Source organism: Lithobates pipiens, unplaced genomic scaffold, assembly GCF_037356315.1.
Source record: "Lithobates pipiens isolate NorthernLeopardFrog02 unplaced genomic scaffold, aLitPip1_a1.2 Scaffold_62, whole genome shotgun sequence".
NCBI lineage: Eukaryota > Metazoa > Chordata > Amphibia > Anura > Ranidae > Lithobates > Lithobates pipiens.
In genome coordinates this window covers 1573926-1718104 of record NW_027507884.1, presented here as the reverse complement: position 1 = coordinate 1718104, position 144179 = coordinate 1573926, and the positions used below count along the sequence as shown (strand labels likewise).

At 45.7% G+C, this 144179-nt stretch overlaps 2 protein-coding genes across 3 annotated transcripts; both read right to left on the bottom strand.

The window, feature by feature from the left end:
• Positions 1-619: 619 nt before the first annotated feature.
• On the bottom strand, positions 620-44034 carry LOC143958865 (Fc receptor-like protein 5). The gene is made up of 11 exons (XM_077467845.1): positions 43975-44034; positions 42767-42787; positions 37221-37478; positions 31586-31837; positions 23675-23950; positions 19459-19740; positions 15055-15330; positions 10170-10301; positions 8270-8350; positions 6798-6832; positions 620-2837 (listed from the first exon to the last, which is right to left on the bottom strand). The coding sequence occupies exons 1-11, from the start codon at positions 44003-44005 to the stop codon at positions 2757-2759; spliced, it is 1725 nt and encodes a 574-aa protein (XP_077323971.1). The 5' UTR covers positions 44006-44034; the 3' UTR covers positions 620-2756.
• Positions 44035-71392: 27358 nt separating this feature from the next.
• On the bottom strand, positions 71393-133954 carry LOC143958862 (high affinity immunoglobulin gamma Fc receptor I-like). Of its 2 annotated transcripts, XM_077467841.1 has the most exons (8): positions 133817-133954; positions 125201-125221; positions 114600-114857; positions 109647-109895; positions 95858-96133; positions 93004-93285; positions 90866-91141; positions 71393-71913 (listed from the first exon to the last, which is right to left on the bottom strand). In XM_077467841.1, exons 1-8 carry the CDS (start codon positions 133845-133847, stop codon positions 71771-71773), a joined length of 1536 nt encoding a protein of 511 aa, XP_077323967.1. In that variant the 5' UTR covers positions 133848-133954; the 3' UTR covers positions 71393-71770. The 2 variants fall into 2 exon arrangements, with proteins under 2 accessions (XP_077323967.1, XP_077323968.1); XM_077467842.1 differs by lacking the exon at positions 90866-91141.
• Positions 133955-144179: the final 10225 nt, after the last annotated feature.

Below are 144179 nucleotides of genomic sequence, written 5' to 3'. Positions count from 1 at the left end.
TGTGTGTGTGTCCATCCATCCATCCATCCCTGTGTGTGTGTGTCTCCATCCATCCATCCATCCATCCCTGTGTGTGTGTGTCTCCATCCATCCATCCCTGTGTGTGTCTCCATCCATCCACCCATCCCTGTGTGTGTGTGTATCCATCCGTGTGTGTGTGTGTGTGTGTGTGTGTGTGTGTGTGTGTGTGTGTGTGTGTCCAGCCTACCTGTGTCCCGAGCCTTTGTCCCGAGCCTCCGTCCCGTGCCTTGCCTCCTTGCCTCCGTCCCGTGCCGTGCCTTGCCTCCGTCCCGTGTCGTGCCTTGCCTTGCCTCCGTCCCGTCCCGTCCCGTCCCGTGCCGTGCCGTGCCTTGCCTTGCCTCCGTCCCGTGCCCTCTTCGTCGGCGCCTCGGCGGCCATTGTAAAATTCAAAAGCCGCGCCTCCTCCTTCGCCTGTGATAGGCGGAACACTGAATTTCCCAGCAGCCTGTGTTCCGCCTATCACGGACATCGTATCATCCTCGTCCGTAGTACGAGGATGATACGATGTCCGTGATAGGCGGAACACAGGCTGCTGGGAAATTCAGTGTTCCGCCTATCACAGGCGAAGGCGGAGCCGGAGGCGCGGCTTTTGAATTATAGAATGGCCGCTGTCTGTCTGCTCGACACGCTGATCGAGCGGGCAGACAGCGATGACTCGAGTATAAGCCGAGGGGGGCACTTTCAGCCTCAAAAAAGAGGCTGAAAATCTCGGCTTATACTCGAGTATATACGGTATTGTGTGGTTGCATTGAACAAGCTTGGACCAATGTAAGTATGCATATTCCATACCTGTAGGAGCGCTGTGGAAGTGGAGAATCAGTGTAGTAGTCACCAAACTCTTCTGACCATAATGCTGAGTGGCTGGCCTGCTGCATGGTAAAGACAGAGATTCGCTCCCGCAGAATGGGCACCATTCACAGAACGGCTTGCATTTATCTTAATGAATGCAAAGTGATCTCTAATTAGATGAGGTAGAGAGACAGGGCTGTGATGTCATGATTTTCTCCTGCAGTAGCGGCTGGTGCTCAGTCGGGGGGGCTGGAAACAAACCTGAGACGTCTATCTCCCCGGTCGCTTCAGCCTGTCACCAAACACCAACCCCCCGTCACCGCCTCGCTCGCTGATCAATCGGCACTTACCCCATCCAGATCGCGACTGCGGCTTCCCCGCTCTGTCTCCTCTGTGTCCCGGGCAATCGCTGCATCTCCTCCCGGCAAATCGGGTCTTTGGACTTCCGACCAATGGAGTCTTAGGACTCCCGACCAATCGGGTCTCAGGACCAGCTTTCTGATTGGCCCGGGAGGAGAAACAGGAAGGCACTAGCAAATATTAATTCGCTATTGTCACACAACTGGGTGGGCTCAGGGAGCAGTGCTCTGCGCCCCGAGCCCACCTTTTTTTTAAGCCAATTAGAACCTCAGGCTCTAATCATGTGCTTCAAAAATAAAAATAAAACATTGCAATCCATGCGCCCGATGCCCTGCATGTAGATTAGGGGCCAGACGCATGGATTGGGGGTGTCGGGCCCCTGCATCCCGTATGGACGGGCTGCCACTGTCCACATGGACCCTGAGAGAATGCTTTGCATTCATTGCGAAAATACAAGGTGTTCTGTGAATAGCTTTGGTTACTGTGAACCAGATAGATTGCAGAAATCACCGTATTAGAGGTAGCTGCTACAGCGATTATTTCCACAGTGATCTCAAAGGTATAGAATATGCATACCTACAAATAATAATATAACTATGCAACACAAACCATACCTGGAGTTCAGCTGTAATCAGGGCTGGTGCAAGGATTTTTGACACCCTAGGTAAGACCTCATTTTGCCACCCCCTTGAATCCACCCCTAACTCCACCTCCTTTGCCCTGCCCATGTATATTTCACCTTTTTCATGAAGTGTCCCCTAAAATGTAGACCACCTGCACCCATCAAATGCAGCCTCAGCAGCGCCCATCAAGGCAGCCTCACCAGCGCCCATCAAGGCAGCCTCACCAGCATCCATCAATGCAGTCACACCAGTGCCCATCAATGCAGTGTCCATCAATGCAGCCTCACCAGTGCCCATCAATGCAGTGTCCATCAATGCAGCCTCACCAGTGCCCATCAATGCAGCCTCCCCAGTGCCCATCAATGCAGCCTTACCAGCACCAATCAATGCAGGCTCACCAGTGTCCATCAATGCAGTGCTCATGAATACAGCCTCACCAGCGCCCATCAATGCAGCCTCACCAGCGCCCATCAAATTCAGCCTCACCAGCGCCCATCAATGCAGCCTCACTAGCGCCCATCAAATGCAGCCTCACTAGCGCCCATCAAATGCAGCCTCACTAGCGCCCATCAAATGCAGCCTCACTAGCGCCCATCAAATGCAGCCTCACCAGTGCCCATCAATGCAGCCTCACCAGCGCCCATCAAATGCAGCCTCACTAGCACCCATCAATGCAGCTTACCAGTGCACATCAATGAATGTTTACTGGCTTCCATTCATTCAGGAGTCAGGACACAGACAGAGGCTTCCACTGCTGTTGCTCCTCTGACACTATGTGTGAACGGAGTGGTGGCTGCCTGCTGATGCTGAGACTTAGTTGCTTGCTGCGGAGAGAAGAGAGTAGGAGCACCAGTGGCCAGGCGCCCTAGGCAGCAGTGCGCCCTAGGAGGCTGCCTAGTTTGCCTAGTGGTAGCACCGGCCCTGGCTTTAATATATGGGACCCCAGTGGAGAGTTCTTCAGGATTAGATGTTCTGATAAATGCAATCAGGGTCAAGATCAGGTTGCCTTCTTGATTTGGGATTCATCGCTGCGTAGACGACATTCTGACAAAATAAAAAACACAAACAATTAATACAAAAATCTGGCAAGGATTACACATCAGCTTTAAGGCCTGTACACACTACAGGCACTAAACACTTTCAGAAAATCATATGAAAAATACTGCTTTCAAAGCGATCATAGGATAATCTGATCATTCGTGCACAGCTTTCCAGAGCCAATCTCATATTAAATTATTTGATGGGACAAACACAAAAAATTTTCTCGTGGGATACCAGATCGTACAATTTTCATTTAATCAGTATGGTTTTCACCCGAAAATACAATACAAATACAGTACAGTACATCACTTCTGAATTTTTATTCTTAATTTTCGTAGCTTTAGTAACCTCTTTATTTACAATATGGAGACTAGCATGCAAAAAAAAAAGATGGACGATCAATCGTCCGATAATCTCATCATGTGTACCAGGTTTAAGACACTTCAATCAAATATTTCAGGGAGTTGCTATGCATGTGTCACACTAATATTTCATTCTGTTTTTGCACACCATTCTCTGGTTTTCTCACACAACATGAGATTCCAGTATTGGGACTTTGATGTCCAGGTTTTCCATCAGAGGAAGGAGAGTTTCCCTTATATAGGATCCTGGCACAGAGGATGAAATCAAATCATTAGGTTTTCTTAAAGTCAACCCATGATTTGCCCATGCAAAGCAAAGCAGCTGGTTCACTTTTAAAACAGAAGTATGGCCAAAGTTTTTTGGGCAAACTTCTATTCTGGGTCACAGGAGTGCCCTTACTTTTGCTGTGCAGTGCTGTTACCCAGGATCAGCTGAAAGCGGGCTGAAGCCCACTGTCACCCGATGCCACAGAGCCGATTCAGGCTCTGGAAGGATCCCAACCAAGGATCCAGTGGCGGCCTGTCCATAAAGGGGCGCAGAGGCACCGCCCCCTCAATCCATGTGCCCGGCCCCTAATCTCCATGCAGGGCACCAGACGCATGGCTTTCAATGTTTTTTTTTTAAAGCACATGATTAGAGCCTGAGGCTCTAATTGTCTTCAAAAAAGGGTGGGCTTGGAGCGCAGAGCACCCCGTTGTGTGACAATAGCGAATTAATATTCGCTATTGTCTTCCTGATTCTCCTCCCAGCCAATCAGGAAGCAGGTCCTGAGACCCGATTGGCCAGGAAGTCTTAGGACTCTTAACCCTTGTACACACGGTCCGACATTCCAGCGGAAAATGTCCGATCGGACCGTGTTGTCGGATAATCCGACTGTATGTGGGCTCCATCGGACTGTTTCCGTCTGAATATCCGATGGACAAAGTTTTAGAGCTGGGCTATAAAAATTTCCGACAACATGATCCGATCGGACTTTGCGCGAATGTGTGTAGAGAATTCCAATCAGACAAAGTACCACGCATGCTCAGATCAAATTCCTAGACCAAAGCTATTGGCTACTAGTCTGCTAGTCTGAACGTAGTCCCATCGTAACGAAATAACGTCATCACGTTACGTACGATCGGATTTTCCGACAACTTTGTCCTACCGTGTTTATGCAACACAAGTTTCGGAAACAATCCGTCGGACAAAATCCGACGGATTTTGTTGTCGGAATGTCCGACCGTGTGTACAAGGGCTAAGGACTCCCTGGCCAATCAGGTCCCAGGACACAGTTCCTATTCAGCCGGGAGGAGAAGCAACAGACCGGCTCTTCCTTCCCCTGCCTTCTAAGGTAAGGTCCATCTCCCTCAGGGGGCTGCCACTTTCTCCTTGGTCTAATGCCAGGGGGGGTTGCTTGCGTCAATTGCCGCCTTCCCATCCACCGTCCATCTCCCGCTGTGCTTGTGCCGATTGCTGCCTTACCGTCTGTCTCTTCTGCACGGTGGGGGGGGGGGGGGGGTGGGGGGAGTGTTACTTAGCACCAGCCACCACTGTCTGGATCCATCCAGCTGCCTGACCAACAACTGGCTCTGCCGTGGACGAGAGCTGAGCCAACTGTGCCCACCCCTTCTCCTGCTAAATACTCCAGTGAGCACTGGAGGGGCAGAGCAGAGACCAGTGATTGACAGCCACTGCTCTCCCCTCCAAGCTGACCGAAAACGGAGAGATCCGTGGTCAGGTGATCGCTTAGTTCTTGGACTTAGAGCCAGCAGGGGATACAGTAGCTACAGCATCACACTGATGCTGCAGCAAAGAGGTGAGTATGCATGTTTTTTTTTTTTTATAGAACCCCTTTAATAGCCATTTTTCAAAATAATCCCCCATGCATTCCAACATCCCCAGCACAGTACACACCACGTCTCCGCTTTTCAAGTAGTTGTTCCTGCCCCCCCTCCATGCCCCCCTCCATACATATACTATCAATTGTACACTTTCTATCCAAATTAACTGATCCCCATCTGTCCTACTTTAAAAACAGTATGGATGGGATCCTACAAGTGCACTCCATATGGCCACTCAGACTCATTCCAACACAATGCATGCACAGCGGCTGGGATCTGCAGCTACAGAAGGAGCAAACTGAACAAGTCAGCGGAGCCACTGGAGATGCACTACTAACATCCAGCCTACCTACTAAGGGGATTCAGCTACTAAGTTGTTTTTTTCTGACAGTCTGCACATGGCCTACCTGTTTGGTGGGGGAAAGGAGAAACTATTGGAACTGCAGATAAGTGATGTGTAATGTGGCGGGGGTGCTAAAATGCATGGGAATTTTTTTTTAGAAAATGGGTCATTAAAGGTGAAGTAACCCTTTAAATATTTTAATGATGGCCCCACTAATTGCACATACTTCCCTTACCTTCACTTTTCTGCCACTCTGTTTAGCTGCTCAGAAAAACAAAAACACTAAATATTTTAAGATATAAGGTAGCATGTAATTCACACCCTTCCTCCCATGTGACATGGCTGCTTCTTGGTGGTTGGCCAAGCTCTTGCAGTCTGTCCCATCAGGGTAAGAAGCAGGTCCTCCTCCCTGTGTAAGCTTCAAGTCATGACTTTGTTCTTACAGAGGGCTTCTTCTCACTTTTGATGACCTAACAGAAAGCAGGGGGTAACCAAAAACTTAAGTAGGTACAGCTGGTGGGGCCATCACTTAAAGGGACCTGTTAGTTTGCCTTTTATCAGCAAAGCACAGCTATATAGGAAGTGTAAGCCCTTGTACACACGGTTGGACATTTCGACAACCAAATCCGTCGGATTTTGTCCGACGGATTTTGTCCGCAACTGTTGCATACACACAGTCGGACAAAGTTGTCAGAAAATCCGATCGTACTTAACGTGATGACGTTATTTCGTTAGGACGGGACTACGTTAAGGCTAGTAGCCAATAGCTTTAGTCTTGTAATTTGATCTGAGCATGCGTGGCACTTTGCCCGATCGGAATTCTCTACACATGATCGGACAAAGTCCGATCGGATCATGTTGTCGGAAAATTTTATAGCCCAGCTGGAAAACTTGGTCCGATGGAGCCCACACACTGTCGGATTATCCGACAACATGGTCCTATCGGATATTGTCCATCGGAATGTCCGACCGTGTGTACAAGGGCTTAGTGTGAGGGTTACAGTGTGCAGGAACTTAGAGTAGATTAGAACATCTCTCTTTCTCTAACATATCATCTCACAGGGCCAAAAACATAAGTAGGCCAAATCTTTCGTTCAGGAAACCCACAGATTAGAGATATCAGTTTCTACCAGGCCCTCAGTTGCCCTACACCATATAGTTGGATCGAAAACTGAGACCCCCTGGTGACACATGTCTAAATTCTGTCTAACCAGTTTTTCTGTCTATCTACCTGCCTCAGCCAACACCAATGCTTGTAAGAACACTACTTGGTGACTTAAGTTGGTTACATCAGTTAGTGTATTGTGCTAGTCAACCCTGGTTTCTATTTCCCTTCCTCCCAACCTGCAATCAAGGTCCAGCAGTTCTTTATTTAAAAAGTCAAGTCTGCTGGGTCCACCATCCAAGACAGCTACCACCTTTTCTAAAACTCACATTTTCATGGTTTTCATTTGTTGTCCCAGGAACATCTGAAAGATTGAAATTGAAATTGTTATCCAATGTGCAAAGAATGTAATATATACAGAAGGCTTACACTGATATGTTAACCAGTATATAGTGATAGATACAGGTGAGGACTTGTGCCTAGATTGGGAACTTTGTAATTTTGGTGTTGGTTTCAAAGGTTGGTTTGTGTAAGGTCATTAGTGGGCTTTTTTTTTTTTTAGAATGTGTTGATTCCATACAATCTGCCGGTACCAACATTTGAATGCTCAGAATCTCAGGACTGATAATGGACAGAACTTTACTTACGGCAATGGAAATTAAGCACCAGTGCCTAAGCTCATATGGAAACCTTATAATTTTTAAAGTTTTTTCCCCCTTAGTTTGCCTCGTCTATCAGCTGGTGAACAATTAAAGTGGTTGTAAACCCTTACAACCAACTTTGACCTACAGGTAAGCCTAGATTAAGGCTTACCTGTAGGTCCAAGAAATATCTCCTAAACCTATACAGTTTAGGAGATATTTACCCGAAGACAGCCACCGCTGTCTACGGCGCACTGGGGCAGACCGCAGATTGCGGCGATATGCCGCAAGTGTCGGCTCCCGTGCGCATGCGCGGGAGTGACGTCATCCGGCTCCGGCGAATCACAGCGAATCACTCCGGGATCCATGGCAGTGGCGAAGAGGAAGACAGAGGACCGCTTCGGGGGCTTCGTTCTCAGGTAAGTTATTCATAATGAGCTAGTATGCTATGCATACTAGCTCATTATGTCTTTGTCTTGCAGGATTTTTTTTTTTTCAGGATTTTTTTAAAAGGGTTTACAACCACTTTAATGGCTAACAATGCAATATCCACTATGTATCAAATGAACTGGAGGGTTGTTGAGAAGAGTCAGACCCCCTAGACTCCCTAGGGCCTATACACATTGGGACATGGGGCTTTGAGGTTTAGCTGCAGGTGGAGGACACGGGTGTCTCATGAAGCCCCATTGCTGGCGAACCTTTTGAGAGTTTGACAGCTGCTGTGGGTGGATGGGGCTGAACATTACACCTAGTAGTTCTTCCGTTTAGAGCATTGTGTGCCCAGGGACGAATACCCAGAATGCAGACTTCTTGCATTCCAAACATTCATCCCTGGGAGCATATTGCACTAAACATACATACCACTAGGTACCGCAACTAGCTGGAGCAGCTGTCAAGACTCTCAGTGTTTGGCTAAACACTGGAGCCCCATATACCGGGGCTAAACGTCCAGTGTGTATGGGGCCATTCAGTTCAAGAAACATGAATGATGGATGGTGGATCGAGGGTAGAGAAGAGTTGATATTTTGGTCATGTTTTAGCAACAGGTCCATTCCCTGTAACTTCTTTTTTTTAATGACAAATAAAAATTGTGACATAAAATTGACAGTTTTGATGGAATGATAGTAATATGAAAACGCATAAATATACACAGTACTTACCATGTGGCATAGGGAACATGGCAAGAATGGAGTATGTGATCTCAGGTTGTACATCAAAATCACTGGATGTGTTAAATCCTTCTGGGATACATAAGGAGAAGGCGTCACTTAAAATAAACATAAACCTAAAAATCCAAACTATTTTGCCCACCCGGTGCTGGTCACTGTCACTAACAGGCCAGGTTTGCAAGATATGAAAAGAGGGTTTTCCACCTCAGGGCACACCTAAGCCCTTGTACACACGGTCGGAGAATCCGTCGGAATGTGTCCTATCGGACCGTGTTGTCGGATAATCCGACTGTGTGTGGTATGCATCGGACTGTTTCCGTCTGAATATCCGTCGGACCAAATTTTCCAACTTGCTGGAAATATTTTCCGACAAACTGGTCCGATAGGACATACTCCGATCATGTGTAGAGAATTCCGATTGGACAAAGTGCCACGCATGCTCAGATCAAATTCCTACACCAAAGCTATTGGCTACTAGCCTGAACGTGGTCCCATTGTAACGAAATTACGTCATCACGTTCTGAAAGATCGGGTTTTTCGACAACTTTGTCCGACCGTGTGTATGCAACAGTTTCGGACAAGATCTGACGGACAAAATCCAACGGATTTGGTTGTCGGAATCTCTGACCGTGTGTACAAGGGCTTAGAGAAGGAGCATCCCAAGGTGGAAAAGGTGGCTACTTTAGTATTAATGGGCAAATAAGGAGTTGGAGATTATATAAATCCAAAAAGTTTATTAGATTACTAAAATTTATACATATAAAATTAGCTTGGCCCAACGGCTTGGCTTACAAAAAGTACTCTTAAGCCCCGTACACACGAGCGGACTTTTCAACATCCAAAGTCCGACGGAATGATTCCGTCAGACTATTCGATCGTGTGTGGGCTGCAACGGACTTTTGATTCGCAAAAGTTTGACGGACTTTAGAAAATGGAACATGCTTCAAATTTTTCCGACGGAACTCCGCCGGACCCAGTTCCAACCGAAAAATTTGCTCGTGTGTAAGCTATTCCGACGGACTAAAACCGACGCTAGGGCAGCTATTGGCTACTGGCTATGAACTTCCTTATTCGAGTCCAGTCGTACGTCATCACGTTCGAATCCGTCGGAGTTTGGTGTGATTGTGTGTGGCCAAGTCCGCTCAGTCGAAAAGTCCGTCAGAACTCTGTCGGAACTCCGGCAGAACTCCGGCAGAACTCCTTCGGAAGTCTGTCGGACATAAGTCCTCTCGTGTGTACGGGGCTTTATAATGCTCTACCTATACGTTTCATTGGTTCCCCACACTACCATTCCTGCTAAGCTACCTCCTATGTACACCAACACCAGACAATAGACATACAGTACAAGATAACTGAAATACATCACAGGGGATATAATTTGCTGCTCAGTGGTTGCAGTATTCTAGTCTGCATCTCCCCAAAGTAATACTTAAAATCTGGCCTGTTAGTGGGTCCTGAGGATAGGAGTTGAGAACCATTACTTTAAGAATCTTCTAACAAGAACCAATAGAAAATGTTGACCACTGCTTAAATAATAACTAGTTTTACCCTCAATAAACTTTAATGGGATTCCTGCTAAATTTGCTGAACCCCCTGTTAACCAAACCCCTCCCAGTCTTCTTATCCCTACTTATCGCTCATCCTGTGAACCTTGGTGTGAAGCTGGATTTGCAATAAACTATGAGAATCAGTTTGCACACCACTGGCTCTGTCTTTACCTTGTATTCACTGGTGGTCTACTTGTTGGAGATCAGTGATTCTAAAAGTCTTGAACATAAAGACAAAAACGAGCAACTGGCTTTTTTAGAAGAAGGTCAACAATGGCGTCCTCTGTATTTGCTCAGCACAGGTTTCATTTCATAATTGCACAATAATTAGGAAGTAAATGTACCTGTTGTTGGTTCTTGGGGTTTTACAGATGAACGCCGTTTCCTGCAAATGAAGAGGGTCACCAGGATAGCAACAAGGAGGAGTAAAATTCCTAGAGCCAGCGGAATAAGAATTATGAAGAGCGCTGTGTTACCTGTAGGGAAACAATACCCATCACTGTCTTCATCGGGTAAATCTAAGGTAGCTGAAGCTATGCATCCAACAGTGCTTGTAAAGGTGGCAACAACTTGAAAATTCTTAGGTTCCTTAATAAGACATGTGGACACAATCTAAGGTTGGAAGAAAGGAAGTTTAATATGAAATTGTGTGTGTGTGTGTGTGTGTGAGGGGGGTTACAATAAGAGCAGCAAAAACGTGGAACCCCCTTTAACAGGTAGTGGAATCAGCTGGGCTGACAAATGAAAACAAATTCTAGATCTCTTTATAAAATGAGCTCCATATACAGAGATATGCATACTCTAAGCCCTTGTACACACGGTCGGACATTCCGACAACCAAATCCGTCGGATTTTGTCCAACTGATTTTTTTCAGACGGATTTTGTCCGAAACTGTTGCATACACACAGTCGGACAAAGTTGTCAGAAAATCCGATCGTACTTAACGTGATGACGTTATTTCGTTAGGACAGAACTACGTTCAGGCTAGTAGCCAATAGCTTTGGTCTAGGAATTTGATCTAAGCATGTGTGGCACTTTGTCCGATCGGAATTCTCTACACACAATCGGACAAAGTCTGATCGGATCATGTTGTCAGAAAATCTTATAGCCCAGCTGGAAAACTTGGTCCGTCGGATACTCCGACGGAAACAGTCCGATAGAGCCCACACACTGTCGGATTATCCGACAACACGGTCCTATCGGACATTGTCCATTCGGAATGTCTGACCGTGTGTGTCCGGTTGGACCGTATTGTCGGATAATCCGACTGTGTGTGGTCTCCATCGGACTGTTTTTCTATCAGAGTATCCGACGGACCAAGTTTTCCAACTTGTCTATAACATTTTCCAACAACATGCTCCGATCGGACATACTCCGATCATGTGTAGCCTACTCCGACGGACAAAGTGCCACGCATGCTCAGATCAAATTCCTAGACCAAAGCTATTGGCTACTAGCCTGAACGTAGTCCCGTCGTAACGAAATAACGTCATCACATTATGTACAATCGGATTTTCCGCCAACTTTGTCCGACCGTGTGTATGCAACAGTTTCGGACAAAATCCTTCGGACAAAATCCTTCGGACAAAATCCAACGGATTTGGTTGTCAGAATGTCCGACCGTGTGTACAAGGGCTTAGAATCAAAGACTCGAAAGGACACTGTTAGCAATGTACCTGTTGTGCAGTGGGGTCCAAACTCCAGACCAGATGAGGCCCTTTGCTTGCCTTTATTCATCCCTTTGGGGCACTATTCCTCCCAATAATATGGGCACTATTCCTCCCTTGGACATCAACAATAAGGCTTCCACTGACATATCACCAACAGTGTTGCAGTATTTTTTCCACTGATATCAAGAATGTGGCATAATTCCTTCCACGATTAATAAAAGATTGAGCACTAGTCTTCCCACCGATGCCAATAATGGAGAAATATTCCTCCCACTAATGTCAATGATGGGGCACTATTTCTCCCACTAATACCAATGATGGGGCAATATTTCTCCCACTAATACCAATGATGGGGCAATATTTCTCCCACTAATATCAATGATGGGGCAATATTCCTCCCACTGATACCATTGATACTATTCCTCCTCCTACTGACCAGCGGTGCTATGTCATTTTTTTTACTCCCACTGACCACCAAGCCTAATATACATTGTCTACTCCCACTGATGCTTGGGCATTTTCTACTCCCAGTGGCCACAATCTGCCCACCTGAAGACTGAAGGGCAGTAAACTGAGACCCCTGCTGTAGTGAGTGAAGTCCAGTGGTCAGGAACTTCAAGCTAGACACAGTTCTTAGCAAGTAACAATTGAGGTATCATAGGACAGCAGGCATGATTATGTGTGGAGCACAATCATCTGGCAAGGAAATAGGGAGAACTTAAAGAGGGAGTCCACCCAAATTTTTTTTTATTAAAAGCCAGCAGCTACAAATTCTGCAGCTACTGACTTTTAATAAATGGCAACTTACCTGTCCCAGGGTCCAGCCATGTCGGCAGCCAATGCCGATCAATTGCCACCGCCATTCTCATTGAGGTCTTGAGGAGTAAGGTTCACTAGACTGGAGCTAGTGTTGCACTGACAGTGAAATGTTTTCTCCTCTGTGTCATTAATGGTATCATGTGCATTTGTAGTAACCTTTCATGCTGTCATCTTAAAGGGGTTGTAAACCCCCAGGGTTTTTCACCTTAATGGATTCTTTGCATTAAGGTGAAAAAGCTCCCTTGATGCAGCTGCCCCCCAGAGCCCCCCTTTTACTTACCTGAACCCAGTCTTTCTAGCAACGGGGGGAGCACACCAGCTCCAGCTGGTGTCTTGGGTCCTGATTGGATAGATTGATAGCAGCGCTACTGTCAATCAAATCCAATGACATGGGAGCCGGGGGTGGGGCTGAGTCCTGTGATCTATGTCAATGGACGCAGCAGCAGGAAACGGTACCCACACGAGTGCCCCGAGGGAGAGTGGCTCTCCAATGGGGCACTTGAGAAGAGGAGGAACCAGGAACACCACTGAGGGACCCCAAAAGAATCAGGGCCACTCACAAACCTTTAGTTATCCTTCAAGTTTTCTTGAACCAAATAGCCATACCTTCAACATCTGCCCCACCCTAATATAAATACCACCTAGAGAAAACAGCAGCAACAGGGCACACAAGCCTGACTTCAATCCCCATAGCAGCTACATGTGCTGCCATGGCTATGCTAATGTCTTGACATTACAAATATATTTACGTGCTTCACAAAGGTACTAATCATAAAAATATTTTACTTTTTGCATCCTGTATTCCTAATTTATATAGGATTTTTTGTTAACCAAGACTAAAAAAGAAACATACATTCAATATTAGAAAGGCAAGTAGAGGGAGCAACATAAGGGAGGGAGAAGGGACACCAACCAAGTGGGAGGGAAACCACAATATAACCATACAAATATCTTAAAAGGTAAGTCCACTTAAACCAATGACACACTCACATAAGACTTCTCAAGAGCATAGTTAACCTAGAGCAGTGTTTCTCAATTCCAGTCCTCATGGCCCACTAACAGGTCATGTTTTCAGGCTTTCCATTATTTTGCACAGGTGATTTGATCAGTTTCACTGCCTTAGTAATTACCCCAGCTGTTTCATCTGTGGGAAATCCTAAAAACATGACCTGTTAGTGGGCCATGAGGACTGGAATTGAGAAACACTGACCTAGAGCAAGATCTGCTCCTTCCAACAAAACTCTGTCTCCATCACCATCTTAACACATTGAGGGTATTTAGAGCAGGGGTCTCAAACTGGAAGCCCCCCAGCTGTTGCAAAACTAAAAGTTCCATCATGTCTCTGCCTGTGGGAGTCATGCTTATAACTGTCAGCCTTGTAATGCCTCATGGGAATTGTAGTTTTGCAACAGCTGGACGGCCGCCAGTTTGAGACCCCTGATTTAGACCCATGCTTATTTCCAAGGAGGAGAGTTGGGTTTGAAGGACAGCATTACTTCCCTTTGAAAAAGTCACGAGGTCGTGACGCAACACGTCAGGGAGGGAGCTTTTGGTGTTGCACTCATCACTTCCGTTCGCGGCCGAGACCGGAAGTTCCGTTCGTATTTGCAGAGTTTTGTTGTCATTTGCTCCGTTCGTATTTGCGATGTTTGCTGTCATTTGCTTTAATGTAAGTGATTTATTTTATCTATTAAAACGCTGCTGTTGATTACTACCCATGAGAGCCTCCCCTTATCTTTCCTATGTACCACGAACGATCATTTCATCTGTTTGAAGATACTGGGGAAACACTATTCCTATATATACAGTGGTATCCTGCTGAAGCTGGACTGCTAAGGACGAGTGAATATCGGTTTTGTTGCAGTGCTTTTATATTTGATTTCTGAGGTGAGAGGCTGGGGGAAATAGTTGGTGCACGGAGTTGTGGCACTGAAATTGGGCACTGAAGTTGATCGGTGGACAGTCACGGATTTGGAGAACACTATATTCATTTTGCATGAACTGTGATACATGCTCACTGTTTAATTGCATGGACTTCATTAGAGAAGCACCTTTTACTTATTATTTGTCATTCCTTGTACTGTTTTTATAAGAGTATTTATTCAGCAATTTTCACATTTAATATTTTGTTATTATTTCAAGCATGATGTTTTGAAGATTTATACACTTTATTTTATTGGATACTAGAGTATTCACGGTTGAATATTGCACATTTATCACTTTTAGTGAGGTGGATTCACTGTTGCACTATATGTGTTTTAGTATTGCATTCTATTAGTCTTTTAGGTAGCGCCGCATTTTTTGTATTTTTATATTTCTTTTGGTGTTGAGATCACTACTTTTTGCTGGCAGCTTCCTACATATGTACACGTATTTGGTTAATTTTTCAGGTTCACATTTTATATATATTTTTAGATATTTCTTTCACACATTTAATATTAGCCAGGTGGAGCGCATTAGTTTCGTGCATTCATTACTTCCCAGTATATTTCTATTTTTACTTGAAAGTATGTAATATTATTTATAGATATCCCATATGCACCAACGTACCCCATTGGATGATCAGCGGGTTGCTTCAAAGAATGGCTCATACCTCTTTCTCCCCCTCAACAGATTTGGCCAATCAGATTATATATGTGTTAGCACCTCTATGCATATTTTGCTTTCTGGATGGTAAGCACAGCATGTACATCATCAACTGTTATTGAGGCCCCCATTTAAAATATAAGTTATGATCACCTTTTATGTCTACTTTTAATTCCTCACTCTTCTTTTTCACATTGCTTGTTAAATGTATTACTTCACAGTAATAATTCCCAGAATCCTCCAGATGAGCCGATGGGACTACATACTGATGAGATGAATTGAATTCTTGAATTTTCTGTATATTCTTGTAGAATGCAAATTGAAGTTCAGTGTTGTTTCTTATTACAATTGTATTGCATTTTAGGATCATTTGATTGCCTTCACTGACCAAAACTGGGATCATCTCAATTACGGGCTTAGAGAAGAGCTCTGCATAGGAAAGTAATGCAACAGTAAGCATATCAGACAAGATCAGTATACCGAATTATATCTGGTATATTTCACAAATGGACAGTATAGTAAACAGTGCCTGTGCTAGACTATTTTGCACCCTAGGCAAGACCAGCTACATGCGCCCCCCCCCCCCCCCCCCCCAAAAAAAAAAACTAACTTTTTTTTAAACACAGGCCACTGCACACTATGGATGAGTGGGGTAGAAATGCACCTGCATCCTTGGTGCCACTAAAATAAAATTGTCCCTGCATTGGTGGTTATACTGGGAGGACAAATGTCCTTGTTTCCGTGTTGTCACTGGAAGAAAAAAATTGTCCCTGTGTCCATTATATGTGACGTGCACCAGTAAGGGGATGGGGTGGTAGGAAGCTGGCAATGGGTTAGATGGGGATGAATATGACAGGGGGTGGGGTGATAGGAAGCTGGAAGTGGGGTACAGGGGGGTGAAGATGACAGGGGGTGGGGTGATAATAAGTTGGCAGTGGGGCACATGGGGATGAAGATGACAGGGGGTGGAGTGGTAGAAAGCTGGCAGTTGGGTACAGGGGGGATGAAAATGACAGGTGCTGGGTGGTAGGAAGCTGGCAGTGGGGTACATGGGGATGAAGATGACAGGGGGTGGGGTGGGGTGGTAGGAAGCTGGCAGTGGGGTACATGGGGGTGAAGATGACAGGGGGTGGGCTGGTAGGAAGCTGACAGTGGGGTACAGGTGAATGAGGATGACAGGGGGCAGGGTGGTAGCAAGCTGGAAGTGGGGTATGGGGGGAGAATGAAGATGACAGGGGGTGGGGTGGTAGGAAGCTGACAGTGGGGTATAGGGGGATGAAGATGACAGGGGGTGGAGTAATAAGCTGCCAGTGGGGTATGGGGCGATGAAGATGACAGGGGTGGGGTGGTAGGAAGCTGGCAGTGGAGTACAGGGAATGAAGATGACAGTGGGACGGGTGGTAGAAAGCTGGCAGTGGGGTACAGGAGGATGAAAATGACAGGGTGTGGGGTGGTAGGAAGCTGGCAGTGGGGTACAGGGCAATGAAGATGACAGGGGTGGGGTGGTAGTAAGCTGGCAGTGGGGTACAGCGGGATGAAGATGACAGATTGTGGGTGGTAAGAAGCTGACAGTGGGGTACAGGAGGATCAAAATGACAGGGTGTGGGGTGGTAGGAAGCTGGCAGTGGGGTACAGGGGGGTGAAGATGACAGGGGGTGGGGTGATAAGAAGCTGGCAATGGGGTATAGGGGGGTGAAGATGATCGCAGGTGGGATGATAAGAAGTTGGCAGTGGGGAACATGAGGATGAAGATGACAGGGGGTGGGGTTCTAGGAAGCTGGCATTTGGGTGCGGGGGGATGAAGATGACAGGGGGTGGGGTGATAGGAAGCTGGCAGTTGGGTACAGGGGGGGATGAAGATGACAGGGGGTGGGGTGGTAGGAAGCTGACAGTGGGGTATAGGGGGATGAAGATGACAGGGGGTGGAGTAATAAGCTGCCAGTGGGGTATGGGGCGATGAAGATGACAGGGGTGGGGTGGTAGGAAGCTGGCAGTGGAGTACAGGGAATGAAGATGACAGTGGGACGGGTGGTAGAAAGCTGGCAGTGGGGTACAGGAGGATGAAAATGACAGGGTGTGGGGTGGTAGGAAGCTGGCAGTGGGGTACAGGGCGATGAAGATGACAGGGGTGGGGTGGTAGTAAGCTGGCAGTGGGGTACAGCGGGATGAAGATGACAGATTGTGGGTGGTAAGAAGCTGACAGTGGGGTACAGGAGGATCAAAATGACAGGGTGTGGGGTGGTAGGAAGCTGGCAGTGGGGTACAGGGGGGTGAAGATGACAGGGGGTGGGGTGATAAGAAGCTGGCAATGGGGTATAGGGGGGTGAAGATGATCGCAGGTGGGATGATAAGAAGTTGGCAGTGGGGAACATGAGGATGAAGATGACAGGGGGTGGGGTTCTAGGAAGCTGGCATTTGGGTGCGGGGGGATGAAGATGACAGGGGGTGGGGTGATAGGAAGCTGGCAGTTGGGTACAGGGGGGGATGAAGATGACGGGGTGGGGTGATAAGAAGCTGGCAGTGGGGTACAGGAGGATGAAGATGAGAGGGGGTGGGGTGATAAGAAGCTGGCAGTGAGTTACAGGTGGGTTGAAGATGACAGGGGTGGGGTGATAAGAAGCTGGCAGTGGGGTACAGGAGGATGAAGATGACGGGGTGGGGTGATAAGAAGCTGGCAGTGGGGTACAGGGGGATGAAGATGACAGGGGTGGGGTGATAAGAAGCTGGCAGCAGGGTACAGGGGGATAAAGATGAGGGGGGCGGGGTGGTAGGAAGCTGTCAGTGGGGTACAGGGGGATGAAGATGACAGGGGGTGGGGTGATAAGAAGCTGGCAGTGGGGTATAGGGGGGTAAAGATAATCGGGTGGGATGATAAGAAGTTGGCAGTGGGGAACATGGGGATGAAGATGACAGGGGGTGGGGTGGTAGGAAGCTGGCATTTGGGTGTGGGGGATGAAGATGACAGGGGGTGGGGTGATAAGAAGCTGGCAGTGGGGTACAGGGGGATGAAGATGACAGGGGGTGGGGTGATAAGAAGCTGGCAGTGGGGTAAAGATAATCGGGTGGGATGATAAGAAGTTGGCAGTGGGGAACATGGGGATGAAGATGACAGGGGGTGGGGTGGTATGAAGCTGGCATTTGGGTGTGGGGGATGAAGATGACAGGGGGTGGGGTGATAAGAAGCTGGCAGTGGGGTACAGGGGGATGAAGATGACAGGGGGTGGGGTGATAAGAAGCTGGCAGTGGGGTACAGGGGGATGAAGATGACAGGGGGTGGGGTGATAAGAAGCTGGCAGTGGGGTATAGGGGGGTAAAGATAATCGGGGTGGGATGATAAGAAGTTGTCAGTGGGGAACATGGGGATGAAGATGACAGGGGGTGGGGTGGTAGGAAGCTGGCATTTGGGTGTGGGGGATGAAGATGACAGGGGGTGGGGTGATAAGAAGCTGGCAGTGGGGTACAGGGGGATGAAGATGACAGGGGTGGGGTAATAAGAAACTGACAGTTGGGTACAGGAGGATGAAGATGACAGGGGTGGGGTGATAAGAAGTTGGCAGTGGGGAACATGGGGATGAAGATGACAGGGGGTGGGGTGATAGGAAGCTGGCAGTTGGGTACAGGAGGATGAAGATGACAGGGGTGGGGTGATAATAAGTTGGCAGCGGGGTACAGGGGGATAAAGATGACGGGGCGGGTGGTAGGAAGCTGACAGTGGGGTACAGGGGGATGAAGATGACAGGGGTGGGTGGTAGGAAGCTGACAGTGGGGTACAGGGGGATGATAAGAAGTATGTGACAGGAGGTAGGTTAGCAGGGAAACAGGCAGATGATGAGGAGGATAAATATGATGACAGGGGGACAGTAGGTGGCAGCATCATATATATTGTTAGGGCTGTGTGTGGGGCGGCTGCTAGTAGCAATTTGTAGGGCTCCCTCGGTCAGGGAGTGATGTCACGGATAATGTCAGTATCGGGCAGGACTGTCATGACTCATGTAGTACCTTGGGACTCCAGAAGAATGATGATCGCCAGGCTCCTGCTGTTCCAGGTCCTCCACCATAGTCCACAGCCATAGATGTCCATCCTGGAGAGGAGATCCGGGAGAGCTGCTCAGCCGTGGCGACCATTGTCTGGGCTCTGCATACATAGTAGGAGATGTGCAGAGCGCGGGGGCAGGGGAGGAGCGCACATGGAACCATCCACTGACCCAGCAGCTGTTGCACTTCCTGCTCTGTGTCCAGTTCACCAGCTACTCAAATGAAAGGAATGACAGCAACACCACTCCCCTGACAGGGGATAGAGAATGATTTTCTGACAAGTTCCATCACAGCGCTTCCTTCTCCACAGGACTACACCGTGCATTACTCCCTGAAAGCCTTAGCAGCAGCATCACTGCTGTCACACAGTGAGATAGAGAGCCAGAGGCCCTGGCGGCGCCCTAGGCACCAGTGCGCCCAAGGCGACTGCCTAGTTCGCCTAGTGATAGCACCGGCCCTGATAGTAAATAGTAAACCTATTTTCCTCTTATATGATAAGACCATGGCACCCGTTCTGCTCACCTTGTATCTGGATGTATAACTCTTTACTGCTTCTTGTTAATTTGTTTGTTGAAGACCTCACTTTACAGGAATAACTCCCAGAATGCTTTGTCTCAGTGCACTGGACTTCGTATTGATTAGATAAACTAAATTCCTGAACATTTTGTCCATCTCTGTAAAAAGCAAATTCCAGACCTGTATCGGGAATGAGTTTGCTACGTTCTGTGTGACAGGTCAGGGTCATATTGTCTCCTTCTGTCGTTTGATTTTGGGTCATTATGATTTCTGATTGCGTGAATGGCTCTGAAGGAGAGAATAAAAGAAACAAAAATAAAATAGTTGTAAAATATAGCCTGCGTGAATGTGAAAAGCTCACTTTCATGTTTTAGGGTTTCAAAAACAAAATTTTAACTGTAAATGTCTTGTGTATGGGGGTAACCAGATTTGGTTGTTACTTGGGTATGCTGTGCTTCTTGTCTAGGAAAATGTCACGATGGTGCTTGACTCCACCTATTTTAAACATTTGAGGAAAGTGGAAAAATAGCGCTAGATCCAAATGGTTATCTCACTGGTATTGTTATCTTAAAATATTTATGTTGATCTGGACCTGGCATCAGAGTCCCCGGGGCTGCTGCGGATACTCCTTTCAGCATACTCCAGGACTGTGTCTGAGGATGAATACCTGGCGCTCAGGCTACAGATTCGAGTAGGACTCTGGATTGAAGCCCCCCAGGTCACTGGTATGTAACAGGGCAAGTACTTTCCAACCCCAGAGCACTGCCGTCTAACGCATGTCCAGACCAGGTGGAGGTCTCGGACCTTGTTAGTAGACTTTTGATGGGGGAGAAATGTGATAGACTCACCCGGGACAGAGGCTTTTGGAGTGGACTGAATGCTAGCCTCTGGCTTACCGACTATGGGCCCTGGCACTTGAGGGTGCTACAAGCATTTAGGAAGATATTTTGTTATGTAATGCAAAAGGACATTATTAAGGAGGCCATGATGGTCTCTGCCAGTGTGGGACTCATAAAAGATGTATGTGAAAGGAATGCTGATTAATGAGATCTGGAAAACCATGGGTCTCCTGTTGTCTACTAGTCTAAAGGGTCTTTCACCCATTGTTTTTTGTGTTGATTAACACTGCTATTGTGTGAAGGAGTTCTGTGTTGATATTTATGATAATTTGTAGTTAGGGAGCTAGGAGACAACAAGGTTAAGACCTGAAAGGTCATATCTCTGAGTCACCTAGACTGGAAATGATTAGTTAATTAGCTCATGTTAAGTTATGTTTCTGGTTACAGGTGTATTGTTAGAGTAATATGAGCAGGAGGGGGGGGCTCCTCTTCAAATGTATAAAAGACTGTATTCTATGTTCTAATAAACAGTTCATGTTGAGCAACCAAATGAGTACTGCCTAGTTTGTGGTTGTCAGCGGTTTGGAATATCTGATATCTATATTCAGACTGGGAGGAAGCGTTATATCACAAAAGCACTCAAGCGGAGTGTGGGACGTTTTGTTACAGATACTTTTTGTATTGTCCCTCTGAATTTGGAATAAGTTGGAATTAAAGCGGAGGTCCACCCTAAAATGGACCTTCCGCTCATCGGAATCCTCCCCCCCTCCGGCGCCACAATTGACACCTTTCAGGGGGGAGGGGGGTGCAGTTACCTGGATAATCCAGGTAACTGCACCCACTTCCGGGCTAGCTCTCTGCGGAAAGGGGCGTAGATTACGCCCCTTTCCGCAAGTGCCCGCCCCCTTCCACAAGTGCCCCGCTGCCTGCTGGGAAACACACAGAAACAATGTGTTCAGGATGAGGCTTATTTGGTATGGGATTATATTGTATAAGGTTTCCACTTGGGTATAGGTGTGATTTGTAGTTAGAAAATGTTGGAGCTGGTACTTTCCTGTGTCTTGTATCAGGGGTAGATGTTTTGGGACTGCGTGTGGGGTCGATAGGTGATGATGGTAAGTGGGTAGTAAATCGGATCAACTGGGCAGGGTAGGGTGTGGGAGACAGGGAATGGGGAGGGGGTAGTAATGCCGGGAGTGGAGGAGGGGGGAGGGGACTGGAGGGGGTTGTCTCTGACTCCCCAGGGTCCTTGCTGATGTATGGATGAAAGAATTACATTCATGAGATTGATATTGGGTGTGTGTTAGAGATTGGTAGTCTTGGGAGGGGATGAGATGAGGTGTCAGAAAGATGGTTGAGAAGTAAAGGATGCGACAGACAGTTGCTTGTTTTGGCAAGGCTCATGACTATTCAGGTTGTTTTTTTTATTTTTTATTTTTTATTGTTTTTAATTGTTCAGGTGGAGGAGTCTATTGTGTTTTTGTACTCAGGTGTTGTCTGGAAGTGTATCCAGCAGGCCCATTTTTTATTCAATTTTGTTGGAGCGTTGTGTGCCGCGTGAATGAGTTTTTCCATATCAGCGGCTTTACGTATTCCTGTGAACCATTCTTTAAGTGTGGGTAGTTGCGTTGAGTTCCAGTATAGCGGGATGGATTGTTTAGCTTAATCATGTGCATCGCTAGGGATTTGTGGTAGGACTTGTGTGGTAGGGGTGAGTGGTGAAGGAGGAATTGAGCTGGGAAAAAGTCCAAGTTGTAGGAAGTGACCTGGGAAGTGATACGGCAGACATCTTTCCAAAAGGTTTGTAGAGAAGTGCAGGGCCACCAGATGTGGTGTAGGGTGCCCTTCTCTTGGTAGCATCTCTAGCAGGTGTCGGTTGTAGCTGGGTTAAATTTGTTCAGGAGGGACGGGGTACAATACCACCTACATTGGATTTTGTATCCATTTTCTTGAGTAGTGACGTTTGTTGACCCTTTGTGAATATTCAGAAAGATTTGTTCCCAGTTCTCCCAATTTCTGGGAGATCTTTCTCCCAATTTAGGTTTTCGTTGGCTTTTATGTGAGCAAAGAGAAGATTGTGTGTCAAGGATATTAGGTGGGGTTGGGAAGTCTGCTGTGTGCAGAGTCTTTCAAAAGGCGTGAGCTGAAACAATACTTGGTTGTATTTTGTTATGACTGACATAAAATAAAGTCTGTTTTTCCATGGGGGAAAAAAATATACAGCACTTTGATAGGTAGCCTTGTGGGGTACACATTAGACTTCAGGTGGTGCTTTGACATCCCAGTGAAAATCCAATGAAGTTCTTCAGAAACAGATGTGCTCAACTTGGCCAAGCATACATGTTTACACTAGTGGAGAGGGATGGAGAGGAGTGCCCAGAGGGTCAATGGTGATTGGGCAAAGTTTTTTTTTGAATTTCCTATTCTTCCTGAGAGTAGTCGGAAATTGGTAGCTTCTGCAATCATAGACATTAGAAAATATTCAGATCTACAGACATGCCTATGTCAATTTTAAGCTTAAGAAAACCAAATGTGATAGAGCCACTGTGGCTACCATTGTAATCTTTCTTGGGAAATCCTTGCTGTCTGGTTTTATTTTGACCTTCTTCATTTAATCAGTTGAATGTCATTGACCTGGAACAATTGTATACAATTGGAGTTTTGGTTTCACTTGGTGCATACGTGGTGTGATAGCCAGGTGACTAGCATTGTCAGAAGGCCATCAGCAATTGAATCCCACATATGTTCATTTTGGTAGGTGTCTTTTTAATAGATGATATTCCTTACAAAAACATTTGCTTTCATTTACATAACATGTGCTGCTGCCCAGTGGTCAGTTTCCTACACATTTACCATTTACTTCCAAGATCTCGATATGCTGCTCTTAGCCCCTGTACACACGGTCGGAGATTTCGACAACCAAATCCCTCGGATTTTGTCCGTCGGATCTTGTCCGAAACTGTTGCATACACACGGTCGGACTAAGTTGTCGAAAAATCCGATCATTCAGAACGTGGTGACGTAATTTCGTTACAATGAGACTACGTTCAGGCTAGTAGCCAATAGCTTTGATGTAGGAATTTGATCTGAGCATGCGTGGCACTTGGTCCGATCAAAATTCTCTACACATGATCGGGGTATGTCCGATCAAACCAGTTGGTCGGAAAATATTTCCAACAAGTTGGAAAATTGGGTCAGACGGATATTCCGACGGAATCAGTCCGATGCATACCACACACAGTCGGATTATCCAACAACACGGTCCGATAGGACACATTCCGACGGATTCTCCGACCGTGTGTACAAGGGCTAAGAAAGTATTTCTCTCTGGTCACCCTTACCAAATATTTCACCATATCTATCAATTCTTGATTTATACTTACCATTTATTTCAATGTTAAGCTCTTTACTCCTCTTCACTATCATTCTGCCAGAAACTTCACAGTAATATTCTCCAGAATTCTCCAGTTTAGCAGACTGGAATCCATATTGGTCAGAGGATCCAAATCTCTGAACATTCTGTTGAGCTTTGTAGAAAGAAAACTGCAGTTCTGTCTCTGGTCTGTACAGAGACACATTCGTATGACATGTCACAGTTACATTATCTCCTTCCATTACTGGAAATGGGGTCACCTTTATTTCTGGAGTCGTGAAGAGTTCTGTAAATTATAAATATCAAACAGTAAACCTCCATTATTTTAGCAACACCCAAAAGAATCACTATGGTAGGTTTTACAAGGTTCATCTTTGAATGGTCGAGTAAGGCTGTACTTAATTTATTTCCTCTACATTTTTAAAATGTGATGTTGCTTTAAAGGTGGTGAATACATTTTTGCTCATAGCCATGGTGTCTATCAACGACATTGTGCAGTTCCTTACAACAGGCCTTGAGTGCTAACATGTTCTTGGTAAGAACAGCAGTTACTTCCTGCAGTGTACAGATTATTTATTTGCGGAGGGTAAATAAAATGAGATCTTAAAGCTAAAATCCAATTAAACATACTCCCACCTGGGAACCCCATCCCCCAGGGGTCTTTGGTCCAGTAACGTAGGTTAATGGTGGACATAATGGCACTTAGATGTCTCCATAACTCAAGACAATTAGCTATATTAAGAGAACCAGAACTCTCCCTAGAAAACCTTCAAGACAAAGAGAGTTCATGTATCATTAAACATACTCCCAACCAGGAACCCCACCCCCCAGTGGTCTTTGGTCCAGTAACGTAGGTTAATGGTGGACATAATGGCACTTGGATGTCTCCAGAACTCAAGACACTTAGCTATATTCAGAGAACCAGAACTCTCCCCAACAAACCTTCAAGACAAAGAGAGTTCATGTATCATGTATCATTAAACATACTCCCACCCAGGAACCCCACCCCCCCCAGGGATCTTTGGTCCAGTAAGGTAGGTTAATGGTGGACATAATGGCACTTGGATGTCTCCAGAACTCAAGACACTTAGCTATATTCAGAGAACCAGAACTATCACCAGCAAACCTTCAAGACAAAGAGAGTTCATGTATCATGTATCATTAAACATACTCCCACCCAGGAACCCCCCCCCCAGGGATCTTTGGTCCAGTAACGTAGGTTAATGGTGGACATAATGGCACTTGGATGTCTCCAGAACTCAAGACACTTAGCTATATTCAGAGAACCAGAACTCTCCCCAGCAAACCTTCAAGACAAAGAGAGTTCATGTATCATGTCAAATGGCTTCAAGAGGGAAACAACAACCAGCCTGTTGGATTTGTTACATACAATTACTGCTGGTGTCTATAGCAGTAATCATTGTGTTCTGACCAACCAAGAAGGCTCCCTGCCAGCAGAACTCAATAGTGCCGGGGGAGGGATTCCCCATCAACACTGAATGTGGAGGAAAAAATATTGAATAATCTATGGGCTGCTTAAGTTGGACTACAGGCAATTATGAAATGCCGCCATAGTCACCATAGTAAATCTGTGATAATCAGTTGCTACTGTACTTTTCACATATCCAAAGAAGGTTTTCCATTTAGTATGATGCAGTTTGGTGCTGCAATTAAAAGGAAATAAAACGTTCAGACTATTGTGGCACTGGCTAAATTCTCACCAAGCTATACCTTCTTTCGCTCTAATTATGAAGAAGACACCTTCCTATAGCTTTTAGATTTACTACCCAGCCAATACAGGTTTAGTACCACACAAGTTAAAGCATGTGCCGCTAAGAAACCTGAAAAAAAAATTAATTGGAGTGCTGTTTTATAACACAACAGCACTCCAACTAATTTCAGTTTTTAAAAAAAAAAGGTAAGCCAAGTTCATTGACCAGAAAATTTTTCAATTTCAAAGCCAAGTATCCCAGAGTATGCTGTTTTTGAGGCTGTTTCTGAAAATTCTGCTGTTCTGTTAATCCACATACAGCTTTAAGACATCTCCCAACTGTAATTTAAGGGATTTGTGTACTTTCAACAACAAAATTCACCCCCATAGACTTTGAGCAAAATTCACAAAATTGTTTGTAAAACACTCAAGAGAATGGTGCGCTAATTCAACCTGTGCATGAATTCCCAAAAACTAGTGATTATCTGGTCACCTAAAAAACCTATCACTGCTGATACTACAGCAGCATGAAAAAATTACTATAAAATGGGAATAATAAATAACACACAATAGTGTAATAAACAACGCAATCTGGTGACAAACAGTTAGCCCTTGTACACACGGTTGGAGATTCCGACAACCAAATCCGTCGGATTTTGTCCGACGGATTTTGTCCGACGGATTTTGTCCGAAACTGTTGTATACACCCGGTCGGACGAAGGTGTTGGAAAATCCGATCGTTCAGAACATGATGATGTAATTTCGTTACGACGGGACTACGTTCAGGCTAGTAGCCAATAGCTTTGGTGTAGGAATTTGATCTGAGCATGCGTGGCACTTTGTCCGATCGGAATTCTCTACACATGATCGGAGTATGTCCGATCGGAGCATTTCGTCGGAAAATATTTCTGGCAAGTTGGAAAATTTGGTCCAACGGTTATTCCGATGGAAACAGTCCGATGCAAACCACTCACAGTCGGAATATGCGACAAAACGCTCCGATCGGACACATTCCGTCGGAATCTCCGATCGTGTGTACAAGGGCTTCAAGTGATAACGTCCCACAAAATAATTAGGGCTGTTACTGATTAAAAATTTTGTGTTCGATTAATCGATTTTTTTTTTATCGATTAATCGATTAATTATAACGCACATACAGATCCAACTACTTTTATCTGATCTCCTTGCATTGCAACTCTGCATTAGCCAGTGGTAAATGTGGTATACACTATATACAATCACCTGACACTAGTTCGTTTCCACAATCCATGACTTAACTTCACAGTTCACACAACCGTTTTAAATTCAAACTGTAGCACTGACGTAAGTAATTTTTTTTTTTCCACAGTAGCGCGACAATCCCTCCACCTCCGGTCTAACGAATCACTCTCACCTTATGGCATGGACCCCTGTGCAAACAGGTGGTCATGCATGCGGGTATCAAAAGGGTTAACACGGACCATAACCTTCTCTCACAATCTCAGGTCATGGGTAGAAAGAAAATATCAAAGTGCTCACCGCTTAAAGAGGAAGTAAACCCTGATGGGTTTACTTCCTCTTTTTTTCCCTGCAAAGGTAAAGCATAATGGACTACTATGCATCGCATAGTAGCTCATTATGTGTCACTTACCTGACACAGGAGCCAGCGAAGTCGCCGCTGATCCCTGTAGTCCGCCGCGTCCATCTTGCTGGTGGCGTCTCGCAGCTCCGACCAATGACAGCGGCGCAACCGCGATGACGTCACTCCCGCGCATGCGCACGGGAGTCGCGCCTCGCAGCTCCGTTGCTGTCATACGGCGAAGCCGCGATGACGTCACTCCCGCGCATGCGCACGGGAGTCGACAAATTTGGCAAATCCATTCTTGGATTTGCCGCATTTAGTGCGCCTGCGCGCCGCTGTCTACGGCGCATGCGCCGTAGACAGCGGTGCCCATTTTCGGGCAAATATCTCCTAAACCATATAGGTTTAGGAGATATTGCTTGGACCTACAGGTAAGCCTTAATCTAGGCTTACCTATAGGTCCAAGTTGTTTGGAAGGGTTTACTTCCTCTTTAAGTATAAGATTACATTTTTGTGTTCAAACACAAACTACTCACATAAAGATGATCAAAAACACAACATGTAAAGCCGTCAATTGTGTTAGTTCCATAGGGCAGCAGCAGGTGGCGTCATGCGTAGCTTCTCCCCCGTACACGTTACGTTCAATCAGAAACTTCAACGTCACCGGACTCCTCCCCCCTTCCCTTCGTTAGCAGACGGAGGCACTTGGGGAAGGGGGGAGGAGTCCGGTGATGTCACCAGATCTCCTGCGGAACTCCCTGAAGACTCGGGAAGTCAGCGGAGAGGTGAGTACCGGTCAAAAGAATTTTGATCGATCAAAAAAATTTTGATCGGTCAAAAAAATTAACGATTAATCAAGGAATTAATCTTTAATTTTCACAGCCCTAAAAATAATAAAAAATCTGCGATCCTTCCTTGGATAACCTTGCTCCAGGATGTGCCACGCAGCAATAAAAATTCAGTGATATAAACCGCCACCTCTAGGTGAGTTGTCTGCTCATCTTAGGAGAAGACCCACTGGCTCAAATCACGCCTCTTGTTTAGTGATTTTTAATAAATCCTGAAAGGAAGCACCTCTGTATCTTTGATCCTCTGTAGTTCTCATCAAGTGTGCTGGAAACTGCTCCTCTGAAGTTGCTCAGAACGAAAAGGAAACATTCATTGCGCTAAATTGCTTAAATAGATTGTGTTTTTATTAAACATAAAAACGTCTACTCAAATAGCAGTCATCTTGTGAAATGCCTAAGATACTCATATACCAAGAGCTCCTCTCCTCGTCACTTCTTCTGGATTTACTGAGACGCCGGAAGTGATGTCACCAGCTCCGCCCAACGTGTTGCATCACTGGTCACGTGACTTCTACAAGGGAATAGAGATCCATTGCCTATTGATTCTTAATAAAAAGGCATCTATTTAAGCAATTTTGAATGATGAATGTTTCCTTTTTGCTCTGAACAACTTCAGAGGAGCAGTTTCCAGTGCACTTGATGAGGACTACAGAGGGTCAAAGATACAGCGCTGTTTGCTTTCAGGATTATTAAAAAACATCATCCAATTCGCAATAGTGTGAAACCCGCCTCAAACTTCGATCAGATTGGGAACCTGCAGTTAGTGACACATTCTGGACATTTAATTGCTATATGATCCCTGTTCATTCTGTGATAACATCGTAAGAAAGGAAAGTCTTCCACCTTTGACTTCCTTTGCCACTCTGAGATGTCAAGTGACTGAATGGTGAGAGTTACAAAGCCACCTGATACACCATGGCACACTTTGCATGGTGGTAAAGAGTAAACTGCGCTATTTCAAACCCTCCCTCTAAGCAGCAACTCTAATCGTAATACTCCGATAAAATAAGCTATATAAAAATGGTGAGCTGCGCTAAAAAACGAAAAAGTGTTCTAAATAGATAAATGAATACAATTGAAAACATAAGTGATCAAAAAAAGAGAAATTAAATCAAGTGAATGTGAATATTGAATTCATAATTTAAATCATATAAATAATATAAATGAATCATATAATTAATATATGGAAAAGCACAAATAGTGTACACCTGTGTTAAATTACGTGAAAAACCCTGTGTAGTGAAACCTATCAAGGATCTTCAAATACAAAAGGATGAATAGCACAAAATATCCCTCATATAATCAAACAAATAACATCATAATTAAAACAAAATCCGATTTCATTAAGAATTTTTTTTTTACAAAAAAGGCAAAAGGAATTAGTCCGTGAAAGTCCCAAAAAGTGATATTAATCAGCAACTAGTGTTAATTCATTCAAAGTGGGAATGGAGAACTGACACCCACGTCACTTCGTGTGAACAGCGATCCAAAAAGAATCACCTCCACCAATAAGGAAAGAAGGGGCCGCTTACCAGAACTTGAGATCTCAGTGTTACGTGAGATCAGGGAGAGCATATAAGTAAAGGATCTGGCTGAACCATCACAGGAACCACACCGGACTGTCCTCAGTGTAACTTCCAAGTAGTAAGACGATAATGCCACAATTCATATGGAAAAAGCAAAGAGAGCTCGCATAGCGTAAAAAAACCCTTATTTATTAGATAGCAAAATTAAAACCAGTGCACTCACATGAACAAAGAAAAATGTAAACGTTTTTCAAAAATGAGCCGGCCGGCTCTTGGCTACCGCCCGCACTTCCGGGTCTGGCGTAAACGCGGTGACGTCAGCACGCCGTACCTCCCTAGTTGATGTAAATGCCTTTATTGACAATGCATGACCCTTTCTCACAGTATTATCTAAAGATTTATGTATTTTAAATTTTTGGCCTGTGAATGTTCTTTGTGAACTCGGTCTGGGCTTCATGGTTGGTGAAAAAGCTATGTAGGCTTTTCCTGGCATAGTTTAATACCCTTTATCTTATATAATGTCGGAATCCTGGTTGGAGATTGGGACATTTTTTATCTGGTCCCCTTTACTCTCCATATAGTTTTTATATGATATATAAAAAAATTTCTTTTAATCGTATGTAATTATATTTTTTTGCATGTAATTCACCATTTGAATTCGTGCCCCCTTTTAGTTTAAATTAATCTAATTTCAGTAATTTTGTTTGTCTTATGTTGTTACCCTAAAAAAGGGGAGTTATTCCTGTTTATACTGTCTATGTAATATATCGTCACTGATATATTGCCTTATTTCTAAATATTTGTAAAATTTATGTATCCCCATTACTGCTGGATGCGGGAGTAGGGCATTTTTCCCTCTTCTTCCCTTAAGCAACATGGTGGATTTGCGTGGACGGTGAAGTTCAGACCGAGGCGTGGTTATTATGTATGCTATTTAAGCGGTGAGTCAGGGCGCCGTCCCGTATCCCGTGAACACGTCCGTATAGTGACGAAACGCGTAGAGAGGTACGGCATGCTGACGACACCGCGTTTACGCCAGACCCGGAAGTGCGGGCGGTAGCCAAGAGCCGGCTGGCTCATTTTTGAAAAACGTTTACATTTTTCTTCGTTCATGTGAGTGCACTGGTTTTAATTTTGCTATCTAATAAATAAGGTTTTTTTTTACGCTATGCGAGCTCTCTTTGCTTTTTCCATATGAATTGTGGCATTATCGTTTTACTACTTGGAAGTTACATTGAGGACAGTCCGGTGTGGTTCCTGTGATGGTTCAGCCAGATCCTTTAATTATATGCTCTCCCTGATCTCACGTAACACTGAGATCTCAAGTTCTGGTAAGCGGCCCCTTCGTTCCTTATTGGTGGAGGTGATTCTTTTTGGATTGCTGTTCACACGAAGTGACGTGGGTGTCAGTTCTCCATTCCCACTTTGAATGAATTAACACTAGTTGCTGATTAATATCACTTTTTGGGACTTTCACGGACTAATTCCTTTTGCCTTTTTTGTAAAAAAAAATTTCTTAATGAAATCTGCTTTTGTTTTCATTATGATGTTATTTGTTTCATTATACGAGGGATATTTTGTGCTATTCATCCTTTTGTATTTGAAGATCCTTGATAGGTTTCACTACACAGGGTTTTTCACGTGATTTAACACAGGTGTACACTGTTTGTGCTTTTCCATATATTAATTATATGATTCATTTATATTATTTATATGATTTAAATTATGTATTCAATATTCACATTCACTTGATTTAATTTCTCTTTTTTTGATCTTTTTTGATCACTTATATTTTCAATTGTATTAATTTATCTATTTAGAACACTTTTTTGTTTTTTTATACAGTTTGCATGGTACATTTTCTTTAGCCCACAAAAATCTGTCAGTAATATAAAAGGACCACTTAGTTGTGGTTGCCCCCCTATACCTCCCCAGGTCCTCAGTGCTCCCCTGTCCCCGGCAGTCCTCCCACCCTGTATACTACAATACTAAATTATTGTAATAAATGATACAGATGGTGTGAGAACACAACAAGAGGTTTGATCAAAAACTTTCGCCTGTCTCTAGATGCTGCAATGTCTATTTTCAATTCTATATTATAAACATTTCTGTGTCACCTTAATTTTCCTGACTTGTCCTCAGGAGTATATGAAAGACCAAAGTAAGGAGCTAACCGAATTCAAAGCTAGAAGAGTGGAGGAGATCTCTGGGAATAAATAACACTTGAGGAGGTCAAATCTGCACCACTCCACCCAAATCATGTTGCAGGACTTACCTTTCATAGGTATAGAAGCTTCTCCACTGTACTCAGAATAATTCTGGATGTTTTTTGTACATTTATATCCTTTGGATCCTGCTAGGTTTATGTTATAAATATGTAACTTAGGATCTGATTCCCAATGTCTTATGACAGTTTTGTCCTTGTAAAATATAGTCTGTCCTCCAGAATATGTAGGATAATGGTGACATCTCAGAGTCACATCGTCACCTTCATGAATATAGAGAGGAGACTGCAGGATCACCCAGTCTGAAAAACAGAACCACAGACAACCTATTAGAGCAAAGATAACTAAAGAGTGTTCTACCCCTTCATGCAGATCCCACCCCTTTATATAAATCACCACCCCCCAGGGGATTTTTGTTCTACACTCTTAAGACCCGTACACACGATCAGAAAATCGTATGAAAAATACCACTTTCTAAGTGATCTAATGATAGTCTGATCGTTAGTACATAGGTTTTGAGAGCCGATCAGGACAGGTCATGCGAAATTATCGGATGGAAGAAGCACAAACATTTTTCTTGTATGATACCAGATCGTATGGTTTTCATTTAATCTGTACAGTTTTCATCCGAAAATACAATGCAATACATCACTTCCAAATTTTGATTCTGTCAATTAGAATTTTTGTAACACTAGTAACCTTTATTTTCAATATGCAAACCCCCCCCCCCAAAATAAATAAATAAAACAGCTGATCATTGGTCAGATAATCTCATTGTGTGTACCAGGCAGGACATCACATTGTACCAGTCTTGCCCATGACATGGCATAATGCTGTGCATGGGCATTGCTAGACCAAGGGTAGAATCTTTGGATGTAGCGCAACTCAATGGAAGCTCCACGTATATCAGAAGACATACAGTATATAACTGGGGTAGAATTGGAACAAAAGAGCCTTTAATTAATAAAATAAAGATAAATTGTACTTACGAAGTATCGACATCCGAGCATGTAACTAGGCAAATAACCTCCATTGGATGTCAGGTCACAACTGGTCAGTGCTGCCAGGAATGCGGGGAGCGTGGGGAACGCAGGAAATGCGGGGAACGCAATTCGGACACCTCCAGGACTGATTGTATCTAATTACCAGGGGTGCTGGGATGTGCTAAAGGGTCCATTGATGCTGGCTGCTGGAGGATCTGGGGGGATATATTGTTGAGGTAGGGGTCTATTGTTGCTGGGGGATCCTATGTTGCTGGGAGGGATCTACTGTTAAGGGAGAGGTCTAGTAATGGTGGCTGTTGGAAGATCTATTGCTGCTGGTGGGGTTCCATTGTTCTTGAGCTGGATAGTTGGATATTGTTGCTTGGGAGGGGGTCTATTGTTGCCAGTAGGATCTATTGTTGCTTGCTACAGGGGACCTATTTTACTGCTTTTTATATTATCGTTAACAAATTCCATGCAAATTACTTAACATCACAACATATACCTGCTTTTGTTTTCTCTAAAAAGTGTGGTATTGGGAGGTGGGTAGGGGATGGAACCAAGGGGCGGTGCTTGGAGGTGGGTAGAGGGCAGAGACAAGGGGTGTGTCATGGTTATGCAGTAATTTTCCTCTGTTTGCTTACCTCTCCTCATGTGTTCAGACTAAGAGGCCAGCCACTTCCACCTGGTGGTTTTTATAACCTCTCCTCTAAGCATGGCTCCACCCCAGGCCCTATCAGGGAACCCTATATTAACCTGTGCACTGCAAGCCAGCGGTGCTGATCAACCATTGTGTATCCATTGTGTATTTGGCTTCCTGTTTGCCGTGTGCTCTATGTTTGTCTCTGTTATTGACCTTGGCATGTTCTCAACGATTCCTTTCTGCTTGTGACCTTGACCTTTTGGCATGTCCCCGACCATCCCTGTCTGCCTGTGATCCTGAACCTTTGGCGTGTACTCTGTTGTTCCTGTCTGCTAGTTGCCCTGACCTCTGCCTTATCCCCTTACTATCCTCGTTGTTCCAGCCTGCTGCTTCCTTCTCCTGTAGTCTACTGTGAGCGTGAGCTGTGAGACCCTAGGGGCCGCGACCTGGAGCCAGACTGCAGCAAAGTCCATCCTCACCATTGGAGGCTCTGGTGAACACCTGCTGGCTCTTAGACTCCGCGCCCTGGGGAATCTATGCTCTAGCTCCTACTGGGATCTGTGTTAGTGATCCTGTAGACCCGTGTCCTGAATCTCCCTGGGTACAATCCGCAGCAGTCAGTCCTAAGGTCCACTACCTAGCGGTGCACTTCTGACTCCTATGGAGTGCATCTGTCAGGCGACCAGACAGGGTGATTTGGAAGAGGGGGAGTACCTGTATCTATTCTCTGAGGAAAAAAGCCCTTAGCAGTATCCACCATTTTTTAGCAGTTTTAGTCCTTGGTGTGTCATTCGCTGCGATTTTCCATGTGCATTCTATCTCTCCCTTTTCTGGATTTCCAGAAGAGGTAGCTGTTGCAACTTCATGGTGACCCAACATCCAGTGGAGGTTTGGTTTCCTGGGGTGCCGGACATATGGATTACAAAGGTTTTTTTTTTTTTTTTGAAGCACATAATTAGAGCCTGAGACTCTAACTGGCTTAAAAAAAAAAAGTTGGCCCACCCAGTTGCGTGACATTAGTAAATTAACCACTTAAGGACCGAGCCTCTTTTTTTAGATGTGTTGTTTACAAGTTAAAAACAGTTTTTTTCTAACACCATAGAGAATAAAATGGCGGTCGTTGCAATACTTACTGTCACACCATATTTGCGCAGCGGTCTTACAAGCGCACTTTTTTTTTTTAGAAAAAATACACTTTTTGAATTAAAAAATAAAACAACAGTAAAGTTAGCCCAATTCTGTGAATATTGTGAAAGATAATGTTACGCCGAGTAAATTGATACCCAACATGTCACGCTTCAAAATTGCGCCCGCTCGTGGAATGGCGACAAACTTTTACCCTTAAAAATCTCCATAGGTGACATTTAAAAAATTCTACAGGTTGCATGTTTTGAGTTACAGAGGAGGTCTAGGGCTGGAATTATTACTCTCGCTCTACCGATCGCGGCAATATCTCACATGTGGGGTTTGGACACCGTTTTCATATGCGGACGCTACTCAAGTATGTGTTTGCTTCTGCACATGAACACGGTGGGACGGGGCGCGTTTAAAAAAAAAAAAAAAGTTTTTCTTATTTATTTTAACTTGTATTTTTTTTTTAACACTGTTTTAAAAAGAAAAAAGAATTGTGTCACTTTTATTCCTATTACAAGGAATGTAAACATCCCTTGTAATAGAATAAAAGCATGACAGGATCTCTTAAATATGAGATCTGGGGGTCAAAAAGACGTCACATCTCATATTTACACTAAAATACAATAAAAAAATAAAATAATGATTAAAAAAACCTGGCCCTGTAAGGGCTATGGGCGGAAGTGAAGTTTTGATGTCACTTCCGCCCTGCAGTGTCATGGAGACAGGTGGGGGCCATCTTCCCCTCACTCGTCTCCATGTCAGGCCTCGAGAAGGACCCGATCGCCTCCGAATCTGCCGACGGCTCTGGTAAGGGGGGGGGGCCTCTCCCGCCGCCGATAAAAGTGATCTTGTGGCAAATGCACTGCAGAGACCACTTTTATCTTGTAGCTGACCGCCGGCCGAACACAGGGATACTGGGGTTATGGCAGCTCAAAGTGAGGACGTATATTGGCATTCGGTGGTTGGTAAGTGGTTAATATTCACTAATGTCTTCCTCATTCTCCTTCCGGCCAATCAGGAAGCGGTTCCTGGGACCCGATTGGCCTGTTCGGCTGGGAGGAGAAGCAATGCCTGTAATGGGAGAGATGGAGCAGATGAGCAAGAGTCGGTGCAGAGAGCGGGGAGCCTGTTCAGACAAGCAGAAGCCTGTGGGGAAAGTGGGGAGCCCAATTGGATGAGCTGAAGTTGGTGCAGAGAGAGCTGTGGAGTTGGTGCGGAGAGCGGGGAGCCCGATCGCATGAGCTGAAGCCAGTGCGAAGAGAGCGGGAGTTGGTGCGGAGAGCGGGGAGCCCGATCGCATGAGCTGAAGCCGGTGCGGAGAGAGCGGGAGTCGGTGCGGAGAGCGGGAAGCCCGATCGCATGAGCTGAAGCCGGTGCGGAGAGAGCGGGAGTCGGTGCGGAGAGCGGGGAGCCCGATCGCATGAGCTGAAGCCAGTGCGGAGAGAGCGTGAGTCGGTGCGGAGAGCGGGGGGCCCGATCGCATGAGCTGAAGCCGGTGCGGAGAGAGCGGGAGTCGGTGCGGAGAACGGGGAGCCCAATCGGTTGAGTGGAAGCTTGTGCGGAGAGAGCGGGAGTCGGTGCGGAGAGCGGGGAGCCCGATCAGATGAGTGGACGCCATTGCGGAGAGAGCGGGAGTCGGTGCGGAGAGTGGGGAGACCGATCGGATGAGCGGAAGCCGGTGCGGAGAGAGCGGGAGTTGGTGCGGAGAGCTGGAGCCCGATCGGATGAGCGGAAGCCATTGCGGAGAGAGCGGGAGTCGGTGCGGAGAGTGGGGAGCCCAATCGGATGAGCGGAAGCCATTGCGGAGAGAGCGGGAGTCGGTGCGGAGAGTGGGGAGCCCGATCGGATGAGCGGAAGCCATTGCGGAGAGAGAGGGAGTCGGTGCGGAGAGTGGGGAGCCTGATCGGATGAGCGGAAGCCGGTGCAGAGAAAGTGGGAGTCGGTACGGAGAGCGGGGAGCCCGATCGGATGAGCGGAAGCCGGTGCAGAGAGAGTGGGAGTCGGGACGGAGAGCGGGGAGCCCGATCGGATGAGCGGAAGCCGGTGCAGAGAGAGTGGGAGTCGGTACGGAGAGCGGGGAACCTGATCGGACGAGTGGAAGCCAATGCAGAGAGAGCGGGAGTTGGTGCGGAGAGCGGGAAGCCCGATCGGACGAGCAGGAGCCAGTGCGGAGAGCAGGGACTTCGATCTGACAAACGAGAGACGGTGCAGAGAGCGGGGGGGGCAGTGTGAGTACCTACCGAGACAGCCTGTTTTCTGTTTGCCGCCCACCCGAAAATATACAGCAAAAGTATACAGCACCAGCCACCACTGCTGTGTTGTCTGTTACATAGTTCTGCTGTGTTGTCTAGTTCTGACCTATACATGATAAATTCTATGCACAATCCCGACCACTGCACTGTACAGAATTGATGGATAAAATCTATATTTTGTTCCCCCTAAAAATTTTCAATCTCAGGCAAACACCTTGTGTTCTAAAATAAACATCACCATCAATAATGCAAAGACAATAAAATAAAATCATGTGGAAAGACAAATAAGCATGTATCCTGTGAAAAATTGCATGTGCAGATCACAACTCCAAACTTGCCAACTCCAGTGCACCACATCGATCTACTTCAGTACAACCGGCCTGTTAGATTTTTCCGATGTGGTTATTGTTGGCGGCTGTAACCACTAGCAACCAGTAATCATCATATTTTGCTGGCCAGGAAGGCTCCCTGCCGGCATAACACAATCGCTCCATGGGAGGGATTCCACCATCAACAATGTCCATGGGGAAACTGAGCGATTTGTTGTGGTTGCAGAAAAGAAAATTGAATAATCCATGGCCTGCCTAAGTAAACCACTAAATGGAGGCGCCGTTATTAATATTTATGTGCCTATATGTAATCTTATGGCGGCTAATACCCTGTAATTACTTACCATAAATTACATCCAGTCTGACAGAGTCACTTATTTCCGTGTTGGTGCCTTTACACCGATAATTCCCACTGTTATATGTTGTTGCTCTTTCAATTACAAAGCTTTGTCCTCTGTGTATCTGGTTATTATCCTTGTACCAGGTGTATCTCATATCCGCTGGAATAGGTGACCTCACATTACAGGTCATTGTTAGAGACTCAGTTGTGAAGATCTTGTCCCAGTTTGGGTTGAATGTCACCACAGGTGTCACCGAAGATCCTACAAGATAGAACATTGTACATGAGAATTATTAGTCACAACGGAAAAAAAGATTTCATTTTCAGAGGATAAAATCTCTTTATTGTCTATGACTTGTCAAATTTTCTGCACTGGTAACCCTCAGTTCTATTAGTTTCCCCTCGTGCTACATTGCTTCCTTAAAGAGATTCCGTCATTAAAGTGGTTCTAAAGGCTGAAGGTTTTTTACCTTCATGTATTCTATGCAGAAAGGTAAAAAAACCTTCAGTGTGCTGCTCCTCCACAGGCCCTCCCTTATACCCACCTAAGCCCCCTCACCATAGGCATCACCAGGGTGTGGCTATTGAGGCTGGAGCCCTGAATGTGGAGCCCATAGCCCTGAGTCTCTGCGGGTCGTGGCTGTGGTGGGCGGCATTGAAAGGTGGAGGAGAGACAAGCGGGTGGACGAGCAGAGATGACATCATCTCTCTCTGCCCACCCGTCACCACTCTTCCGCCCTCACAGCGGCAGCCTTTTAAATGTCAGAGGTGCGGTGGGGAGCAGAGAGATTACATAATCTCTTACTGTCTTCCCACATCTCCGCTCTCCTGCCCTCACTAAATATACCAATGCTGCCAGCCTGCCACCAATGCAGCGACAATGCACATTTGGTGGCACTGGCTGGCATGGCAAGTAACAATCTGCAAATGGTGGCAAGTGACAATCTGCAAATGGTGGCAAGTGATGTGGCAAGTGCCCAGGGCTCCCACTTATTCTGCATTATGGTAAGTTGAACCACTTCATTATATATTAGAATCAGGGCCAGATTAAGAACATCATGGGCCTGGTGCTGAGGATTTTGGTGGGGCCTTTTATAAACAATAAATAAATAAAAATGCAACTATTTTTTGTTATAACAAATTCAATTAAAGAGAGAGAGGGGGAGGATGAGAGAAAGACAGAGACAGAGAAAGGGGATGAAATAGGTGTGAGGGGTAAGGGAGGGAGGATGAGAGAGAAAGGGGGGGATGGGAGAGAGAGGATGCACATGAGCATGTGTGGGAATGACATCAGGGCAGCCTGGCCAAGGCAAGTGACAGAAGGCACAGAACCCAGAAGGTGAAGATGGAAGTGCCCGGGCCCCGCCGGAATGATCACAGCACAGCACTGGAGGGCTCAGTCTGACAGGTAAGTGCACCCTAATGTGCTAATATGCTGTGCATACTTGTACATTATGGCATAACCTACCCCAGGGCCTCTAAAAAGTTGTAATTTTAGAAAAGTTTACTACCGCTTTAATATCACAGGAGCCTCTCATGGGGCCCCTACTTACTCTGTCACCCTTGGGCAGTGCCTAAGTGCATAGTTGTCAACATTTTAAAAATAATTTCAGGGACACTTTTTTCTACTAGTGTTATATTTAGAGTAGCTGACACCCCCGTGTTCCTCTATATATCACAATAGTCATTACAAAATTAAATAAGTACTAATAATGGGGAAGAACAAATATGAGGACTGTGAGATTTCCTTTAGTTGAACTGACAAAAGTGTCCATTCTAGAGCTGGTAACATTGAGGATATTCAGCATAATAATTTTAAAGAACAGTTTTTGTGGGTAAGAGGCATAGGGGGGGAGTATGGGTGGTATAAAAGTGGGAAGTATGTGCAGGTGAGGGAGAGGAATGTGGAGGGTCTAACAGTGGGCACTATGTACAGGAGAGGAGTGTGGAGGGTATGGCAGAAGGCACTATGTACAGGAGAGGAGTGTGAGGGGTATGACAGTGGGCGGTATGCACAGCAGAGGAGTGTAGAGGGTATGACATTGGGCACTATGTATAGGAGAGGAGTGTGGAGGGTATGACAGTGAGTAGTATGTACAGGAGAGCAGTGTTGGAGGTATGACAGTGGGCACTATGTATAGGAGAGGAGTTTGGAGAGTATGACAGTGAGTAGTATGTACAGGAGAGGAGTGTGGAGGGTATGACAGTGGGAACTATGTATAGGAGAGAAGTGTTGGAGGTATGACAGTGGGTACTATGTATAGGAGAAGAGTGTGGAGGGTATGACAGTGAGTAGTATGTACAGGAGAGGAGTGTGAAGGGTATGACAGTGGGGACTATGTATAGGAGAGAAGTGTTGGAGGTATGACAGTGGGCACTATGTATACGAGAGGAGTGTGGAGGGTATGACAGTGAGTAGTATGTACAGGAGAGAAGTGTGTAGGGTATGATGGTGGGCACTATGTATAGGAGAGGAGTGTGGAGGGTACGACAGTGGGCACTATGTACAGGAGAGGAGTGTGTAGGATATGACAGCGGGCTTTATGTATAGGAGAGAAGTGTTGGAGGTATGACAGTGGGCACTATGTATAGGAGAGGAGTGTGGAGGGTATGACAGTGGGCACTATGTATAGGAGAGAAGTGTGGAGAGTATGACAGTGGGCACTATGTATAGGAGAGGAGGATGAAGTAATCTGGGAAGAAAAAATGTAAAGGTTTGTGGAAGGATGTTTAGGGGCTGTGTAGTGGTTAAGCGGGCCAGACATGGATTAAAATTACACCAATGAAGCAGAGACCAGCCATAGTCCATCTATGTATGGGCTAGCTGGTTTTACACAAGTCAACCTATTAACCGACTTGAGTACAACCAGCCTGTCAGGTTTTCCCCAAAACAATCAGTGCTGTCAGCTATAGTTAGCAGCACTAATCATTGTATTGACTGGCAGAACACAATAACACTGCGGGAGTGATTGTCCCATTCACAGGTCAGCAGGTGAGAGGGTGTGTGGGGACAGGCTGGGGAGAGATACTAGTCAGTCCCTGGGTAGGCACCGGTTAGTATCAGAGCCAGATACACACAGGTTACATACGCTATGATCGTTAGAGCGAGAGCAATAATTCTAGTACTAGATCTCCTCTGTAACTCTAAACATGTAACCTGTAAAAAAATGTAAAACATCGCTTAGTGCATAACAAAAAATTGTGCTAACTTTAGTGTTTTTTTAATGAATGAAACAGTTTATTTCCAAAAAAAAGTTTGAAAAATTGCTGCGCAAATGTCATGTAACATAAAAAGTTGTGAAGACCACCATTTTATTCCATAGGGGCTCTGCTAAAACAATATATAATGCTTGGGGGTTCTGAGTCATTTTCTAGCATTAAAAAATGATGATTTTTACATGTAGGAGAGAAGTCTCAGAATGGGCCTGGGTGGCAAGGGGTTAATGATCATAAGTAATATACAAATAATTATTATAAGCACTGTGAGGTCATCCTCTCCGTCTGCTGCAGAGAGTTCCAGCTTGTATTTATACTGCCGCTCTGTATGCAGCATCTGACAGGCTGTGCAACAAATAACTGTAGGTCTCCATGTGTTCCCACTCACTCTCTCTCTGCTCCTCTCCTTCTCTCCTTCTTCCCATCCATCAGCTAAACACAAGAGCGGCCGTTGAAAGGCTCAACCACAAGTTGCATTCTGGGATATGTAGTCCTGTGAGCAGCTGCTGTGCTGTATAGAGCAAGAAGAAAGACTACAGTTCCCAGGGAGCTATGAGACTCGGGGGAAGTGGAGGGGTGATTTTTACCAGACTGCCCAATAAAGCATGGGGTGCTTGGCTTTGGGACAATAGAGAGATAGAGGACCTCAGTAGCAGTGCCCCCAGCTTTTTGGGATCCTACCAAATGTTGAAGCCTGAGACCAAAGCCATCACATCTGGGAATGAGTCTACAGCTGCACCACCCACATCAACACTGCAAAGGGACTGGAGAGACCGCTCCTCACTATCCTCAGTGCTGTCAACCAGAGGCTTCATGAAGAGACTGAAGAGGTCCCTTCTACCTCCGCTTATCACAGATGTTACCACTTTATTCAGATTCATATATCATAAAAAGTCAAGGTTTTCAAAGGGTCCTCCTTCTTCATGGCTTGGCAATGTTGAACAAGGTATGTACTGGACTGATAATATTGGCGGAATCCTAAGGGGTGATTAGTATGATCGCTTCAGATGGAGGTTTTACAAGCCCTAATAAAGGGGAGACCATTTGAACCCCCAAAACCATTGGCATTTCCTGATATAAAAGTCTGAATAAAATGAAATCTGAACTTAATTTGTTTTGATTACCCCTTGCACACCTAGTCATTTCCAATCATTCTAAATAACTACATTGATTCCAAAGAAGAAACTGAGGGTTTTCCAATTACTAATAATTGATTAATTAAAATGATTTTTTTTTACAATTCCATAAATATTCAGATAAAGTAAACTTTTGGCTAACAGGCTTTCTACATATTCACATATTTTTTCATAGAAGGGAATGCTTTGTTTATTTGATGCAAACATTGCGAAAGTAGGGACACAGATAGATGTCGCTATTGTAATACTACAATGGATTGATGCAATTTAAAGCGAAGACCCCCAAAAAAAATCCAGTCCAGGCCTATGGTGTTAGTGCATACGCCTATCTCCTCATTCCCAAATCATGTACGTGTTTTCCTCCTGTGTAATTACTCAGAGTGGTACATAGTTATATTATAATTAGAGCTGGGCCAACCCCCCCCCCCCCCCCCCCCACCCCTGGTTCGGTTCACGCCAGAACTCTCGAACATCTCAACAATTCGGACCTGAACCGCAAACCCTGAAACGTGAAAAATCAAAAGTGCTAATTTTAAAAGCTTACAAGCAAGTTATTGGTCATAAAAATGGCATGAGGGCCCGGGTACTGCCCTGGGGTACAAGTATCAATGCAAGAGCCTCTGCCCAACAACCCAGAGCTGTGGTTGTGGGGGTCTGCAGGTGCTTATCGGAATCGGGAAGCTCCCTTTAACAAGGGGGCCACCAGCTCCTGGCTCCTACCCATTCACCAAAAAAAGTCTCAAAAATAAATAAAGACGGGCAGTTTTTGACAATTCCTTTATTGTGACGAAGGCTAACCGCCGAATGCCTGCTCTGCCGATTGACAGTTCTTAAATAGGTAAAAGCTCCCTTGTGACGTTACCGACCAAACATTCCTCTGAGTACCCCGGCGAATAGGCAATGTTTGGGCTGCACTTTTGCTCAGCTCAAACTGTTTGCCCAACTCTAATTATAATCTACTATACCCAAAACCAAGCCAAAGTTCTGTGAAAATCAATATCCAGTCACTAACATGACATATGACAAACGTACATTAAGCTCAAATTCCATTTGAAAATGTAACACCCAAAAAATGTGCATTTACAGACTAAATAAACCTACCGAAGAGTGATCCTACAGCAATATTTTAAATATGTTTATCAGTTATTTCAATATTGAAATATTTTAAGTGATTGTCTTGCAAGGAAGGGTCACTTACCTGCTTTTTCCAAAATAATCACTAAAAAAGACAAACGAGAAAGTTAATTTACTGTAACATTTTATGTTTATATTATAAATAAATACATGTAAAGTTTTTTGTTTGTTTTTTGTTCATCTTCTGTCTAAATCAGTTTACCATCCCCAAAATTACAAAAGCCTTTTATATTAAAAAATTCAAGTTTATATTAGGATTCTGCATTTTATAATTTTATAATAATGGATACAAGAAAGCATAAAGTAAATACTATAAGTATGAATTAATGGTAAATATAATATGTTATTACCATTCTTGTTTAAAGTCCAATTCTGGAACAAATTTTATTTTAGTTTTGGCAATTTTGTCAGATTTTTACTGTTGTCTGTCCCAGTCACACACATACAGTAATATAGCATTAAAAGCATTGGACTAGTGAATTATCCAGATACCACATCACCAGTAATTAATTATCTATCAGAAAGACAATATGTTACATTTTTTTCCAATTAAATCTCTCTTATTTGGGTTATTCTTTAAAATAATTATCAAAAGCTTTTCATGAGGTTGATACAAACTTGTGTATTAGGAATTTTTTTTTAGGAAAAACATACATTACATAAATGGCCCCATATGTATACCCTCAACCACACACTAATCTATAACAGAGTTGTCTTTAAAGCTCTGAACGTAAAATCTTCCATTCTGTAGAAAACAGTGAAGGAGTACAGAGAGTTTGTTCCTTTTTTTGATAGAGGATCATTTGAGATTCCGGTTAATCTTTGAAATTTCTTTCTGTTCTGTTGAAACTTTTATATTTTGTACTTTAAATCCCTTTCTGCCTTGGTGACAATCGCCACCAGATTAAATAGAGGTGAATCTCTCCAACAGGGACACAGACAGAAGAGTTCTAACCCTTCCCATGTCTATCCAAAACTAGAAAAAAAGCATTTCGGCTTTAGATAAACTTTAAGATAATTTATCGTGTTGGTGTGTTTTAGCTAAGCCTGCTTCCATCACGCAGTTCAAAAACTAGCAAAGGTACATAATTACCCATAACACCCAATTCGATTTTCCTTTGATACATTTAGTGCATTCATAATGATGATTAATGATTGGTTATGGGTTATGATACATTGCCCTATGGTTTTTGCCTTAAAAATTAAAACATCACTATTATAAGATCATAGATTTACTTTGTAATAAGAAAATAAGAAATGTAATTTACTTACAGATCAACAGTGCAGAGAATTTTGGACTCATGTTGACTGGAAAATGTTGATACAAGAAATGCTGAATGTTTTAAAAGAAGAAAAAAAAATTGTATCTTCCTGTATTTGACAGGAAGGGTGAAGCAAGCATGTCGAAATATTTTTTTATATAGTTTTGAAATCTATTCTTGACCATTGTTCTGGCACTTCCAGTATTAGTGTGACAATGCTCTGCTACTGTTTAGTAATAGTGATGGCCGGACAGTTCGCCCGGCGGTCGTCTCGCAGCGAATTTCGGCTGTTCGCGGTCCGCCCGTTCGGCGGACTATTGACGCCGTTCGCCCGGCGGACTTCCGTGTTTTTACTGTGTAAAAGAACTTTGACCTGATGACACATCCATCAGGGGGTACAGGACAGCCAATTGAGACATTACAGCACATGGACACTTGGACATTCCCCCTAACTTATAAATACACCCGATCCGGCGGCCATTTTACATTCTTTCTTCTGTCACTATAGGGAAAGGTTGCTGTGTGGAGTAGGGAGAGATAAATCGCTAGCTATTTGGTACACAAAAGTTCTTTTCAGGACTGGTATAGATGTTAGGTGTATATAGGTTTGCTGTGCTACTGATTGTTGCAGCAGCCTGAGTGTCTTTTGTCAGTTTAGAGAAAGGGACAGGACGCTGTGTGCTGCTGTAGGGACAGCCAGATTAGTCATCATCATTAGCTGATACTATCAGGTCCACAAAAGTGCTATTCCAGTAACCAGTTATTGTTCCCGCAGCCTCTGTTTTGCCAGTTTATATAGGGACAGGCAGGAAGCATTGTGTCAGGCAGTGAGGGTCAGTTTAAACAGTAGCTGTTACTATTAGTTCCACAAAGGTTTGTTTCAGGACTGGTATCAGTGGTACGGTAATAGGCTTGTACACGTATAATATTCTTTCTTCCAAATATAGAAAGAATATTATACTTGACTGCTGCCCTTCTGCTGCAGTCTGCTAATCATTCACAACTCACTTGTTCCACAAAGCTCTTTATCAGGACTGGTAACTTGGTCTGTCTAGGGTGCTACAGTACATAGGGTTGAGTGAGGTACAGTCTGCTATTCTATAAGGACTGGTATCGGTCCACAATACATAGGGTTGAGGTGCACTACTGCTGACCGCTGCCCTATACTGCAGCAGTCCTTCATCGGTATAGGGACTGGCGTACAGTCTGCTAATCACTCACACACAACCTACTTGGTCCACAAAAGTCCTTATCAGGACTGGTAACTTGGTCTGTCTAGGGTGCTACAGTACATAGGGTTGAGTGAGGTACAGTCTGCTATTCTATAAGGACTGGTATCGGTCCACAATACATAGCTGACCGCTGCCCTATACTGCAGCAGTCCTTCATTGGTATAGGGACTGAGAGTTTTGTCACAGGGTCATTTAAAAAAATGACAGGCAGAGGAAGAGGCAGGCCCTTCCGCAGGGGTGGTAGGGATAGGGCAGGAGCAACAGGCTTGAGCCAAAGTGGGAAGTTGCAGAAGGTGCGTTCAATTACTTTAACCAGTTGCCGACCGCCGCACGCCGATGTACGTCGGTAGAATGGCACGGGCAGGCATAAGGACATACATGTACGTCCCTTGCCTCCCGCGGGTCGGGGGCCCGATCGGGCCCCCGCCCGGTGCCTGCGGCGGTCGGTATTCGTTCGGGAGCGATCCCGGACGAGGGGACGGCCATTCATTCATGGCCACCCCCTCGCGATCGCTCCCGACGAATAGAAATCCCCGGTGACATCACTTCCTCTCCTGTAATGTAAACACAGGAGAGGAAGTGATGTATTCTCTCCTCCGTGTCGGTATTTTTCGTTCCGACACGGAGGAGAGCGGATCAGTGAGTTGCACCAACACTCTACACACACAGTAGAACATGCCAGGCACACTCACACCCCCCCTTTACCCCCCGATCACCCCCCCAATTACCCCTGCCCCCCAGTCACAGTGACACCAATGTCATTTTTTTTTTTTTTTGCATTGGTGTCATTTGTGACTGTAATAACTGTTAGGGCAGTTAGAGTTAGCCCCCTTTAGTTCTAATGTACCCCCCTAACCCCCCCAATAAAGGTTTAACCCCGTGATCACCCCCCGTCGCCAGTGTCACTAAGGCTGGGTTCACATTGCAGCGGTTTATGAGAACGAATGTGATTCGCACCGCACTGCAGTGCAAATCACATCCGATCTCTGTGCGATTCGAGTTCAGCCATTCGCCGCACCCGCCACACCCGCCGCACCCGCCGCAAATTCGCACGGGACCCTTTTTTTGGCCCGCAGCAGAATCGGATCGCATGGGTGTTCACACCATGCGATCCGAGTTTGCAGATCGCACTGCGATATGCGAACTGATCTGGGGGTGTCAGTAACATTTCACTGACACTCCCAGCAGTTCGCATAGGGCAGTGTGAACTGCCGCCGGGAGGCATGCGATGCGGGAACCCGCCGCGGATTCGCGGCGTTTCCGCATCGCTCCAGTGTGAACCCAGCCTAATAAGCGATCATTTTTCTGATCGCCGTATTAGTGTCACAGGTGACGCTAGTTAGGCAGGTAGGTATTTAGGTTCGCCGCAGCTTTTTATAGCGCCAGGGACCCCCATATACTACCGCATAAAGCCCCCTGATTGCCCCCTAGTTAACCCTTTCACCAGTGATCACCATATAACTGTTACAGGTGACGCTGGTTGGTTAGTTATTTTTTTATAGTTTCAGGGCACCCGCCATTTATTACCTAATAAAGGTTTAACCCCCTGATCACCCGGCGGGTGTCATTTGTGACTAATAACTGTTAGGGCAGTTAGGGTTAGCCCCCTTTAGTTCTAAGGTACCCCCCTAACCCCCCCAATAAAGGTTTAACCCCGTGATCACCCCCCGTCGCCAGTGTCACTAAGGCTGGGTTCACATTGCAGCGGTTTATGAGAACGGATGTGATTCGCACCGCACTGCAGTGCAAATCACATCCGATCTCTGTGCGATTCGAGTTCAGCCATTCGCCGCACCCGCCGCACCCGCCGCAAATTCGCACGGGACCCTTTTTTTGGCCCGCAGCAGAATCGGATCGCATGGGTGTTCACACCATGCGATCCGAGTTTGCAGATCGCACTGCGATATGCGAACTGATCTGGGGGTGTCAGTAACATTTCACTGACACTCCCAGCAGTTCGCATAGGGCAGTGTGAACTGCCGCCGGGAGGCATGCGATGCGGGAACCCGCCGCGCATTCGTGGCGTTCCCGCATCGCTCCAGTGTGAACCCAGCCTAATAAGCGATCGTTTTTCTGATCGCTGTATTAGTGTCACAGGTGACGCTAGTTAGGCAGGTAGGTATTTAGGTTCGCTGCAGCTTTTTATAGCGCCAGGGACCCCCATATACTACCGCATAAAGCCCCCTAATTGCCCCCTAGTTAACCCTTTCACCAGTGATCACCATATAACTGTTACAGGTGACGCTGGTTGGTTAGTTATTTTTTTATAGTTTCAGGGCACCCGCCATTTATTACCTAGTCTCACTAGTGTACCCCTAAATTTAGGGGTGTCTACTTTCCAAAATGGGGTCATTTGGGGGGGGTTTGTGCCATCTTGGCATTTTATGGCCTTCAAAACTGTAACGCCCTTAGAAAGCCTGAAGGCGGTGCTTGGTTTTCGGGGCCCCGTACGCGGCTAGGCTCCCAAAAAGTCCCACATATGTGGTATCCCCATACTCAGGAGAAGCAGCAGAATTTATTTTGGGGTGTCATTTCACATATGCCCATGGCATGCGTGAGCAATATATCATTTAGTGACAACTTTGTGAAAAAAAAAAAAAAAAAAAAAAAGTTTGTAATTTTCCCGCAACTTGTGGCAAAATATAAAATATTCCATGGACTCAACATGCCTCTCAGCAAATAGCTTGGGGTGTCTACTTTCTAAAATGGGGTCATTTGTGGGGGTTTTGTGCCATCTTGGCATTTTATGGCCTTCAAAACTGTAATAGGTAGTGAGAAGTGAACTCAAAAATTTACGCCCTTAGAAAGCCTGAAGGCGGTGCTTGGTTTTCGGGGCCCCGTACGCGGCTAGGCTCCCAAAAAGTCCCACATATGTGGTATCCCCGTACTCAGGAGAAGCAGCAAAATTTATTTTGGGGTGTCATTTCACATATGCCCATGGCATGCATGAGCAATATATCATTTAGTGACAACTTTGTTAAAAAAAAAAAAAAAAAAAAAAGTTTGTAATTTTCCCGCAACTTGTGGCAAAATATAAAATATTCCATGAACTCAACATGCCTCTCAGCAAATAGCTTGGGGTGTCTACTTTCTAAAATGGGGTCATTTGTGGGGGTTTTGTGCCATCTTGGCATTTTATGGCCTTCAAAACTGTAATAGGTAGTGAGAAGTGAACTCAAAAATTTACGCCCTTAGAAAGCCTGAAGGCGGTGCTTGGTTTTCGGGGCCCCGTACGCGGCTAGGCTCCCAAAAAGTCCCACATATGTGGTATCCCCATACTCAGGAGAAGCAGCAGAATTTATTTTGGGGTGTCATTTCACATACGCCCATAGCATGTATGAGTAATATATCATTTAGTGACAACTTTGTGTAAAAAAAAAAAAAAAATTTTTTTTTTTGTCATTATTCAATCGCTTGAGGCAAAAAAATAAAATATTCAATGGGCTCAACATGCCTCTTATCAATTTCCTTAGGGGGTCTACTTTCCAAAATGGGGTCATTTGGGGGGGTTTTGTACTGCCCTGCCATTTTAGCACCTCAAGAAATGAGATAGGCAGTCGTAAACTAAAAGCTGCGTAAATTCCAGAAAACGTACCTTAGTTTGTAGATGTGACAACTTTTGCGCAAACCAATAAATATACAATTATTGACTTTTTTTTTACCAAAGACATGTGGCTGAATACATTTTGGCCTAAATGTATGAATAAAATTGAGTTTATTGGATTTTTCTAATAACAAAAAGTAGAAAATATCATTTTTTTTCAAAATTTGCGGTCTTTTTACGTTTATATCGCAAAAAATAAAAATCGCAGAGGCAATCAAATACCATCAAAAGAAAGCTCTATTTGTGGGAAGAAAAGGACGCAAATTTTGTTTGGGTACAACATTGCATGACCGCGCAATTACCAGTTAAAGCAGCGCAGTGCCAAAGTGTAAAAAGACCTCTGGTCATTTACCAGCAAAATGGTCCGGTCTGAAAGTGGTTAAAGGACGCACCAGACTTGGTTGAATGGCTCGCTCAGCCTTACTCTTCTGCACCCTCCTCATCCTCTCGATCTGCACCCTCTTCTTTACTCTCTGCTATGTGCACCCCCAAAGACACTACCACCAACAACACCACCACCACCACCACATACCTTCCGCTTGAGTCACAGGATTTATTTTCCGATCCATATCAAGAGGACATTTCTGATGCGCAGCCACTCTTGGTATTGGATCAGGAAGAGGAGGTAGCAACAACCGCTACTCAGCAGTCTGACGACAGTACCCAGATCAGCCCAAGGAGGAGGTTGGTCCCCGGAGTTGCTGCCTACTCCGAGATCTCTACTTATAGAGGTGGGGAAGGTGACGTTGATGATGATGTGTCTAGTGATGTCACGTGGGTGCCCACAAGAGAGGAAGAGGAGGGGAGTTCAGAGGGAGATATGGACCAGCAGATAGGGAGGAGAAGCAGGAATAACTTACATTGCACAGGAGGGACAAAGCAGACTGCAAATGTATCCGTAGCAAGTTATCGACCATATCACATCTGGCGCTCCCAGGACACCGGCACATGGCTCCGCAGTGTGGGCTTTTTTTAACGTGTCCGCTGCTGACAATAGCGTTGCCATCTGCAATCTTTGCAGTCAACGCATTAGTCGCGGTAAGCCCAACACTCAACTAGGGATGACCGCCTTAAGAAGGCACATGGGCAGCCATCACCGAGCCGAGTGGGAGCGACGGAACACACAAAGCCACACTGCAGGCTCTCACCGTCCAGCCTCGTCTTCTACTTCTCCTTCTCCTCTCTCCTCAAAATTGTCCTCCACTCCACCTTCCATCACGCCAAGTTCACGGTTTTCTGCAAAAAGGCAGGCTTTCATGGGCCTAATGTTTCGAGCGTAAAAAAATGATGACGCCGGATAACCCTCTTGCCCAACGGTTGACGGCTGGCTTGTCAGAACTCATAGTCCGCCAACTACTGCCATATAAACTGGTGGACTTGGAGGCCTTTGGCAAATTTGTGGCCATTGGAACACCACAATGGAAGGTCCCAGGAAGGAAGTATTTCTCAGAGAAGGGCATCCCAGAGCTATATGGCCATGTTCAGCGGCAAGTGAATGTATCTCTGGCACACAGTGTCGGTGCCAAGATACATCTGACCACAGATACGTGGTCTAGCAAACACGGGCAGGGAAGGTATATCACTTTTACTGCCCACTGGGTGAACCTTCTGACGGCCGTCAAGCATGTAATCCGTGGCACCCGTGTAGATTTGGTTTTACCGCCACGGATTGCATGCAGGCCTGACTCTTCTTCTCCTCCTCCTCCTACTCCATCCTCCTCCTTCTCCTCCTCAGCTGACTCCTCCTTTTCCGCTGCTAGCGTCTCTTCCGCTGCACCGCCCAAGCTCCCCAGAACCTATTCCACATGCCAGGTGAGACGTTGCCATGCCGTGCTGCGTCTCTTGTGCCTGAAAGCCAAGAGCCACACTGGCCTGGCACTCCTTTCAGCTTTGCGTTCACAGGCAGATCAGTGGCTAACACCGCTCAATTTGACAGTTGGTAAAGTGGTGTGTGACAACGGTGCCAATCTGCTTAGTGCATTGAAACAGGGCAAAATCACACACGTGTCATGCATGGCACACGTCTCAAATGTGGTTGTGCAGCAATTCGTTGTCAAATACCCTGGGGTCCAGGACATCTTGCGGCAGGCAAGGAAAATCTCGGCCCATTTCAGAAGATCTTACACGGTCATGGCTCGCCTTGCTGACATTCAGCGGTGACACAATCTGCCGGTCAGACGTCTTATTTGCGATTGCCTGACACGATGGAACTCAACCTTCTATATGCTTGATAGGCTGCTCCAGCAGAAACGTGCAGTTAACGTCTACCTGTATGAACTCTGCGGCAGAACCGGTTCTGGGGAGCTGGGGTTTTTTTCAACGCGCCAGTGGCTGCTAATGCGCGACGCATGCAGACTTCTGCGCCCATTTGAGGAGATCACCAAACTGGTCAGTCGCAGCCATGGCGCCATCAGTGACATGGTACCTTATGCCTTCTTTATGGAGCGTGCATTGCGTCGTGTCATTGATCAAGCTGCGGAGGAGCAGGAGCGGGAAGATGAGGAAGTCGCAATGCTGGATGAATTCCCGGGGGGGCTACTCTATCTGAGACAAGTCAACAACAGGAGTCTGAAGAGGAGTCAGAGGAGGATGGTGCCGGGGCGGATGAGGAGGAGCAAGAAGAGCATGCTTTAAACCTTTCTGGGATCCCTGTTGTGCGTGGATGGGGAGAGGAGAATGAAGAGGACGACATTATCCTGGATGATGAGCAGGAGCCAGGCCACCACACCGCTTCCACTTTAGTGCAAATGGGGGCCTTTATGCTCCAGTGTTTTAATAGGGACCCCTGTATAAAAAGCGTAAGGGTCAAGGACCAGTACTGGGTGGCAACGTACTTAGACCCCCGGTACAAACACAAAATGGCGGAAATGTTACCGCCATCGCAGAGGGCTGTCAGAATGCAGCACTTTCAGGCCTTGCTTCGAGAAATGCTGCATTCTGCGTTTGCGTGCGCTGGCAGAGGAGCAATTCCCACTCCCAGAGAAGGAGTTGCGGGTACCAATCCAACAGCGCCTGCAAGAAGAGGCCGGTTTGAAGATGTGTTGGTGACTTCGGATATGAGGTCATTCTTTCAGCTGACCCATCGACAGGTGTCATCCGGATCCAGCATCAGGGAACACCTAGACCGTCAGGTGTCTGACTACATCGGGTTAACGGACGATGTGGACGAGGAGTGATGAACCGCTGGACTACTGGGTGGGCCGGCTTGACCTCTGGCCAGAGCTTGCCCAATTTGCTCACATTTCTAAAAATGAATGAGGCATGGATCTCAGAGGAATTCAACACATGTGACCAGTAGACCATGTATATGTCTATAAACAATTTTTTTAATCAAGCACACAGACCTTCTTTCTTCATTTGGCTCACTTCCTTGTCCAAAAAAAGCACACCGTACTATATACTCGTACCCTCCTCTTTGAAGAGGTTGAGCGGTGTCATATTTCTACTGGGGCTGCTTATTATGAGGTGTGCTGACATCCTCCTGGGGCTGTACCTCTGCTGTGCATATTATGAGGGGATCCCACCATCCCTGTGCTGTGCTGACTTCCTCCTGGGGCTGTACCTCTGCTGTGCATATTTTGAGGTGCTCCCACCATCCCTGTGCTATGCTCATTATGAGGGGCTCCCACCATCCCTGTGCTGTGCTGACTTCCTCCTGGGGCTGTACCTCTGCTGTGCATATTTTGAGGTGCTCCCACCATCCCTGTGCTATGCTCATTATGAGGGGCTCCCACCATCCCTGTGCTGTGCTGACTTCCTCCTGGGGCTGTACCTCTGCTGTGCATATTTTGAGGTGCTCCCACCATCCCTGTGCTATGCTCATTATGAGGGGCTCCCACCATCCCTGTGCTGTGCTGACTTCCTCATGGGGCTGCTTATTATGAGGGGCTCCCACCATCCCTGTGCTATGCTGACATCCTCCTGGGGCTGCTTATTATGAGGGGCTTCCACCATCCCTGTGCTATGCTCATTATGAGGGGCTCCCACCATCCCTGTGCTATGCTGACTTCCTCCTGGGGCTGCTTACGTTGCAGGTGTCAGTGCTGTATATCACGGTGCTGATGTCAGTGCTCTCTGTCACGGTGCTGCTGTCAGTGCTGTATATCACGGTGCTAGTGTGAGTGCTTTATGTCACGCTGCTGATGTCAGTGCTCTCTATCACGGTGCTGCTGTCAGTGCTGTATATCACGGTGCTGATGTGAGTGCTTTATGTCACGCTGCTGATGTCAGTGCTCTCTATCACGGTGCTGTTGTCAGATCACTCTATCACGGTGCAGGTGTCATTGCTGTATGTCACGCTGCTGGTGATCATCTCCTGCACCCTCTTCTTTGCCTACCCTGGTCCCTGACCTTCCCTCTCCTCCATTCAGGGCCAGATTAAGAACATCATGGGCCTGGTGCTGAGGATTTTGGTGGGGCCTTTTATAAACAATAAATAAATAAAAATGCAACTATTTTTTGTTATAACAAATTCAATTAAAGAGAGAGAGGGAGGATGAGAGAGAGAGAAAGACAGAGACAGAGAAATGGGATGAAATAGGTGTGAGAGGTAAGGGAGGGAGGATGAGAGAGAAAGGGGGGGATGGTAGAGAGAGGATGCACATGAGCATGTGTGGGAATGACATCAGGGCAGCCTGGCCAAGGCAAGTGACGGAAGGCACAGAACCCAGAAGGAAGACCGGGTGAAGATGGAAGTGCCCGGGCCCCGCCGGAATGATCACAGCACAGCACTGGAGGGCTCAGTCTGACAGGTAAGTGTACCCTAATGTGCTAATATGCTGTGCATACTTGTACATTATGGCATAACCTACCCCAGGGCCTCTAAAAAGTTGTAATTTTAGAAAAGTTTACTACTGCTTTAATATCACAGAAGCCTCTCATGGGGCCCCTACTTACTCTGTCGCCCTTGGGCAGTGCCTAAGTGCATAGTTGTCAACATTTAAAAAATAATTTCAGGGACACTTTTTTCTACAAGTGCTATATTTAGAGTAGCTGACACCCCCGTGTTCCTCTATATATCACAATAGTCATTACAAAATTAAATAAGTACTAATAATGGGGAAGAACAAATATGAGGACTGTGAGATTTCCTTTAGTTGAACTGACAAAAGTGCCCATTCTAGAGCTGGTAACATTGAGGATATTCAGCATAATAATTTTTAAGAACAGTTTTTGTGGGTAAGAGGCATAGGAGAGGAATATGGGTGGTATAAAAGTGGGAAGTATGTGCAGGTGAGGGAGAGGAATGTGGAGGGTCTAACAGTGGGCACTATGTACAGGAGAGGAGTGTGGAGGGTATGGCAGAAGGCACTATGTACAGGAGAGGAGTGTGAGGGGTATGACAGTGGGCGGTATGCACAGCAGAGGAGTGTAGAGGGTATGACATTGGGCACTATGTATAGGAGAGGAGTGTGGAGGGTATGACAGTGAGTAGTATGTACAGGAGAGCAGTGTTGGAGGTATGACAGTGGGCACTATGTATAGGAGAGGAGTTTGGAGAGTATGACAGTGAGTAGTATGTACAGGAGAGGATTGTGGAGGGTATGACAGTGGGCACTATGTATAGGAGAGAAGTGTTGGAGGTATGACAGTGGGCACTATGTATAGGAGAAGAGTGTGGAGGGTATGACAGTGAGTAGTATGTACAGGAGAGGAGTGTGAAGGGTATGACAGTGGGGACTATGTATAGGAGAGAAGTGTTGGAGGTATGACAGTGGGCACTATGTATAGGAGAGGAGTGTGGAGGGTATGACAGTGAGTAGTATGTACAGGAGAGAAGTGTGGAGGGTATGATGGTGGGCACTATGTATAGGAGAGGAGTGTGGAGGGTACGACAGTGGGCACTATGTACAGGAGAGAAGTGTATGAAAGCAGGCACTATGTACAGGAGAGGAGTGTGTAGGATATGACAGTGGGCACTATGTATAGGAGAGAAGTGTGGAGAGTATGACAGTGGGCACTATGTATAGGAGAGGAGGATGAAGTAATCTGGGAAGGAAAAATGTAAAGGTTTGTGGAAGGATGTTTAGGGGCTGTGTAGTGGTTAAGCGGGCCAGACATGGATTAAAATTACACCAATGAAGCAGAGACCAGCCATAGTCCATCTATGTATGGGCTAGCTGGTTTTACACAAGTCAACCTATTAACCGACTTGAGTACAACCAGCCTGTCAGGTTTTCCCCAAAACAATCAGTGCTGCCAGCTATAGTTAGCAGCACTAATCATTGTATTGACTGGCAGAACACAATAACCCTGCGGGAGTGATTGTCCCATTCACAGGTCAGCAGGTGAGAGGGTGTGTGGGGACAGGCTGGGGAGAGATACTAGTCAGTCCCTGGGTAGGCACCGGTTAGTATCAGAGCCAGATACACACAGGTTACATACGCCAAGATCGTTAGAGCGAGAGCAATAATTCTAGCACTAGATCTCCTCTGTAACTCTAAACATGTAACCTGTAAAAAAATGTAAAGCATTGCTTAGTACACAACAAAAAATTGTGCTAACTTTAGTGTTTTTTTTATGAATGAAACAGTTTCTTTCCAAAAAAAAGTTTGAAAAATTGCTGCGCAAATGTCATGTAACATAAAAAGTTGTGAAGACCACCATTTTATTCCATAGGGGCTCTGCTAAAACAATATATAATGCTTGGGGGTTCTGAGTCATTTTCTAGCATTAAAAAATGATGATTTTTACATGTAGGAGAGAAGTCTCAGAATGGGCCTGGGTGGCAAGGGGTTAATTATCCTAAGTAATATACAAATAATTATTATCAGCTCTGTGAGGTCATCCTCTCAGTCTGCTGCAGAGTGTTCCAGCTTGTATTTATACTGCCGCTCTGTATGCAGCTTCTGACAGGCTGTGCAAGGAGCCCCGTATCTCCGGAACCATAGATGATAGCAGCCCCATATTTTAACCAGTGTTGGAGTGGGTATTTAGCTACCTACCTCCCAAATTTGGGGTCTCTGTGACTCCTGGTCGCCGAGCTCCAATCCTCGAAGTCGATCTTTTTTTTTTTTTTTTTTTTATGTTTTTGGGCAAATGGGCCTATCTTGAGAAAGGGGCCTGGAGCTGCAGCTCCAATAGCCCCTATGTTAATCCGGCCCTGCCTCCATTGCCTTCATGCGCTCCACAGTCCTGAATTGTCCCAACAATTTCCCATATAAAAAAAGAATGCTTGTAGTTGTCGATCCCAGATTCACCTCATACATGTGTTATGTCATTGGCCATGTGGTGGGACTATGTTTGCACAGCTAATAATTATTTTGTGGCTGCAAATTTGACCTGTAGGTTTGCGAAGTTCGCCTCCCATTGAAGTCAATGGGGCCCGCCGTGAACGTTTCATTTTGCGAACTATCGGCCGCGTTCGCAGTCCGCGTTCGCGAAACGTCCCGTCGGAAGTTCGTCCAGCACTAATGGAGGGTACTGTAAAGCTCTGTATTTACTTACCATCACTGATATCCAGTCTGGCAGGGTCACTTATGTCAGTATTGGTGCCTTTACACTGGTAATTCCCACTGCTGTATGTTTCTGCACCTTCGATTAAAAAGCTTTGTCCTGTGTGTATCCATATATCATCCTTGTACCAGTTGTATCTCATATCTCATAACCTTCTTGACCCATTACAGTCTGGCTTTCGCTCTCAGCACTCCACGGAAACTGCCTTACTAAAACTCACTAACGATCTACTAACTGCTAAAACCAACAGCCAGTACTCCATACTCCTACTACTTGACCTCTCTGCTGCCTTTGATACTGTTGACCACCCGCTCCTCCTCAATAAACTACATTCCCTTGGCCTCCGAGATTCTGCGCTTTCCTGGTTCTCTGCCTATCTATCACAGCGCTCCTTCAGTGTCACCTACAACTCTGTATCCTCCTCTCCATTGCCCCTTTCTGTGTGGGGTCCCCCAAGGCTCTGTTCTTGGACCCCTTCTCTTCTCTATTTATACCTCCTCCCTTGGTCACCTGATAACCGCCCACGGCTTCCAATACCACTTATACGCCGATGACACCCAAATCTATCTGTCTACTCCTCACCTCACTCCTCCAGTCTCCTCTCGCATTACTAACCTGCTAACTGACATATCAGCATGGATGTCACACCATTTCCTTAAACTAAACCTCTCTAAAACTGAGCTATTAATAATCCCCCCTGCACATGCCCCCCTCCATGACTTTTCCATCAAAATCAACAATGCAACCATCAGGCCCTCCCCTCACACCAGGGTACTCGGTGTAACCCTAGACTCTGACTTGTCATTTCAGCCCCAAGTCCAATCGTTGTCAAAAGTTTGTAGATTTCACCTCCGTAACATCTCTAAAATTCGCCCCTTTTTAACAAATGAAACTACCAAGATCCTCATTCACTCCCTTGTTATCTCTCGCCTTGACTATTGCAACTCCCTTCTCATTGGCCTGCCTCTCCATAGGCTATCTCCTCTTCAGTCTATCATGAATGCTGCTGCCAGACTTATCCACCTTACCAACCGCTCAGTGTCTGCCAACCCTCTCCTCCATACCCTACACTGGCTCCCAATCACCCAGCGAATTAAATTCAAAATACTAACCACCACATACAAAGCCATTCACAACTCTGCCCCCGAGCTACATCACCAATCTTGTCTCCAAATATCACCCAAACCGTCCCCTCCGCTCTTCTCAAGACCTCCTACTCTCAAGCTCTCTCGTCTCCTCCTCCCACACTCGTCTCCAGGATTTCTCCAGAGCCTCTCCAATCCTCTTGAACTCGCTACCTCCACCGGTCCGGCGATCCCATACTCTTGCTACCTTCAGACGATCCCTGAAAACTCATCTATTCAGGGAAGCCTATCACGTCTCAAACTAATCTCCTACCACTTCCATAAACTCATTCCCAACAGTTATAACCTTCTGTACCACCTGCCCCATCCTTTTAGATTGTAAGCTCTTCTGAGAAGGGTCCTCTTAATCCTCTTGTATTTAATTGTATTGTAACTGTATTGTCTCCCTTTTATATTGTAAAGCGCTGCGTAAATTGCTGGCACTATATAAATCCTGAATAATAATAATAATAATAATAATCTGCTGGAATATGTGACATCACATTACAGGTCATTGTTAGAGACTCAGTTGTGAAGATCTTGTCCCAGTTTGGGCTGAAAGTCACCACAGGTCTTACCGAAGATCCTACAAGATAGAACATTGTACATGACAATTATTAGTCAGACCTTAAGAATTCGCGAAACGTCCCGTCGGAAGTTCGTCCATCACTATTTAGTAATTGTTCTTCTAACAATCGTTATATTTTGTACAAAAGTATGTGAAAAGGCAAATTTTGTGTTTAACCCTTTCCCGCCGAGCAGCCGCTGGGGAGGAACTGGAACGAAGCCGTAATCGGCTTCGTTCCAGTCTCCTCATAGTAAACACGGAAGCGACGTCATGACGTCACTTCCCGTTTACTCGGCTGCCAATGGCGCCGGTTTAAAAAAAATATCCGGTATTCAGAATCGCCGTTTTCGGCGATCTGAATACACTGAAGTCTAAAGGAGGGGTGGGGGGTCTTTTAGACCCCCGATCCCTCCATAAAGAGTACCTGTCACCACCTATTACTGTCACAAGGGATGTTTACATTCCTTGTGACAGCAATAAAAGTGATCAATTTTTTTTTAAACAATTTAGTAATTTTAAAATAAATAAAATAAATAAAAAAATAATTTTTTTTTTTTTTTAAAGCACCCGCCGTCCCCGCGAGCTCGCGAAGCAAAGAAAACGCATACGGAAGTCGCGCCCACGTATGTAAACGGTGTTTAAATCACACATGTGAGGTATCGCCGCGATCGTCAGAGCGAGAGCAATAACTCTAGCACTAGACCTCCTCTGTAACGCTAACCTGGTAACCGTAAAAAATGTTTAAAGCGTCGCCTATTGAGATTTTTAGGTACCGTACTTTGTCGCCAATCCACAAGTGCGTGCAATTATAAAGTGTGACATGTTTGGTATCTATTTACTCGGCGTAACATTATCTTTCACATTATGCAAAAAAATTGGGCTAATTTTACTGTTTTTTTTTTTAATTCATGAAAGTGTCCCTTTTCCCAAAAATTTGCATTTAAAACACCGCTGCGCAAATACCGTGTGACATAAAATAATGCAACAATCGCCGTTTTATTCTCTAGAGTCTCTGTTAAAAAAAATATATATAATGTTTGGGGGTTCCAAGTAATTTTCTAGTAGAAAATATGGATTTTAACTTGTAAACACCAAATTCCAAAAATAGGCTTAGTCATGAAAGGGTTAAACTATTATAAAAAGTTGACCACTAAAATCTCAAGCTTTAACATGTTAATGCATTTTCAAACCTCATTTTTGAAATTTTTGAATCTTCAGCCTCTATAAAAATAATCCTTTGTGTCCCTGCCATGAAGATTCTTGCTCTGGCACTTCCTGTAATAGTGTGACAATGCTCTGTGACCAGGGCCGGACTGGCCTGCCGGGACAATGCTCTGCGACCATGGCCGGACTGGCCTGCTGGGACAATGCTCTGTGACCAGGGCCGGACTGGCCTGCCGGGATACCGGGAGATTTCCCAGTAGGCCGCCTGCCCTGGGGCCGCTTTTAGGTGCGGCTGTATTGCTCCTCTGCTCTCTCCTGTGGATCACAGAGCTGGCTGGCTCTGTAACACAGTCCCACCCCCCCCCCCCCCCCCAGACGGCTTGTGTGATAGTAGATAGAATCAAAGTTCCACCTATCACACGACCCGGACTAGGGGGGGGTGGGACTGTGTTACAGAGAAGCCGCCGAACACAGAGCCAGCCAGCTCTGTGATCCATAGGAGATGCCGCCCATACAGCCAGCCCTGTATGCCACAGTGCCTGGATAGAAGGATCGACAGGGGGCTGCATATAGAGGAGATGAGCTTTCTATATTCCTCCATGCAGCCGCTCTATTGCAGGACTGAGAGGAAGAGTATCAAGCATTGAGCGGCTGCATGGAGGAATATAGAAAGCTCATTTCCTCTATATGCAGCCCCCCTGCCGATTCTCCTATCCAACTTATTTTACTGCCCCCCAGTTCACCTTGTGCTCCCTGCCCCCCCAGTGCTCTCCTCCCCTACCACACTCTCCTGCCCCCCCCAGGGCTCCCCAGCCCCCCAATCTCCCCAGCCCCTCCTCCCCTGTTCTTTCTCCCCTCCAGTGCTATCCAGCTCTCCCCATCAGTCTCCAGCCCCCACCCCAGTGCTCCCCAGCCCCCCAATCTGGCCCCCTGGTGCTCTCAAGCTCCACCCATCGCTCTCAAGCCCCCACCAGTACTCTCTACCCTCCCGTGCTCTCTACCTTTGGTAGGTCTGTTCTTTTTGGCTCCCCCCAGCACTCTCCACTCCCCACCCCTGTACTCTCCACTCCCCCTTGCATTATACCCCCACCCATGTGCTCTCCACCCCCCATATTGCTCTCCAGTCCCCCATGTTTTCCACCCCTGTTCTTTCTGGCCCCCACTGGTGCTCTCAAGCTCCCCCCCATTGCTCTCCACTCCCCCCTGCTCTTTGTACCACCCAGTACTCTTCAGCCCCCGTTCTCTCCCCTCTGTTTTTCTGCTACCTCAGTGCTCTTCACCACACCACACTCTTAGCCCCCCAGTGCTCTCAGCCTACCGTGCTCTCCACCCCTGTTCTTTTTGGTCCCCCCAGTGCTCTCAAGTTCCCCCCCCAGTGCTCTCCGCTCCCCACCCCTGTGATCTTCGCTCCCCCCTGTTCTTTGCCTCCACCCATGTGTTCTCCAACCCCGCCAGTACTCTGTGCTCCCCCTTCTCTCCAGCTCCCACCCAGTGCTCTCCACTTCCCCAGGACCAGAGGACAGGCTGACTGGGGCCAGAAAATGAGGACGGCTGAAGATGCAGGTGGTTAGGGACCACTCCATCTAACAGCAAACAGATCCTCTGGAAGGAGCACCGTCCCCATCCAAAACGAGAACAGACCCTGCCTGCTGCTGGCTGTCATGGATATCCTGCTGGCATGCAAGGTACCGTACCGAGCATAAACAATACACCTTCCCACAGACAGGGACTGCAGACTGGGACATGGGTCACAGGACGGGCTGCAATGATGGGCACAGTGAGACTGTATTCATGGCGCAGTAAAGTTGCATTTGATGGACACAGTGAGGCTGCAATGGTGGGCACGGCGAGGCTGCAATGGTGGGCACGGCGAGGCTGCAATGGTGGGCATGGTGAGGCTGCAATGGTGGGCACGGTGAGGCTGCAATGGTGGGCACGGTGAGGCCACATTTGTGGGCCCAGTGAGACTGCATTCACAGGCAGGGTATAGCTGCATTTGGTGGGCACAGTGAGGCTGCATTGGTGGGCACAGTGAGGCTGCATTGATGGAGACAGTGAGGCTGCATTTGAGGGGCACTGGTGAGGCTGCATTGAGCTCTTGCATCAAGTCTGCAGTCTCTGACCATCTCCTGTATCATGTCTGCAGTCTCTGACCATCTCCTATATCATGTCTGCAGTCTCTGACCATCTCCTATATCATGCCTGCAGTCTCTGAGGGAGTCTGGAGAGGAGTCAAGAGTGGGAGCGCCACCGGGATGGGGGTCATGGGAGAAGTCAGACTTGTGTGGACTGTAGACAGGAGACTATAGGATAAAACCAGAGCCACCAAGCTGGAGCTGACTGACTGAGCCCTGCACAGTGCACCTGAGAGGAGGTCAGTGACAGCACCGCCAGGCCAGTCGGGGGGGGGGGGGGGTCACTGATGTAAGGGGGGAGTGAATACGATAATGTAAGGGGGCACTGATATAAAGGGTTTCCTCCTTATATTAGTAACCCACCCTCCTTACCTTAGTGTATTCTTTCTGCGGAAGGTGGTCCCCCCCACGTTCTGAGTTCCTGGGGTCCCCCTTGATGATTGACCACCTACCACTTTTAACTGGAATTTGCATATAAATATATATATATATATATAAAGCCCTATGTGATTTCATATCTATATATAATACTCTCTTCATCAAATGTGCTTTAAAATGTCTGGTTTTCCCTTTCATGAACAAGAAAATAATGACGTTATACTGTTGGGCTGGTGTAATAATGCTGGGGGGGCTGGTATGAAATTTTTTCCCTGGGCTGTTTTTTTTATTCCCAGTCCGGCCCTGTCTGTGACCGTTTTGTTATTGTTCTCCTGCATTGACATGGGCTTGGGATGGAGACTACAAGTGCTTATTTGAATATACATTATACAGACTTTGTCTAATGTTGTCAACATCAAAAAACCCTCCCTGAGAAATGCCAAGCAGCCATAGCTGAAGATTATGAGGACAAGTAGTAATAATAATAATAAAGTAGAAGAAAAAGAGCTGCGCCTCTTATTCTTCTACTTCCATTATTGTGTGTGTATCCCACGGTGGAGCAGCAGCAGCCTTGTAATTTTCAACATTTATTGTAATTATTTATTTTGTTATTGATTTTTTATTTTATTTTCATTATTATTATTCTTAGGTCCCAGCGCGGTTTTACCCCCCCTTGTTAAACATAATAATAAACTTTATTTTATATAGCTTCTCAAAGCACTTTACAAGGAAAACACAAGAAATACACAGAATAACATAAAGGAAAAAAGGGATCTTTTTTTTTTAACCTGCAAGATAAAGGCATAATGTACTAGTATGCATCGCGTACTAGCACATTATGAAATGTTTACCTTAAAACGAAGCCCTCCACCACTGCACTGTCACTCCGGGTTTGTGTTCTCCGGCCTTCTGATTGGCCACACCGGGATAACGTCACTTCTGCATGGCACGGTATGCAGTCCCTTCAGAGAGCATGCACCGGTGAAGGCACCGGCTACATGCAGTGTGAATATCTCCTAAACCATTCAGGTTTTGGAGATATTCACTGTATAGGCATACCCTACTTTTAAGTACACAATGGGGTTTATTTACTAAAGCTGAAAAGTGCAAAATCAGGCTCACTTCTGCATAGAAACCAATGAGCTTCCGTGTTTTATTACAAAAGCTTAATTGAACAAGCTGGGTTAGAAGCTCATTGGATTCTATGCAGAATTGATCCTGATTTTGCACTTTTCAGCTTTAGTAAATAAACCCCATTGTGTACTTAAAAGTGGGGTATGCCTGTACCTACAGGTAAGCCTTATTATATGTGAAAAATAGAAAAAAAAAACAGCGCCAAAAAAAAACATATACACTCAAAAATTAATAATCTAATGCTGCTCCCCTGAAGAAGAGAACACAATAGTACACTTCTCAATTTAGAATCTAGATGACATGTAGGGGGCGCTAGTTAACAAAAAAAATTATCACCAACGTGAATAGTAACCTTCTCATTAACAATCAATAATTTGCCACTTAATTATCAAATATCATATGTGCAGCTAATCATAGTGCATTCACCATATTATAAACAGCAAAACAAATTAAACAATAATTAACACATTCATGTGATAACACCCCAGTGACAGCAATTGCTGCAACAACTATAGTATAAAAGTCCTTGCAATTTAAACTATTCCAAAGAAGTTCCTCTATAACGCATTATAATTAGACAAATGAGAGGCGGATCTATTCAAGTATAAAGTGTAGTACGAAGAGTGACCAGGCACGCCCGCCTGAAGACGTTATTCTAACGAAACGTACGTCGGGGGCAGTGCAAGGTCACGCAGGACATCCGGCCGTTCTGGCTTACAGCGCGAGTGTGTGGAACGCACGCCATCTGTAGCGGATAGCGTGGATGACTTCGGTATTGCAGCTCGCCCGAGATTAACGCCAGCAGGCCCAGTGCCGGGAGAAAGGCACTTTTGCAAGGAAGGAGCCATTTGACTGTGTATTATTTTAAAAAAAAATTTAATAAAATTGAATTACGCTATGGAGGCTCTCCATCTGTTTTTTTTTATATACCTCACTTACCGTACTTGTCTGTGAGGAGGAAGGCTGAATTTGTCTACAGGTTAAAAGCCTGTGAGCGGGCACAATCCTGCAGAAGCGATCATCGACTTACTTTTTCAATAAAGTGGTCAATAAAATCTGGTAAGCTGGATCATATTACTATCACTTATTTGGTGTGGATGATCGAGGTTGTGGTGAAGGATCACGTGGAAGGTTGTGGCCACATTTCTTTACACGAAAGATCTGTCATCGTTTTGTGTGGGACAATCACATCACGTTATAGAGGAACTTCTTTGGAAATCATCGTTTAAATTGCAAGGACTTTTATACTATAGTTGTTGCAGCAATTGCTGTCACTGGGGTGCTGTCACATGAATGTGTTAATTATTGTTTAATTTGTTTTGCTGTATATAATATGGTGAATGCACTATGATTAGCTGCACATATGATATTTGATAATTAAGTGGCAAATTATTGATCGTTAATGAGAAGGTTACTATTCACGTTGATGATTATTTTTTTTTGTTAACTAGCGCCCCCTACATGTTATCTATAAGCCTTATTATAGGCTGACCTATAGGTACAAGTTCAAAACCAGGGTTTACTTCCACTTTAAAGCGGAGGTCCACCCTAAAGTGGACCTTCCGCTCATCGGAACCCTCCCCCCCTCCGGCGCCACAATTGGCACCTTTCAGGGGGGAGGGGGGTGCAGATACCTGTACAGTACAGGTATCTGCACCCACTTCCGGGATAGCTCTCTGTGGAAAGGGGCGTAGATTATGCCCCTTTCCGCAAGTGCCTGCCCCTTTCCGTAAGTGCCCCGCTGCCTGCTGGGAAACACACAGATCCCAGAGGCAGCGGGGACCATCCTTATTGCGCAGCGCGACTCGCGCATGCGCAGTAGGGAACCGGGAAATGAAGCCGAAAGGCTCCACTTCCTGATTCCCATACCCAAGATGGGGGCGGCAGCACCCGAGAGACGATCTAGAGATCGGCTTCGGGTGCCGACATCGCGGGCGTGCTGGACAGGTAAGTGTCACTATTTTAAAAGTCAGCAGCTGCAGTATTTGTAGCTGCTGGCTTTTAAAAAAAAACAAAAAAACGCGGAGTCCTGGCGGACTCCCGCTTTAAGTGAAAGCTTGTAAAAAAAAAAAAAGTTTGAATGAGTTTAGAGAAGATGACTCTCCAATGTTCTTAGGAAGTGAATTCCAGTGTTTTGGAGCATAGCAGCAGAAGGCTCTGTCTCCCATCGAGTGTAGAGTAGAGGGGACACACAGAAGACCAGAATTTGAGGAGTGGAGGTTACGAGGGGAGGAGTAAGTTAATAAAAGTTCAGAGAGATAATGGGGTGCCAAGCCATGAAGAGCCTAAAGGAGAATCTTAAAGTCTATGCGAAACCTGACAGGAAGCCAGCGCATGGACTCAAGGATAGGGGTAGCAAGATCACTTGTACCGGACCTAGTCAGGATTTTGACTGCAGAATTGTGAACATATTGAATTAATAGTGGATTTAGGAACACCAGAGAGTAGAGGCTGCAGGAAATGAGAGGAGACAAAGGATGAAAAGAGGTGAAAACAAGTATTGTATTTCAAAATGACGCACAATGCTTTAGAAAACTCATGACATCTACTTTAGTATCACAAAGAAAAAAAATTCAGGTTCTCAATTTCTAACCTCTAAAGGACAGGCTTACATAGGTCTGGGGATACCCTAAACACTGTTTGTGTTGTGTTGTTATCTTGTAGACACACACAGGGGTTCTTCTGCTTTCTTCAATAGGTCTCGGGTTCTGTTGAGTTGCTTTTTCTTTAGAAAGGAGGGCGCTACACTTCAGTTTGGGAGTTCAGATAGTTTACAGTCCGGGAATATTACCAAATGTATGAAATAAACCCTCTAACCTGACTTTTTTATTTATTTATTTAGGTTTTCTGGATGGATTGCTGAGTGATTTTCGAATGATTTAATACTACGTCCATAGAACAATAGTAAATGTTTTGTAATGCTCTTATACCTTTGGGACAGAGGCGTAGCTTGAAGCTTGTGGGCCCTGATGCAAAAGTTGACATGCCCCCCCCCCCCCCCCCCACTACCACCCACCACTTCCACTGTTCCTGCAGATACACCAACCGCATGCCAAGATACTCAAAGTGGCTTAACTTTTGAGTTTCCAGAGTTCCTCCTTTCATCAGAGGACAGGGATCACCACTGAAGAATCAGAGGACAGGGATCACCGTTGGAGAATCAGAGGACAGGGACCCCTGCTGGTCACTGGCAGAGCTCCTTTCCCATCCCAGCAATGTATACAGCTCCCCCCTCAGCTTTTTAAGCAAGGCAGTGGTCACCTTGGAGGTGTGTTTGGGGGTCGTTATCAGGGGCGTAACTATAGGGGGTGCAGCAGTCGCGACCGCAACTGGGCCCTGTGAGCAGAGGGCACATGCAGCCCCCTCTACATATGGCCGGTAGCAGCATAGGAAGCTAGGGGTACCAGTGCACCATGCACACGGGTGGCTGGAGGTGGAGGGTGACTAGCAGAGCTCCATGCTCGACTTTCACACTAGCTGCTCTTTAATTGTGCATTCCCCGCATGACCTGTGTCCTCGGCCGGCTCCTCAGAGTACCCCTCTGCTGTTACATGCATTGCTGCTCAGTCCGATGTCTGTTCTCCCCAGCCAGAGTTCCGCCCCCTCCCCTGAGTCTGGCCCACACTGCACTGCATACTTCTCCCGGGTAAACAAACTTTAAGCACAAAGATGCAGTGCAGCCCTATGGGAGCCCGGAGGACACTGCAGTCTTGTCTGCCAGCCCCCATCCTCCCCGTCATACACAGATGATGAAAGGTCTTTCTGGGAGAATGCTGATCGCCTATCCAGCACACTGGATGGAGCCCAGGCCAACATGGATGAGTGCGAGGCCTACAGCTTGGTCATGGTGAGTGAGAGGACCCCATCCCCCACACACTATTACATACCCCCTCCATCTCCCCCTGGGGACAGGGACCCTTTCTCATGTGGGGACAGGGACCCCCACCTCCCCTGGGGACAGGAACTCCTTCTCACCTGGAGGCAGTAACTTCTACTGCCCTGGAGAAAAGGACCTCATCTCTTCTGGGGACAGGGACCCTATCCTGCCTAGGGACAATCCCCCAATGGGGCACTTAAAAATGTAAAAAAAACGAATAAAAAAAAACTACCGATACCAGTGGTGGAACTACAGAGCTCACAAAGGTCATACCTGTGACCACGCCCTGGACTTCCACGGCCAGACTCGGAGGGAAGGGCCCTGGCTGGGGTTCAGGGGGCGGCCCTTCATGGTTTCTTGCATCGGGGCCCTGAAGGTTCTAGTTACACCACTGGTCGTTATCATGTTGTAATACTGCCCTGCGGCCCAGTCTCTGAAGGGAGGGGATCATGCTCTGCTTCAGTATGTCACAGTACATTTTGGCATTCATGGTTCCCTCAATGATCTGTAGCTCCCCAGTGCTGGCAGCACTTATGCAGCCCCAGACCATGACACTCCCACCACCATGCTTGACTGTAGACCAAAGACAACCTCTGTATATGATGCTGAGCATGTTCATTCAACTTCTTTGGTTGACTATGGCGATACCTGTTCTTAGTGGAACCTGTCCTGTTAAACCCCTGTATGGTCTTGGCCACCGTGCGGCAGCTCAGTTTCAGGGTCTTGGCAATCTTCTTATAGCCTAGACCATCTTTATGTAGAGCAGCAATTCTTATTTGCAATGAGGTGCCATTTTGAACTTCCAGTGACCAGTACGAGAGAGTGAGAGCGATAACACCAAATTTAATTTTGTTGCCGGCGGTTTAGACATTAATGGCTGTGTGTTGAGTTATTTTGAGGGGGCGGCAAATTTACACTGTTATACAAGCTGTATACTCACTACTTTACATTGTAGACAAGTGTCATTTCTTCAGTGTTGTCACATGAAAAGATAGAATAAAATATTTACAAAAATGTGAGGGGTGCAGGGCCAGATTAAGAACATCATGGGCCTGGTGCTGAGGATTTTGGTGGGGCCTTTTATAAACAATAAATAAATAAAAATGCAACTATTTTTTGTTATAACAAATTCAATTAAAGAGAGAGAGGGGGAGGATGAGAGAGAGAGAAAGACAGAGACAGAGAAAGGGGATGAAATAGGTGTGAGGGGTAAGGGAGGGAGGATGAGAGAGAAAGGGGGGATGGTAGAGAGAGGATGCACATGAGCATGTGTGGGAATGACATCAGGGCAGCCTAGCCAAGGCAAGTGACGGAAGGCACAGAACCCAGAAGGAAGACCGGGTGAAGATGGAAGTGCCCGGGCCCCGCCGGAATGATCACAGCACAGCACTGGAGGGCTCAGTCTGACAGGTAAGTGTACCCTAATGTGCTAATATGCTGTGCATACTTGTACATTATGCCATAACCTACCCCAGGGCCTCTAAAAAGTTGTAATTTTAGAAAAGTTTACTACCACTTTAATATCACAGGAGCCTCTCATGGGGCCCCTACTTACTCTGTCGCCCTTGGGCAGTGCCTAAGTGCATAGTTGTCAACATTTTAAAAATAATTTCAGGGACACTTTTTTCTACAAGTGCTATATTTAGAGTAGCTGACACCCCCGTGTTCCTCTATATATCACAATAGTCATTACAAAATTAAATAAGTACTAATAATGGGGAAGAACAAATATGAGGACTGTGAGATTTCCTTTAGTTGAACTGACAAAAGTGTCCATTCTAGAGCTGGTAACATTGAGGATATTCAGCATAATAATTTTAAAGAACAGTTTTTGTGGGTAAGAGGCATAGGAGAGGAGTATGGGTGGTATAAAAGTGGGAAGTATGTGCAGGTGAGGGAGAGGAATGTGGAGGGTCTAACAGTGGGCACTATGTACAGGAGAGGAGTGTGGAGGGCATGGCAGAAGGCACTATGTACAGGAGAGGAGTGTGAGGGGTATGACAGGGGGCGGTATGCACAGCAGAGGAGTGTAGAGGGTATGACATTGGCCACTATGTATAGGAGAGGAGTGTGGAGGGTATGACAGTGAGTAGTATGTACAGGAGAGCAGTGTTGGAGGTATGACAGTGGGCACTATGTATAGGAGAGAAGTGTTGGAGGTATGACAGTGGGCACTATGTATAGGAGAAGAGTGTGGAGGGTATGACAGTGAGTAGTATGTACAGGAGAGGAGTGTGAAGGGTATGACAGTGGGGACTATGTATAGGAGAGAAGTGTTGGAGGTATGACAGTGGGCACTATGTATAGGAGAGGAGTGTGGAGGGTATGACAGTGAGTAGTATGTACAGGAGAGAAGTGTGGAGGGTATGATGGTGGACACTATGTATAGGAGAGGAGTGTGGAGGGTACGACAGTGGGCACTATGTACAGGAGAGAAGTGTATGAAAGCAGGCAATATGTACAGGAGAGGAGTGTGTAGGATATGACAGCGGGCGTTATGTATAGGAGAGAAGTGTTGGAGGTATGACAGTGGGCACTATGTATAGGAGAGGAGTGTGGAGGGTATGACAGTGGGCACTATGTATAGGAGAGAAGTGTGGAGAGTATGACAGTGGGCACTATGTATAGGAGAGGAGGATGAAGTAATCTGGGAAGGAAAAATGTAAAGGTTTGTGGAAGGATGTTTAGGGGCTGTGTAGTGTTTAAGCGGGCCAGACATGGATTAAAATTACACCAATGAAGCAGAGACCAGCCATAGTCGATCTATGTATGGGCTAGCTGGTTTTACACAAGTCAACCTATTAACCGACTTGAGTACAACCAGCCTGTCAGGTTTTCCCCAAAACAATCAGTGCTGCCAGCTATAGTTAGCAGCACTAATCATTGTATTGACTGGCAGAACACAATAACCCTGCGGGAGTGATTGCCCCATTCACAGGGCAGCAGGTGAGAGGGTGTGTGGGGACAGGCTGGGGAGAGATACTAGTCAGTCCCTGGGTAGGCACCGGTAAGTATCAGAGCCAGATACACAGAGGTTACATACGCTATGATCGTTAGAGCGAGAGCAATAATTCTAGCAAATGTAAAATGTAAAGCATCGCTTAGTACACAACAAAAAATTGTGCTAACTTTAGTGTTTTTTTTATGAATGAAACAGTTTCTTTCCAAAAAAAAGTTTGAAAAATTGCTGCGCAAATGTCATGTAACATAAAAAGGTGTGAAGACCACCATTTTATTCCATAGGGTGTCTGCTAAAACAATATACTGTATAATGCTTGGGGGTTCTGAGTCATTTTCTAGCATTAAAAAATTATGATTTTTACATGTAGGAGAGAAGTCTCAGAATGGGCCTGGGTGGCAAGGGGTTAATTATCATAAGTAATATACAAATAATTATTATCAGCTCTGTGAGTTCATCCTCTCAGTCTGCTGCAGAGTGTTCCAGCTTGTATTTATACTGCCGCTCTGTATGCAGCTTCTGGCAGGCTGTGCAAGCAGCCCTGTATCTCCGGAACCATAGATGATAGCAGCCCCATATTTTAACCAGTGTTGGAGTGGGTATTTAGCTACCTACCTCCCAAATTTGGGGTCTCTGTGACTCCTGGTCGCCGAGCTACAATCCTCGAAGTCAATCTTTTTTTTTTTTTTTTTTATGTTTTTGGGCAAATGGGCCTATCTTGAGAAAGGGGCCTGGAGCTGCAGCTCCAATAGCCCCTATGTTAATCCGGCCCTGGAGGGGTGTACTCACTTTTGCGCGATACTGTATATGTATTTTGTTGGTTTGTATTTTTCAAATATAATCCACTATAATTGCAATATTATTATATTATAATTATACACAATTTATATAGCGCCAACAGTTTACGCACTGCTTTACGATCTAGAGGGGGGACAGCACAATTACAATACAGTTCAATACAGAAGCGACAGGAGGGCCCTGCTAAAAGGAGGGGGTGGTGGTGCAAAAGGTAATAGATGCGAGGAATATTATCTATCCATTAAATCCTCTTGCCAGATTACAAGATATACCATCTTCCCTGCCATCTGTGTGGGTTCCCACATCCGCCGTGGCGGACCTATTCCTCTTTTGGAACTGCTGCTGTTCATAGTTTCCAAATAAAATCACAAAAAGAAACCCCTAGACTGATCTTTGAGCCAGAGGAAGAATGCCGTGTTCCAGACTGTGTGTACTCTAATGCCTAGTACACACGATCGGACTTTCCGACAACAAAACCATGGATTTTTGTTCGAAGGATGTTGGCTCCAACTTGTCTTGCACACACACGGTCAAATGTTGGCCAACGATTGCAAACGTGGGAACGTGATGACGTGCAAGACGTACGATAAGCCAAGAAAAAGGAAGTTCAATAGCCAACATTTGTTGGTGGAAAGTCCAACAACAAATGTTCGATGGAGCGTACACACAGTCGAACTTTCAGCCAACAAGCTCACATCCAACATTTGTTGTTTGAAAATCTAATTTTGTGTACGGGGCATTGTTGGAAAATCAGATTTTGTGTACAGGGCATTGTTGGAAAATCCGATTTTGTGTACGGGGCATTGTTGGAAAATCCGATTTTGTGTACGGGGCATTGTTGGAAAATCCGATTTTGTGTACGGGGCATTTGGGGGAAACAGAACTCAATTCACCAGCGGCTCTTTTGGGTGTGTGCTACACTTGCTAAAGAACATTATTTTTCATTAAGTTCTTGAGGGTAAAATTCCGCTTTAAGACCAAATAAAGAGAAAGCAATGTGTTGGACGAATGTAACTGTGCCGAAATATGCATATCTGGATTTCAGCTTTAATAATTGATATGTGCCTGAACCCAACTTGTTGGCTGCGAAACTTCCCTATCCTCCCTGTTCCTGAAACTGAGACTGCCAGAGCTACAAATGAGATACATTGCAGGCCATCAGACACAATGAAATTCAAACAAAGATCGCCGTAACTTTTGTAATTTGTTCATGCTTTGACTCCTCTGCGCTTATTTTGTTTTAAGTACAGACTTTGCCAGTTTCAAATTTAGCTCAACATTGTTCTTTGCTTAGACTGGGGATCCAAGAGGATGTCATTATTATATGTAGACATAATCTGACAGTCCAGTAGGTAGTAAGCCGTTATTGGTATCACAATCATGGAGACGTGGGTCCTTTACTTGCAGGTTCAAGAGATTTGATGAATTTTATGTGATAAAAGATGAAAAGAAAACACGTTATCAAGAGAAGTCCAGAAAGTATTAGCCGGATCATATTCTGTATCCCTCCTTGAAAAACACCTAAGAAAAAGAAAAACATTTTGAGCTCTCCAAAAATTTGCAACCAAAAAATACCAAATAATAACTTGCAATTTGTGTGAATGTGTTGTTTTGTGTGTGACAGGAAGTGAGGGGGAAATCTCCCAAATAGGCAACCTTTAAACAACTAAAAGTATAAATAGTGATTAGAAATAAAAAGAAAACATAAAAAAGAAACCTGCCAAGAGGTTGGTTTACTAATGGAAAATACCCGATGTACTTTGCAACTGCAATTGCACTCTTTTTTCCTAGTAAATATCAATGTGGTAAAGCTTCACTTTGTAAAGAATACCCAATAAGGTCCAAGGAAATAAAAAAAAAAGCATTTTGCTTGCACATGATTGGATGATGGAAATCGGCAGAGCTTTACCACATCTAGGGGGAAAATGAATGCAACTGCACTTACAAAGAGCACAGTCAATATGCCTTTAGTAAATCAACCCCATGTCTCTTGTATTTGTTGCTAACATACTGTCCTGATGCTATACAACTTCTATCAAATACATGCCTGAAGTGCAAATTTAGAATATTGTGGGGGTATGGGAATCTGTGGGGTTGTTTTAAAGTGTGTTTTGTGCACATTTTATTTTTAATTTTTATGAATCTTTTTAGGAAAATGAAGCCTGGTGTTGCAAAAAATAAATAAATCCCACAAACATTACTATTATACTGCTATGCCACAAGCCAATTTGTATGACGTTGAGGGTTTTATCTTTATTTTTTTAAGGGTAAACTTTCTTATAGCTTTTAGATCTGTTGTGGCTTCTACTTCCGCAAGTCAATGAAGGGATATCACTGCTTGATAAAAAAAAAAAAAATGGGATGTTGCATCCAAAACTAAATCTAAAAAGTCTCTTTTTAAATTGAAATGAACCAGATTGGGGTGCTTCTTAAGTCAAGCCTATGTGATGCCAGAATATGATGTCACTGATGCTACTGTTCCATAACACCACATAGAGCTACTAAACCCACAACAGTAAAATCAGTCTTTATATGCAATAAAGCATGTTTGTTATACTGACTGTGGAACCTAAGGGGTTAATCATCAGCATTGTAAAAAAATGGCTGTTTGACCCTGTCTTCTCTGAATCACCCCTTCTTTTACTGTCCCCAATACAACTCCTGATAGTACAGAACCCTGGGGGCACTCTGCACATACTCAATTTGGTGTGTATTGGTAGAGTAACATTTTTTGGGAGGATGCGTGTGACCAGCACAGGGAAATCAGCACTGTCCAGACAGAGGGTCAGGGGTCATGCAGTCGGAGGTGAATGAAAATCTCCTACAAGCTTTAACCAGTGCTTGGCCGGACACTTATAGAAGTCACAAGACTGCTATACTGCTGATGAGAAAAGGTATTTAGCAGTTTATAGTTACGAAAATAATTGCATTTCCATGTTCTGTGGGAAATAAGTCATGCTCCATTCAATGGGAATCCCAAGTTCAAGAACTGGCTGACAGGCATACTGTAGATTGGGCTGCATGGATCTGTGTCTTTTTCCAAACTTCGTAAGTAAGGGGGGGATGTATGTTGTCATGTTCGCATCGCAATTGGGTCGTTATAATAAATAAGTGGCCCCCATAGCAATCTGATGCAGCTCTTCCACTAGCTGGTGTCCTCCTGTGGGTTCCTATTCTCCACTTTTGATTTCTGTGCACCACTCCACACCATTTAGGATGAAGACACATGGAAAATGGGCGCCAAAATGTTCTCCTAATGCCGTGTACACACGACCGGACTTTTCGAGGGACTAGGTCCGACAGACTTTCAACGGAGTTCTGACGGAGTCCTGACAGAGTTCTGACGGACTTTCCGAATGAACGGACTTGGCCACACACAATCACACCAAAGTCCGACGGATTCGAACGTGATGACGTACGACCGGACTAGAATAAGGAAGTTCATAGCCAGTAGCCAATAGCTGCCCTAGCGTCGGTTTTTGTCCGTCGGACTAGCATACACACGAGCGGATTTCTCGGTAGGAACTGGGTCCGGCGGAGTTCCGGCGGAAAAATTTGAAACATGTTCCATTTCTAAAGTCTGTCAGACTTTTGCAAATCAAAAGTCCGCTGCAGCCCACACACGATCGAATGGTCTGCCGGAATCGTTCCGTCGGACCTTTGATGTTGAAAAGTCCGGGTGTGTGTTCGCGGCATCAAGTGGTCCCAAGGAGCTATTTACTAGACTGGATCAAGTGTTCCACTGACAGTGGAAGGTCTTCCCTTCTGTATCACCAATGGTATCATGTTCATTTGTACTAACCCTTCATGCTGCCATCTTAACCACTTAGGGACCGGGTCTCTTTTTGAGATTTGTTGTTTACAAGATAAATACTGTTTTTTGCTATAAAATTACTTAGAACCCCCAAACATTACACATTTTTTTTCTAACACCCTAGAGAATAAAATGGTGGTTGTTGCAATACTTTCTGTCACACTGTATTTGCGCAGCGGTCTTACAAGCGCACCTTTTTGGAAAAAATACACTTTTTTTTAATTAAAAAAATAAGACAACAGTAAAGTTAGCCCAATTTATTTTATATTGTGACAGATAATGTTACATCGAGTAAATTGATACCCAACATGTCACACTTCTAAATTGCGCCCGCTCGTGAAATGGCGACAAATTTTACCCTAAAAAATCTCCATAGGCGGCAGTTAAAAATTTTTACAGGTTGCATTTTTTAGGTTACAGAGGAGGACTTGTGCTAGAATTATTACTGACCGTGGAAATACCTCACACGTGTGGTTTGAAGACCGTTCTCATATGCGGGCGCTACTCGCGTATACGTTCGATTCTGCATGCGAGCTCGGCGGACAAGGCGCGTTTAAAATCTGCCGCAGAGTCCATTCTTATCGGAAAGTGGCCAAAGAAGAGGATACCGGGGGTTATGGCAGCTAGCTGTTGCCATAACAGCGATATTCCTCTTCAAATTTAGGACGTATATCGGCGTGCGGCGGTCCATAAGTGGTTAAATTCTGTTGAACGAGAAAGCCATGAATACAACAGCTACATGTGCTGCTATGGCTGTGCTAATGTCCATTACAAATCTATTTCTCTTTATGTGCTTTACAAAGGTACTAACCATACAAATATTTAAAGAGGTTGTAAACCTCCATAAGAAACATAAAAAAAAACCTGCAAGACAAAGGCATAGTGAACTAGTATGTATTGCATACTAGCTCATTAGGAAATACTGACCTTAGAACAATGCCCTGAATCGGCACCGGCACAACAAGTACACGGCTGACATCTTTCACCGGAGTTACTTCGCGGGGGAAAAGCGCTGTGATTGGCATGGACGCAGGAGCCGCCGGTCACGGCACAGGCCCTGAACAAAGGGCAACAGCCACTTTAAAAGGCAAGTTTACAAACTAAAATAACAATTCCCAAGAACCTACGTATCCTAGAGCAAAATCCATTCTTTCCAGCAAGACTCTGTCTCCCCCCCTGTCTTACCACTAGGGATGAGCTTCGTGTTCGAGTCGAACGTACGTTCGACTCGAACATTGGCTGTTCGTCCGTTCGGCGAAATCCGAACACTTGGTCCGTTCGCGTCAAAATCGCATGGCGCTCACGGCCCACAATGCACTGCGATGGCGCAGTGCATTGCTGGCTCATGATTGGCCAAGCATGCACTGTGACCCCGCATGCTTGGCCAATCGCAGCGCCAGCAGCGAGGAGAGCCATGATTGGCCACAGGCAGGATGCCTGTGGCCAATCATAACTGAGGCTGTGTAGTGCACGCCCCACACTATATAAGGCCGCCATTGAGGCGGCCTCGTGTAGTATGTTAGCATCTGAAGCAGTGGGTGTTCTGTGTACCTTCAACACAGTACACACCGATCGTTTTTGGCTGATTTCCTATCTTGCTGTTGTGTAGTGGTTATTGTCTGTGCCCTGACCGCAGTATACACCACTATATTCACTATTCACTTCACTATATTTATATATCTTTAATAATAGAGCTTGCAGTCAGTAGTGTTAGGAGATAGTGCGTGCTGTCTGCGTGCTCTGTACCCAGTACATACCGCTATAATCCACCTACATAGCTGTTCTCTATTTGAGCCCAATTGCCATCTGCAGGAGTTATTGGAAGTTGTGTGTGCCTCCAGCACAGCACAGTATACATCTGTATATACCCCTTTAACTCTGCTGTTTTCTGGTTATTGTCTGCGTGCCCTGACCGCAGTATACACCGCGATATTCACCTAACCTATATAGCTAGTGATCTATCGTTAATAATAGAGCTTGCAGTCAGTAGTGTTAGGAGATAGTGCGTGCTGTCTGCGTGCTCTGTACCCAGTACATACCGCTATAATCCACCTACATAGCTGTTCTCTATTTGAGCCCAATTGCCATCTGCAGGAGGTTGTGTGTGCCTCCAGCACAATATAAACTACCCAACTGCTGTTTTACCCAACTCCCTTCAGGCCATTACCATGTCTGGAAGGCCAGCAAGGAGAGGCAGAGAGGCGCGAGCCGATAAAAGAGGGCAAGCAGGCTCTGTGTCTAGAGACAACAGTGCTGGTCGTGGACGCGGTGCATTGTCATCAGCACGTGGCCATGGGACATGCTTGTCCTTCTTTTCGGCAGCTGGACATGTTGAACCGCAACATGCCAACGACTTGGTAGAGTGGATGACCAAGCCCTCTTCATCCTCCTCATCCTCTCTCACCCAGTCTCAGGGTAGTCGCAAAGCAGCTGCCAACGCATCGTCTTCCCTCCTCTCAATGTCATCATCAGTGACTCCTTCCCTAGACCCACCACGTCCTCCTGAGGAGTCTCCTGAACTCTTTGAGCACAGTGTTGGGTACATGCTCCAGGAGGATGCCCAGTGTTTGGTGGGCTCTGATGATGACACTCAGCTAGAGGAAGGCAGTAGCGTGAGCGCAGAGAGAGGGGATGCTCAAGAAGGACAGCAATCTGGCAGTCATGTTCCACAAGCTGCAGCATACTGCCAGGTTTGCTACAGCGATGAAGAGGGAGGGGATGATGAGGGCACTGACTCCACGTGGGTGCCTGGAAGGAGGGAGGAGGAGGAGGAGGAGGAGGCACATGTCCAACGAGGCAGGATGCCCTCCGGGGGCCAGCTTAGGGGCAGCACACCGACTGAATCACACCGCAGAGCTCCGCCTGTGCAGAACGCTGCCTCTGCGCGTTATTCTAAAAGTTCTTTGGTGTGGGCCTTTTTTGAGACGAGTGCATCAGATCGCACCGCTGCTATTTGCAACATATGTCTCAAGCGTATCTCACGTGGCCAAAACATCAGCCGCTTGGGCACCACATGCTTGACCAGACATATGTTGACCTGCCATGCAGCTCGTTGGCAAGCGTACCTCAAAGACCCACACCAAAGAACAAAGCGGACCTCTCCTTGCTCCTCATCAGCTGGCATCTCCAACCCCACTAGACCTTCAGTCCTCTCTGAAACCTGCTCTGAGAGGAATGAAGGTGTAGAATTAGGTGTGTCACAGCCAAGTGCTTCCGGGAACTCTGCTAGCGGTACACCCACGTCCGATTATAGCAGGCAAATGTCCCTGCCCCAGCTGCTGGACCGGCGGAAGAAGTTTACTCCCAGCCATCCACATGCCCAGCGGTTGAATGCTAGCTTGGCTAAATTGCTAGCACTTCAACTGCTGCCTTTTCAGTTGGTAGACTCGGCCCCCTTCCGTGAGTTTGTACAATGTGCGGTTCCTCAGTGGCAGGTCCCCAAACGCCACTTTTTCTCACGGAAGGCGATTCCGGCTCTCTACCGGCATATGGAAGGCAATGTCCTTGCCTCGCTGGACAGGGCGGTCAGCGGTAAGGTGCATATTACCGCTGACTCATGGTCCAGCAGGCATGGACAGGGACGTTACCTGTCTTTCACGGCCCATTGGGTCACTCTTCTGGCTGCTGGGAAGGATGCAGGACAAGGTGCAGTAGTGTTGGAGGTTGTTCCGCCACCACGCCTCCAAAATGCTACTATTGGTTGTGACACACCTCTCTCCTCCACCCCCTCCTCTTCTTCTTCCTCCATGGCCTCTTCCAGTGCTCTGTCCTCAGAACCAGCGGTGCACCGTAGGCGTTGCAGGGGCTACGCAAGTACGCAGGCAAAACGATGCCATGCCGTGCTTGCGCTGGTTTGTTTGGGGGACAGGAGCCACACTGGGGCGGATGTTTTGTCAGCTCTGCAGGGGCAGGCCGAGAGGTGGTTGACGCCACGGCAGCTTAAGCCAGGAATGGTGGTTTGCGACAATGGCACCAACCTCCTCTCCGCCCTCCGACAGGGACAACTGACCCATGTGCCCTGTGTAGCTCACATCCTTAACCTGGTGGTGCAGCAGTTCTTGGGCAGGTACCCCGGCTTACAGGATGTCCTGAAGCAGGCCAGGAAAGTCTGTGTGCATTTCCGCCGATCATTTAATGCCTGTGCTCGGCTGGCTGAGCTCCAAAAGAAGTTGAACCTACCCAAGACCCGCCTTATATGTGACATGCCCACCAGATGGAACTCAACATTGGCCATGCTGCAGCGGCTGCACACGCAGCAGAGGGCCATCAATGAGTACCTGTGCGACTACGGCACCAGGACAGGGTCAGGGGAGCTTGGTTTTTTCTCACCACGCCAGTGGGGCATGATCAGGGATGCATGCACTGTCCTGTCACCGTTTGAGGAGGCCACAAGGATGGTGAGCAGTGACAGTGCATGCATCAGTGACACTGTACCTCTTGTCCACCTCTTGGAGCATACGCTGCGTGGAATAATGGACAGGGCACTTGAGGCAGAACAGAGGCAGGAAGAGGAGGACTTCCTTGCCTCTCAAGGCCCCCTTTATCCAGACAGTGTTCCTGCTGTGCCACCCATCACACAGGAAGAGGATGAGGAGGAGGAAGAGGAGGAGGAGGATGATTGTGTCAGCATGGAGGTGGAGGCTGGCACTCAGCATCAGCAGCAGCAGCAGCAGCAGCAGTCTTATAGGGATGATTTACAGTCCCAAGAAACACATGGACTTGTACGTGGCTGGGAGGAGGTAGCTGCGGATCATGTTGTCCTTAGTGACCCAGAGGACTCCGGACCGAATGCCTCAGCTAACCTACGCTGCATGGCCTCCCTGATCCTGCAAAGCCTGCGGAAGGATCCTCGTATTCTTCGGATCAAGGAGAGGGACCATTACTGGCTGGCCACTCTCCTTGATCCACGGTACAAAGGTAAGGTTGCCGACCTTATCTTGCCATCGCAGAGGGAGCAGAGGATGAGACATCTCCGGGAGGCCTTGCAGAAAGCTCTGTGCAACGCGTTCCCAGAGACTGGGAGGTTACAAACTCCTGGTCCTGGACAACGTGTTGCTGAGGCATCGGTCAGAAGGAGCGGTGGAGAAGGTGGCCGTCTGACTGATGCTTTCAGGCAATTTTTTAGTCCGCAGCCCCAAGGTATGATTGGTTCCAGCACCCATCGCCAGCGTCTGATTTACATGGTGCAGGAATACCTAGGGGCAAGGTCAGACTTGGACACCTTTCCCACCGAAAATCCTCTGGCTTACTGGATCTTGAGGATGGATCACTGGCCAGAGCTTGCACAGTATGCAATTGAGCTACTGGCCTGTCCTGCATCCAGCGTTCTTTCGGAACGCACCTTCAGTGCTGCTGGTGGCTTTGTTACCGATCACAGGGTGCGCCTGTCCACCGAATCAGTTGATCGACTGACCTTCATCAAGATGAATCAGTCTTGGATCACCCACAGCTACCAAGCACCTGAAGCTGATGTAACCGAATAATTTTTTTGAAATACCACATCCCTTCAAGACTGCCTATGCTGATGCTGAGTGACTGTCCTGTTATGTTGATTGTCTATCCTCTTCCTCCTCCGCTGATATGTTGGAAGAACATTTTTGGTTCTGGGTGATGCCAGCAGCCCAATTTTTCTGCCCCTGTTTAACAGGGGCGTTTAATTACAATTTTTGATGCAATGCTTTGCAGCAGGGCTAATTCCTGCAATAAAACTAGAGTATATGGCAGAGGTTGCAGTGTGGTGGCACCAGCACCAGTGCCTAAGGCCCAATTTTTCTGCCCCTGTTTAACAGGGGCGTTTAATTACAATTTTTGATGCAATGCTTTGCAGCAGGGCTAATTCCTGCAATAAAACTAGAGTATATGGCAGAGGTTGCAGTGTGGTGGCACCAGCACCAGTGCCTAAGGCCCAATTTTTCTGCCCCTGTTTAACAGGGGCGTTTAAATACAATTTTTGATGCAATGCTTTGCAGCAGGGCTAATTCCTGCAATAAAACTAGAGTATATGGCAGAGGTTGCAGTGTGGTGGCACCAGCACCAGTGCCTAAGGCCCAATTTTTCTGCCCCTGTTTAACAGGGGCGTTTAAGTACAATTTTTGATGCAATGCTTTGCAGCAGGGCTAATTCCAGCAAAAAAACTAGAGTATATGGAAGAGGTTGCAGTGTGGTGGCACCAGCAGCAGTGCCTAAGGCCAAATTTTTCTGCCCCTGTTTAACAGGGACATGCAATTACAATTCTTGATATAATATTTCACAGGAGGGCCCCTTCCTGTGCCCACCCAGAGTAACGGTGAGGACTTATAGTGTTGTGGCACCACCAGCACCACAACCACCAAAGGTCAATTTTTCTACCACTGTTCAACAATGGCATGTAATTACAATTCTTGATATAATCGTTCACAGCAGGGCGCTCCAGCGCCCACCAAGAGTCACTTTGAGGGCTTACAATGTTGTGGCAAAACCAACACCTTGTTCCGCCATTTCTGCAGAGCATATAGGGCAGGCCCCTACTTTCAAACATCCAACTTACAAACATTTCCTACTTGCAAACGCAAGGAGACAGCAGCAAGTGAGATGAAAAAAGATGGACGACAAAACAAATTATACAGGGGTGATAACCCTTCCCTATGTTTTCCAAAAAGCTTAAAAATAGTTTTTTTGACTGGAGCTACACTTTAAAAATGTACCAGTTGAAAATTACAAACAGATTCAACTTAACACAACAAACCTACACAGTCCCTGTCTTGTTTGCATCGCCTGTATACTGCTGTTCTGAGTATATAGGGCCTGGGGGCCACACGCATTTCCTTTTTTTAATATGGGTACGGGGTTCCCCTTAATATGTGTACAAGACCCAAATAGGCTGGTAATGGGCAGGGAGGGCTACCCATGCCATTTTTCTGAATGATTTTCAACCATATTGCAGGAACCAGATATAACATTAAAACCGCAAGCAGTTTTAAATGGTGTTATTTCCGTTAAATGTCATTTTGTGCAGGGACTGTTCTAAACACGGGAAACACGTGGCACTTCACAGGCATACTACAGACACCCCCCGGGCACCATATTTAAAGGAATATTTCACTTTTTTTTTTTCACTTTAATCGTCATTAAAATCAGTGCTCCCGCAAAAATGGCCGTTTTTAAAACTTTTTTTTTGCATTGACCCATGTCCCCTGGGGCAGGATCCAGGTCTCTAAACCCTTTTTAGGACAGTATCTTGCATATTAGCCTTTAAAATTAGCACTTTCCATTTCGAACGTTCGAGTCCCATAGACTTCAATGGGGTTCTAACGTTCGTAACGAACGTGGGGTCCGTTCGAAAGTTCTGGTGCGAACCGAAGCGGGGGGTGTTCGGCTCATCCCTACTTACCACATTATGGTTTATCTGTTAGGGTATTAAGACCTATCCTTATTTCCAGACAAATATTTTCCAGACTTTGTCAGTGTGGATGGCGTGCCCCATCGACCCCCCAAATACAGCTTGAATGAAACGATAGTGACCATTTCCATGCAGTTTTATTACTGATGCAGGACTCTGACCAGAATCCCTAATTTATTTATACTGTGAGACCCCCATTTGAGACTTTAAGCTTCTACTTCTAGCTATATATCCTTCCATCGGAGGGACCAGGTTTATGATTTTCCCCTGTTGGGCTATAATATTCCAAGTCTGTAGGTTGAACCAAAACCTCCACACACGCCACCCATTGACAACGCCAATTCTACTCTTGCTTCAATACTTTATGTGCTTGATTACGGTGTCATTCACCATATCTCAAATATTTTTTTTTTCTCTTTTTTTTTTTAATCAATAGTTTTTATTGATGTTCAACAATGTTTACATGTAATGAATCAAGATACATGGATAATTGTTATGCAAGAGCAAAACAGATAAAAAATAAAAATAAGAACAAACAATAGAACAAGGGCAGGGAAAAAAAAAAAAAAAAAAAAAAAGGACATATCAGTAAATATGCATTGGTACACACAGCATGCCTTCCACAGCAGTTTCAAGAACATTCATATGCATATCAGTACGATATGATTCTCCAACCTAAGGCTAGTAAAGTAATCAAGGTCTTACTCTACGAGTGAGGTTTAAAGCTCTTGCACCAGGTTTCCCAAGTGTTATCAAATTTGTGGCAATTTAGGTTGTTGATGGCTAGGAGGCGTTCAAATGTGTGGTATCTATTAACTAGGGTGTGTACGTCAGAAACATTAATGGCCTGGGTGTTTTTCCAATGTTGTAGGATGAGATTCCTAGTAGCCAGTAGGATATGGGTAACAACTGGTCTGTCTCCCGGGGGGAAATTATTGATACCTATGTGCAGTAAAGCCAGGGCAGGATTGGGGGATGTTAGAATACCTGTGAGGGATGAGATAAGGCGGAATACATTATTCCACAAGCTAGTTAGGCTGGGGCATTCCCATAGCATGTGTAGTAGATTGCCAATTTGACCACAATTTCTCCAACACAGTGGTGATGATCCTGAAAAGAAAGTGGCGATTCTAACTGGTGTATAATGCCATCTATTGAGAATTTTAAGGGTCATTTCCCAATGTGAAACACAGTGAGAAGCTTGGTGAATAGACTGGAAAGCTTGAGACCATTGTTCGTTAGTGAAATTGGTGGATAAATCTCTCTCCCAGCGTTTAAGGTTCGGTGTTTTATGGAAAGATGTTTTATCCTGGAAGAGATTATAGAAGAGAGTGATGCCTTTAATAGAATGTTGGGCAGTAGAGTAGAAATGCCATACTTTAGGGGGTAGGAATAACTCAGGGAGTGGATGTGTCCTCAAATAGTGGGAGATGCGGAGACAGGAGAACCATAATGTGGTCGGAAGCTTAAATTCCTTCATAATGCTGTCAGCAGACTTTGGTTGGCCATTGGTAAACAGTGTTGACATGGAAAGGGCTCCTCCCGCCTTCAACTGTACCGTCGAAAGCAGGGGGAGTTTTGCCTCCAGTATTTCTATGGGGAAATCATAAGGAACAATTTGCGAGGCACTACAGTCAAGTTGGAGGAGGAGTCTCCATGCTTGAAGAGAGACCTGCACCGAAGGCAACATGTGTCCCAAAGGCCAGTTTTCCCACATATCACTCAGTAGAAATAGGCGGACATCAGTAGTCTACAGTAGTGCTTTTTCTAGGTCTACCCATAATGGTTGGTCTACTGGGAGAAACCAATGGCGGAGTTGGTCGAGTCTAGTGGCCCATAGGTAATCTAATAAGTCCGGGTATCCCATTCCCCCAACTCTTTTGTGCGGATGGAGGTTAGGACGAGAACATCTAGCTCTCCTACCTCCCCAAGTGAATTTCCATAAAGTTGTGGACATTTCACGAATAAAGCGCAACGGAATTGGGATAGGCAATGAACAAAATAGGTAAAGGATCTGTGGTAATATGGCCATCTTAAAGGCTGCTATTTTGCCTAACCAGGACAGTTCCTTTTTTGCTATCTCATTGAGTTGGTGGGACATTTTGGTTATAAGAGGACCAAAATTTGCCGCAGCTAATGTGGAAGTGTTATTGGTTATATTAATGCCTAAGTATTTAATGGAACCCTTACTCCAAGTGTATGGTAGAGTTTTTTGGAGAGTAAGTTTTGCAGAGTAAGACACCCCTAGGTCTAAGGCCGCGTACACACGGGCGGACTGTTCGCCCAACCTTGTTCGGCAAACAGTTTCATCAAACAGTCCGCTCAAAATTTGCATGAGCGGACTTGCCCACACACGAGCGGACTGTTTGACGAACAAGGTTGGGCAAACAGTTCGCTCAACTTTTGAAATGAACGGACTCGCCCACGTAAGGCGGAGGCAAATCCGCCCATTTCGAGCGCGTGTACAGGTAGGCGGGGCCCGCGAAGGAGACGTCGCGGGCTCCGCCGCCTGGAATGGGCTTAAAGGGGAACCCCAACGCCGAAAAAAATCGGCGTGGGGGTTCCCCCCAAGTCCACACCAGACCCTTGTCCGAGCACGCTACCCGGCCGGCCAGGAAAGGGGGGCGAGCGAGCGCGCCCCCCCTCCTGAGCCGTACCAGGCCGCGTGCCCTCAACATGGGGGGTGCCTTGGGGAAGGGGGGGCCGCGCGGCCCCCCCACCCCAAAGCACCTTGTCCCCATGTTGATGAGGACAAGGGCCTCTTCCCGACAACCCTGGCCGTTGGTTGTCGGGGTCTGCGGGCGGGGGGCTTATCGGAATCCGGGAGCCCCCTTTAAGAAGGGGGCCCCCGGATACCGGCCTCCCACCCTATGTGAATGAGTATGGGGTACAATGTACCCCTACCCATTCACCTGTGAACTAAAGTACAATAAAAAACACAACACAGAGAAAAAATATTTTATTGCACAGCTCCGGGGGTCTTCTCGCCGGACTCCTCCGCTATGTGTGTGTAGCTCTTTTGCTAGCGGAGGAGTCCGGCTTTCTTCCTCCCCGCCGCCGGCCTCTTCTCCCGACTTCGGGGGTCTTGTCCCCCTCTTCGGTTCTTCTGCCGGGCCACCGCGCCTGGTCCGGTGGCCCGGTCTTCTGTCGCCGTCTTCCGTTCTTCTGTCGCCGCCTTCGGTTCTTCTGCCGGGCCACCGCGCCTTCTTGTAGCTCTTTTACAGGCGGTGGCCCGGTCTTCTGTCGCCGCTGTCGTCGCCGCCGCCTTCCGTTCTTGTTCTTCTTCTTGTTCTTCTTCTTCTCCTGGAGATGTTGACTCGACGAGCTCTCCGGCCGGAATGCCAGGGACACGCTCCGCTGCCACTTATATAGTGACAATGGGGCGGTGTCACATGGTATATGTCACATGGGTTGGTCACATGGGTTGATGTCACATGGGGACTATGACATCGTAAGGGGGCGGGGTCACCATGTGACCAACCCATGTGACATATACCATGTGACACCGCCCCATTGTCACTATATAAGTGACCGCACAGCGCGGCTCTGGCATTCCGGCCGGAGAGCTCGTCGAGTCAACATCTCCAGGAGAAGAAGAAGAACAAGAAGAAGAACAAGAACGGAAGGCGGCGGCGACGACAGCGGCGACAGAAGACCGGGCCACCGCCTGTAAAAGAGCTACAAGAAGGCGCGGTGGCCCGGCAGAAGAACCGAAGGCGGCGACAGAAGAACGGAAGACGGCGACAGAAGACCGGGCCACCGGACCAGGCGCGGTGGCCCGGCAGAAGAACCGAAGAGGGGGACAAGACCCCCGAAGTCGGGAGAAGAGGCCGGCGGCGGGGAGGAAGAAAGCCGGACTCCTCCGCTAGCAAAAGAGCTACACACACATAGCGGAGGAGTCCGGCGAGAAGACCCCCGGAGCTGTGCAATAAAATATTTTTTCTCTGTGTTGTGTTTTTTATTGTACTTTAGTTCACAGGTGAATGGGTAGGGGTACATTGTACCCCATACTCATTCACATAGGGTGGGAGGCCGGTATCCGGGGGCCCCCTTCTTAAAGGGGGCTCCCGGATTCCGATAAGCCCCCCGCCCGCAGACCCCGACAACCAACGGCCAGGGTTGTCGGGAAGAGGCCCTTGTCCTCATCAACATGGGGACAAGGTGCTTTGGGGTGGGGGGGCCGCGCGGCCCCCCCTTCCCCAAGGCACCCCCCATGTTGAGGGCACGCGGCCTGGTACGGCTCAGGAGGGGGGGCGCGCTCGCTCGCCCCCCTTTCCTGGCCGGCCGGGTAGCGTGCTCGGACAAGGGTCTGGTGTGGACTTGGGGGGAACCCCCACGCCGATTTTTTTCGGCGTTGGGGTTCCCCTTTAAGCCCATTCCAGGCGGCGGAGCCCGCGACGTCTCCTTCGCGGGCCCCGCCTACCTGTACACGCGCTCGAAATGGGCGGACTTTCCGAGCGGGAACAGTCCGCTCATTACGAAAGTACAGCGGACAAGCCCACACACGGGCGGACTGTTCGCTCAAACACAGTTTCAGCGGACAGTTTTTCGGAATTTCCGAAAGACTTTGTCCGTCCAACTGTCCGCTGAAACTGTCCGCTGAAAGCCCACACACGAGCGGACTGTCCGCCCAAACACTGTTCAGCGGACAAGGTTGGGCGAACAGTCCGCCCGTGTGTACGCGGCCTAAGACTAGAGATTTAGTAAAGTTCACTTTGTAGTAGGATATTTCCCCAAAAGTGGATAACACCTTATGAGCCTGAGGGAGAGAGGTGCCTGGGTCCGTCAACATAAGTATAACATCGTCGGCAAATAAGTTGATGACATGTTTTTGACGTCCCAATGTAAACCCTGTAATATGAGAGTGTGCTCGAATAGTTTCTGCTAGAGGTTCCATCATAAGATTGAAGATTGTAGGAGATAGGGGGCAGCCTTGGCGTGTGCCGTTAGAAATATTAAATGGCTTGGATAATATGCCCGAGGAGTATACCTGTGCTGACGGACATGAATATAGAGCCATTATCGCAGTCACTATGGGGCCTCGGAAACCAAAAGTAGTCAACACCGCTTCCATATATTTCCAGTGAACACGGTCGAACGCCTTCTCTGCATCTATTGAAAGAAGCAGAGAAGGCGTTCTAGATTTAACAGCATGATGGACAATATCTATAATACGACGTGTAGCGTCAGAGGTTTGCCTCCCCCTCACAAAACCCATCTGGTCGCGCTTAACAATATGTGGAATTATGTGCATCAAACGTTTGGCTAATAACTTAGCATAGATTTTTATATCTGAGTTGAGTAACGATATGGGTCTAAAATTGGCGGGTGTGTTGGGGTCTTTGCCGGGTTTGGGAAGGGTCACAATATGAGCTCTCAGCATCTCAGGAGGAAAGTGTGATCCATGTTTTGCCTTTTCGAAGGCTTCTAACATGTATGGGGCTATAGTCTCCTTGAAGACCTTGTAATATTCATTGCTAAACCCATCTGGGCCCGGGGATTTACCATTAGGAGTGGACATTATAATTTGGGAAATTTCCCGAATCGAGAATGGATCATTAAGCAAGGATAATTGATCTTCCGTCAACGAAGGGAGGTTAACCCGTGCAAGGAAATTAGTGATATCTGACATCATGGGTTGGGGAACTGTGGTATCTTTATGTAAGTTGTATAAGGATTCATAGTAGTCAGCAAATTGGTTCGCTATTTCTTGTGGGTTGGTAATTTTGTACTGCTTGGTAGGGTGTAGGATATGCGCAATTCTAGTTTTCACACGAGCCTGTTTAATTCTGTTAGCCAAGTATTTCCCTGCTCTATTGGCATTTGCATAAGTGTGAAGTTGCAATCTCCGTAGATGTTTATCATATTGGTGTGTGAGCAGTTCCCTCAAAGTTTCCCTAATCTTGGATATTTCTGTAGCCAAAGATGGCGACGGTGAATGTTTGTTTTGAGCTTCCATTTTGTGAAGAGTATCTAATGCGTGTTGCAATTTTTGTGTATGTTTCCTTTTTTCCCTGGCTCCCAATTGGATTAGAATACCCCTCATGTATGCTTTATGAGCATTCCAGAGTGTAAAAGGGTTTGTATCAGGAGAATTGTTTATTTGAAAAAATTCTGTGAGGTGCTGAGAGATCACTGGGAGTAGTGTTGGTTCCTGAATAGTTCTAACATTACAGCGCCAGATGGGGGAGGAGGGGGGGACACCCTGTTCTTGAATAGACATTGTTATGACTGCATGGTCAGACCAAGTGATATCATGTATTCGAGCATCTGATATGCGTTGTAATAACCATTTGTCCGTCAAAAAAAGGTCTATGCGTGAATACGAACAATGTCTCTTAGAGAAAAAGGTATAATTTTTTTCAGTTGCATGTAAACACCTCCAGGTGTCGAACAATTCATGGGTATGTAGAAGAGGTTGTAGAACGATAGGTCTTTTGAGGACGGTGGATGTAGTGTCCAGGTTAGAGTCTGCAATTAGATTGAAGTCCCCACCAATAATGACCTGGCCGTACAGCATGGAGTGAGTCTTTTTGAATACTTTCTTTATAAAGCGAGTCTGATGTGAATTCGGTGCATAAAGAGTCACAATGGTATATGGCTTGGAGTTGATATCACCGGTGACGATGAGGTATCTCCCCCCATCATCTATGAAGGACTCCTTCAATTGAAAGGTGATAGTGTTCCTTATTGCTAATAATACGCCACCTTTTTTGCCTTTCGGGTTGCAAGCCAAGAAAACATGCGGATAGTCTCTATGACTGCAAGCAGGGGTTTTGTGAGTGTGAAAATGGGTTTCCTGCACGCAAAGTATGTCAGCCTTATGTGTGTTTGCTTCTTTCCATAAGGAGAATCTTTTGGCAGGGTGGTTAAGCCCCCGAGCATTCAGTGACATGCAGTTAATGGTCATTTATGCCGAGAAGGTGGATGTAAATGAGAGGCAATGCGGTGTTATCTACTATACCATGCGTAGTCCGTTGGAGACAAGCTTCTGTGGAAAACTCGAGAGACGTCAGGAAATCAGACAGGTGAAGGCGAGGTCGGCTGCTGTATGTAAAAAACAAGAGATAAAAACAAGACAGAACAAGAAAAAAGGAATGTAAAGTCATCATAAAAATGGGATCTCAAACTGATCCACGTGCAGTCGTAGCTGCTAACTGATGAACGGGGGTGAAAGGAGACTCAATAGGCTCCTAGTCGCCGGAGAGAATGAATGACTTCAGAAATGAGCTTATGAGCTGCCACCGGTGTGTTTCTTGCCATGGCGTTTGTGGGACACTACTTGCCATTCTGCGGGAATAGACCTGGGGTCTTGGGTAGGAGATAGTTGTGTATGTTGTTCAGGCAAAATCCCCCATTCCCTGAGCACAGCTATACCTTCATTCAGTGTTATGATGGTTATTGAAACACCGTTGTGTGTTACAATCAAAGAGGCAGGGTATTTCCACTTGTGGAGAATTTTGTGGTTCCTCAGGGCCTTAGTTATAGTAGCCAGATTGCGCCGTCTTTCCAGTGTGTGTCTAGATAAGTCAGGCAATAATTGCATGTCAGCATATTGTGATGGCAGAGTAGCAGCGCTGCGTGCAGTGTGGAGAATGCGTTCTTTAACGTGGAAGAAGTGAATCCTCATTAGTATGTCCCGTGGGGTGCCTTCAGGGAGATAAGAGGGCTTAGGGATCCTATGGATTCTATCAATTATCAGGTCTTGTACAGACAGATCCGGTATCAATGTTGAGAATAGCGTTTGGGCATACTGTAGAAGCTGAGATGGAGAGATTGATTCAGGGACACCCCTTAGTTTCAAATTGTTCCTTCTAGATCTGTCCTCAAGGTCTGCGACCTTGTCCTTGAGCCATGCGATTTCTTCCCCATGGGCCCTATGCGCTTCCACCATGACATTGTGAGAGGCTGCATGTTCTTCCAATTGATGTTCTATTCTATCCACCCTGCAACCCACAGCTTGCACTTCAGAGCGACATTGGTTAATTGCTTGCACCATACCAGTATGCAAAGCGGATCTGAGAGAAAGCAACATCTCCTTCAGCACAGTATCTGACACAGGCCTGTCCTCTGTAGGAAACTCTGCTATGGGGTCCGGCAGTCGTGAGGCCTGTGTTGTATGAGTGCCTTGCTGTCCGCTTACCTCCATGTCCAGGCTTGGAGCTGTGGGGGGGTTAACGGCGGCTTGGACTTAACCGGACTCCGGGTGGAAGGGCTGGAGGAGCCTGAAGTGGAGCTGCTGTGCCCTCCGGGCTGTGTAGCTGCCGCTGCCTGTCCTTCCTGGTCCGTGTGGCGCCTTGCGGCCTGGTGCGGATGGTGTAGCGGTTTCGCGCCGCCGCCATCTTGTGGCAGATCGCGCGGCCTGGTCACGAAGAAAGCTTGTAGTTTCTGGGGTTGCGGCGTGGTTTTCCTTCGCCGGGACATCCCCTCGGTGTTTAGGCACTTCGATCGCTACTGGTCGGTGTGGACTGGTTGCCGGTGCGCTCCGTACACAGCGAATCTCTCCGGTGGACGAGCGGAGCTGTAGACTTAGGCGTCCATCACAGCGCTCGGTCGGCCACGCCCCCACCATATCTCAAATATTAATCCTCCTATATAATTACCCTCATGAAAGCACTTCGAACTTGAAACATGCTGGGTACCGTTAAGCTTATACCGCATGTTGCTTAACTGAAAGTATTATTGGATACTGGAGAGAAACGACTCTGTATATGTATCTTCACATTCTATTTGCAAGATATTATGTTATGTGTAACTGTGTTATATGTCAGTGTATGTTTTAGTAATCATCATGTGATGATTTTTTTTTTAGTTTGGTTTTTCTTTTTTTGTATAATAAAATAATCTTTTAAGAAATTCAGTAGTGTTTTGCCAGTTTAAAGTCCCACTTTTTGGAGGGGTGCTCAACCTTTTCTATCCTTATTTCCATGACGGAGACTTGGGTTTGTGGGATATTATTACATCCCAGGATATGTGTATTTCTCTTTTTCTTGAAAGTATGCAGAGGATAGATAGATAGATAGATAGATAGATAGATAGATAGATAGATAGATAGATAGATAGATAGATAGATAGATAGATAGATAGATAGATATCACATATTCACCAATGTATCCCACTAGATGATGAGCTTTGCCAGGAATGCAGCTTGTTATACTACTTCAAAGAAAGGGCTCATATCTCATTTGTCCCAAAAAAACTTGGCCAATCAGATTAGTAAGCACAGCATGTTTATAGTCAACTGTTATTGAGGCCTTTCTTTGAAAATATGTTAGAACTACCTTGTTGGCCCACAGTTAATTCCTCGCTCCTTTTTTTCACACCGTTCCTTGAAGATCTTACTTCACAATAATAATTTCCCGGATCCTCCAGCTGAGTTGATGGGATTACATACTGATGAGAAGAACCGAATTCCTGAAGTTTCTGTCCATTCTTGTAGAAACCAAACTGCAGTTCAATGTCATTTCTCATTACAATTGTATTACATGTTAGGATCGTTTGATTGCGTTCTATGTCCAAGTCTGGGATCATCTCAATTTCTGGCTGAGAGTAGAGCTCTGTATAGGAAATTAATATAACTGTAAGCATATAAGACAAGATCAGCATACAGAAGTAAAAAATGGTATGTATCTACCACAGGGTGGTCCTGGGGATACATTACATAAAACACATGCCGCGTCCCGATATTTAAATTTAATAAAAAACACAACAATTAATGTTGACAATGATGGACTTTTTATGCATAAATATAGATATAGCAAAAAGAAGGGGGGTAATTTTAAACAATTTTTATTTAAAAAAAACAAACAGAATCTCAATTCTTCAGAGCATAATCTTTCACTGTCTAGTATATTGTAAGTACATCACATTTTACATATAGTCCCATAGGCATCCAACTTAGGGGCATCAAGGAACAAAAACCATCAATACAAAAAATACAGTTTATACAGACAGTGTATCATAGACGACGGTTCAGAACGATTTTCCGACAACTTTGTCCGACCGTGTGTATGCAACAGTTTCGGACAAAATCCGTCGGACAAAATCCGACCGTGTGTACGGGGGCTAAGAGGAACACATTGGTTTACTATTTACTATACTGTGCATTTGTGAATTTTACTATATATACTTCCGTATACTAAAAAAACACAACAATTAATGTTGACAATGATGGACTTTTTAGGCATAAATATAGATATAGCAAAAAGAAGGGGGGTAATTTTAAACAATTTTAATAAAAAAAAAAAACGAACGGAATCTCAGCACAGCTGCCCTGGTGTGTGGCTAGGAAGATACTGAGGGGTGACTTTCTTCTTCTTCTCCCCCTCCTCCTCAAGGCCAGGTCGGAAGTTACTGGGAAATAGTTGGAAGATCACGGGTTATATAACCCTTCTTCCTTTTTCTTGTCCTATATCTCTGGAGTCTTCGCTTTCCCCTTGTGCCTTTTTGTATATGATATATTGGCTACACTACTGCCTGACCTCTGCCTTACACTTTTTTTTCCTGTCTGGCTATCCATAGGGAATAAAAAGTCATAACTCCTGATGAAGCGTTATTGTGAACGCGTAACACGTAGAGCATTTGAGTATCTCTGAGCTGATTTGTCTATGATACACTGTCTGTATAAACTGTATTTTTTGTATTGATGGTTTTTGTTCCTTGATGCCCCTAAGTTGGATGCCTATGGGACTATATGTAAAATGTGATGTACTTACAATATACTAGACAGTGAAAGATTATGCTCTGAAGCATTGAGATTCTGTTTGTTTTTTTTTAAATAAAAATTGTTTAAAATTACCCCCCTTCTTTTTGCTATATCTATATTTATGCCTGAAAAGTTCATCATTGTCAACATTAATTGTTGTGTTTTTTAGTATACGGAAGTATATATAGTAAAATTCACAAATGCACAGTATAGTAAATAGTAAACCAATGTGTTCCTCTTAGCCCCCGTACACATGGTTGGACATTCCGACAACCAAATCCGTCGGATTTTGTCCGACAGATTTTGTCCGGCGGATTTTGTCCGAAACTGTTGCATACACACGGTTGGACAAAGTTGTCGGAAAATTCGATCGTTCAGAATGTGATGACGTTATTTTGTTACGACGGGACTACGTTCAGGCTAGTAGCCAATAGCTTTGATGTAGGAATTTGATCTGAGCATGCGTGGCACTTTGTCCGATCGGAATTCTCTACACATGATAGGACAAGGTCCGATCGGATCATGTTGTCGGACAATTTTATAGCCAAGCTGGAAAACTTTGGTCCGTCGGATATTCCGATGGAAACAGTCCGATGGAGCCCACACACAATCAGATTATCTGACAACACGGTCCTATCGGACATTTTCCCTCGGAATATCCGACCGTGTGTACAAGGGCTTAGATGACAAGACAATGGCACCTGTTCTGCTCACCTTGTATCTGGATGTATAACTCTTTACTGCTCCTTGTGATTTTTTTGGTTGAAGACCTCACTTTACAGGAATAACTCCCAGAATGTTTTGTCTCAGCGGACTGGACTTCATATTGGTTAGATAAACTGAATTCCTGGACATTTTGTCCATCTCTGTAAAAAGCAAATTCCAGACCTGTATCAGGAATGAGTTGACTACGTTCTGTGTGACAGGTCAGGGTCATATTTTCTCCTTCTATCATTTCATTTGGAGTCATTATGATTTCTGATTGAGTAAACAGCTCTGAAGGAGAGAATAAACGAAACAAAAATAAAATAGTTGTAAAATATGACCTGTGTGAATGTGAAAAGCTCACTTACATGCTTTAGGGTTTCAAAAACTAAATTTTAACTGTAAATGTCTTGTGTATGGGGGTAACCAGATTTGGTTGTTACTTGGGTATGCTGTGCTTCTTGTCTAGGAAAATGTCATGATGGTGCTTGACTCCTCCTATTTTAAACAGTTGAGGAAAGTGGAAAAATATCCCAGGACCCAAATGGTTATCTCATTGGTATTGTTATCTTAAAATATTTATGTTGATCTGGATTAGGCAGCTCCTACACCCCAAAGGATCTCCACAACCACCTTGGCTTGCAATGTAATGTTACAAAAATGGAAATTGAAGCTCCGTACCACTGCTAGCATACAGCTTCATTCAAACAAAAGTTAGGGGGACAATCCAAAACGTATCCAAATCATTTTGTGGGTCCAAAAGCATCCCCTTCATCAAGGCTTTACTAGTAAAAATGTGAATAAACTGGAAGTGAACTGGACCTATAATAGTATTTCTTCCAGTGTGATTACAAGCATGGGTCTTGCTGGTTTCTCAAACCAGCTGCTGGAAAGACCTGTGCTTGTAATCACACTGGAAGAAATACTGTTATAGGTTCAGTTCACTTCTAGTCTATTCACATTGTTACCATTAAAGCCTTGATGAAGGTGGTGCTCTTGGACCCACAAAATGAGTTGGATACTGTGACAGACTCACCCAGGACGGGGGCTTTTGGAGGGGACTTAATGTTAGCCTATGGACTATGGGCCCTGGCATTTGAGGGAGCTACAAGCATTTAGGAAGATTTTTTGTTATGTAATGCAAAAGGACATTATTAATGAGGCCATGATGGTCTCTGCCATTGTGGGACTCATAGCAGATGTGTGTGAAAGGAATGCTGTTTAATGAGATCTGGAAAGTCCTGGGTCTCCTGTTGTCTACTAGTCTGAAGGGTCTTTCACCCAGTGTTGTTTGTGTTAATTAACTCTGCTATTGTGTGAAGGAGTTCTGTGTTGATATTATGTATTGTAGTTAGGGAGCTAGGAGACAACAAGGCTAGGACCTGAAGGGTGATATCACCTAGTCTGAAAATAATTAGTTAATTAGCTGAATTTTTGTTTCTGGTTACAGGTATATTGTTAAAGTAATATGAGCAGGAGGGGCGAACCCCCTCTTCAAATGTATAAAAGACTGTATTTTGTGTACTAATAAACAGTTTATGTTGAACAATAAAATGAGTACTGCCTGGTGTGTGGTTGTCAGTGGTTTGGAATATGTGATCTCTATATTCAGACTGGGAGGAAGCGGTAAATGATGAAAGCACTCAAGAAGACTGTGGGACGTTTCGTTTTTTGGATTGTCCCCCTGATTTTGGAGTAAGTTATATAAAGTAATAAATAATAATAAAGTAATAATAGTAGTAGTAGTAATAATAATAATAAAGTAATAAAGAAATAAAGTCGTATCTGGACCTCTTAGCAATGGTGTGGCGCTATAGTTTCCATTTTTTTGTTACAATGTACATTTTTGTACAAAGTGTATCTAAACCAAAATTTTTATTTTTAGTTTAAAGCGTTAAAGGGTTAGAACATCTGTCATGTTTTAATTGTTATTTCTCAAACCATATAGCACAGACATCCATAGGTAACCCTTGTGAAAGGTGGGTGCGTGGCTTTGCAATGGTACTGTACAGAATCCAGTGATGAAGAGAAAAACAGCACACCAAGCATAATCTGAATCAATGCTTGGTTATATTTTTTTTATGGCAGACATAAAATAGAGTCTGTTTTTCCATGGGGAAAAAAATATATGGCACTTTGATAGGTAGCCTTGTGGGGTACATATTAGACTTCAGATGGTGGTTTGACATCTCAGTAAAAATCCAATGAAGTTCTTCAGAAACAGATGTGCTCAACTTGGCCAAGCATACATGTTTACACTAGTGCAAAGGGATGGAGAGGAGTGCCCAGAGGGTCAATGGTGATTGGGCAAAGTTTTTTTTAGGATTGCCTATTCTTCCTGAGAGTGGTTAGAAATTGGTAGCTTCTGAAACCATAGACATTAGAAAATATTCAGATCTTCAAACATGCCTATATCAATTTTAAGCTTAAGAAAACCAAATGTGATAGAGCCACTGTGGCTGCCATTGTAATCTTTCTTGGGAAATGCTTGTTGCCTGTTTTTTTTATCTTCTTCATTTAATCAGTTGAAAGTCATTGACCTGGAACAATTGTATACAATTGGAGTTTTGGCTTCACTTGGTGCATACGTGGTGTGATAGCCAGGTGACTAGCATTGTCAGAAGACCATCAGCAATTGAATCCCACATATGTTCATTTTGGTAGGTGTCTTTTTAATAGATGACATTCCTTACAAAAACATTTGCTTTCATTTCCATAACATGTGTTACTGCCCAGTGGTCAGTTTCCTACACATTTACCATTTACTTCCAAGATCTCGATATGCCGCTCTTAGAAAGTATTTCTCTCTGGTCACCCTTACCAAATATTTCACTATATCTATCAATTCTTGATTTATACTTACCATTTATTTCAATGTTAAGCTCTTTACTTCTCTTCACTATCATTCTGCCAGAAACTTCACAGTAATATTTCCCAGAATTCTCCAGTTTAGCAGACTGGAATCCATATTGGTCAGAGGATCCAAATCTCTGAACATTCTGTTCAGCTTTGTAGAAAGAAAACTGCAGTTCTGTCTCTGGTCTGTACGGAGACACATTCGTATGACATGTCACAGTTACATTATCTCCTTCCATTACTGGAAATGGGGTCACCTTTATTTCTGGAGTTGCGAAGAGTTCTGTAAATTATAAATATCAAACAGTAAACCTCTATTATTTTAGCAGCACCCAAAGGAATCACTACTGTAGATTTTATAGGTTCATCTGTGAATGTTCAAGATAGTCTGTACTTAATTTATTTCCTCTACATTTTTAAAATGTGATGTTGCTTTAAAGGTGGTGAACACATTTTTGCTGATAGCCATGGTATCTATCAACAATTTTGTGCAGTTCCTTACAACAGGTCTGGAGTGAAATTATTTCCTGCAATCTACAGATTAATTATTTGTTGAGGGGCAATAAAATTAGACCTTAAAGCTAAAATCCTATTAAACATACTCTCACCCAGGAACCCTACCTCCCAAGGGTCTTTGGTCCAGTAATGTAGATTAATGGTGTAAGGTTTACCGGGAGGGGGGCGTGGCTACCGAGCTACCGCATGGACGCTTGAGACGATAGCTCCGTGCCACCAAGAGGAATTACAATGCACAGAAGTGTTCCTGCACGAAAGACCCTGCTCCAGAGTTTACCCAGGGAGGCAGACGACATACCGGGATGGCCCTCAAGCAGAAAGGTTTGTCCCAGTTGCAAAAACTGCAGTTTTTCCCGCGGACACCCCGTGGCCTAAGCCAAGATGGCGCCGGCGGCACCTCTCCCTCTGCCTCCAGCGGATCCAGCTCGGCAACTCCGAGCCCGGGATTGCAAGGTCGATCACACCGCCAGTCTCCTAAAGCATCCACCCCACTGTCTCTCAGCCCGCTAAGTCTAGACCCCGCATGGCGGCAGACCTTGACAAAGGGAAGTTGAGTGGAGATCAGGAGCCATTAGATGACACTAGAGAGCTGGCGGATACAATCAATTCCTTCCCCACATCTAATCAGCCTGTGTCGGACACTAAACTTAAAGATATGCTTGTCTCCCTACGTAGTTTGCTAGATACTGATATGATGGAGTGTATGAGGGGGTTTAAATCTGACATTAACGAACTAGGGGAATGAGTTGATCACGTGGAGCACAAAATAGGGGAGTTTGATTCTACATTCAATTCTCTGGTAGATGCCCATAATGAACAAACAGATGAGGTGGCCTGGCTGAAAGCAAAGGTCGCGGACCTGGAAGACAGGTCCAGAAGAAATAACATAATGTCCGGGGTATCCCTGAATCTATACCACCAGGGCAATTGTAGCAATACGCCCAGGAGCTTATGGGAGCTTTTCTACCTGACTCGCCTAGCTCGGACCTGGTGATTGATAGGATTCACCGCCTGCCAAAGCCATCTCATCTCCCAGATAACATTCCCAGGGACGTTCTGATGAGGGTCCACTTTTTCCCTGTAAAAGAGAGGTTCATGTCAGCCTTCCGCAACAACAAACAACCACCCAAGAGATATGCCGCTATATAACTCTTTGCGGATTTATCGCAATTCACTATGCAGAAACAGAAAGCTCTCTTGCCCATCACGAAAGCTCTGCGCAATCATGCCATCATTTACCAGTGGGGCTACCCATCCAAGCTGACTGTAACTAAATATGATCAAACATCAGTAATCAACAACCTCCATGAAGGTTTGGTCCGTCTTAGAATCTGGGATATAATTCCTGCTTTGAACAGTGAGACTCCAGCGACGACATCCACGGTAGAAACACAGGACGTTTGGCAAGTGGTGTCACACAAAAAGAAATCCCCTAAGCGCAATAATTGAACACCCGGATTACTATCTACACCTGAGCTTTTTGATCCTCTTGGCACAATGGAACCTTGAGTGTTCCACTTTCCCCCCGATTACACAATGTGCAGCATTGCTGCCACCAGATTCATGGTTGAATTGTTCTTTTTATGCATATGGCTTAAGCCACGGTTCTTTAACAGTTTTTTTCACTTATGTTGCTGTTTTTCTTTGTTCTGTTTTTTTCCTCAACCCCTTCCTTTTCCAATTAGAGATGAACTAACCTATGATGGAACTATCATTGGGTACACTCACGGAAGACCTCCAACTTACAGATCAACAGCTAAGATGGAGAGGAATGGTCCCTTTGGTCAGGGCTGGACTTACCATTGGGCTTGACTGGGCTCAAGCCCATGGGCCCCACCCAATAGTGGGCCCTTCCCGAGATACATAGCCGAGTGTACTCAATTCAGCTCAGTCAAGCCCAGTCCCGCCCTATGATGGACATAACACAGGGACTGGGTGTGACTGTGAGCCGAGCCGAGTACACTCGGCTACTCTCTGCTCGGGACTGGGAGAGGACCCGAGAGCCACCGAGAGCCACCAAGAGGACTCTATCTCGGGGGTACCATTTTTAAACTTTAAGTTGAAGTTTAAACTTCAAGACTGCAATGATGAGGCTGAAAATTACACTGGACAAGGCTGTAGATGGATGGGCAGGGCTGCAGATTGACATTGATAAGGCTGCATTGATGGGCATTTAAATGTATGTTTTTTTTCCTTAAAATTCCCTCCTAAACTTGGGGTGCGTGTTATATGCCGGCGCATGTTATACGCCGATAAATATGGTAATGTATAGAAGGTAGGGCCCGAAAGTGACTCAAGCCCAGGGGCCCCCACCACCCTGCCCTGCCTTTGGAGGTACGCTGACTATCACCTTGCTTCTCACTAATGACACTAACAATAGTATCATTTAATGTCCACTGTTTAAACCATCCAGTGAAGAGGGCCTCATTATGGAAGGAAGCCCAAAAACTCCATGCTGATGTGCTATGTATTCAGGAGTCGCACTTCATAAAATCTGATCCTCCTCCTTTTAAAAACAAAAATTTTCCACACGTCTACTTTGCCTCTGCACCGCAAAAATGGAAGGGAGTAATTATTGCCATCAAGGATAGTGTGACCTTCTCACATGAGTTAACAATAACTGACCCGGGGGGGGGGGGGGGAGGTATCTAGTTGTGGTTGGATCTCTCAACAACAGAACTTATACAATAGTAAGTCTGTACGCACCCAACTCCCACCAGATGGGATTTCTTAGAAGGACGCTTAAAAAAATCAAGGAGATGAGAAAGGGTGCTTTGATTATGTGTGGGGACTATAACATCACATCAGACTATACTGTGGACACTACTACCAAGTCCCGACGGTCTTTACCCTCATTACAATACCTACTGCAAGAGGAGGAGCTGTACAATGTTTGGAGGTGTCAGCACTCTAATGAACGTGACTACTCCTTCCACTCCTCCAGGCAAAACTCATATTCACGGTTGATATGATAATAGTAGATGTTGCAGGCTGTGTCCTCTTCCACCATTCATGACATTTCGTGGTCTGACCAGGCTCCAGTTTCGGTCACAGTGGTTGAGGAGAACGCTCATAATGTGTCTAATATTTGGAGAGCTAACTCCAGTCTGTTCCAGACGTCTACTCATGTGACCGCTTTAACTAAACAACTAAAATAATTCTTCACAATCAATAACAACTCTGTAGCAGACCCCATGATATTGTGGTGCGCCCACAAAGCATTTATTAGAGGAATTCTATTACAAACTAGTGCGAGGATCAAAAAACAAAGATCCCTTAGACTAGATCATCTATTGAATGATATAGGTTCATTAAAAACTCAAAATAAAGTCGCTGCGAGTACCGTACTGGCAAACAGACTGAACAGCCTCCGCTCTGAACTTAGACTTATGCTTTTAGAACAACATAACAAATTTATTGATTTCTTAAAATTTACGCACTATTCATCAGGAAACAAAGTTGGTAAACACTTAGCCCGACTCCTATAGGAGCACAGAGCCCACACAAAAATCCCCTATTTAATTAGAGCATCAGATAAGAGTAAACTATATAACCCTAAAGATATAGCAGATACCTTTGCTTTGTATTACTCCTCTTTATGCAACATTAAACAAGATGACAACACCCCGAAACCTAAAGAGAAAGCGATGCAATCATTCTTAGCATGTATCAATCTCCCAACATTATCACAAGCACAGCTGCTGACCCTCAATGCGCCTATCTCACAAGTTGAGATCCAAACGGCAATCCAATCCCTTCCACTAGGTAAAGCCCCGGGACCAGATGGTCTCCCTAACGATTATTATAAAACCTTTAAGGAAATTGTATCCCCCTCATTACAAACTATTTTTTTCTCAGGCTATAACATCCTCCTCATTCCCACCTGAGATGCTTAGGGCGTATGTTATCACCTTCCCCAAAACAGGGAAAAGTCCGGACACACCTTCCAACTTTCACCCCATCTCACTTCTGAATACAGACGTGAAGATTTATGCTAAGATCCTGGCTCAGAGACTCCTTCTCATTTTACCCACACTGATTGATCCTGATCAATCAGGTTTTACAACGGGAAGAAAAGCTTTGAATGCGACCCGTAGAGTCATTAATATTGTTCAACACGCAGGGACCTGTTGGATGCCTTCTCTGCTCCTTTCTTTGGATGCGGAGAAGGCGTTCGACAGGATACACTGGGGATACATGAAGTCTACCCTCAGTAAATTTGGCTTTGAGGGACCCATCTTATCTGCAATCCTAGCTCTTTATTCGTCACCCTTCACACAGGTTTATACATCTAACATTCTATCATGCCCATTTCTTATTTCCAATAAGGGTGCCCCCTGTCTCCCTCTATCTTTAATTTATTAATAGAACCCTTGGCCGAAAAGATTAGGTCCCACCCCAGTATCAAATGTTTTTCCTTCCAAGACAAAACCCACAAAATCAATCTCTTCGCAGATGACATTATTTTATTCATAACCTATCCATCCCAATCCTTATCTCATGCCCACTACATTTTAGGTAGTTTTAGCCGAATCTAGTACTACAAAGTCAACCACACCAAATCGCTCATTCTCCCCCTAGGCATACCATCAGATCTCCAAAGAAGATTGCAAAAATCCTTTCCCTTTCCCTGGAGTAGTGATAAAATCTATCTGGGCCTTCAAATAACAGCTGACCCACTAAAATTAGCTGATGCAAACTATCTTCCACTGCTCAATAAATTAAATATAGAAACTAAACGCCTCTCCAAAACTGAACTGACTTGGCCAGGTCGCCTGGCCTCATTTAAAATGCTTCTGCTCCCTCAAATCCTGTACATATTCAGCACATTCAACATCCCCCTGAAATCTACTCATCTCAAGACATTAAACTCCCTTTCTCATTAAGTATGTATGGAATTCAAAGAAACCAAGATGCTCTAAAGCCCTCTTAACTAAGCATAGGATATCAGGAGGTATGGGGTTTTTTGAGGTGCAGGACTATTTCAGGGCAGCTATGCTTACCCAAATAAAAACCTGGTTTGATCACACGTCAACTGCCCCTTGGCGTAACATTGAACAAACCATGAGCCCCACAGGAGATCTTCCAGCTCTGCTGCTCCTTGATTTGTGGAAGCCATTCCCTTTAAGACATTTGCCTTTAACTATACAAGCCTCACTCTGGGCTTGGAGGGACCTCCACAAACTTAGACCACTAGATACTAAAACGACGGAAATACCCACAAGTATCGAATTATTATCTAAAGCTATCCCCAATATTACTCTAAAAGACTGGCAACTTAAGGGTATTAACTACGTTGCTGATCTATTCCATCTTAAAACTTCCAATACTCTCAAAGTAGAGTATAACTTCCTACCCAGAGATGAATATAAATTCACCCAAGTCTCTCATTTTTTAAATTCCCTGAAATCCCAACGGCTATACTTACATGACAGTATATGGAAATTCTACACAACTCCACAACTTTCAGCACAAACGAGTTTTCACAAAATCTGCTCCCTATCAAAAATGGGAGGAGGAAAATATTTACACAACAACAATGGCGATTAGCCATCAACTCAATTTACAAAGCATCAAAATGTGCAAATCATAGAGAACTTTCTCAAAAAATAACTCTAAAGCCCCATACACACTATCAGATTTTCTGCTGATTTTTCTCTTCAGATTTACCAAAACCATGTAGTGTAGGGGCCTGCCTGGTTGCATACAAATTGAAACTCCTAAGGTTTGACCTCATATTATATGGTTTTGGTAAATCTGAAGGAAAAAATCAGCAGATAATCTGATGTGTGTATGGGGCTTTAGATGGTATCTTACGCCATATAGGATGTCTAAAATCTCGCGTGCGAACTCTAACTTGTGCTGGAGGGAATGTGGAGAGGTGGACACCATTAAGCATATATTTTGGTCCTGTAAGCATCTAACCAGTTTCTGGCACAGTATCTTCCACCTAATTTCCTCCATCACTGGAATGTTTACCTCCCCAGATCCGGGACTAGCACTACTTAATCTGGGAATTGAGGATTTCCCTCCACAGTTCCACGTGGTCATCACGCACATACTCTTAGCAGCCAGATCACTTATAACTTAAAAGTGGAAATCAGATGTTGCACCAAACATATCTGAAGCCATTACCATTACTAAAACTAACCACATCTATGAATCTCTACTGGCGAAAAGGTTTGGCTCGGGTGGGAAGTGTGGCGACTGAGGGGAAAATTTGGAGGGCAAGATACCATCAATATGAAGATAACTCGTTAAACTAGAGAATATTCTTTCAATTTTGGATAAAACAAGGTCCATCTCAAGCTCCAGTCCTGTCCCTATTCCTATCCCAACTCCATTGTTATTGTAAGTTTGTTGTTTTCTTTTTTTATTCAGGCTATTGTCAATTCGTGTGAGCAGACAATATGTTAAATGCCTACTATGTTTTACTGCTTTACCTGGCACATATTCCTAAACTTACAGGTATGCTTTGCTACACACGTCGTTTGCTAAAATGTTGATATGTCTAATATTACTATGGCCGGGAAATTCCCTGTTCTGTAGATCTTTTCTGTACGTTGTACATTTTATATACTTTTTGAAAATTTTCAATAAAAGTTATTGGAAAAAAAAAATGGTGTAAGGTTTACCGGTTCTGTGAACATAATAAGACTATCACCTATAGTTGCCACCTTTCTCTTAAAACAAGTGGACATAATGGCGCTTGGATGTCTCCAGAACTCAAGACACTTAGCTATATTCAGAGAACCAGAACTATCACCAGCAAACCTTCAAGACAAAGAGTTCATGTATCATGTCAGATGACTTCAAGGGCAAAACAACAACCAGCCTGTTGGATTTGTTACATGCAATTACTGCTGGTGTCTATAGCAGTAATCATTGTGTTCTGACCAACCAGGAAGGCTCCCTGCCAGCAGAACACAATAGTACTGTGGGAGGGATTACCCCATCAACACTGACTGTGGGGGAAAAAAAATCAAATAATCTATGAGCTGCTTAAGTTGAACTACAAGCAATTATGCAAATGCCGCCATCGTCACCATAGTAAATCTGTGATAATCAGTTGCTACTGTACTCTCCACATATCCAAAGAAGGGTTTCCATTTAGTATGATGCAGTTTGGTGCTACAATTAAAAGGAAATTAAACTTTCAGACTATTGTGGCACTGGCTAATTTTCACCAAGCTATACCTGCTTTCGCTCTAATTATGAAGAAGACATCTTCCTATGGCCTTTAGATTTGTTGTTGCTTCTATTTCTCAGCCAATACAGGTTTAGTACCACACAATTTAAAGCATGTGCCGCTAATAAACCTGGAAAAAAAATTTTTTTTTTTTAAAAACTGAAATTATTGGAGTGCTGTTGTAAACCACAACAGCACTCCAATTAATTTCACTTTTTTTTTAAAAAAAAAAAAGGTAAGCCAAGTTCATTGACCAGAAAATTTTTCAATTTCAAAGCCAAGTATGCCAGAATGTGCTGTTTTTGAGGCTGTTTGTGAAAATTCTGCTATTCTGTTAATCCACATACAGCTTTAAGACATCTCCCAACTGTAATTTAAGGGATTTGTGTACTTTCAACGACAAAATCCACCCCCCATAGACTTAAAGTTTGCCCATTTTGAGCAAAATTCACAAAATTGTTTGTAAAACACTCAAGAGAATGGTGCGCTAATTCAACCTGTGCATGAATCCCAAAAACTAGTGATTATCTGATCACCTATAAAACCTGTGAAAGCAATGGTATTAGATGTGGCGCTATACCTATGAAGTTCCCAAGATGGTATAATTAATATTGGCAAAAAATATAAAAAAGGAACATGATAATGTGAAGAAAATAATATTGAAAATTAATAAAAATTATAAAAATTATAAATAAATAAATAAGTGAATAAATGAATAAATATATATATATATGTGTATGTGTACTAATTTGATGCGTGTAAAATTAATTAATTAGTTAAATTTCTTCCTAATACATCTAGAATATACATACAATGAATAGTATCATAATCCAAAAAATATATACCATAAATTATTTCCTAAAAATAAACATGATAGTGAACAATAAAATGTGATAATCCGAACCCCACTCGGGGTTAAATAACTGTGATAAAGAAAAAAGAAAAAAAGGGTATACCAAAATAGGTGCAATATGGTGTGTTGAAATAAGAAATAAGTCCAGCTAAAGATTAGTTTATAAGTCCAAACGGTGCAAGGAAAATAGAAAGTTTCCACTTAGGAAATAATTTATGGTATATATTTTTTGGATTATGATACTATTCATTGTATGTTTATTCTAGATGTATTAGGAAGAAATTTAACTAATTAATTAATTTTACACGCATCAAATTAGTACACATACACATAAATATATTTATTCATTTATTCACTTATTTATAATTTTTATTAATTTTCAATATTATTTTCTTTACATTATCATGTTCCTTTTTTATATTTTTTGCCAATATTAATTATACCATCTTGGGAACTTCATAGATATAGCGCCACATCTACTACCATTGCTTTCACTGACATAATACCCCCTCTCTTTCTCTCTGGGGTGGAGATATTTAGTAGAGGCTGCTCATACCCATCTATACCTGCTCTTTAATAGTCAATAGCGCAATATAACCCCTCTTCTTTGACACCTATAAAACCTATCACTGCTGATACTACAGCAGCAAGAAAAAATTACTATAAAATGTGAATAATAAATAACACACAATAGTGTAATAAACAACGCAATCTGGTGATAAACAGTTCAAGTGATAACGTCCCACAAAATAATAAAAAATCTGGGATCCTTCCTTGGATAACCTTGCTCCAATATGTGCCACGCAGCAATAAATATTCAGTGATATAAACCACCACCTCTAGGTGAGTTGTCTGCTCATCTTAGGAGAAGACCCATTGGGTCAAATCACGCCTCTGGTTTAGTAGTCTTTAATAATCTTGAAAGGATGTTGAATTTTTGATCCTCTGTAGTTCTCAACAAGTGTTCTGGAAACTGCTCCTCTGAAGTTGCTCAGAGCGAAAAGGAAACATTCATCGTGCAAAGTTGCTTAAATAGATGTGTTTTTATTAAACATAAAAATGCCCACTCAAACAGCAGTCATCTTGTTAAAGAGGAAGTAAACCCTGATGAGTTTACTTTCTCTTTGATTCCCTGCAAAGGCAAAGCATAATGGACTACTATGCATCGCATAGTAGTCCATTATGTGTCACTTACCTGACACAGGAGCCAGCGAAGTCGCCGCTGTCCCCTGTAGTCCGCCGCATCCATCTTCTTGGTAGGGTCTCGCAGCTCCGCCACTGTCATTCGGCAAAGCCGAGATGATGTCACTCCCGCGCATGCGCACGGGAGCCGACATGCGCGGCAGCTCCGTCGTTGAGAATGCCGCGCTCAGTGCGCCTGCGCGCCGCTGTCTACGGCGCATGCGCCGTAGACAGCGGTGCCTGTTTTCGGGCAAATATCTCCTAAACCATATAGGTTTAGGAGATATTTCTTGGACCTACAGGTAAGCCTTAATCTAGGCTTACCTGTAGGTCAAAGTGGTTTGTAAGGGTTTACAACCACTTTAAATGCCTAAGATACTCATTTACCAAGAGCTTGCCTCCTCATCGCTCATCTTCTGGGTTTACTGAGACACCAAAAGTGACATCACCGGCTCCACCTGACGTGTTGTGTCACTGGTCACGTGACTTCTACAAGGGAATGGAGGTCCATTCCCTTTTGATGTTTAATAAAAACACATCTATTTAAGCAATTTTGCACGATGAATGTTTCCTTTTTGCTCTGAGCAACTTCAGAGGAGCAGTTTCCAGTGCACTTGATGAGAACTACAGAGGATCAAAGATACAGCGGTGTTTCCTTTCAGGATCAGTGGTGAAATTATAGGGGTCGTTGAGATCGCCAAGGCGACCAGGCCCCATGCTGCAGGGGGCCCTTGAGGCCCCCCCTGTGTATATCAAGGAGCAGGCGGCTGAGACTGAGCCGAACTGTAATTGGCACTGTGCGGGGAGCTTGGAGTCATCACACTGATTACAACTAAAGTGAAAGCAGTGTGTGCTCTTTGTCTCCCCCTACAGTGCAGTTCCTGGCAGAAAGAGGTAAGATAGAGAAAGCACTGCCGTTTTTGAAAAGACCTTCTGTATGTATGTGTGTGCATTTGTATGTGTATGTGTGTGTGTGTGTGTGTGTGTGTGTGTATGTATGTGTGTGTGTGTGTGTGTGTGTATGTACATGTGTATGTGCATGTGTGTAGATGGCAAGCGGGCGGGGGCACACTGGGAGCTTTCAAGGGCACACTAGCAGCATTTGATGGCACACTAGCAGCATTTAATGGCACAGTGGCTGCAATTGATGGCACGGTGGCAGCGTTTGAGGGCACAGTGACAGCGTTAAATGGACACAGTAGCAGCATTTGGCACAGTGGCTGCAATTGATGGCACAGTGGCATCATTTGATGGCATAGTGGCAGCGTTTGATGGCATAGTGGCAGCGTTTGATGGCACAGTGGCAGCGTTTGATGGCACAGTGGCTGCAATTGATGGCATGGTGGCAGCGTTTGGTGGGCACAGTGGCTGCATTTGAGGGTACAGTGGCAGCGCTTGACGGCACAGTGGCTGCATTTGATGATTTTTTTTCTAAATTGTTTGCGCACCCCCAAAAATTTTGAGCACCAGCCGCCGCTGTTTAGATGTATGTATTCACATTTTATGTATGCGCGTTTAATCCTGACCCCCCTCCCCATATTAGAGCTGGGCTAGTTCAAAAATATTTTTTTTTAATTTTTTTTAAAAACTCAATTCTCAATTCGAATCGAGTTTTTTTTTTTGTTTTGATGGACACTGCGCCAGTCCTGAGGAGCTGCAGGCAGGAGTTTTTAGGCGAGGCCGCGGCTTCGTCCTAGTCCTTGGGTCCGGCCTCGCGGACTAGGCCAAAGCCAAGGCCTCACCTAAAAACTCCTGCCCGCAGCTCCTCAGGACCGGTGTGGTGTCAACGCCGATCCTGGTGGAAAAAAAAAACATAAAAAAAAAATCGATTTGCTGAAAATTTGAAGCAATTTGACCTTTCAACTCGATTCAAGATTCAAATCGATTTTTTCCCCAGCCCTACCCCATATGTGTACAATCAGAACTGATTTTTTTTTCTTGCTTGTTCAAAGTACCAGTAAAAAAATGCTGTTCATCTGAAAAGCGATCTGTGCTCAGTAAAGAGGCAATATGTTGCCCCCTGACCACCTGTTTTAACCCCTTAATGTGATTGTAAAGGTTTCCGGTGACTGTCAGGTGTTTTTTCACCTTAATGCATAAGATGGAGGGTTTTAAATGCATCATTGCTATGCTGCAACGGCATGCAATGCACACAGTTGCAGGGGGGTTGCAGTGCAGCCCCATTCACCTAGGGATGTACTTAAAAGGTGCCCTAACTGGAAAAAGATTGAGAAACACCGACATTTTCCTCCTGCAGCCGCTGAATGCCTGTGGGAGGGAGAGGTGGAGAAGCGGTGGGAAATGGAGGAATTGGTTCCTTTACATGCAGCCACCCAATTGCAACCGGGCCCTGGAGTTCCGCCACCGAGCTCGGAGTACCTGTCAGGGGGGCCCTTCATGGTTTCTTGCATCGGGGCCCTGAAGGTTCTAGTTACGCCACTGTTCAGGATTATTAAAAACCACTAAACCAGAGGTGTGATTTGACCCAAGGGGTCTTCTCCTAAGGTGAGCAGGCAATTCACCTAGAGGTGGCGGTGGTGGTTTATATCACTGAATTTTTATTGCTGCGTGGCACATATTGCAGAAATTTTATCCTAGGAACCCCAGAGCAGGTAAGTATGACCTGTTTTTTATTTTTTGTTAAATTTACCTTTAGAATCACTTTAAGCTCATCTTGGAGGCACAGTACATATTCCAAGACATTAAATATTTACAGTCAAAAACATTGTGTGGGCTGTGGAATGTATGCTACCCCTGGTAGGGGAGGACTGGTTTGGGGACCAGTACTGAGATATGTTTGACTGGTGCCCCTGAATGAAAATAACTCAACATTGAGGCTGGGTTCACACCTAATGCTGATGCGGCTCCTGTGCGTCCTGGTTCACCGTTTCAGGTCCGATTTCAGCCCACATTTTGGGCTGAATTCGGACCTGAAACGGACGAAAAGACACACAGGACTCGCATCAGAGATATATAACCAGCATAGAGAGACGGTCACAATCGATTGCTATTGCGAATTGGATGTGGGGATCCCGCATTACAATTTGCAATAGTGTGAACCCCGCCTCAAACATTGATCAGATTGGGAACCTGCAGTCAGTGACACATCATGGGCATTAAATTGCTATATGATCCCTGTTCATACCTGTGATATCATCATAAGAAAGGAAAGTCTTCTGAATGGCGAGAGTCAAAAAGCCACCTGATGCACCATGGCACACTTTGCATGGTACATTTTCTGTGGCCAAAAAAAATCTGTCATGCCTTGTACACAAGGTCGGACATTCCGACTACAAAATCTTTATATTTAGTCCGAAACTGGTGTTGCATACACACGGTCGGACAAAGTTGTCGGAAAATCCGATCGTTCGGAACGTGGTGACGTTCGTTGCATATGACGGGACTACGTAGAGGCTAGTAGCCAATAGCTTAGGTCTCATAATTTGATCTGAGCATGCGTGGTACTTTGTCCGTCGAAATTCTCTACAAACTATCGGAAAGAGTCTGATCGGATTTTTTTGTCGGAAAATTTTAGATCCTGCTCTCAAATTTTTTTCCGTTGGAGAAAAAGTCCGATAGAGCCCACACGCGATCGGATTTTCTGACAATATAATCCGATCGTACCTTTTCCAACTGAAATTTCCGACCGTGTATACAAGGCATCAGTAATATAAAAGGACCACTTAGTTGTGGTTGCCCCCCTATACCTCCCCAGGTCCTCAGTGCTCCCCTGTCCCCAGCAGTCCTCCCAACCCTGTATACTACAATACTAAATTATTGTAATAAATGATACAGATGGTGTGAGAACACAACAAGAGATTTGATCAAAAACTTTTGCCTGTCTCTAGATGCTGCAATGTCTATTTTCAATTCTATATTATAAACATTTCTGTGTCACCTTCATTTTCCTGACTTCTCCTCAGGAGTATATGAAAGACCAAAGTAAGGAGCTAACCGAATTCAAAGCTAGAAGAGTGGAGGAGATCTCTGGGAATAATTAACACTTGAGGAGGTCAAATCTGCACCACTCCACCCAAATCATGTTGCAGGACTTACCTTTCATAGGTATAGAAGCTTCTCCACTGTACTCAAAATGCGGGAGCTTTTTTGTACATTTATATTCTTTGGATCCTGCTAGGCTTATGTTATAAATATTTAACTCAGGATCTGATCCCAAATGTCTTATGACAGTATCGTCCTTGTAAAATATAGTCTGTCCTTCAGAATATCCGGGATGATAGTGACATCTCAGAGTCACATTGTCACCTTCATGAACATAGAGAGGAGACTGCAGGATCAAATAGTCTGAAAAACAGAACCACAGACAACCTATCAGAGCAAAGATAACTAAAGAGTGTTCTACCCCTTCATGCAGATCCCACCCCTTTCCTATAAATCACCACCTCCCAGGGGATTCTTGTCCTACACCCTTAAGGCCCATACACACAATCATAAAATCGTACGAAAAATACCACTTTCAATGTGATCTAACGATAGTCTGATCGTTAGTACATAGCTTTTGAAAGCCGATCAAGACAAGTCATGTGACATTATCGGATGGGACAAGCACGAACATTTTTCTTGATACCAGATCGTATGGTTTTTGTTTAATCCGTACAGTCTTCTTCCGAAAATACAATACATTACCGTATTTCCTGGTGTATAAGGTGACCAACGTATAAGACGACCCCCTAATTTTACATTTTTTTAAGAGTTTTTGCCTGTACTTACCGTATAAGACGACCCCCCTTTCCGAGGCTTCCGACGCTTCATATTTCTTCCTTCTTGCTGGAGCTGGAGCCATATCCTTTCTTCTTGCTGGGGCCAATCACAGCGAGCGATGTATTCTATTAATGAATATAAAGCCTGCTTGGATTGGCAGAGGCTGTAACATCATCAGCCCGTGCCTCTCTGACTCTCAAAGCCAATCCAAGCAAGCTACACGGATTGGCAGAGGTTGTTACTCCAATCCGAGCAGATTCTGTATTCATTTGAATACATCGCTCACCGGGATTGGCTCAGTGGTATATACTGTATGTAGCCGAAGCTACATGTAGTATTACCGCACATCCAGCAGACATCCGAGGGGCTGACCCGGCGCATAAGGCGACCCCTGCTTTTTGACCATTTTTTTAAGGGTAAAAAGTTGTCTTATACGCCGGAAGATACGGTAAATCACTTCCAAATTTTTTCTTCTGTCATATGAGCATTTTTGTAACTTTGGTAACCTCTTTATTTTTGATATGAGACTAGCATGCAAAATAAAACAAAAAACAATCATTCACCCAATAATCTCTTTGTGTGTACCAGACAGGACATCAGTCTTGCCCATGACATGAAATAATGCTGTGCATAGGCATTGCTAGACCAAGGGTGGAATCTTTGGATGTAGCGCAACTCAATGGAAGCTCCACGTATATCAGAAGACATACAGTATATAACTGGGGTAGAATTGGAACAGAAAAGCCTTTAATTAATAAAATAAAAATAAATTGTACTTACAAAGTATCAACGTAATCAGAGTATGTAACTAGGCAAATAACCTCCATTGGATGTCTGGTCACCACTGGTCAGTGCTGCCAGGAATGCGGGGAGCGTGGAGAACGCAGGGAACGCGGGGAACGTGATTCTGACACCTCCAGGACTGAATGTATCTAATGGGGAGCTGGGATGTGCTAAAGGGTCCATTGATGCTGGCTGCTGGAGGATCTATTGTTGTTAAGGGGGGATATATTGTTGAAGGAGCGGTCTATTGTTGCTGGGGGATCTTATGTTGCTAGGAGGGATCTACTGTTCTCTGTTTCTTCACAGTTAGAGCTGTGAAAATGTGGAATAGACTCCCGCCAGAGGTGGTTCTGACCAGCTCAGTAGATTGCTTTAAGAAAGGCCTGGATACTTTCCTGAATGTACATAATATAACTGGGTACTAACATAGGTAAAGTTGATCCAGGGAAAATCCGATCGCCTCTTGGGGGATCAGGAAAGAATTTTTTTCCCCTGCTGTAGAAAATTATTTTTTATTTTATTTATTTGTTTTTAAGGTTGAACTGGATGGACTTGTGTCTTTTTTCAACCTGACTAACTATGTAACTATGTAACTGTTAAGGGAGGGGTCTAGTAATGTTAGCTGTTGGGAGATCTATTGCTGCTTGTGGGGGTCTATTGTTCTTGAGCTGGATCGGGTGATATTGTTGCTTGGGAGGGGGTCTATTGTTGCCAGTGGGATCTATTGTTGCTTGCTACAGGGGACCTATTTTACTGCTTTTTATATTATCATTAACAAATTCCATACAAATTACTTAGGACCACAAAATATACCTGCTTTGTTTTCTCTGAAAAGTGTGGTATTGGGAGGTGGGTAGGGGTGAAACCAAGGGACGGTGCTCGGAGGTGGGTAGGGTGCAGAGACTAGGAGTGATTTTGAAGAGGGAGGGTACCTGTATCTATTCTCTGCGAGAAAAAGCCCTTAGCAGTATCCACCATTTTTGAGGAGTTTTAGCAGTTTTAGTCCCTGGTGTGCTCAGTGTCATTCGCTGCGATTTTCCATGTGCATTCTATCTCTCCCTTTTCTGGATTTCCATAAGAGGAAGTTGTTGCAACTTCATGGTGACCAAACATCCAGTGGAGGTTTGGTTTCCTGGTTATGTAATCTGATCAAGTTGGAACTTTGTAAGTGTAATTTATCACTATTTTATCGAAAATGTAAATTTTTTAATTGTCTTAAAAAAAAATTGTGTGTCCACTCAGTTGCGTGACATTAGCAAATTAACCATTTAAGGATCAAGACTCTTTTTTTAGATGTGTTGTTTACAAGTTAAAAACTGTTTTTTTTTGCTAGAAAATTACCCAAACATTATACATTTTTTTCTAACACCCTAGAGAATAAAATAGAGGTCATTGCAATATTTTCTCTCACATCATATTTGCGTAGTGGTCTTACAAGCACACTTTTCTTTTTATATTGTGAAAGATAATGTTACGCAGAGTAAATTGATATCCAACATGTCACGCTTCAAAATGGCGCCCCGCTCGTGGAATGCCGACAAATTTTTACCCTTAAAAACCTCCAAAAATGTTAAAAAAATTCTACAGGTTGCATGTTTTGGGTTTCATGCGTTTGATTCTGCACGTGAGCTTAGTGGGACGGGGCGCGATTAAAAAATAATGTATTTCTTCTTATTTATTTTACCTTTTATTTTTACACTGTTTTAAAAATAAAAAAAATGATGTCTCTTTTATTCCTATTACAAGGAATGTAAAACATCCCTTGTAATAGAAAAAAAGCATCACAGGACCTCTTAAATATGAGATCTGGGGGTCAAAAAAGACCTCGGATCTCATATTTACACTAAAATGCAAAAAAGAAATTGTCATTTAAAAAAATTATTTAAAAAAAGTCCCTTTAAGAGCTATGGGTCGGAGGTGACGTTTTGATGTCGCTTCCGCCCTGCAGTGTCATGGAGATGGGCCATCTTTCCCTCATTCATCTCCATGCACAGCCATGGAGAGGACCGGATCGCCTCTGCCGCTGTCGACGGCTCCGGTAAGCGGCAGAGGGTACAGGAGCACGGCGGGAGGGGGGCCTCTCTCCCACCACCGATAAAAGTGATTTTGCTCTGAATATGCCGCAGAGACCACTTTTATCTTGTAGCCGACCGCCGGCTGAACACGGGGATACTGGGGTTATGGCAGCTAGCTGCTGCCATAACAACGATATCCGTCCTCAAATTAAGGAAGTATTTCGGCGGTTGGCAAGTGGTTAATATTCTCTAAAGTCTTCCTGATTCTGCTCCTGGCCAATCAGGAAGCATTTCCTGAGACCCGATTGGCCAGTGAGTCTTTGAGAGAGTCTCAGGACCTGCCTCCTGTTTGGCCGGGAGGAGAGCAATACCTGTAATAGGAGGGAAGAGACGGAGTGGATGAGCGGGAGCCGGTGCAGACGAGTGGGAGCTGGTGCAGAGAGAACGGGAGTCGGTGCGAAGAGAGAGGGAGTCGGTGCGGAGAGTGGGGAGCTGGTGCGGAGAGAGCAGGAGTCGGTGCGGAGAGCGTGGAGCCTGATCGGAAGACCAGAAGCCGGTGCGGAGAGTAGGCAGCCCGATCAGACGAGCGGAAGCCAGTGCGGAGAGCGGGGGGCTCGATCGGACGAGTGGGAGCCGGTGTGGAGAGAGCGGGGGGGGGGAGGGGATCAGTGTGAATACCTACTGAGGCCGCTCCATTTTGTTGCTGCTGTCATTTTGGATATGAGACAGCCTGTTTTCTGGATTCTGGAGTGGCGGCGGGATATCTTGTTTGCCGCCCACCCAAAAGTATACAGCACCAGCTGCCACTGCTGTGTTGTCTGTTACATAGCTCTGATCATAGCACTCTATTGTTCCGGTGTACATTACAGAGCCCTGACTGATGCTCTTTATACACTGGGCGTTATATAGTTCTGACCCCTACATGATGAATTCTGTGCTGTACGTTGCACAGTCCTGACCCCTGCACTGCATAGAATTGATGGATAAAATCTGTATTTTGTCCCCCCTAAAAATTTTCAACCCAAGGCAAACACCTTGTGCTCTCAAATAAACATCACCATCAATAATGCAAAGACAATAAAATAAAACCATGTGGAAAGACAAATAAGCATGTATCCTGTGAAAAATTGCATGTGCAGATCACAACTCCAAACATGCCAACTTCAGTGCACCACATCGATCTACTTCAGTACAACCGGCCTGTCAGATTTTTCGGTTGTGATTATTGCTGGCGGCTGTAACCGCTAGCAACCAGTAATCATCATGTTTTGCCAGGAAGGCTCCCTGCCGGCATAACACAATCGCTCCATGGGAGGGATTCCACCATCAACAATGACGATGGGGAAACTGAGCGATTTGTTGTGGTTGCAGGAAAGAAAATTGGATAATCCATGGCCTACCTAAGTAAACCACTAAATGGAGGGACCGTTATTAATATTTATGTGCCTATATGGAATCTTATGGCGGGTAAAACCCTGTACTTACTTACCATTAATGACATCCAGTCTGACAGAGTCACTTATTTCCGTGTTGGTGCCTTTACACCGATAATTCCCACTGTTATATGTTGTTGCTCTTTCAATTACACTGCTTTGCCATGTGTGTATCTGGTTATTATCCTTGTACCAGGTGTAGCTCATATCTGCTGGAATAGGTGACCTCACATTACAGGTCATTGTTAGAGACTCATATAGGAAGATCTTGTCCCAGTTTGGGTTGAAGGTCACCACAGGTGTCACCGAAGATCCTACAAGATAGAACATTGTACATGAGAATTATTAGTCACAACTGAAAAAAAGATTTTTATTTTCAGAGGATAAAATCTCTTTATTGTCTTTGACTTGTCAAATTTTCTGCACTGGTAACCCTCAGTTCTATTAGTTTCCCCTCGTGCTACATTGCTTCCTTAAAGAGATTCCGTCATTAAAGTGGTTCTAAAGGCTGAAGGTTTTTTACCTTCATGTATTCTATGCAGAAAGGTAAAAAAAACCTTCTGTGTGCTGCTGAGCGCTGGCGGGAGACCCAAGATAAAGCAGATGGGGCTGCTCTGTGCAAAACAAAACAAACAAAAGACAAACTTTTTGAATCACTTTAAATTTGTAGCCAGGTTCTGGCAGGAGGGTCTCTGTTCAGTTTCTGATCAGCTCAACAACAAATAGCTGTAGGTCTCCATGTGTTCCCACTCACTCTCTCCCTGCTCCTCTCCTTCTACCCATCCATCAGCTAAACACAAGAGCGGCCGTAGAAAGGCGCAGCCACAAGTTGCATTCTGGTATATGTAGTCCTGTGAGCGGCTGCTGTGCTGTATAGAGCAAGAAGAAAGACTACAGTTCCCAGGGAGCTATGAGACTCAGGGGAAGTGGAGGGGTGATTTTTACCAGACTGCCCAGGAAAGCATGGGGTGCTTGGCTTTGGGATGATAGAGAGATAGAGGACCTCAGTAGCAGTGCTTCCAGCTTTTTGGGATCCTACCAAATGGAAGCCTGAGCCCAAAGCCATCACATCTGGGAATGAGTCTACAGCTGCACCACCCACATCACCACTGCAAAAGGACTGGAGAGACCGCTCCTCACTGTCCTCAGTGCTGTCAACCAGAGGCTTCATGAAGAGTCTGAAAGGGTCCATTCTACCTCCACTATTCCTAAGGCCGCGTACACACGGGCGGACTGTTTGCCCAACCTTGTTCGTCAAACAGTTTCGGCAAACAGTCCGCTCAAAATTTGCATGAGCGGACTTGCCCACACACGAGCGGACTGTTTGACGAACAAGGTTGGGCAAACAGTTCGCTCAACTTTTGAAATGAACGGACTCGCCCACGTAAGGCGGAGGCAAATCCGCCCATTTCGAGCGCGTGTACAGGTAGGCGGGGCCCGCGAAGGAGACGTCGCGGGCTTCGCCGCCTGGAATGGGCTTAAAGGGGAACCCCAACGCCGAAAAAAATCGGCGTGGGGGTTCCCCCAAAGTCCACACCAGACCCTTGTCCGAGCACGCTACCCGGCCGGCCAGGAAAGGGGGGCGAGCGAGCGCGCCCCCCCTCCTGAGCCGTACCAGGCCGCGTGCCCTCAACATGGGGGGTGCCTTGGGGAAGGGGGGGCCGCGCGGCCCCCCCACCCCAAAGCACCTTGTCCCCATGTTGATGAGGACAAGGGCCTCTTCCCGACAACCCTGGCCGTTGGTTGTCGGGGTCTGCGGGCGGGGGCTTATCGGAATCCGGGAGCCCCCTTTAAGAAGGGGGCCCCCGGATACCGGCCCCCCACCCTATGTGAATGAGTATGGGGTACAATGTACCCCTACCCATTCACCTGTGAAATAAAGTACAAAAAAAACACAACACAGGGAAAAAATATTTTATTGCACAGCTCCGGGGGTCTTCCGTCTTCGGGGGTCTTCTCGCCGGACTCCTCTGCTATGTGTGTGTAGCTCTTTTACTAGCGGAGGAGTCTGGCTTTCTTCCTCCCCGCCGCCGGCCTCTTCTCCCGACTTCGGGGGTCTTGTCCCCCTCTTCGGTTCTTCTGCCGGGCCACCGCGCCTTCTTGTAGCTCTTTTACAGGCGGTGGCCCGGTCTTCTGTCGCCGCTGTCGTCGTCGTCGCCGTCGCCGCCGCCGCCGCCTTCCGTTCTTGTTCTTGTTCTTCTTCTTCTCCTGGAGATGTTGACTCGACGATCTCTCCGGCCGGAATGCCAGAGCCGCGCTGTGCGGTCACTTATATAGTGACAATGGGGCGGTGTCACATGGTATATGTCACATGGGTTGGTCACATGGTGACCCCGCCCCCTTACGATGTCATAGTCCCCATGTGACATCAACCCATGTGACCAACCCATGTGACATATACCATGTGACCCCGCCCCATTGTCACTATATAAGTGACCGCACAGCGCGGCTCTGGCATTCCGGCCGGAGAGATCGTCGAGTCAACATCTCCAGGAGAAGAAGAAGAAGAACAAGAACGGAAGGCGGCGGCGGCGGCGGCGGCGGCGGCGGCGACGACGACGACGACAGCGGCGACAGAAGACCGGGCCACCGCCTGTAAAAGAGCTACAAGAAGGCGCGGTGGCCCGGCAGAAGAACCGAAGAGGGGGACAAGACCCCCGAAGTCGGGAGAAGAGGCCGGCGGCGGGGAGGAAGAAAGCCGGACTCCTCCGCTAGTAAAAGAGCTACACACACATAGCGGAGGAGTCCGGCGAGAAGACCCCCGAAGACGGAAGACCCCCGGAGCTGTGCAATAAAATATTTTTTCCCTGTGTTGTGTTTTTTTTTGTACTTTATTTCACAGGTGAATGGGTAGGGGTACATTGTACCCCATACTCATTCACATAGGGTGGGGGGCCGGTATCCGGGGGCCCCCTTCTTAAAGGGGGCTCCCGGATTCCGATAAGCCCCCCGCCCGCAGACCCCGACAACCAACGGCCAGGGTTGTCGGGAAGAGGCCCTTGTCCTCATCAACATGGGGACAAGGTGCTTTGGGGTGGGGGGGCCGCGCGGCTCCCCCTTCCCCAAGGCACCCCCCATGTTGAGGGCACGCGGCCTGGTACGGCTCAGGAGGGGGGGGGCGCCCGCTCGCCCCCCTTTCCTGGCCGGCCGGGTAGCGTGCTCGGACAAGGGTCTGGTGTGGACTTTGGGGGAACCCCCACGCCGATTTTTTTCGGCGTTGGGGTTCCCCTTTAAGCCCATTCCAGGCGGCGGAGCCCGCGACGTCTCCTTCGCGGGCCCCGCCTACCTGTACACGCGCTCGAAATGGGCGGACTTTCCGAGCGGGAACAGTCCGCTCATTTCGAAAGTACAGCGGACAGGCCCACACACGGGCGGACTGTTCGCTCAAACACAGTTTCAGCGGACAGTTTTTTGGAATTTCCGAAAGACTTTGTCCGTCCAACTGTCCGCTGAAACTGTCCGCTGAAAACCCACACACGAGCGGACTGTCCGCCCAAACACTGTTCAGCGGACAAGGTTGGGCGAAAAGTCCGCCCGTGTGTACGCGGCCTTAGGGTCCTCTTTCTTCAGGGCTTGGCAATGCTGAACAAGGTATGTACTGGATTGATAATATTGGCGAAATCCTAAAGGGTGATTAGTATGATATCTTCAGATGGATGTTTTACAAGCCCTAATAAAGGGGGGCCACTTGAACCCCCAAAACCATTGGCATTTCCTGATATAAGAGTCTGAATAAAATGAAATCTGAACTTAATTTGTTTTGATTACCCCTTGCACACCTAGTCATTTCCAATCATTCTAAATAACTACATTGATGCCAAAGAAGAAACTGAGGGTTTTCCAATGACTAATAATTGATTCATTGAATCGATTTTTGAATTTTTGTATTACAACTCCATAAATATTCAGATAAAATAAACTTTTGGCTAACAGGCTTTCTACATATTAACATATTTTTTCATAGAAGGGAATGCTTTGTTTATTTGATGCAAACATTGCAAAAGTAAGGACACAGATAGATGTCGCTATTGTAGTACTACAATGGATTGATGCAATTTATAGCGAAAATCCCCAACAAAAATCCAGTCCAAGCCTATGGTGTTAGTGCATATGCCTATCACCTCTAGGGATGGCCGAACGGTTCGCCCGGCGGTCGTTTCGCAGCGAATTTTGGCTGTTCGCCGTCTGCCCGATCGGCGGACTATTGCCGCCATTCACCCGGCGGACTTCCGTGTTTACTGTGTAAAAGAACTTTGACCTATAATGACACATCCATCATGGGGTACAGGACAGCCAATTGAGACATTACAGCACATGGACACTTGGACATTCCCCCTAACTTATAAATAGACCCGATCCGGCGGCCATTTTACATTCTTTTTACTGTCACTATAGGGAGAGGTTGCTGTGTGGAGCAGGGAGAGACTTCAGTGACCCAAATCGCTAGCTATTAGGTCCACAAAAGTTCTTTTAAAGACTGGTATCATGGTATAGGTGTTAGGTGTAGTTCAGGATATAGGTTTGAGGCACTGCTGTGCTAGTGATTGTTGCAGCAGCCTGAGTGTCTTTTGTCAGTGTAGAGAAAGGGACAGGATGCCGTGTGCTGCAGGGACAGTCAGTTTAAGGACTGGTATAGGTCCACAATACATAGGGTTGAGGTGCACTACTGCTGACTGCTGACCTTCTGCTGCAGTAGTCCTTTATCAGTATAGGGACTGAGGTACAGTCTGCTAATCATTCACAACCTACTTGTTCCACAAAGGTCCTTATAAGGACTGGTAAGGTATAGGGTACTACAGTAGATAGGGTTGAGTGAGGTAAAGTCTGCTATTCCTTAAGGACTGGTATAGGTCCACAATATATAGGGTTGAGGTGCACTACTGCTGACTGCTGCACTATTCTACAGCAGTCCTTTATCAGTATAGGGACTGAGAGTTTTGTCACAGGGTCATTTAAAAAATGACAGGCAGAGGAAGAGGCAGGCCCTTCCGCAGGGGTGGTAGGGGTAGGGCAGGAGCAACAGGCTTGAGCCAAAGTGGGAAGTTGCAGAAGGTGCGTTCAATTACTTTAAAGGACGCACCAGACTTGGTTGAGTGGCTCACTGAGCCTTACTCTTCTGCACCCTCCTCATCCTCTCGATCTGCACCCTCTTCTTCACTCTCTGCTATGTGCACCCCCAAAGACACTACCACCAACAACACCACCACCACCACATACCTTCCGCTTGAGTCACAGGAATTATTTTCCGATCCATATCAAGACATTTCTGATGCGCAGCCACGCTTGCTATTGGATCAGGAAGAGGAGGTAGCAACAACCGCTACTCAGCAGTCTGACGACAGTACCCAGATCAGCCCAAGGAGGAGGTTGGTCCCCGGTGTTGCTGCCTACTCCGAGATCTCTACTTATAGCGGTGGGGAAGGTGACGTTGATGATGACGCGTCTAGTGATGTCACGTGGGTGCCCACAAGAGAGGAAGAGGAGGGAAGTTCAGAGGGAGATATAGACCAGCAGATAGGGAGGAGAAGCAGGAATAACTTACATTGCACAGGAGGGACAAAGCAGACTGCAAATGTATCAGGAGCGAGTCATCGACCATGTACGGTCACATCTAGCGCTCCCAGGACACCGGCACATGGCTCCGCAGTGTGGGCTTTTTTTAACGTGTCCGCTGCTGACAATAGCGTTGCCATCTGCAATCTTTGCAGTCAACGCATTAGTCGCAGTAAGCCCAACACTCACCTAGGGATGACCGCCTTAAGAAGGCACATGAGCAGCCATCACGGAGCCCAGTGGGAGCAACGGAACACACAAAGCCACACTCCAGGCTCTCACCGTCCAGCCTCGTCTTCTACTTCTCCTTCTCCTCTCTCCTCACAATTGTCCTCCACTCCACCTTCCATCACGCCAAGCTCACATTTTTCTGCAAAAAGGCAGGCTTCCGTGGGCCTAATGTTCGAGCGTAAAAAAATGATGATGCCGGATAACCCTCTTGCCCAACGGTTGACGGCTGGCTTGTCAGAACTGATAGCCCACCAACTACTGCCATATAAACTGGTGGACTCGGAGGCCTTTCGAAAATTTGTGGCCATTGGAACACCACAATGGAAGGTCCCAGGAAGGAAGTATTTCTCACAGAAGGGGCATCCCAGAGCTATATGGCCATGTTCAGCTGCAAGTGAATGTATCTCTGGCACACAGTGTTGGTGCCAAGATACATCTGACCACAGACACGTGGTCTAGCAAACACAGGCAGGGAAGGTATATCACTTTTACTGCCCACTGGGTGAACCTTCTGACGGCCTTCAAGCATGTAACCCGTGGCACCCGTGTAGATTTGGTTTTACCGCCACGAATTGCATGCAGGCCTGGCTCTTCTTCTCCTCCTCCTCCTCCTACTCCATCCTCCTCCCTCTCCTCCTTGGCTGACTCCTCCTTTTCCGCTGCTAGGGTCTCTTCCGCTGCGCCGCCCAAGCTCCCCAGAACCTATTCGACATGCCAGGTGAGACGTTGCCATGCCGTGCTGCGTCTGTTGTGCCTGGAAGCCAAGAGCCACACTGGCCCGGCACTCCTTTCAGCTTTGCTTTCACAGGCAGATCAGTGGCTAACACCGCTCAATTTGACAGTTGGTAAAGTGGTGTGTGACAACAGTGGCAATCTGCTTAGCGCATTGAAACAGGGCAAAATTAGGCAAAATTACGCACGTGCCATGCATAGCACACGTCTTAAACTTGGTCGTGCAGCGATTCGTTGTCAAATACCCTGGGGTCCAGGACATCTTGCGGCAGGCAAGGAAAATCTCGGCCCATTTCAGAAGATCTTACACGGCCATGGTTCGCCTTGCTGACATTCAGCGGCGACACAATCTGCCGGTCAGAAGTCTTAACCTTTTATATGCTTGATAGGCTGCTCCAGCAGAAACGTGCAGTTAACGTCTACCTGTATGAACTCTGCAGCAGAACAGGTTCTGGGGAGCTGGGTTTTTTTTCACCGCGCCAGTGGATGCTCATGCGCGACGCATGCAGGCTTCTGCGCCCATTTTAGGAGATCACCAAACTGGGCAGTCGCAGCCAAGGCGCCATCAGTGACATGGTACCTTATGCCTTCTTTATGGAGCGTGCATTGCGTCGTGTCATTGATCAAGCTGTGGAGGAGCAGGAGCGGGAAGATGAGGAAGTCGCAATGCTGGATGAATTCCCAGGGGGGGCTACTCTATCTGAGACAAGTCAACAACAGGAGTCTGAAGAGGAGTCAGAGGAGGATGGTGCCGGGGCGGATGAGGAGGAGCATGAAGAGCATGCTTTAAACCTTTCTGGGATCCCTGTTGTTGTGCGTGGATGGGGAGAGGAGAATGAAGAGGACGACATTATCCTGGATGATGAGCAGGAGCCAGGCCACCACACCGCTTCCAGTTTAGTGCAAATGGGGGCCTTCATACTCCAGTGTTTTAATAGGGACCCCCGTATAAAAAGCATAAGGGTCAAGGACCAGTACTGGGTGGCAACGTACTTAGACTCCCGGTACAAACCCAAAATGGCGGAAATGTTACCGCAGTCACAGAGGGCTGTCAGAATGGAGCACTTCCAGGCCTTGCTTCGAGAAATGCTGCATTCTGCTTTTGCGTGCACTGGCAGAGGAGCAATTCCCACTCCCAGAGAAGGAGTTGCGGGTACCAATCCAACAGCGCCTGCAAGAAGAGGCCGGTTTGAAGATGTGTTGGTGACTTTGGATATGAGGTCATTCTTTCAGCCGACCCATCGACAGGTGTCATTCGGATCCAGCATCAGGGAACGCCTAGACCGTCAGGTGTCCGACTACATCGGGTTAACGGCCGATGTGGACGCTCTGAGGAGTGATGAAACCCTGGACTACTGGGTGGGCAGGCTTGACCTCTGGCCAGAGCTTGCCCAATTTGCAATCGAACTGTTGGCTTGCCCCTCGTCCAGTGTCCTGTCCGAAAGGACGTTCAGCGCAGCAGGGGGGATCGTGACCGATAAGCGTATTCGCCTAGCTCACGACAGTGTTAACTACCTCACATTTCTAAAAATGAATGAGGCATGGATCTCGGAGGAATTCAACACGTGACCAGTAGACCATGTACAGTATATGTCTAGAAACAATTTTTTTAATCGAGCACACAGACCTTCTTTCTTCATTTGGCTCACTTCCTTGTCCAAAAAAAGCACACCGTACTATATGCCCGTACCCTCCTCTTTGAAGAGGTTGAGCGGTGTCATATTTCTACTGGGGCTGCTTATTATGAGGGGCTCCCACCATCCCTGTGCTGTGCTGACTTCCTCCTGGGGCTGTACCTCTGCTGTGCATATTATGAGGGGCTCCCACCATCCCTGTGCTATGCTCATTATGAGGGGCTCCCACCATCCCTGTGCTGTGCTGACTTCCTCCTGGGGCTGCTTATTATGAGGGGCTCCCACCATCCCTGTGCTATGCTGACATCCTCCTGGGGCTGCTTATTATGAGGGGCTCCCACCATCCCTGTGCTGTGCTGACTTCCTCCTGGGGCTGCTTATTATGAGGGGCTCCCACCATCCCTGTGCTATGCTTACATCGTCCTGGGGCTGTTTATTATGAGGGGCTCCCACCATCCCTGTGCTGTGCTGACTTCCTCCTGGGGCTGTTCCTCTGCTGTGCATATTATGGGGGTCTCCCACCATCCCTGTGCTATGCTCATTATGAGGGGCTCCCACCATCCCTGTGCTATGCTGACTTCCTCCTGGGGCTGCTTATGGTGCAGGTGTCAGTGCTGTATATCACGGTGCTGGTGTCAGTGTTGTATATCACAGTGTGAGTGCTTTATGTCACGCTGCTGATGTCAGTGCTCCCTATCAGGGTGCTGGTGTCAGTGCTGTATATCATGGTGCTGGTGTTAGTGCTTTATGTCACGCTGCTGATGTCAGTGCTCTATCATGGTGCTGCTGTCAGTGCTGTATATCATGGTGCTGGTGTTAGTGCTTTATGTCACGCTGCTGATGTCTGTGCTCTCTATCACGGTGCTGGTGTCAGATTACTCTATCACGGTGCAGGTGTCATTGCTGTATGTCACGCTGCTGATGTCAGTGCTGTATATCACGGTGCTGGTGTCAGTGCTCTCTATCACGGTGCTGCTGTCAGTGCTGTATATCACGGTGCTGGTGTTAGTGCTTTATGTCACGCTGCTGATGTCAGTGCTCTCTATCACGGTGCTGGTGTCAGATCACTCTATCATGGTGCAGGTGTCATTGCTGTATGTCACGCTGCTGATGTCAGTGCTCTCTATCAGGGTGCTGGTGTCAGATGACTCTATCATGGTGCAGATGTCAGTGCTGTATATCACGGTGCTGGTGTCAGTGCTGTATATCACGGTGCTGGTGTCATTGCTGTATGTCACGCTGCTGGTGATCATCTCCTGCACCCTCTTCTTTGCCTACTCTGACCTTCCCTCTCCTCCATTGCCTTCATGCGCTCCACAGTCCTGAATTGTCACAACAATTTCACATATAAAAAAAGAATGCTTGTAGTTGTCGATCCCAGATTCACCTCATACATGTGTTATGTCATTGGCCATGTGGTGGGACTATGTTTGCACAGCTAGTAATTATTTTGTGGCTGCAAATTTGACATGTAGGTTTGCAAAGTTCGCCTCCCTTTGAAGTCAATGGGGCCCGTCGCGAACGTTACGGTTCGCAAACTATCGGCCGCGTTCGCGGTCCGCGTTCACGAAACCTCCCGTCGGAAGTTCGTCCATCACTAATCACCTCATTCCCGAATCATGTGATTGGTGTCCTCCTATGTTATTAGTCAGCGTAGCACATAGTTATATTATAATATATAAATACAGCTGGGCTGATCAGCCCCCCCCCCCCTCCCCAGTTCGCTTCACGCCAGAACTCTCGAACATCGCAACAATTCGGAACTGAACCGCAAACCCTGAAACGTGAAAAATCAAAAGTGTCCATTTTAAAAGCTTACATGCAAGTTATTGGTCATAAAAAGGGCATGAGGGTCCAGGTACTGCCCTGGGGTACAAGTATCAATGCAAGGGCCTCTGCCCAACAACCCGGGGCTGTGGTTGTGGGGGTCTGCAGGCAGGGGGCTTATCGGAATCAGGAATCTCCCTTTAACAAGGGGGCCACCAGCTCCTGGCTCCCTCACTCTGTGAATAAGTATGGGTACTCCTACCCTTTCACCAAAAATAAATAAAAGACAGGTAGTTTTTGACAGTTCCTTTATTGTGACGAAGGCTAACCCCCGAATGCCTGCTCTGCCAATTGACAGTTCTTAAATAGGTAAAAGCTCCCTTGCGACGTTACCGACCAAACATTCCTCTGAGCACCCCGGCAAACAGGCAATGTTTGGGCTGCACTTTTGCTCAGATCAAACTGTTTGCCCAACTCTAATCATAATCTACTATACCCAAAACTAAGCCAAAAATCTGTTAAAATCAATATCCAGTCACTAACATGACATATGACAAACGTACATTAAGCTCAAATTCCATTTGAAAATGTAACACCCAAAAATGTACATTTACAGACTAAATAAACTGACCGAAGAGTGATCCTACAGCAATATTTTAAATATGTTTATCAGTTATTTCATTATTGAAATATTTTAAGGGATTATAGCTTTGATTGTCTTGCAAGGAAGGGTCACTTACCTGCTTTTTCCAAAATAATCACTAAAAAAGACAAATGAGAAAGTTAATTTACTGCAACATTTTATGTTTATATTATAAATAAATACATGTAAAGTTTTTTGTTTTTTTTTGTTCATCTTCTGTCTAAATCAGTTTACCGTCCCCAAAATTACAAAAGCCTTTTATATTAAAAAATTCAAGTTTATATTAAGATTCTGCATTTTATATTTTTATAATAATGGATACAAGAAAGCATAAAGTAAATACTATAAATATGAATTAATGGTAAATATAATATGTTATTCTCATGCTTGTTTAAAGTCCAATTCTAGAACAAATTTTATTTTAGTTTTGTCAATTTTGTCAGATTTTTACTGCTGTCTCTCCCAGTAACACACATACAGTAATATAGCATTAAAAGCATTGGACTAGTGAATTATCCAGATACCACATTACCAGTAATTATCTATCAGACAGACAATATTTTACATTTATTTCCAATTAAATCTCTCTTATTTGGGTTATTCTTTGAAATAATTATCAAAAGCTTTTTATGAGGTTGATACAAACTTGTGTATTAGATATATATTTTAGGAAAAACATACATTACATAAATGGCCCCATATGTATACCCTCAACCACAAACGAATCTGTAAACAGAGTTGTCTTTAAAGCTCTGAACGTAAAATCTTCCATTCTGTTGAAACCGGTGAAGGAGTACAGAGAGTTTGTTCCTTTTTTTTGATGGAGGATCATTTGAGATTCCGGTTAATCTTTGAAATTTCTTTCTGTGTGGTCACAATTGCCAGGAAATGACTGTAGACATATTAACGTCGATTCTAAACTTCATGTAATGCACAGCTTGATACCTAGGTGAGGAACTATAGCTAGCTGTTGTTCCTGTAGCAGCCCCTGTTTGCTTTAGGCATGGGTAATTGATTGCCCCAGGTCTTAGACCATGATACTATAGCTCCTGCACAGATGCCACTAAACAAAAGAAGGGGAAGAGGACATGTAGTCCTGAAGACGATCAAGTAGAAGAAAAATCATGAGGTGGGCCAAGGTTAGGGCAGGGAGTGAGAAAGCCTAGACCGAAAACAGTTTCAAAGTCCGAGCTGGTAGAAAGCAAGCATAGTCCAAAAACAATATCAAGGTCAGGACTGGTAGAGAGCAAGCATCGTCCGAAAAACACTTCCAAGATCTGGGCTGGTAGAAAGCAAGATTAGTCCAAAAACAGTTCTGAGGCCAGGGCTGGTAGAAATCAAGCATAGTCCAAAATCATTTCCAAGATCAGGGCTGATTTAGCTCAGTTAAGCCCCTGTTTGCTTTAGGCATGGGTAATTTATTGCCCCCAGGTCTTAGATCATGATGCCATAGCTCCTGCACAGATGCCACTAAACAAAATACGGGGAAGGGGACCTGTAGCCCTGAAGATGTTCAAGTAGTAGAAAAATCGTGGGGTGGGCCAAGGTTAGGGCAGGGAGTGAGAAAGCCTAGACCGAAAACAGTTTCAAAGTCCGAGCTGGTGGGGGCACATGCGCGGCGCGGTGAGGAGAGGACGCATGGAGTGAGAGCTCCGTGAGCCGGTGAGATAAAGATCACTCCCCTGGGGGATTTCAGCCCGCGAACCCGATCTTTTTCAGCCTATACCCCTAGGGGACTCAGAGGTGCATGCCGACACACAAAGCCCTCCGTGGGAAAGCTACACAGAAGTCCCTAACAACTTACCTTCTCCGGACGAGAGAGCAGAGCGGGATGTCGCAAAATGGCGCCCAGCCTCCGCACGCTCATACAGCCACGCCAGGCCCAAGTCCCCCTCCGGCGTCTTCGTTACCAACAAGTGAGTATGCTGTGCACCTCACTAAAGCAGAGCTGGATGCTAGCCTCTCCGCAATGTATGAAAAACTGGCCAATAAGTTCCAAGTGGAACTTCACAAGTCCACCAACACGCTAACACAGGAACTGGCAGCGCTGGGGGGGGAGAACGGACTTATTGGAGGCTAAGCACGACGAACTGCAACTAGCATATTCCGACCTGCGAAGGGATTATGACTCTATTATTGACACTGTCACTCAATTACAGTCTAATCTCGAAGATTTGGACAACCGAAATAGGCGCAATAACCTCAGGGTGAGAGGGGTCCCGGAGCAGACCACAGATTTGCTCCCAGCAATAAAGAGACTGTTTATGTCCCTTTTACCGGACTCCCCGGAAAGCGCGTTTGCCTGTGATAGGATACATAGAGCGTTGCGACCTAAACCCCCTGACGACAAGCCTTCCAGAGACATTGTGTTGTGTCTTAAGGACTTTCTTATTAAGGAGGATATTCTGCGTGCCTCCAGCAATACCCCTAACATTCAACTTGATGGCGTAAGAGTCCAAATCTTCCCTGATCTATCCCCAGCTACCTTAGAAAAGCGAAGGAACCTGAAGGAAGTTACCTCTGCCCTGCAAACGGCGAGAATCAGATATCGCTGGGGATTTCCTTTTAAATTTCAGGTCCCTCACAATGGAACAACCCACACGGTCACCACGCTACAAGGCGGAAAGGAATTGCTCATCAAACTTGGTCTTTTGGCTCCGGAACACCCGCAGAGGCTTCCATCCACCCCTTGCCCTTCGCCTATTTGGGCTACTCCATCTCCCCAGAGGGACCGCAGGCGACATCGTCAAGAACTCCGTGACCTACAACTGTGAACATCATGGAAGATCTACTTGAGGGGCAAGCTGCCTCTTCCTCAGTTCTTAGTGGACCCTCCAGAACTGTGATCGAGACTCTCATTATTTTATATATATTTTTTCTTTCCCATTTTTTTTTTTTAATCAAAATCATTTTTTTCATATGGTTTTATGCTGTTGGCGTCATCTACGCCCGTACTGTTCTCACTGCTCCCGCTTAAGTGACCCCTTGCTCTACATTATCAGTGACTGGTTACCCCAGTCTCTACCATTTTCAGGGCTTGGGTCCCGGATTTTGGGCCCTGGGCTCTGGGACTGCACTGCTCTCTAGTTTAACAGTGCCTCATATATAGAGCATTGGACTTTAGAGTCTGTTTAGTTTGACTTATGACTGTTTGTTTTTCTGTCAGGGGGTACCAACATGTTGAGTTTTGGTTCCGGTATACCCCCGAAGCCATATTATTTTATTACTGTTCTGTTTTATTTACTCTTTGGTTTATCTATCTGCTCATTATGTTTCTTACCACAAGGGAATATTTGGTCTAATCTGTTTTGGGTGCCCTACCGCTCTGGTATGTATTGCTCGGTGTCCCTAACATGCTTTATATCACCTGTACGCTTTATGGGATGTGTGATTAGCCCTGTAGAGGAGACCTTGTTTGTCCGTTCTCCTCCTGTGGGCCTTACTACCCTGGGACCCAGTCCCTACTTATTTAATTGCTCTTCCCACACGCTAGCGTTTGTCATCATACTATCATGGGACTCAAAGTAGTTTCACATAATGTGGAAGGCTTTAACGCCCCCCACAAACGCAGGAAAGCATTTAGACAATATAGACATGTTGGGGGAGATATTTTGTTTCTTCAAGAAATGCATTTTTCAGAAGCGAACCACCCACGATTTTTCGGCCGCCACTATAGGCAACATTACTTTACCACATTTAGTTCTAAATCCAGAGGGGTTGCTATTTTTTTCAGAAACTCGGTACAATTTGATGTTAAACACTTATATAAGGATCCCTCTAGTAGGTTTATCATCCTTCAGGGGGTGCTGAATGGCAAGGAGATCACATTGGCTAATGTATATGCACCCAATGCCTCGCAGGCTTCTTTTTTTGCTTCTTTTTTTCAGATTTTGGACAGGTACCTTTCTCCCCATTTGTTGCTCGGTGGTGACTTCAACTTGGTGGCGCATTCTAAACTGGACAGAAGCTGGGTGGTGAGTACTGCTAACGCCTTTCCGAGATCCCTTGTCCGTCTGCTCAGTTCCCATCAACTACTTGACACGTGGCGAGCCCATAATGTGGGTGCCAGAGACTATACGTTCTACTCCCACCCTCATGACAGCTATTCCAGGCTGGACTATATTTTCAGTACCCCAGTTCTGTTAGCTAACTCATCTAATGCCTGCATTCTCCCATGCTCCTGGTCGGATCACCAGATGGTGACGTTCTCTGTAGCATACATAGGTATTGCACCGTCCCATGCCTCTTGGCGTCTTAACGACTCCATTCTTTCTGACCCAGCCCTAGTGAAAGAGATTGCCGACCCCATTGACGAATACTTTAAATTGAATGCCACCGATGACATCTCCCCCTCTACATTGTGGGCCGTCCATAAAGTGGTTATCAGGGGTCGTCTGATTTCCTTGGCAGCCACACAGAAAAGACAGAGACTACAGGATATCTCCAGACTCTCTGAGGAACTGGCGAAACTATATCATGCGCATGGCCTTTCACACTCCCCCGACATGTTTGCATTGATCTTAACGAAACGAGCAGAACTCGACACACTTCTCTCTGAGCAGACGGAGAAGGCGCTAAGATGGTCAAGGGCCAAATTTTTATTACACAGTAACTCGGCTTCTGCGATGTTTGCCAGGAAGTTGAACGCCACTATGAGACCGCCACACACCTATAAACTCAGAAATGACAAGGGAGAAATGGTTACCCATCCCACTGAAGTTTTGGGGTTGTTTTCTAAATTCTATTGTGATTTGTTGGCGGCTCCAGCTCCCCTGCCTGGTCCTTCCGCAAAAGATTGGCTGGATAGCCTTCCCCTCCCCTCGCTTACGGTGGAGCAAACTTTGTCTTTGAATGCCCCTTGCAACGTAGAGGAGCTCCAGACAATAATTTCCTCGCTGAAGCCCTCCAGGGCCCCAGGACTGGACGGATTCACTTCCACATATTATAAAAAATTCTCACCCCAACTACTTCCCTATTTAGTTAAAATGTTTAATTATGTATTGAAAGGCCACACTTTCCCTGAGGACATGCTTCTCGCGAACATGTCTCTTATACCCAAACCGAATAAGGATCACTCCCTCCCTCAAAATTATAGACCTATCTCTGTTATTAATAACGATTTGAAATTATTCGGCCGCTTACTAGCAAATAGACTTTCTAACATTATCCCCAATCTGATATCCCCTGACCAAACCGGCTTTATCCCCTCTCGCCAAATTACAGACAATATCCGTTTAACCACCAATATTATCCAGGACGCCAATTTATTCTCCAAAAAAGTATTAATGTTAAGCCTGGATATTCATAAGGCTTTTGATAGCGTAACCTGGCCCTACCTAGAATCCGTCCTGTCCAGATTTGGGTTTGGGGGGGCTTTTGTGCACGGCTTTAGGGCTCTGTACCATCACCCCCGCACCCGAATCAAACTCCCAGGATGCTCCTCTGAATATTTTCTGCTTGGTAGGGGGACCAGGCAGGGATGCCCTCTTTCCCCCTTGCTTTTCGCCCTGGCGGTGGAGCCGCTGGCCAGGGCGATATGTCTGCACCCAGACATTAAGGGATATACTAAGGGTGAACAGGTTTTTACGTTGAGTATGTACGCTGATGATGTACTTTTATTTTTATCTGACCCTGTAGTCTCACTGTCAAACCTAATCCCACTGTTGAACTCCTTCCATGGCTTGTCTGGTCTTGGTGTCAACCTTGCTAAGTGTGCAGCCCTTCCAATCAATATCCCTGATAATACTCTAGCAGGCATACAATCGAGCTTTGGATTCACAATATGCAGGGACACATTAACATACTTGGGTGTTAAGTTGGCTACTTCCCTCCCAAAACTATACTATGCAAACTATCCCAAAGCTTTTGCATACATTAAGCAGTTTTTGCAGACGTGGGATAGATATCATATTTCTTTTTTGGGTAGGATTCAGGCTATTAAAATGTCTATCCTTCCGAAACTTTTGTTTTATTTTAGAGCACTGCCCTTATACGTCTCCCGAAATACAATCGATGGTATCCAGAAGGAGATCAATCGGTTCGTTTGGCGGAACAAAAAACCTAGATTACACAAAATGCTTCTTTTCAGGCCAGCCAACCGTGGGGGTCTGGGGCTCCCACATCTGTGGTTATACTACCTTGCGGCTAGGTTGGTGCAGATGGCTCAGTGGCATTATCCACCGGTTACGGTTCCATGGATCCAATTTGAGAGATCCTCGGTGGGTCCATTCTACTTCCCGGGCCTTTTGTGGATTGAGGGGGTTCGCCCCAAACAATTAGCCACATTGAATGGAGTAGTGGCACAATCCCTCCAACTTTGGTCTTTATACAAAAAAAGATATGCCCTGTGTCCACCTTGCCCCAGCCTGGCCTCTTTTATGGGTGACCCCAGATTCCCAACAGCTTTTTCATCACCTGAGAGCTTTGAAGGCTGGTCTCGGAAGAACCTTATTACCCTAGAGGCGCTATCCCAGGAACCCCCCTTTAGCTCCTTTGCGTATTTACAGGAACAGTTTGGGTTACCCAGGGGGGATTTCTATAAATATTTACAGGTTCGGCATTTTTACGCCTCTCATTACCAGACAAAGAGACTTCCCCCACCTAACGCCTTTGAAAGGGTCTGCAAGCCCTCATCCAGAGATCGGGGTACCATCTCTTTGTTATACCAATCTCTCAACGAGGTGCAGCTCCCGGCTAAGTCTCATGCCATGCTGGGTTGGGAGAAGGAAATTGGTTTTGAACTAACCCCAGAGGAGTGGGTTGATATGATTACAAATATGCGAAAATGCACGAAATCTCTGGCAGTCAGAGAAACAGCTTTAAAATTACACACAAGATGGTATTACACCCCCTCTAGATTACACAAATTTAGCCCGCTGGTCCAGGGGAGTTGCTTTAGCCCGGATGTCCAGAGGCTGGCACTTTCCTCCATATTTTTTGGAGCTGTGGAGCTCTCCAGCCCGTTTGGCAGCAGGTGGCTGAAAAATTGCTCCAAGTCACAGGAGCTAGGATTGATATCACATGCCAGATGGGCCTCTTATTCGCCGACATCCCGGGACTAACTCCCCCAGCCCAGAAACTAGCCCATACACTTGTCAGTGCAGTTCACTGGACAGTAGCATTACACTGGCGAACCCCAGCAGTCCCCTGGGAGCAAGTTCTGCGACGTATGGAATCGATCAAACTCATGGAACGTCTACACCACACTTTGATGGATTCCATGCATACCTTTGATAATAAATGGGCCGCATGGTCGTTCCTTCAATGGGTGGCCCCCAGACCAGACGGGGTGGTTGGGCACACTGTCTAATGGCAGGATCCACGAACATGACTGGTAGCACTCTCTTGTGGTAGAGTTTTTGTTATCTTTTGGTTTTTATTTTATTTTCCTACTTTTCTCTCACTTTTGTTTTTTTCTCAATGATGTACTTCTGACCACTATGCATTTTTATATCACTCTGATGAGTTTAGCATTTCAGCTTTCTTACATATTGAATGTTTACTGAAGTGTTTTTTTATGCTATTCTCTATGTAAACAATTGTACACATTGGCTCTTTCCTTGTACATGTCTTCATTCCTTCTAATAAAAACGTTTGTAAACAAAGTCCGAGCTGGTAGAAAGCAAGCATAGTCCAAAAACAATATCAAGGTCAGGACTGGTAGAAAGCAAGCATCGTCCGAAAAACACTTCCAAGATCTGAGCTGATAGAAAGCAATATTAGTCCAATAACTGTTCCGAGACCAGGGCTGGTAGAAATCAATCATAGTCCAAAATCATTTCCAAGATCAGGGCTGATTTAGCTCAGTTAACAATCAAGTTCAGGCAGCAATCCAAAGAATAAACCAGGTAAGGAAAAGGTTAGTAACAAGAGAACCCAAGATCATAGCAGAGATGGATCAGAGAAGCAAACAGACAGGGAGCCACGTACAAACACGATCACAAACACAGAGGCACAGATGAGGTTTAAAGGCCCCTCCTGTGCTGAGAACCAATTCAGCAAGGGGGCACATGGCCAAACGCTTTACCCAGAATAGCTTGGAGACTAACGAAACCCTTTATCCTTCTGTTTTTAAATTTTTTGTTTTCAGTAGAGTAGATGTGGTTTGGAGCCCTGCCAAAGGGTTGTTGTCTATGTCTGGTTGGCAATATTTCCCTTAATTTTCTGACTTGGAGACAAAACAGAAAATTTGATAAAATCTCTCCAAAGTGATCCCTTTCTAGATAGGCAGCATCTGAACATTTGTCACAGTTGCAAAACTAACCTGGTATTACTGTTCTGGTGAAACTTTTATATTTTGTACTTTAAATCCCTTTCTGCCTTGGTGATAATCGCCACCAGATTAAATAGAGAAGGTGAATCTCTCCAACAGGGACACAGACAGAAGAGTTCTAACCCTTCCCATGTCTATCCAAAACTAGAAAAAAATGCATTTCTGCTTTAGATAAACTTTAAGATAATTTATCATGTTGGTGTGTTTTAGCTAAGCCTGCTTCCATCATGCAGTTCAAAAACTAGCAAAGGTACGTAATTACCCACAACACCCAATTCAATTTTCCTTTGATACATTTAGTGCATTCATAATGATGATTAATGATTGGTTATGGGTTATGATACATTGCCCTATGGTTTTTGCCTTAAAAATTAAAACATCACTATTATAAGATCATAGATTTACTTTGTAATAAGAAAATAAGAAAGGTAATTTACTTACAGATCAACAGTGCAGAGAATTTTGGGCTCATGTTGACTGGAAAATGTTGATACAAGAAATGCCGAATGTTTTAAAAGAAGAAAAATAAAAAATTGTATCTTCCTGTATTTGACAAGAAGGGTGAAGCAAGCATGTCGAAATATTTTTTTTATATAGTTTTGAAATCTATCCTTGATCTTTGTTCTGGCACTTCCTGTATTAGTGTGACAATGCTCTGCTACTGTTTAGTAACTGTTCTTCTAACAATCATTATATTTTGTACCAAAGTATGTGAAAAGGCAAATTTTGTGTTTAAACTATTATAAAAAGTTGATCACTAAAATCTCTTACAAGCTTTAACATGTTAATTCATTTTCAAACCTCATTTTTGAAATTTTTGAATCTTCAGCCTCTATAAAAATAATCCTTTGTGTCCCTGCCATGAAGATTCTTGTTCTGGCACTTCCTGTAATAGTGTGACAATGCTCTGCGACCAGGGCTGGACTGGCCTGCCGGGACAATGCTCTGCGACCAGGGCCGGACTGGCCTGCCGGGATACCGGGAGATTTCCCAGTAGGCCGCCTGCCCTGGGGCCGCTTTTAGGTGCGGCTGCATTGCTCCTCTGCTCTCTCCTGTGGATCACAGAGCTGGCTGGCTCTGTGTTCGGCATCCGCTCTGTAACACAGTCCCGCCCACCCCCCCCCCCCCCCGACGGCTCGTGTGATAGTAGATAGAATCAACGTTCCACCTATAACACGAGCCAGACTAGGGGGGCGGGACTGTGTTACAGAGCGGCCGCCGAACAAAGAGCCAGCCAGCTCTGTGATCCATAGTAGATGCCGCCCATACAGCCAGCCCTGTGTGCCACAGTGCCTGAATAGAAGGATCGACAGGGGGCTGCATATAGAGGAGATGAGCTTTCTATTTTCCTCCATGCAGCCGCTGAATGCTTGCAGGACTGAGAGGAAGAGAATCAAACATTGAGCGGCTGCATGGAGGAATATAGAAAGCTCATTTCCTCTATATGCAGCCCCCCTGCCGATTCTCCTATCCAACTTATTTTACTGCCCCCGGTTCACCTTACGTTCCCTGCCCCCCCACAGTGCTCTCCTCCCCCACCACACTCTCTTGCCCCTTCCAGTGCTCCCCATCCCCCCAATTTCCCCAGCCTCTCCTCCCCTGTTCTTTCTCCCCCAGTGCTCTCCAGCACTCCCCATCACTCTCCAGCCCCCACCCCAGTGCTCCCCAGCCCCCCCAATCTCCCCACCCCTGTTCTTTCTGGCCCCCTGGTGCTCTTAAACTCCACCCATCGCTCTCCAGCCCCCACCAGTGCTCTCTACCCTACCATGCTCTCCACCCCTTTTTTTTTGGGCTCCACCCCAGCACTCTCCACTCCCCACCCCTGTACTCTCCACTCCCCCCTGCATTTTACCCCCACCCATGTGCTCTCCAACACTGCCAGTGCTCTCCACCCCCCATAGTGGTCTCCAGTCTCCTGTGCTCTCCACCCCTGTTCTTTCTGGCCCCCACTGGTGCTCTCAAGCTCACCCCCATTGCTCTCCACTCCCCCCTGCTCTTTGTACCCCCCAGTACTCTTCAGCCCCCGTTCTCTCCCCCCTGTTTTTCTGCCCCCCCCCCCAGTGCTCTTCACCACACCACACTCTTAGCCCCCCCAGTGCTCTCAGCCTACCATGCTCTCCACCCCTGTTCTTTTTGGTCCCCCCAGTGCTCTCCCCCCTGCACTTTGCCCCCACCCATGTGTTCTCCAACCCCGCCAGTACTCTCTGCTCCCCCTTCTCTCCAGCTCCCACCCAGTGCTCTCCACTTCCCCAGGACCAGAGGACAGGCTGACTGGGGCCAGAAAATGAGGACGGCTGAAGATGCAGGTGGCCAGAGACCACTCCATCTAACAGCAAACATATCCTCTGGAAGGAGCACCATCCCCATCCAAAACGAGAACAGACCCTGCCTGCTGTTGGGGACTGCAGACTGGGACATGCGGCACAGGAGGGGCTGCAATGATGGGCACAGTGAGACTGTATTCATGGCACAGTAAAGCTGCATATGATGGACACAGTGAGGCTGCAATGGTGGGCACAGTGAGGCTGCAATGGTGGGCACGATGAGGCTGCAATGGTGGGCACAGTGAGGCTGCAATGGTGGGCACGGTGAGGCCACATTTGTGGGCACAGCGAGACGGCATTCACAGGCAGGGTATAGCTGCATTTGGTGGGCACAGTGAGGCTGCATTGGTGGGCACAGTGAGGCTGCATTGGTGGGCACAGTGAGGCTGCATTGGTGGACACAGTGAGGCTGCATTGGTGGACACAGTGAGGCTGCATTGATGGAGACAGCGAGGCTGCATTTGAGGGGCACTGGTGAGGCTGCATTGAGCTCTTGCATCAAGTCTGCAGTCTCTGACCATCTCCTGTATCATGTCTGCAGTCTCTGAGGGAGTCTGGAGAGGAGTCAAGAGTGCGAGCGCCACCGGGATGGGGGTCATGGGAGAAGTCAGACTTGTGTGTACTGTGGACAGGAGACTATAGGATAAAAACCAGAGCCACCAAGCTGGAGGCGGCTGACTGACTGAGCCCTGCACAGTGCACCTGAGAGGAGGTCAGTGACAGCACTGCCAAGCCAGTCGGGGGGGGGGTCACTGATGCAAGGGGGGAGTGAATATGATAATGTAAGGGGGCACTGATATAAAGGGTTTCCTCCTTATATTAGTAACCCACCCCCCCTTACCTTTGTGTATTCTTTCTGTGGCAGGTGGTGCCCCCCTCATGTTCTGAGTTCCTGAGGTCCCCCTTGATGATTGACCACTTACCACTTTTAACTGGAATTTGCATATATATATATATATATATATATATATATATATATATATATATAAAGCCCTATGTGATTTCATATATATATATAATACTCTCTTCACCAAACATGCTTTAAAATGTATGTTTTTTTCCCTTTCATGAACAAGAAAATAATGACGTTATGCTGTTGGGCTGGTATAATAATGCTGTAGAAGTAGAATAAAGTAGAAGAAAAAGAGCTGCGCCTCTTATTCTTCTACTTCCATTATTGTGTGTGTATCCCACAGTGGAGCAGCAGCCTTGTAATTTTCAACATTTATTGTAATTATTTATTTTGTTATTGATTTTTTATTTTATTTTCATTATTATTATTCTTAGGTCCCAGAGCGGTTTTACCCCCCCCTTGTTAAAAATAATAATAAACTTTATTTTATATAGCACCTTTAAAGCTAGCTTCTCAAAGCACTTTACAAGGAAAACACAAGAAATACACAAAATAACATAAAGGAAAAAAGGGATAATTTTTTTTTTTAACATGCAAGGTAAAGGCATAATGTACTAGTATGCATCGCGTACTAGCACATTATGAAATGCTTACCTTAAAACGAAGCCCTCTAGCGCTGCACTGTCACTCCGGGTTTGCATCCTCCGGCCTTCTGATTGGCCACACCGGGATAACGTCACTTCTGCATGGCACGGCCTGCAGTCCCTTCAGAGAGCATGCACCGGTGAAGGCACCGGCTACATGCAGTGTGAATATCTCCTAAATCATGCAGGTTTTGGAGATATTCACTGTACAGGCATACCCTACTTTTAAGTACACAACTGGGTTTATTTACTAAAGCTGAAAAGTGCAAAAAATCAGGCTCACTTCTGCATAGAAACCAATGAGCTTCCATTTTTTATTACAAAAGATTAATTGAACAAGCTGGGGCTAGAAGCTCATTAAATTCTATGCAGAAGTGAGCCTGATTTTGCACTTTTCAGCTTTAGTAAATAAACCCCCATTGTGTACTTAAAAGTGGGGTATGCCTGTACCTACAGGTAAGCCTTATTATATGTGAAAAATAGAAAAAACCCAGCGCCAAAAAAACATATACACTCAAAAATACAATACAATAGTACACTTCTCAATTCAGAATCTAGATAACATGTAGGGGGCGCTAGTTAACAAAAAAAATGAATCATCAACGTGAATAGTAACCTTCTCATTAACAATCAATAATTTGCCACTTAATTATCAAATATCATATGTGCAGCTAATCATAGTGCATTCACCATATTATATACAGCAAAACAAATTAACCACTTCAATACAGGGCACTTAAACACCTTCCTGCCCAGACCAATTTTGAGCTTTCAGCGCTGTCGCACTTTGTACCCAAATGAAATTTTTATCATTTTTTCCCCACAAATAGAGCTTTCTTTTGGTGGTATTTGATCACCTCTACGGTTTTTATTTTTTGCCCTACAAATGAAAAAATACCGAAAATTTTGAAAAAAAAAATGTTTTTTTTTTGTTTCAGTTTCAAAACTTTGTAAATAAGTACCTTTTCTCCTTCACTGATGGGCACTGATGGGGCTACACTGATGGGCACTGATAAGGCGGTACTGATGGGCACCAATGAAGTGGCACTGATGAGGTGGCATTGATGGACACTGATAGGCGGCACTGATAGGCGGCACTGATAGGCGGCACGGATGAGCGACACGGATGGGTGACACGGATGGGCGACACGGATGGACACTGATAGGTGGCACAAATTGGCACTGATAGCTGGCACGGATTGGCATGGATGGGCGGCAGAGATGGGCATGGATAGGCGGCACAGATGGGCATGGATAGGCGGCACAGATGGGCATGGGTGGGCACTGATAGGCGGCACAGGTGGGCACTCATAGGCGGCACAGGTGGGCACTCATAGGCGGCACAGGTGGGCACTCAACAGGTGGGCACTCATAGGCGGCACAGGTGGGCACTCATAGGCGGCATTGGTGTTATACTGTACTAATGGATGCCAATCAGTGTCAAACAATAATGCATGCCAATCAGTGATGCCCATTGTGGGCACTGATTGTCATCCATTATGGGCACTGATTGGCATCCATTGTGCTGACCATTGGCATCCCTGGTGGTCTAGGGAGGATTACCTTTTCCCTGGTGGTCTGGTGGCGTCCCTGGTGGTCCAGTGTGGGCATCCTCGGGGGGACTGACACCTGACAGACTGACACCCCGCAACAACGATCGCCGAAATGCGCGCCCCCGGGGGGCGCGCAGCGGCTCATAATCCTGAGGACGTCATATGACGTCCGGTCAGGATTATGAAACCACTTTGCTGCCGTCAATTTGTAATAGGGCGGGCGGCAAGTGGTTAAACAATAATTAACACACTCATGTGATAACACCCCAGTGAAAGCAATTGCTGCAACAACTATAGTATAAAAGTCCTTGCAATTTAAACTATTTCAAAGAAGTTCCTCTATAACGTGATGTGATTGTCCCTCACAAAATGATGACAGATCTTTTGTGTAAAGAAATGTGGCCACAACCTTCCACGTGATCCTTCACCACAGCCTCGATCATCCACACCAAATAAGTGATAGTAATATGATCCAGCTTACCAGATTTTATTGACCACTTTATTGAAAAAGTAAGTCAATGATCACTTCTGCAGGATTGTGCCCGCTCACATGCTTTTAACCTGTAGACAAATTCAGCCTTCCTCCTCACAGACAAGTACGGTAAGTGCGGAATGTACCTGACCTGCCAGAAAAAAAAACTAACTTTCTAAAGCCGCGTACACACGGGGCGGACTGTCTGGCCAACTTAGTCCGTCAGACAATCCGACGGACAGTCCGTCATACTTTCGAATGAACGGACTTGCCCACACACGGCACTTTTTGAGCGGACTAATACGGCGTACTAAGTCCGCCATACTATCCGCCCTACTTTTGAAATGAACGGACTCGCCCACACACGTGGAGGAAAGTCCGCTCATTTCGAGCGCGTCTCCAGGTAGGCGGGGCCCGCGAAGGAGACGTCGCTGACCCCGCCGCCTGGAATGGACTTAAAGGGGAACCCCAACGCCGAAAAAAATTGGCGTGGGGGTCCCCCCCAAGTCCACAACAGACCCTTGTCCAAGCACGCTACCCGGCCGGCCAGGAAAGGGGGGCGAGCGAGCGTCCCCCTCCTGAGCCATACCCCCCACCCCAAAGCACCTTGTCCCCATGTTGATGAGGACAAGGGCCTCTTCCCGACAACCCTGGCCGTTGGTTGTCGCGGTCTGCAGGTGGGGGGCTTATCGGAATCCGGGAGCCCCCTTTAATAAGGGGGCCCCCGGATACTGGCCCCCCACCCTATGTGAATGAGTATGGGGTACCCCTACCCATTCACCTGTAAAATAAAAGTACAAAAAAACACAACACACGAGATAAAATACTTTATTGCACAGCTCCGGGGGTCTTCCGTCTTCGGGGGTCTTCTCGCCGGACTCCTCCGCTATCTTCTTGTAGCTCTTTTGCTAGCGGAGGAGTCCGGCTTTCTTCCTCGTCGCCGCCCTCTTCTCCCGACTTCGGGGGTCTTGTCCCCCTCTTCGGTTCTTCTGCCGGGCCACCGCGCCTTCTTATAGCTCTTTTACAGGCCCGGTCTTCTGTCGCCGCCGTCGCCGCCGTCGCCGCCGCCTTCCGTTCTTCTTCTTCTTCTTCTTCTTCTCCAGGCAATGCCAGGGACGCACTGCGGAATGCCAGGGACGCACTGCGCGGCCACTTATATAGGGACAATGGGGCGGTGTCACATGGCTTTATGTCACATGGGTTGGTGTCACATGGTGACCCCGCCCCCTTACGATGTCATAGTCCCCATGTGACATCAACCCATGTGACCAACCCATGTGACACGGCCGGAGAGATCGTCGAGGCAACATCTGAAGAAGAAGAAGAAGAAGAAGAAGAAGAAGAAGAAGAAGAAGAAGAAGAAGAAGAAGAAGAAGGCGGCGACAGAAGACGTTAAAGTCTTAATAAATAGAGTATAATAGCAATAATAATAAAGTCTTAATAGCAATAAAGTATTTTATCTCGTGTGTTGTGTTTTTTTTTGTACTTTTATCTTACAGGTGAATGGGTAGGGGTACATTGTACCCCATACTCATTCACATAGGGTGGGGGGCCGGTATCCGGGGGCCCCCTTATTAAAGGGGGCTCCCGGATTCCGATAAGCCCCCCGCCCGCAGACCCCGACAACCAACGGCCAGGGTTGTCGGAAAGAGGCCCTTGTCCTCATCAACATGGGGACAAGGTGCTTTGGGGTGGGGGGGCCGCGCGGCCTCCCCTTCCCCAAGGCATCCCCCCATGTTGAGGGCACGCGGCCTGGTACGGCTCAGGAGGGGGGGTGATCGCTCGCCCCCCTTTCCTGGCCGGCCGGGTAGCGTGCTCGGACAAGGGTCTGTTGTGGACTTGGGGGGGACCCCCACGCCGATTTTTTTCGGCGTTGGGGTTCCCCTTTAAGCCCATACCAGGCGGCGGGGCCAGCGACGTCTCCTTCGCAGGCCCCGCTTACCTGGATACCCACTCGAAATGAGCGGACTTTTCTCCGGGCGGGAAAAGTCCGCTCATTTCAAAAGTACGGCGGACTGGCACACACACGGGCGGATTGTCCGCCGAAATGCGAGTCCGACGGACAGTATACGTAAATTCCGAAATACTTAGTCCGCCAGACTGCACGCTGAAAAAGTCCGCTGAAGCCCACACACCAGCGGACTGTCTGCTGAAATGTGTTTCGGCGGACTAAGTAGGCCAGACAGTCCGCCCGTGTGTACGCGGCTTTAGACGGCTCGGTATTTCATTACTGTACACAATGCAAAGCATGAAAAGTGACCAGAAAACCAGGAGGACATACAAAAAAAATCACAGAATTTCAATCTGTGACAATTGGACAAAAGTTCAAAATTCATCCCCTTATAACATGCAACTCGGAGTATGTAACCTACGTGCTGGAGTGCCGATGTTCACTCCAATACGTGGGCCGTACAACGAGAGAATTGAGGGTGAGAATAAATGAACATCTAACTCAGTGATTCTCAACCAGGGTTCCTCCAGAGGTTGTAGGGGTTCCTTCAGCTTTGGGAAATGTCTGCCTCTCAGATAAGTTCCTACTCACACCATTGATCTTTTTAGCTATCTGTAAGGAGGTAATTCTTCCCAAAGACCGCCCCGAGGAGAGTGACATCACTTCCTCCCTGCCTGTGTTTACACTACACAGGCAGGGGAAGCTTCTCATTTGCCAGGAGCGATCGAGAGGGGATGGCCAGAATCCAACGGCCATCCCCTCATCCCGGATCACTCCTGAAGCAAAATGGACCGCCGTAGCCAGCGGGAGGGGGTCCGATCGGACCCCCCACCCGCTGGAAGGCAAGCACGTACGGGTACGTGCTTGTGCCCGTACATACCATTCTGCCGACGTATATCTCCATGCGGCAGTCCTTAAGTGGTTAATCCTTTAAACCTCCTTTCTTATTTCCGTGGTAAGTGAGGAACGGTAAGTGAGTAAGCAACCACCATTATACAGTGCCTTGCAGAAGTATTCACCCCCCTTAGCTTTTTACCTATTTTGTTACATTACAGCCTTTAGTTCAATGGTTTTTTTTTTATCTGAATTATATGTGATGGATCAGAACACAATAGTCTAAGTTGTTGATGTACAATTAGAAAAATATATACATAAAACAATTTTATCAGAAATAAAAAACTGATAATTGGCATGTGCGTATGTATTCACCCCCTTTGTTATGAAGCCCATAAAAAGCTCTGGTGCAACCAATTACCTTCAGAAGTCACATAATTAGTGAAATGAAGTTCCCACTGTGTGCAATCTAAGTGTCACATGATCTGTCATTACATAGACACACCTTTTTGAAAGGCCCCAGAGGCTGCAACACCTAACCAAGAGGCACCACTGACCAAACACTGCCGTGAAGACCAAGGAACTCTCCAAACAAGTAAGGGACAATGTTCTTGAGAAGTCAGGGTTAGTTTACAAAAAAATATCCGAATCTTTGATGATCCCTAGGAGCACCATCAAATCTATCATAACCAAATGGAAAGAACATGGCACAACAGCAAACCTGCCAAGAGATGGCCGGCACACCAAAACTCATGGACCGGGCAAGGAGAACATTAATCATAGAGGCAGCACAGAGCCCTAAGGTAACCCTGGAGGAGCTGCAGAGTTCCACAGCAGAGACTGGAGTATCTGTACATAGGACGACAATAAGCCGTACGCTCCATACAGTTGGACTTTATGGCAGTGGCCAGAAGAAAGCCATTACTTTCAGCAAAAAACAAAATGGCACATTTTGAGTTTGCGAAAAGCCATGTGGGAGACTCCAAAAATGTATGGAGGAAGGTGCTCTGGTCTGATGAGACTAAAATTTACCTGTCTGGTGTAAACCCAACACATCACCCAAAGAACACCATCCCCACCGTGAAACATGGTGGTGGCAGCATCATGCTGTGGGGATGTTTTTCAGCAGTCAGGACTGGGAAACTGGTCAGAGTTGAGGGAAAGATGGATGGTGCCAAACACAGGGATATTCTTGAGCAAAACCTGTACCACTCTGTGAGGCTAGGACGGAGGTTCAGCCTCACAGCAGGACAATGACCCCAAACACACTGCTAAAGCAACACTTGAGTGGTTTAAAGTGGTTGTATACCCGCTGAATTATTATTATTTTTTACTCACCTGCAAAGAAAAAGGCATAATGAGCTAGTATGCACAGCATACTAGCTCCTTATGAAATACTTACCTTAGAACGAGGCCTCGACATCTGGCCCGATCCAGGCCGAGGGAGCATGTTCCCTCTGCGTTTCTTCCAACTCCGGCACTGTGAGTGGCCGGAGCTACGATATCGTCACTCCCCCGCATGCGCGCGGGAGATTTCTCTCCGGCAGAGTCCGGCGTCTGCCGAACTTTCAGCCGAGAATTCCCTGTGCGCATGCGCCGCTGCAGTCAGCGGCGCATTGCGAGGGGAGATTTTTTTTACCTACAGGTAAGCCTTATTATAGGCTTTCCTGTAGGTAAAAGTCCCAAATTTGACTATACCACCACTTTAAGGGGAAACATATAAATGTGTTGGAATGGCCTAGTCAAAGCCCAGACCTCAATCCAATAGAAAATCTGTGGTCATACTTAAAGATTGCTGTTCACAAGCGCAAACCATCCAACTTGAATGAGCTGGAGCAGTTTTGCAAGGAGGAACGGGCAAAAATCCCAGTGGTAAGATGTGGCAAGACTCATAGAGACTTATCCAAAGCTTATGTGGAGCTGTGATAGCCGCAAAAGGTGGCTCTACAAAGTATTGACTTTAGGGGGCTGAATAGTTATGCACATTGACTTTTTCTGTTATTTTGTCCTATTTGTTCTTTGCTTCACGATAAAAAACAAAACAAAAAACATCTTCATGTTCTGTAACTTAAATTATGCAAATCCTCAAACAATCCATTGTAATTCCAGGTTGTGAGGCAAGAAAACACGAAAAATGCCAAGGGGGTGAATACTTTTGCAAGGCACTGTACAT

Bases quoted from the DNA above. Each gene is read 5' to 3' on its own strand.
- LOC143958865 (XM_077467845.1), bottom strand. From the start codon at position 44,005: ATGAGTCCAAAATTCTCTGCACTGTTGATCT. The intron at 42,788-43,974 runs GTAAGTAAATTA...TGTCTTTTTTAG, and splicing joins ATTCTCTGCACTGTTGATCT to TGATTATTTTGGAAAAAGCA. The intron at 10,302-15,054 runs GTGATCATAACT...GTTTCCCTACAG, and splicing joins ATTAAAAGTAGACATAAAAG to GTAACACAGCGCTCTTCATA.
- LOC143958862 (XM_077467841.1), bottom strand. From the start codon at position 133,847: ATGAGCCCAAAATTCTCTGCACTGTTGATCT. The intron at 96,134-109,646 runs GTAAGTCCTGCA...TATAATTTACAG, and splicing joins AGCTTCTATACCTATGAAAG to AACTCTTCGCAACTCCAGAA. The intron at 91,142-93,003 runs GTGAGCAGAACA...TTTCCTATACAG, and splicing joins GTTATACATCCAGATACAAG to AGCTCTACTCTCAGCCAGAA.